This window comes from Bubalus bubalis, chromosome 4 (assembly GCF_019923935.1).
Source record: "Bubalus bubalis isolate 160015118507 breed Murrah chromosome 4, NDDB_SH_1, whole genome shotgun sequence".
NCBI classification, from domain to species: domain Eukaryota; kingdom Metazoa; phylum Chordata; class Mammalia; order Artiodactyla; family Bovidae; genus Bubalus; species Bubalus bubalis.
Window position 1 is genome coordinate 116,950,764 of NC_059160.1, and position 144,179 is coordinate 117,094,942.

Here is a 144,179-nt window from a genome sequence, read left to right on the forward strand (position 1 = left end):
CAACATACCAGATACAGCTCCAGGAGACAACTGAGGATAGCTCTGGTAGGTTGTAAGTGATGAACATTGGGTTTGCCTGTGTGACATGTTTTGACCGGTGAGACCTGGAAAAGAACCAGACTTGAAAAGTGCTTATGCTTTAGGGTTTGTCCCCTCTTGCTCTTCTGAAACCTGGGACTGTCCTGTGAATATGGCTGGTATATCCTGCTGGAGGATGAGACCACATTAGCAGAGGAATGCCAACCAAGGGAGGCCTGTCCACATCTGCTTAGACACATAAATGTGGCCACTCTTCATCATCTGGGCTACTTTTCCAAGACTAGGAAAACTGCTGAAGCTGAGAGAACCACTCAGCCAACCCACAGAGAATGGTGTATCACTGTTGATGCAAGCTGTATAATTTGTCTTTATGTAGCAAAACTACCTGATGTGATATTCTAGAAAGTTGGTTAGTTATTGATAGTGTGTCATTTTATTCTTAAGCATCCAGGTGTGGATGGTAAATTACATGGGTAACATAGCTAAGAAACAAGAACTACTCTCTCAAGGTACAATCAGAAGTGATGTGTTCTACGGATAGTTTGTGAAGTTCATGTGTAAAGCTCCTCATTACTTCATGAATTAAGAACTAATTAGGAAATAAATACAGAAATCAGACAGATAAAAATAAGTATATTAGCTTCATCATTGGTAAAGTCTTTTAGAAAATGTGATTTATGAGTTTGAAATGAATGAGCTGGCTAACTCTTCACTTCGAAATTAAATGTACCCACCCTGCCAGAGGTAGAATAGGAAAACTACATAATCACAGGGCTATAAAATAAGTCGAAATAAAATAACAGTGGTTGCCAAGAACAAAGACCACATCACCCAATATTTGAAAAACAAATGCAGTATTGCCTCACAAATTGTATTTTTGAAGTATTTCACATGTGTATTTGGGGAGAAGCTCAAAGAACAAGTTGAGAAGCTGCTGTCCTGCTATGAAACTGGAGAGATTTCATGAAAGAATCTGGATGTCATGAAGGAGGCAAAGGTTTGGGCAGGAGAAGTGGCTGCTGAGATTACTAGGAAGCTGGAGAAACAAGAGAAGAAATACTTCAAGAAGAAGAAAAAAAATAAAATAAAAATGACTGGCCACGGTTGCCTTGGCATCTTCAGGAAACAGTAGTACCCTGGAGGAATGTGAGAAGACAAGTGAAAGACCCCAAAAGAAGAAAAAGCAAAACCCCCAGGAGGCTCCTCAGGAGAATGGAATGGAAGACTCATCTGTCTCCTTCTCCAAGCCCAAGAAAAAGAAATCTTTTTCCAAAAAGGAGCTGGTTAGTAGTGATCTTGAAGAGACAGCTGGCAGTGGAAGTCCTTCCAAGAGGAACAAATCTTTCCCCAAAGTGGAACCAGTCCGTGACACTGAAGAGTCAGGAAACAAGAGTGTCCCCAAGAAAAAAAGGAAATGCTCTTCCAAGGAGGAGCCACTCAGCAGTGGACCAGAAGAGGCTGCTGCCAGCAGGAGCAGTGGATCCAAGAAGAAGAAAAAGCTCCGAAAGCTATCCCAGGAAAATTAGAATGGACGTGTCCCTAGTGGGTGTAGCTTGCAGAGATATTTCTAACCCATGCCCTGCGAAGGTGCATGCTGTTTTTTCAGTCGTATTTGACTCTTTGTGACCCCATGGAGTATAGTCTGCCAGCCTCCTCTGTCCACGGGATTCTCCAGTCAAGAATACTGGAGTGGGTTGCCATACCTTCCTCCAGGGGGATCGAACCCATGTCTCCTACAGCCCCTGCACTGCAAGCAGTTTCTTTATCACTGAGCCGCTGGGGAAGCTGGATCCCCTTCCTTACAGCCCAATGAAAATAAACACATGCAAAAAGTAATAACAGAGGGCATGTGTGGTCCATGTTTATAATTTACTATTAAGAAGTAATCTAATTCTAGGCATCTATGGTTCAGTTAAAGAAAATAAAATTATAATAAAAAATTTGAGGATGCTTCATGGTACATAGTGAATGTTTTATTAAATTACATGTTAGTTATATTATCTTGAAAGCATCTCTTCTTATAAGTACAGAAAAACTGGAAAATTCTCTGAAGTTATTAATGAAAAGCCTATGCTTTGCACACATAGAGGTTTCCTCCATGATGCAATCACTGGTGTATTTACTTTGACAATCTTAATCTTGCTCCCACAAAAACGGCTGCTTTGGTTCTCTGCCTAGTCCATGTTACTTGCTTGAACTTTGATGACCCTGAACTTTGTTAGTTTACCATAACCCAAAATATTTACCACTTCTATGATCATCAACCTGCTAGGATCCCAGGTTATTACTTTCCAAATCTTTGGTATGGAAAGAAAAAAAAAAAGGAAAATTCACTTGAATATCAAGCCCCACAAACTTCTACTCCCTGTTTAAATGCCACAGCCAGCTACTGTCTGAGTTACTCCTTTATCAAGCATGCCAATCTATTCTCTAGCCCCATTATTTGACCAAAATTGATCTTATACATTCATCAGACATTTTTGGATTAATAAATGCAGATTTATTACTCTTCATTTTCCTTGGTCTCTAAACAGCATTCAGTATTGTTGATACTTTCTTCTGTTTTAAAGTCATATCTGTGTTATGACATAGTGTTTTTATTTCCTTCTTATACCTATAACATCTCATTTTGTATGTTTATTCTCTTTTGCCTCAGCCTTAAATGTTAAAATTTCTTAAGGTTCCATCATAGGCTATTTCTCTTCTCACCATGCTATGCAATCTCCTTCAAGCTTATACCTTTACATTGAGAACCCCAAAATTTATACCTCTACTTTAGACCTCTCCGTTAAGCTATAACCACCAATTAAATTCATGCTTCCTAGACTCTCTATTTACAAGTTCTCGAAAGCAACTCAGACTCAGTATATTCAAAACACCCAAACCCTGCCTTTCTCCATTATTTCCAACTCAGTAACATTATCCACCGATGTTTTAATTCAGAAACCCAAAGTTATATTTGACCTTTATTCTGTACAATACTTAAAACTTATTTCTATTGAATTTACTAATCAAAAAAAAATTTTTTTTAACTTCATCACCTTCTCTCCATGCTTAACTTTCACTTGACTTCCAATTCCAGCTACAGAAATATGCAAATTATACACTTACAAACTCTAACAGCATTGCATTTCTGCCTAATTCTATTTTTTATTTACAATTTTAAGTTTTTTTAATGGCTATGGTAAGCAGACTTCTAATATGTTCTCCACGATTCCTGTAACTTAGTGTTCACGCCCTGCGTCATGCCTCCTGATTTTAGGGACTTACTACCAGCCAACAGAATAGGATAGACATGAAGAAATTTTGCAGTTGTAATTAAAATCCTAAGGTCCAAGTTTATGCTTACTTAATAGAGAAAAAGTAAGTTCTCTACGGGCTGAGTTACTCAGGTGAATCTCCTTAAAAAGGTAATATCATCAGTTAAAAGCTCTTAAAAGAAATCAAAGACTATAAGACTCTCCTAGCAGGTCTGATGAACTAAAGGGGCTGTGTTGAGGTTTATCTGGCAAGGAACTCTGTGCAACCTGCAGGACTCAAGGGAGGCCTTCAGGCTACAACTGGCAAAAAGCCAGCGTCTCTAATGATGCAGCTGTAAGGAAACAAATCCCACCAACAACTTGGAGAAATTTTCAGGTAGATTCTTTCCTAGTCAAGCTTTCAGATGAGAGTATAGCTAAAAAACATAATTCAGTGTTGGCCTTTGGGAGACACTGAGCAGAGGACCCTGCTAATCTGTGTCTGGACTCCTAAGCCACAGAAATTGTGAGATAATAAATGTGCGTCAGATGGCTAAGTTTTTCTCAAGCAACAGTAGGAAAACTTTAACGTGATTATTTTCATGTCCATGAATTACTTTGAATGACATAAATTTTGGTACAAAAATAAACAGCCCTCAATTTCAAGAGCTAACAAATTACAAGTTTATTTCCTGCTCAAAACCAGGTTTTGATTCAGCTATGGTGATGTTCATTTTAGACCTACGGTGATGTTCATTTTAGATATAAGTTCAGTTCAGTTCAGTTCAGTCGCTCAGTCAAGTGCAACTTTTTGTGACCCCATAGACTGCAACACATCAGGCTTCCCTCTCTACCACCAACTCCCGGAGCTTACTCAAACTCATGTCCATTGAGTCAGTGATGCCAATCAACCATCCCATCCTCTGTCTTTCCCTTCTCCTCCTGCCTCTAATCTTTCCCAGCATCAGAGTATTTTCAAATGAGTCAATTCTTCACATCAGGTGGCCAAAGTATTGGAGTTTCTGCTTCAGTGTTAGTCCTTTCAATGAATATTCAGGATTGATTTCCTTTAGGATGGACTGGTTGGATCTCCTTGCAGCTCAAGGGACTCTCAAGAGTCTTGTTCAACACTACAGTTCAAAAGCATCAATTCTTCAGAACCCAGGTTTCTTTATAGTCCAACTCTCACATCCATATATGACTACTGGAAAAACCATAGCTTTGAATAGATGGACCTTTGTTGTCAACATAATGTCTCAGCTTTTTAATATGCTCCCTAGGTTGATCATAACTTTTCTTTCAAGGAGCAAGTATCTTTTAATTTCATGGCTGCATTCACCATCTGCAGTGATTTTGGAGCCCAGGAAAGTAAAGTTTCTCACTGTTTCCATTGTTTCCCCATCTATTTGCCATGAAGTGATGGGACCAGATGCCATGATCTTAATTTTCTGAATGCTGAATTTTAAGCCAACTTTCTCACTCCCTTCTTTCAGGTTAATCAAGAGGCTCTTTAGGTTTTTTTTTTTCACTTCCTAAGTGTGTGGCATCACCTGCATATCTGAGGTAATTGATATTTCTCCCAGCAATCTTGATTCCAGCTTGTGCTTCATCCAGTCCAGCATTTCTCATGATGTACTCTGTATAAAAGTTAAATAAGCCAGGTGACAATATCAGTCTTGACCTACTCCTTTCCTAATTTGGAATCATTCTGTTGTTCCATGTCCAGTTCTAATTGTTGCTTCTTGACCTTCTTGACAGGAGGCAGGTAGGGTGGTCTGGTATTCTCATCTTCTTTCAGAATTTTCCACAGATTGTTGTAATCCACACAGTCAAAGACTTTGTCATAGTCAATAAAGCAGAAATAGATGTTTGTCTGGAATTCTCTAGCTTTTTTGATGATCCAGCAAATGTTGGCAATTTGATCTCTGTATCCTCTGCCTTTTCTAAATTCAGCTTGAACATCTGGAAGTTCATAGTTCATGTACTGTTGAAGCCTGGCTTGGAAAATTTTGAGCATTACTTTATGAGTGTGTGAGATGAGTGCAATTGAGGGGTAGTTTGAGCCTTATCTTTCTTTGGGATTGGAATTAAAACTGACCTTTTCCAGTCCTGTAGCCCCTGGTGAGTATTCCAGATTTGCTGGCATACTGAGTGCAGCACTTTCACAGCATCATCTTTTAGGATTTGAAATAGCTCACTGGAATTCTATCACCTCCACTAGCTTTGTTCGTAGTGATGCTTCCTAAGGTCCACTTGAGTTCCCACCCAGGATGTCTGGTTCTAGGTGAGTGATCACACCATCATGATTATCTGGGTCATGAAGATCTTTTTTGTACAGTTTTTCTGTATATACTTCTTAATATCTTCTGCTTCTGTTAAGTCCTTACCATTTCTGTCCTTTATTGAGCCCATCTTTGCAGGAAATGTTCCTTTGATATCTCTAATTTTCTTGAAAAGATCTCTAGTCTTTCCCAGGCTATTGTTTTCCTCTATTTCTTTGCAAAGATCACTGAGGAAGGCTTTCCTATCTCTCCTTGCTATTCTTTGGAACTCTGCATTCAAATGGGTATATCTTTCATTTTCTCCTTTGCCTGTAGCTTTTCTTCTTTTCACAGCTATTTGTAAGGCCTCCTTAGACAATCATTTTACTTTTTTGCATTTATTTTTCTTGGGGATGGTCTTGCTCCCTGTCTCCTGTACAATGTCATGAACCTTCGTCCATAGTTCTTCAGGCACTCTGTCTATCAGATCTAATCCCTTAAATCTATTTCTCACTTCCATTGTATAATCATAAGGGATTTGATTTAGTCCATACCTGAATGGGTTTTTCCCAACTTTTTTCAGTTGAAGTCCGAATTTGGCAATTCATGATCTGAGTTCATGATCTGAGCCATAGTCAGCTCACGGTCTTGTTTTTGATGATTTTATACAGCTTCTCCATCTTTGGCTGCAAAGAATATAATCAATCTGATTTTGCTATTGGCCATCTGGTGATATCCATGTGTAGAGTCTTCTCTTGTGTTGTTGGAAAAGGGTGTTTGTTATGACCAGTGCGTTCTCTTAGCAAAACTCTATTAGCCTTTGCCCTGCTTCATTCTGTATTCCAAAGCCAAATTTGCCTGTTACTCCAGGTATTTCTTGACTTCCTACTTTTGCATTCCAGTCCCCTATCATGAAAAGGACATCTTTTTTTTCGATGTTAGTTCTAGAAGATCTTGTAGGTATACATAGAACTGTTCAACTTCAGCTTCTTCAGCATTACTGCTCGGGACATAGACTTGGTTTACCTTGATAATGAATGGTTTGCCTTGAAAACGAACAGAGATCATTCTGTCGTTTTTTAGATTGTATCCAAGTACTGCATTTCAGACTCTTTTGTTGACTATGGTGGCTACTCCATTTCTTCTAAGGGATTCCTGCCCACAGTAGTAGATATAATGGTCATCTGAGTTAAATTCACCCATTCCAGTCCATTTTAGTTCGCTGATTCCTAAAATGTGGACATTCTCTCTTGCCATCTCCTGTTTGATCAGTTCCAATTTGCCTTGATTCATGGGCCTAACATTCCAGATTCCTATGAAATATTGCTCTTTACAGCATCGGACTTTACTTCCATCACCAGTCACATTCACACCTGGGTGTTGTTTGTGCTTTGGCTCCATCTCTTCATTCTTTCTGGAGTTATTTCTCCACTTATTTCCAGTAGCATATGGGGCACCTACCAACCTGGGGAGTTCATCTTTCAGTGTCCTATCTTTTTTCCTTTTCATTCTGTTCATGGGGTTCTCAAGGCAAGAACACTGAAATTTTTGCCATTCCCTTCTCCCGTGGACCACGTTTTGTCAGAACTCTCCACCATGACCCATCTATCTTGGGTGGCCCCACACAGCATGGCTCATAGTTTTATCCTTTTAGACAAGGCTGTGGTTTATGTGATCAGATTGGTTAGTTTTCTGATTGTTGTTTTCATTCTGTCTGTCCTCTAATGGAGAAGGATAAGAGATTTATGGAAGCTTCCTGATGGGAGAGACTGACTGAGTTCCGGGGAAACTGGGTCTTATACTGATGGCTGGGGCCATGCTCAGTAAATCTTTAACCCAGTTTTCAATTGATGGGTGGGGCTGTGTTCCCTCCCTGTTATTCGACCTGAGGTCAAACTATGGTGGAGGTATTGAAGATAATGGCAGCCACCTTCAAAAGATCTGCTGCATCCAGAACCCATGCCCCTGTGGCAGTCCACTGTTGACCTTTACCTTGGCAGGAAATAGGCACACACAGTTCTGTGGCAGCACAGGAGCAGCTGTGAGGAGATACCCCATGTCCAAGGGCAGAGAAGCCCCAGCAAGTTGGTTCAGTTCAGTTCAGTTCAGTTGCTTAGTCGTGTCTGACTGTTTGCGACCCCATGAATCGCAGCATGCCAGGCCTCCCTGTCCATCACCGACTACCAGACTTCACTCAGACTCATGTCCATCGAGTTGGTGATGCCATCCAGCCATCTCATCCTCTGTCGTCCCCTTTTACTCCTGCCCCTAATCCCTCCCAGCATCAGAATCTTTTCCAATGAGTCAACTTTTTGCATGAGGTGGCCAAAGTATTGGAGTTTCAGCTTCAACATCAGTCCTTCCAATGAACACCCAGGACTGATCTCCTTTAGAATGGACTGGTTGGCTCTCCTTGCAGTCCAAGGGACTCTCAAGAGTCTTCTCCAACACCACAGTTCAAAAGCATCAATTCTTCAGCACTCAGCTTTCTTTATAGTCCAACTCTCACATCCATACATGACCACTGGAAAAACCATAGCCTTGACTAGACAGACCTTTGTTGGCAAAGTAATGTTTCTGCTTTTTAATATTCTGTCTAGGTTGGTCATAACTTTTCTTCCAAGGAGTAAGCGTCTTTTAATTTCATGGCTGAATCACCATCTGCAGTGATTTTGGAGACCAGAAAAATAAAGTCAGCCACTGTTTCCACTGTTTCCCTATCTATTTGCCATGAAGTAATGGGACTGGATGCCATGATGTTAGTTTTCTGAATGTTGAGCTTTAAACCAACTTTTTCACTCTCCTCTTTCACTTTCATCAAGAGGCCCTTTAGTTCTTCACTTTCTGCTGTAACTGTGGTATCATCTGCATATCTGAGGTTATTGATATTTCTCCCAGCAATCTTGATTCCAGCTTGTGCTTCCTCCAGCCCAGCATTTTGCATGATATACTCTGCATAAAAGTTAAATAAGCAGGGTGACAAGATACAGCCTTGACATGTTCCTTTCCTGATTTGGAACCAGTCTGTTGTTCCATGTCCAGTTCTAACTGTTGCTTCCTGACCTGCATACAGATTTCTCAAGAGGCAGGTCAGGTGGTCTGATATTCCCATCTCTTTCAGAATTTTCCACAGTTTATTGTGATCCACATAGTCAAAGGCTGTGTCATAGTCAATAAGGCAGAAATAGATGTTTTTCTTGAGCTCTCTTGCTTTTTCCATGGTTTAGCAGATGTTGGCAGTTTGATCTCTGGATCCTCTGCCTTTTCTAAAACCAGCTTGAACATCTGGAAGCCCCTAAGTTGTCTAACTCTTGTGACTCCATGGATTGTAGTCAGCCCACCTCCCATGTCCATAGGATTTTCCAGACAATAATACTTGAGGGGGTTGTCATTTCCTTCTCCAGGAGATCTTCCCAACCTAGGAATCAAACCCTGGTCTCCTACATTGTAGGTAGATTCTTTAGCGACTGATCTCTGAGGGAAGCTCTTCTGTAAGAGTAGATATATGAAAATACAGTAATAACTATAAAAAGAGAGTGATAATTTGTTTCTGAGATGTGAGAATGGAGATACCTTTCAAAATGAGTAATTCAAACAGGTTCTGAGGTGTAAGTGCAAATAATTATTTTAGTTTTGGTCTCAGCCATTCACAGAGCATTCACTGCTTAAATCTGTCCCATTTATAATACAACAATTGTCAAGGAATTGGGTACTATGAGATAAAATCAATATTGGCCAATTCTCCATAATGCAAAAGAAAATAAGGGGGAAGGAAAAGAAGGGGCACACTGGAGCACACATAAACTCACAGAGAGAGAGAGAGAGAGAGAGAGAGAGAGAGAACGCAAGACCAAGAGAAAAGGGGAGAGAGAATACAAGTGCCGGGATGATGGGGAAAGAGGTTGATACATATGAACCTGGCATGTCTCAAGATTTGGTAATTTCATCAGACAATAGCATGGACAATTAGCTTCCAGGCTATAGTATTTTAGAAGGAAGAAAGGAGTATAATAATATGCTATTATCAAAGATTTTCCTCAACTTCCTAGGCTTCCCTTAGGAAAAAATTTCTGGCCATGTTAGTTCCCTGGGATAAATTACCCTTTCCCTAGAATGTGAAAGTACTCATATCTGACTCATGAACCACTCTATCTTTGTTTTATCTTAGGTATTGTGATTCAAGAATTATATCATGAGTGATAGTAATGTCATATATCATGATATAGACATGCACGGTCCATTCTGAGACTATGATCTTAAAATATACATATATATACATATATATTACATTTATTATATATATATATATATATATATTAATGCTCTCTCTGTGCCTTGATTTTATCACATATGCCCCTAGAGTAATGGTATCAGACCTATACAACCCATAGGGTAGTGTGCAATTCGAGTAACAGAAAATATTTATGAAAGAATATTCATTTGTATAATTAAATTAATATTAATAGTATGAGAAAGGGAAAGAAAAGGGGCACATCTTTGCTATTTAAGATTTTATATTCCTCAGTTCAGTTCAGTTCAGTTGCTCAATCATGTCCAGCTCTTTGCGACCCCATGAATCGCAGCACGCCAGGCCTCCCTGTCCATCACCAACTCCTGGAATTCACTCAGACTCACATCCATCGAGTCAATGATGCCATTCAGCCATCTCATCCTCTGTCATCCCCTTTTCCTCCTGCCCCCAATCCCTCCCAGCATCAGAGTCTTTTCCAATGAGTCAACTCTTCACGTGAGGTGGCCAAAGTACTGGAGTTTCAGCTTTAGCATCATTCCTTCCAAAGAACACCCAGGACTGATCTCCTTCAGAATGGACTGGTTGGATCTCCTTGCAGTCCAAGGGACTCTCAAGAGTTTTCTCCAACACCACAGTTCAAAAGCATCAATTCTTCGGCTCTCAGCTTTCTTCACATGACACTTAAAACACTTATTGCTAGGATGTTGCCGGTTATATTATATGGCTACTTACACAAGTCACCTGAGAAAATTAAGATAGTTCAGTCTACTCTCACTCTGATTTCCATCATACACCAAAACTTAGTCTTGCCTCTTTGAATCCTGCAGGGTTCAGCTGGCATTGGCCAAATAAAATAAGTTCAATGTTCAGTAAGGGAATAGATGTTTAAATGGAGCTAAACTAAGAGAAAGCTTTTCACTAGAATCAATGTACATCACACTCCATTGACCAGTGATTGGTTATGACAGGTATTGAGAAAGAAATCCCAGTAAGAAGCAAAAGGAATATAAACCACAAAATGCACAGATGATGGTGAAATGAGGCTTTCAAAGTGCCAAAATACTGAGTAATTCTGACAGTACTGAGAGGGCTGAGCTGTTCATCATTCATTTTATCTGTGACATTCAACAGGTACACCTGCTTAACATATAGATTCACAGTGTATATTTCTTCTTATTAATTAAAATGACATATTATAATTATGTGTGTGCTGATTAAAACTTATCCCAGAAAATCTGTACAAACAATTTTGTAAGAAGCCACACATATCAGAAAATTATATTTTGAGTTTGTAATTTGAATTTAATTATTAAATAGAACTAAGTTCATGACATTTTTCTCAAAATAAGGTTTTATTTTTCCTATGATTATACTGACTATGCTTTTCTAACTCTTTACAAAAAATATTAATGCATAAGAAAACAGGTCAAACAATTTTTTATCAAAATGTATACCAGAAAACCTTTGGTTATTTTCTTAATGACATGAAAATTAATTATAGTTTAAGCATTTGGAGGATATTAATTTATTACCATTATTTTACTTGTCATAGAATACAGAGAAAAATGCATTTGTATTCTATTAATGTCATAACTTTTCTCCATTTATGTTGAAAAAAATATTGTGGAACTTAGAGAATTACAGAAGTAATTTCTAGTGATAAAAACCAAAAATATTTCCTAATAGATATTGATTTAAATATCAAATACACTTCCATGCATGAAATATACACAATATTCTGGAAACAGTACAAAAAAAAAAAAAAGCCAAATTTCTTTTTTTGATTGAAATATAATTGACATTTATACAATATGACACATTATATAGTGTTATTAGCTTCATACATGTAAAATAATGATTCAGTGTATTTATATCACAAAATGATCACCACAATAAAAGTCTAATTAATATCCATCACTATAGTTACATTTTTTTTGTGTGATGAAAATTAAAGTCATCATTCTGTGTATTAAACCACAAGGACTTATTTATTTTGACAGTCTTTACCCACTTCGCCAGGGGTAAAAGTGGTAAATTTATTTTTTTTTTCTAACATTGAACTCAAACTTTTTCAAAATTAAGATATTTTCAAATCCATTCCATTCATATTTTTGTTTGTGTGACTTGATTTATTGCTTATAAATGTAAATATACTTTTAAAAAATACAATTCTTATCAATATCCTAATAGATTTCTTTGAGGAAATTAAAAAAAAAAATCCATCCTAAAATTTATATGGAATCTTAAAGGACCCCACATAGTCAAAACAATATTGAAAAATAACAAACATGGGGAACTTGCACTTTCTGATTTTAAAATGTACTACAAAACTACAGTAATCAAAATAGTGTCATACCAAATAAAGACAGGTATATAGACCAGTGTAAAAGAGAGCCTAGAAATAAGCCTTCACTTATGTGGTCAAATGATTTTTGAGAAGAGTTTCAACCATTCAATCTAGAAAAGTTAGTCTTTTCAACATGTGGTTCTGGCAAAACTGACTACCCTTATGCAAAAAATGAAGTTAAGCTCTTACTTAACACAGTATAGAAAAATTAGAAAAATAAATCAAAGATCTATATGTACAACCTGAAATTATAAAATGCAAAAGTGAGCATAAGGTGAAAGCTTCACATCTCTACATTAGATCTGACAGTCTGGGGGGGATATTACACCAAAGGCATAGGGGAAATAAAACAAATTAGACTTCAAGAAAAAAAATTACTTTTACATCAAAGGACAATATCAAACAGAATAAAAAGTAATCCACAGAATGCAAAAAAAAAAAATTTCAACTCTTATATATATTAATATATAGGGAATGCCTGAGATTCAACAACAAAAACTCTTATAGAAAACAAAACAAAACAAAAAATAATGAGCAAATGATTTTAATACACATTACTGCAAAGATGTTTTATAAATAGAAATTAGATACATGAAATGTTGAAATCACTAATCATTAAAGAAATGCAAATCAAAGATACCACGAAATACCACCTTATACCCATTAGAAAAATTAGCATAAACATACACATGCATGTGTATGCACACACACACACAAAACAGGAAATGACGAGTAAGTGTTGGTGACAACGTGAAGAATTTGGAATCCATGTGCACTGTTAGAGGAATGTAAAATGGCAGAATAACTATGGAAAACATTTTATCAGTTGCTCACAAATTAAAAGTAGAATTTCTATATGATCCAACAATTTCACTTCTGGTTATGTGCTCAAACCATATTGGGGCTTCCTTCATAGTTCAGTCAGCAAAAAAATCCACCCGCTATGCAGGAGACCCCAGTTTGATTCCTGGATAGGGAAGATCCTCTGGATAAGGGATAGGCTACCCAGTCCAGTATTCTTTGGCTTCCCTCATGGCTCAGCTCGTAAAGAAACCATCTGCAATGTGGGAGACCTGGGTTCAATCCCTGGGTTGGGAAGATGCTCTGGAGAAGGGAATGGCTACCACTCCATAATTCTGGCCTGGAGAATTCCATGGATTGTATAGTCCATGGGGTCGCAAAGAATCAGACACAAGTGAGCAACTTTCACTATGTGCTCAAAAGGCTTGAAATCAGAGTCTTGAAGAGATATTTATACATGCATGATCATACAATAGCTAAACTATGGAAATAGCCCAAGTGTCCATTGACAGAATGGATAAGTAAAATGTGGTATATGCATACAATTTAATATTATTTGGCTTTAAAAAAGGAAGTATATTCTGATATGCACTACACCATTGTTAAATCTTGAGACTATCATACTAAGTGAAATAAGTCAATCAGAAAAAGTGAATACTAAAAAATAATATTTATAGAAGGAGATATCTGCAGCATTAATTGAACCAAATTATTGTTTCCACTTTGAGGCAAGAGAGCCAGCCTTCAGTATCACCATGTGTGAAGTCACTGGTTAACATCTTCTAAGGGTAATGGGACAGATAATCCCCAGTTGAGTAATTGAACAGCTCCTGTTTGACCAGCTTCAAACAGGTATACTCAAAATCATAGAGACGGAAAGTAGAATGGTCATTATCAAGAACTAGAGGGATGAGAAAAGGGAGATTTACTATTTAATAGGTATCAAGTTTCAGTTTTGCAAGGTGGAAAGAGTTCTGGAAATGGATAATGGCTATGGTGACACAGTGTGATTTACTTACTACCACTTACTGAATTGTAGGACTTCCCAGGTCTCTCAGTGGTAAAGAATCTGCCTGCCAATGCAGGAGACATGGATTCAATCCCCGGGACAGGAAGATCCCCTGCATCTCCACTGTAGAAGAAAACGGAAGCCCATTTTAGTATTCATGCCTGGGAAATCCCATGGACAGAGGAACCTGGTGGGCTACAATCCATGGGGTCACAAAGAGTCGGACAAAATATACAGGCTGAGTATGCATCCATGTATGCATTGACTGAATTGTACACATAAAAATGGTTAAGACGGTAAACTTTATGTTATATGTTTTACCAGCATAAAAATTGGAGGGAAAAGCCATGATGTAGATATGTAATACATTATTGTCAACATTTTGATTATGTATAATTATGTATAACATATATAATTACTAGGCTTGCAGATCTGTCTCTAGCTTCTACAAGTTTACTTCAGTTTAGTCGCTTAGTAGTGTTTGTGTTCCCATGGACTGCAGCACAACAGGATTCCCTATCCATCACCAACTCCCAGAGCTTACTCAAACTCATGTCCATCAAGTCAATGATGCCATCCAACTATCTCATCCTCTGTTGTCCCCTTCTCCTCCGCCTTCAATCTTTCTCAGCATCAGGGTCTTTTTAAATGAATCAGTTCTTCGCATCAGGTGGCCAAAGTATTGGAGTTTCGACTTCAACATCAGTCCTTCCAATGAATATTCAGGACTGATTTCCTCTAGGATGGAATGGTTGGATCTCCTTGCTGTCCAAGGGACTCTCAAGATTCTTCTCCAACACCACAGTTCAAAAGCATCAATTCTGTGGTGCTCAGCTTTCTCTATAGTCCAATTCTCACATCCATACAAGACTACTGGAAAAACCATAGCTTTGAGTAGATGGACCTTTGTTGGCAACATAATGTCTCTGCTTTTTAAAATGCTGTCTAGGTTGGTCATAGTTTTTCTTCCAAGGAGCAAGCACCCTTTAATTTCATGGCTGTGGGCCTGTCTGCAATGGTTTTGGAGCCCAAGAAAATAAAGTCTTTCACTGTTCCCATTGTTTCCCCATCTATTTACCATGAAGTGATGGGACCAGATGCCATGATCTTAGTTTTCTGAATGTTGAGTTTTAAGCCAACTTTTTACTCTCCTCTTTCAGGTTCATCAAGAGGCTCTTTATTTTTATTTGTTTTCTACCATTAAGGTGGTATCATCTGCATATCTGAGGTTATTGATATTTTTCCCAGCAATCTTGTTTCCAACTTGTGGTTCATCAAGCCCAGTGTTTGCATGATGTACTCTGCATATAAGTTAAATAAGCAGGATGACAATATACAAGATGAAAATATACAGCCTTGATGTACTTCTTTCCTGATTTGGAACCAGTCTATTGTTCCATGTCCAGTTCTAACTGCTGCTTCTTGACCTGCATACAGGTTTGTCAGGAGGCAGGTCAGGTGGTCTTTTATTTCCATCTCTTTCAGAATTTTCCACAGTTTATTGTGATTCACACAGTCAAAGGCTTTGGCGTAGTCAATAAGTAAGAAGTATATGTTTTTCTGGAACGCTATTGTTTTTTTCAATGATCCAATAGATGTTGGCAATTTGATCTCTGGTTCCTCTGCCTTTTCTCAGTCCAGCTGAAATATCTGGAAGTTCATGGTTCATATACTGTTGAAGCCTAACTTGGAGAATTTTTGCATTACTTTGCTAGCGTGTGAAATGAGTGCAACTGTGCACTAGTGTGAGCATTCTTTGGCATTGCCTTTCTTTGGGATTGAAATGAAAACTGACCTTTTCCAGTCCTGTGGCCACTGCCAAGTTTTGTAAATTTACTGCCATATTGAGCATTTTCACAGCATTATCTTTTTGGTTTTGAAATAGCTCAACTTGTCCACTTGACTTCACATTCCAGGATGTTTGGGTCTAGGTGAGTGGTCATACCATCATGGTTTTCTGGATCATGAGGATCTTTTTTGTATCATTTTCCTGTGTATTCTTGCCACCTCTTCTTAATATCTTCTGCTTTTGTTAATGAAGTGAGTGAAAGTTGCTCAGTTGTGTCCGACTCTTTGCGACCCCATGAACTATACAGTCCATGGAATTCTACAGGCCAGAATAATGGAGTGGATAGCCTTTCCCTTCTCCAGGGGGTCATCCCAACACAGGGATCGAACGTAGGTCTACCACATTGCAGACAGATTCTTTACCAGCTGAGTTACAAGGGAAGCCCTCTGCTTCTGTTAGGTCCATACCATTTCTGTCCTTTATTGTGCTCATCTTTGCATGAAATGTTCCCTAAGTATCTCTGCTGCTGCTCCTGCTGCTGCTGCTAAGTCACTTCAGTCGTGTCCGACTCTGTGCAGCCCCATAGATGGCAGCCCACCAGGCTCCCCCATCCCTGGGATTCTCTAGGCAAGAATACTGGAGTGGGTTGCCATTTCCTTCTCCAATGCATGAAAGTGAAAAGTCAAAGTGAAGTCGCTCAGTCGTGTCCAACTCTTAGTGACCCCATGGACTGCAGCCTACCAGGCTCCTCCATCCATGGGATTTTCCAGGCAAGCGTACTGGAGTGAGGTGCCATTGCCTTCTCCATAAGTATCTCTAATTTTTGTGAAGATGTCTCTAGTCTTTCCCATTCTATTGTTTTCCCTATTTCTTTGCATTGTTCACTGAAGAAGGCTTTCTTATCTCTCTTTGCTATTCTTGGAACTCTGCATTCAAATGGGTATATCTTTCCTTTTGCCCTTTGCCTTTTGCTTCTCTTCTTTTCTCAGCTATTTGAAAGGCCTCCTCAGACAGCCATGTTACCTTTTTGCATTTCTTTTTCTTGTGGATGTTCTTGATCACTGCAATGTCACAAACATACATCCATAGTTCTTCAGGCACTCTGTCTATCAGATCTAATCCCTTGAATCTATTTGTTACTTCCACTGTATAAACATAAGGGATTTGATTTAGGTTATACCTGAATGGTCTAGTGGTTTTCCCTTTTTTCTTCAATTTAAGTCTGAATTTGGCAATAAGGAGTTCATGATCTGAGCCACAGTCAGCTCCTGGTCTTGTTTTTGCTGACCATATCGAGCTTCTCCATCTTTGGCTGCAAAGAATATAATCAATTGATTTTGTTATTAAGCCTGTGGTGATGTCCATGTGTAGAGTCTTCTCTTGTGTTGTTGGAAGAGAGTGTTTGCTATGACCAGTGCATTCTCTTGGCAAAACTCTGTTAGCCTTTGACGTGCTTCATTTTGTTCTCCAAGGCCAAATTTGCCTGTTACTCCAGGTATCTCTTGTCTTCCTACTTTTGCATTCCAGAGCCCTATAATGAAAAGGACATCTATTTTGGGTGTTAGTTCCAAAAGGTCTTGTAAGTCTTCATAGAACTGTTCAGCTTCCTCAGCATTACTGGAGAATTTCTGATATTGAATGGTTTGATTACAATGATATTGAATAGTTTGCCTTGGAAATGAACAGAGATCATCCTGTCGTTATTGAGATTGCATCCAAGTACTGCATTTTGGACTCTTTTGTTGACTGGGATGGCTGCTCCATTTCTTCTAAGGGGTTCTTGCCCACAGTAGTAGATATAATGGTCATGTGAGTGAGATTCACCCATTCCAGTCCCTTTAATTCCCTGATTCCTAAAATGTCTAACTGATTCCTAAAATGCTTCTCCAAGTATTGGCTTCCAATCCTCAGGGGTACTACTTTTTTCTGGTGAATTTCCCCTGGTCAAATAGTATGTGTTAATCACTCAGTTGTGCCTTACTCTTTGTGTTCTATGGACTGCAGCCCTCCAGGCTCTTCTGTCCATGGGATTTTTCCAGGCAAGAATACTGGAGTCATTTGTCATTTCCTTCTCCAGGGGATCTTCCCTACCCAGGATCAAACCTGGGTCTCATGCACTGCAGGCAGATTCTTTACCAACTGAGCTACCAGGGAAACTCCCAACTGTTTCACCTGTTTGAAGCTGGTCAAACAGGAGCTGTTCAATTACTCAACTGGGGATTATCTGTCCTGTTACCCTTAGAAGATGTTAACCAGTGACTTCACACATGGTGATACTGAAGGCTGGCTCTCTTGCCTCAAAGTAGAAATAATAATTTGGTTCAATTAATGCTGCAGATATCTCCAGAAAACTTTATAAAAGCAAGTCTCCAGCCCAAAAACATACTCCTGCTTGTCTTCTCTCTGTGGTTTATGCTTCTACTCTCACTCTCTCTCTCCTGAAGTGCTCTTAAATAAGTAACCTGCTCAGGTATCACCTCTGATTCTAGAGAATCAAACCTAAACAGTAGAAAAAGTAGCACGTGTAAGGCATTAAAACAAACAAACAAACAAAACCAGTATCATCATCAGGTGAAAAAACATACAAGGCCTCTATAGTGTAATGGCTCCCATTTTCATCATAAGCATGATCTTAAGGCTCAAATTTGGATAATGTGCCCAACACTTCAGAAGTTTATGTATAAAATTATAATTTTGGGAGCGTTTTCCATAGTATTTCAGGTCTGGAAAAACAAACCTGAAACCGTTCATAAAATTCTGTCTGTCGCAGAAGACAAGTCCATATAGATGTCACAGGAGATAGCCATGAACCAGATGTTGATAATGTATTAATTTTATTATAAGTAGATTGGCTGAAAAAGTAAAAGAAACCTAAAAAAGCCTTATGGACATATGGCAATATCAGGGCATTGCTCAAAATGGTGAACGGTGTATTGCTGAAAGATGATTGCATAGCTTTTTCCCAATAACCTTTGCCAAAAAGTATTAAATAAAATACATAATGACTATTTAAGCCTATGAAATTAGTCAAAAGGAGAACATGGGCAATTTGATAAGCACCATGAGCATTTTGATAAGCATCCAACAAAGATATTGATGAAATAGTAGCTTCTTGTCTGAAGTGCCAGCTCTTATGGCATGAAAATATGAAAGAGATACAAATGAGAAGACCAGCTACTGTCAGCCTTGGAAACAAGTTGGTGCATAAAAAAAAAGTTATCAGAGATTTGAAATTGTCATTTCATGGTCTGGAACCAACAACATAAAAAGAAGTAAGAATGAAACACAGCATAGTTAATATCCATATAGATTTGATATTGACAAATATAAAAATGAAAAGTTAATTTAACAAAATATATTGTTTAGGTGTATAACGGAGAAGGCAATGGCACCCCACTCCAGTACTCTTGCCTGGAAAATCCCATTGATGGAGGACCCTAATAGGCTGCAGTTCATGGGGTCACTAAGAGTAGGACACGAGTGAGCGACTTCACTTTAACTTTTCACTTTCATGCATTGGAGAAGGAAATGGCAACCCACTCCAGTGTTCTTGCCTGGAGAATCCCAGGGAAGGGGAAGCCTGGTGGGCTGCCGTCTATGGGGTCGCACAGAGTCGGACACGACTGAAGTGACTTAGCAGCAGCAGTAGCAGTAGGTGTATAAAATTTTTGAAATGTGCCTAATTTATATGTTAATTTGGGGCTTCCCTCATAGCTCAGTTGGTAAAGAATCCACTTGCAATGCAAGAGACCCAAGTTCAATTCCTAGGTCAGGAAGATCCCCTGGAAAAGGAAATGACAACCCACTCAAGTATTCTTGCCTGGAAAACCCCATGGACAGAGGAGCCTGACAGGCTACAGTCCATGAGGTCGCAAGAGTCGTACATGATGTAGCAACTAAATCACCATCACCATATGTTAATTTATATAGAAAATTTAGATAATTAACTTAAAGAGTACTCATTGAGAGGAAATATTTGCTATCTTCTTTTTTTAATATTTGCTAACTTTTTCTTCAATTTAATGTCCTTTTCACATGTATATTCATTGTTAAGAATGATCTGCCAATGACAAGTTGGATCCTGATAAACTGTTGAGGATCATGCAAAAAGTATTCAAAATTAACTGAAGTAATTATTGTTCCTTAAAAAAGAGTATCATATACAAATGTTAAAAGTCTTAAACAGTAGATTAAAAAATCAAGTCCTCAAAGATATCTGTCATAAATTTAGGCTGTGATTACTTTGACAAGACTTCTACATTTTGCTTAACTTTTGTAAAAAACTAACAGACATGGTTTTGAAAGGTCTACATTTTTCTCCTTGAATAATAGCTAATACCTGGTCTTTTACACACATATCTATGAACAGGCAGACTTATCTAGACACTAACTGTAAAGAGCACTGTGTATGTTACATATTGATATTTGCATCACATTTGTGGGATTAATTTGCTCATCTACATGTGATCAATGTTTATTTTTCTGGACATTCTTGACTCTATGCTGAATGAATACATGATACTAATTTGAAATGGACAAGCTCAGAATTTATAACATGGAAATCATAATATTTTTAAAACTAGCATTTTTCCCCCCAAAGAAAAATTCTTAAACATATTCTTAAAGATATCACTGCTCACTTGTCCCAGAGACAACTACTTTCATTTATAAACCATAGCTTAAATTTTCCTATTCATGAATTTTACATGAATATATTCAGAAACATTCATAAACATGCATAAATATGTTTTGTACCAGGCTTCTTATGTTTAACATAATGCTTTTGAGACTTTTTCTAATATTTCTGTATATATCAGTAGCCTGTTCTTTTTAATTTTTGAGTAACGTGCTATTGTATGAATTTGTTTATCCAGGTTTCTTCTGACAGTATTTTGGTTATTTGTAATTTTGAACTATTTTGAATTAAGCTGCTGTGAACATTCTTGTACAGTTTTTAATGGATATACTTTTTCTTGTTTCCCTTTAGTAAATATCTATAGGTGGAATTTGTGAATCATGGATAGGTGTATATTTAACTTTTTAAGAGAATGCCAGTTTTACAATGAGTATGTACCATTTAATATTCCCACCAGCAATGTATGAGAGTTCCATATCTCTACTTCTTCACTAACATATAGTGTTATTTATCTTTCAAGTTTCAGCAATTCTAGAACCTTTGAAATGATCTCACTACAATTTTAATTTGCTGATAAACGATGTTGAACATCTTTCATGTGCTTATTAGCCATCTGTTTATCTTCACTGAGAAGTGTCAGCTTAGGTCTCTTGCACGGTTATTTTTACATTGGGTTGTCTTACTATTGCTTTGTGTAAAATCTGTATATTGTTGATACATGACCTTTATCAATAGCATGTATTATGAATATTTTCTCTATGGCTTTTCTTCTGAAGTAGAGGTGATTTACAGAGTTGTGTTAGCTTCAAGTATACAGCAAAGTGGCTCTTATATATGTATTCTTTATATTCTTACCTTTTATTGGAGTATAGCTGCTTTACCGTGTTGTGTTAGCTCTGTTGTACAGCAAAGTGATCCATATATATATATATATATATATATATATATATATATATATTCCCCTCTTTTCTGGAGTTCCTTCCCGTTTAGGCCATCACTGACCTAAGCACTGTGGAGCCCCCTGTTATATACAGCAGATTCTCATTAGTTGTCTATTTTATACATGGAAATATACGCATGTCAATCCCACTCTCCCAATTCATCTCCTTCCACCCCCTATATCCATACCTCCATTTTCAATGTCAGTGTCTCTATTTCTACTTTGCAAATAGCTTCATCTCTAACATCTTTTAGATTATTTTAACATTCTTTTCAATTTTAATTTATTAGAGAATGTTGAATATAGTTCCTTATGCTATGCAGCAGGACCTTGTTTTTTTATTTTTTTATACATGGCAATTTGTCTCTATGCCTTTTTCTTTGAAGATATGTTTTGATAAGCTGAAATTCTAATTTTGACAAATTCTACTCTTTTCTTTCATAGTTAGCATGGTTTGATTCACTCTATGAAATTCTCTTCTACCCCAATGTTGTTAAGATGCATTTCTGTTTTCTTCTAGAAGTTTTGTTTTACATTAATTGTATTTTTAATTTTACATAAATTTTTATGTAACACTTGATGTAGGTGTGGAGGTTGGTTTTTTCCCATGTGGCTATCCAGTAAGGCTAAAACCATTAAAAATATATATATTTTTTTCTTTCTCTATTGAATTTGCTTGTTGTTTTTTTTTCAACAAACAAACAAGCAAAAACAACAACAACAACAAACAATTGATACTATGTATATTCCTATAACTTCTATCTATTTCATTATTTTTTTTTATCCATATTCCTAAAGCACACTGTCTTGATCATTATAACTTCATGGTAAAGAATATTATTGTTAGGTAGTTAGGATAGGAAAAAGGAGTCCAGAAAGGAAAAGAAGGGAAAAGCCCATGAAAATAGAACAAAGGAAGGTCCAGAACTGGAGTGAGAAATTCATGTAAAACAAACAGCACTCCTGGCTAGCCCGATTTACATAGGGCAGGCCCAGGGGGAGGAGAAAAAACATATAAAAAGAGGAGCCAAAATTGGGCCAGGGGTTTCTCTTCTATTTCTTTTGGGTCAGCCCACCCTAACACCTAGAGATGTATTTTCTTTTACTTTCTAAATAAAACTGAGCTGTAACACAGAGTTGTAACACCCATCCATCCAAGGAAATTACAGGGGTCTGTAACACTGGTCCATTTGTAGCTTCAAATTTTTCTTGCAATGAGACAGAACCAAGAAAATTACAACTCTCCCAACATTATGATTTGAAATCAGGCACTGTTAGCCTTTCAACTGCTTTTACTCAAAATTACTTTTGGATATTTAAAATAGTTTAAATTTCCATATACATTTTGGTCTCAACTCATCAATTATTACAAGAAATAATGTAGGAATTTTAACTTGAAATTCATTTAATCTTTTAAGGTCAATTGAAATTTAGTAACATAAAGTTGTTTAATTGATGAACATGATATATTTCTTATTTATTTAGGCCATCTTTAATTTCTTGCAACAATCCCTTATAATTTCCTGTGTAAAGATTTTACAAATTTTGTTAAATTTGTATTTATTTATCATCAATTTTGATGCATCTGTTAATGGATTTGAATATTTTCTAACTACTGTCAATATTTGAAACAATAATTAATTTTGATATATTGATCTATTGTCTTGTTAAACTTACATATTACTGAGAGGTTTTGTTATGAATTTACTAAGATAAACATGTTTTTCTTTATTAAATTTCTTTTATTACAGGCTGATTTGCTTTACTTGCATTTTTAATGTTGAACTCTGGTTTCTCAGGTATCCCAATCTGGTTAAAATATACTATTCTTTGTATATATTGGGAGAATCAATTTGCAAAGATTTTGTGAAGATTTTTTTCTACTTGCATTCATGTGGGTACTGGCCTTAATTTAATATTCTTGAAATATCTTCATCAGGTTTTGATATGGCTGTTATGTTTCCCTCCTAAAGTAAATTGGGAAGTTAGTCGTTTGTTTGTTTTTTTTTTATCTCTCTCTCATTTGGGAGAGAATTTAAATGATTAATATAATTTCTTACTTTATATTTAGTAGAATTCATCTGTGAAACCATGCCCCAGATTTTTATTTCTGTGAAATTTTTGTTAATATGTTTATTAGATATATTTAGTTTTTCTATTTATTTTCATGTAAATTTTGATGAGTTATAGTTTTCATAGAATATATATTTAATCAGTTTATTCATAGAAAGCTATTCAACCTGTTTCTTTAATTTTTTTTTAAATTCTGTAGAATCTATGTCTCATATTTCATTCATAATAACAGTATTTTTTTGAGTTTCCCTCTTTATTCCTTGATCATTCCTGCTACTTGTTCCTTAATTTATTACATTTTCCAAAAAGCAAACTCTTGAATTTGTTAATTGCCTCTATTTTTTGCTTTCCATTTCATTGATTTTTGCTTTTTTTTTGTTACCTACTCATTTGCCTATTTTTGAGTTTAAAATGTTTATTTTAGCTTTTATAGTGGAGAGTTAGATCTTTTGTTTAGATATGATTTAGCAGAGGTATAAAACATAAACATTTCTCTGAAAACACTCTTTAGCTATATGCCATAAGCCATATGCCATAAAATTTGACATGCATTTTGTCATTATCAATTAGAAATATTTTCTAATTTCCCTTGTGATTTTATCTTTTATATATATTTTTATTATTTAGAAATATTTTATTTAATAATATTCATGGAATTTATTGGCATTAACATAATTTGTTACATTACAATGAAAATATATTTTAATACTTTAATTTTTGGATTCATAGAAACATTTTATGAACTAGCATTCTTGGGGATTATATTCTCTAAATGCTGATTAGATAAAGTTGACTGATACTATTAATAGTGATTTTTTTTGTCTTTCATTCTACCAGTAGCTAGAGGCAATGTATTAGAATTATTAGTGCCTTTTTTATTTGGATACCTGCACTTTCTTTCAGATCTTGTTTCATGTGTCTTAAAGTTCTGTTATTGAACAAAAGCAAGGAAAATTCATTCTTCATTCATAACTGTTCTTCTATTTGTAATATATTCTTTGTCTCATTTCTGTCAAGATTTTATTTTTTCATTTTGGATATTTTAAGAGGTATAACTCTCTTTAAAATTTATCTTGCTTGGGGTTTGCAGAGTGATTTTAGAATTGTAATTTGAAGATTTTCATCACATTTGGAAAAAAATTGTGCCAATTTTTCCACTCCTCTCTTTCTTGGACTCAATTCTACATATTTTAGAATATTTGATATCATTCTGCAAGTCACTTGAATTCTCTTTATTCTTTAAGTCATTTTTCTTTAGATGTTAACCTGTCTTCAAAATCAACCCATGATTTCTACCTTTTCTTTATTACTACTATTAAGTCTATGTAGTAATTTTATTTCTCATGTCAGATATTGCTATTTTAATTCTATAATTTCCATTTGGTTTTTTGCTGTTGATCTTTTCCCATATATATTGTTAATTTAGTCAAGTTTTAATTTAAGCTCTTGAACATACTTGTAATATCTTATTTAAAGACATTGTCTTCTATTTTCACATCCAGGTTATCCCTTAATCTGTTTCTAGTGACATTTTTTTCTTTTTTTTTTTTTTAAGAACAATTGGTCACATTATCTTATTAGCACATTTTATGTGTCTATTATAAATGATACAGTGTCTATCTATGATTCATGTCTATCTATAAATATGTGTCTATTATATTGTGTGTGTGTGTGCTCAGTCGCATTCGACTCATTGTGATCCCATGGACTGTAGCCCACCAAGCTCCTCTGTCCGTGGGATTCTCCAGGTGAGAATACTGGAGTGGGTTGCCATTTCCTACTCCAGGGGATCTTCCTGACCCAGGGATGGAATCCATGTCTTCTGAGTCTCATGCATTACAGGCAGATTCTTTACCGCTGAGCCACCAGGGAATCCCATCTATTGTATATTGAGTATTATAAATAGCTATTCACAGAGTTCCTGGATTCTGTTATCTTCTGATAAGACTTTGTCTAAGCAGATTGTGAAGCAGAAGTTTCTGGAAATTCATCTTGAACTTGTGGAACCTTGGTCTAATACTTTATTAGGGTAGACTCTGGAAAGTTCAAGGATTTTAGCAACCACTTCTAGCTTGCTAAAAGAAACTCTAAACTCTGCCTTTCTCTTTTAGGTAAAAAATGAACTCTCTTCTTAGTCTTTTAGTACTACAGATTTTGCTTTATTTATTTATTTATTTTTTCACTTAGTTTTTGAAATGTCCCACATGATGTTCAGTTCAGAGGCAAACTATGACTCTAAAGAACTTTATAGATACATTCAGGGGCAGGTCCTGCTTTGACTTCTGCTTTTCTGAGGTTTATCTACTTTATTTCTCGACCCTCTGCTTGCCTAAAATTCTATCTTGTGAAAACTTAATCTGATAGACTACAACTTTCTACTTGAGTTCTGGCCTCCATACTCATGCAGACAAAGTAATATTGCCAAGAGAAAAAAAATGAATACTTGGATCTCATCCAGTTAACTTTTGTTTTGGATGATTGAATCCCCTGATTTTTTTTTTTTTTTCTTTTTCCCTCCTTAGGTGGGTAACTCTCCAGTGCTTTTTTATAGTTGTTCCCCTCACCAGCAGAGTTCACAATTATCTTTGGACTGGTTATTCCAAAGTAAGCTATTCTGCTGGGATTCACTAATGTATTTTAAAATTGTAGTATATAGGCATTCACTTCCTATGTTCACTGTATCATTCACTTACTATGTTTCTAATTCAGATTTTTACCAAGTAGACATTTAGACATTGATAAACTACAGGGAGCAAATATTAAGGGTTGAATTTTAAGAAAATACTCAAAAATTTTAGTAATAAAGCATTCAATTACTGTATGACATATGTGCAGCTGAATTCACAGCCAATTCCTTTTAAAAACTTGTTAAAAAGTGACCAGTTTATATTTTAGTACTACTCACTTTTTTGAAAGTTTAGTGACTTGAGAACTAAATTTCAAAAGGCCCAGAAAAAGATATCAGCTTTAATTTACAGGATATTTGTTCTATTCTATATACTTGGTTCCTTATGTTCACAACACGTCCAGAAATGATCTTAGGAGAAAGGGTTGTTAAAGAAAGAAAAAAAGCAATAACATCTCACCAAAAAATAAGTCTGCTAACTACAATAAGATTATTAAACTTCAGTAATATCTATAAACTTGTAATACATATCTCTCTTTCAATATAAAAGAAAAAATATGGGTCTTACAATTTAGCATCCAAAACATACTTGTTTTGGATATTTTACATAGTTTTTTCTTTTACTCTTATGGAAACAGATGGAAAGATAGTTATATTTGTTCATGCAGTAACCATTTTATCAAATATCAAAACTCTTCCTCTTATAAGGTATCAAGAGAAGTATGAAAGGTAATAAACCTAGTTAAGCAAAGTTTCTTCCTATTATCTAACCAAGTTGACTAAATTCTCATACAGATTCTCTTTTCATTGCTGCCAGATGTCTGCAAAAGCAACAGACCTCAGAATCTCATAATTTTTCCAGTAGCAAAAAGAAAAATCCCTTCCTAAATTTCAAGCACAAACCATTGTTTCTAATTAACTCTTATTGGTTCCATAATCATCTTTATCATCACAAAAGTAAAAAATAATGGTTTGATGTAAGAGACACTATTTATATAAACCTTTCCCATCAGAAGACTTGTGAAATTTTTCATCCAAAATACACAGCTGATAATGGGTACAGGCATGATTTTCTTGAATGAATATGATGACAAAACTAGTTTCTAGGCCTCCATATAGCTAATATCCAATGAACAGTCAAGTCAATTAGTGTTTTTCAACTTTGGATACCATCTAGAAAGATTCATTACAAATGAGATTTTAGTTGAAATGCATGTCATAGCATGAATTCACAAGTAAAAATCTACCAAATTCAGGTCTCTGTTTTAAAAAAGAAAGAATGAAATAAAGAGAAGATAAAGGACAATAATAAAAGCATTGCTTCATTTCTTACAGCCCATGAAGTAAGATAGACACATTCTATTAATAATTGGACTCACATTTCATTATTCAAGCTATTTTCCTTCTTTTACAGACATTAAGCTTCTCAAACTGTGCAAAACAAAAGATTCCCACAGCAGACAAGCAGGTTATAATCAATATGCAATTCTGTTCTGTGTTCTTTCCCTTTGATGTGAGCAGGTTGGATTGGGGGATGAAGAAGCTCATGGTAGAGTTATTTTGAGGTACCTTTGAGTAGCTTATTAGTAGGTCATTATTAGCAGCTTCTTATTACCAGCTTTCTCAGGTGGTTGTGACATGTTTTGAAGAAAACTCTTTTGTTCCATCGAAACCGTAATGATTACTTTAATCTGCACTGAATTTTTAAAAAAGAAGAAAAGGCCAATTAAATTATAAAATACCTTTAAAGTCACTGCCATACACCACTAGCATGTACACCTTCAGTTCAGTTCAGTTCAATTCAGTCGCTCAGTCGTGTCTGACTCTTTGCGACCCCATGAATCGCAGAACACCAGGCCTCCCTGTCCATCACAAACTCCCAGAATTCATTCAAAGTCATGTCCATCGAGTTAGTGATGCCATCCAGCCATCTGATCCTCTGTCGTCCCCTTCTCCTCCTGCCCCCAGTCCCTGCCAGCATCAGGGTCTATTTAGACAATATTAAATCATAGGCCCTTTAGTGTAAAATTATTTTCTTGCTTTGAAACCAGCCTGGCAGCAGTAATATGTGCTTCCAAACAATGATAGGTGCCTGAAGTATAAGCAGTGTCAATAACCCTTCAGAGTTATAAGGACCCGTAAATGAAATAACTTTAGAGAAGCCAGTATTTACTATAAGTACATTAACTGAAATAAAGATAAAAAACTTGTTTTTCAAACAATTTAATGACAACTGATTGTATGCAATCAGTACACCAGACGTTACAGAACTCTGTACTTTTTTTTTCTATTCATTAACATCAGCCATTATACGATACTAACTATATTCCAGTCATTTGCTTTATTGAATGTTACAACACCTTTATTCTTTTTTTTTTTAATTTTATTTTATTTTTAAACTTTACATAATTGTATTAGTTTTGCCAAATATCAAAATGAATCCGCCACAGGTATACATGTGTTCCCCATCCTGAACCCTCCTCCCTCCTCCCTCCCCATTCCATCCCTCAGGGTCGTCCCAGTGCACCAGCCCCAAGCATCCAGTATCATGCATCGAACCTGGACTGGCAACTCGTTTCATACATGATATTTTACATGTTTCAATGCCATTCTCCCAAATCTTCCCACCCTCTCCCTCTCCCACAGAGTCCATAAGACTGTTCTATACATCAGTGTCTCTTTTGCTGTCTCGTACACAGGGTTATTGTTACCATCTTTCTAAATTCCATATACATGCGTTAGTATACTGTATCGGTGTTTTTCTTTCTGGCTTACTTCACTCTGTATAATAGGTTCCAGTTTCATCCACCTCATTAGAACTGATTCAAATGTATTCTTTTTAATGGCTGAGTAATACTCCATTGTGTATATGTACCACAGCTTTCTTAAAATGAAGAAAGTCTGGTTATTACTCCTATTCTATTGTGAAGAAACAGACATGGAGAGGTAACAAAGTTCTTCACTTTTAACAACAGTAATTACAAGACATGACATAGCTACAATCAGCTCTGGTATTTACGCTATTAAACCCTAGACTACTCTCACTCTGTTTCGAGAGTAATATATGTTTCTGAACCATTTTTTAGTAAACTTCTCTCTCTATCCTGTCCCCAGATCTCTGAAGTGGTGCTTTACTGTTCCCACTCAATGGTTCTTTTATTCAGTCAAGCTTCTTCTTAGCAGCTCCACAAAAAGCTTAAATATTCTTTCTCTTCGTCTTATGACTTTGCTCATAAGATTCTCAGACTACTGAAACATCTTCCATTCAACACCTATTTAATGAAATCCTATTAAATGATCCAAACACTGTGTAACTCTTGATAACAAACCTATCCTAGATGATTCCTTCAAGATTTGGCTCAACACTCACTTTCTCTAGGCAGCAATATGTAGCATCTGTTGTTCTTTCCTCATGCTGACTATTCCTTAGTGTCATGTTACTATCATTGCACTGAATATTATAAATGTCTATTGTTCCTAATGCATATACATAGAATTTTATGATGAAAAGAACATAAGATGAAAGCCAGAGTTAATTAATAGAAACCAACTCATTTATTATAACCAAAACACTTGATTTTGCCACCAAATGTTAATAACAGAAATTATAATATGATCTTAATACATAGGATTGTTTGTATGATGATATATGATGAATCAAATACCTTATAAAACTGTATAGCCTAAAGAGCTTATTTTCCAGACCTACCCTGGATGCAAACCACACCCACACTTATCAGTCATTTTCAATCAACCATGCCTGTTCATAAATTAATGGTACTTCAGCCTAGTAGACATTTGAGAAGCATTTTGTTGACTTTAGCTAGTGGGTTTGTGAATGTGTTTCAGGCTATCTATGTAAGAAAGTTTACATGGAGGAAAGTTTTTCTTTTTTTAATGATTAAAGCCAGTGATTCAATGATTGCTGTTCCTGTAATAATTTATCATCATCTTTATGATCCTCATCATTCTCCTGCTTTTCACAAGTTTATAAAGCTATAGTTGCTGTGCATTAAACCAAGCATGTTGTACATATGTAATGTTCTATTTTACATACATGCAACAAATCATCATCACAATCAAGGTAATGACTACAGAGATAGCCCATGTTTCCTTATGCCTGTTTGATATCCATTCCTCCCTCTCCAATTCCTCTGTCCCCTAGCAAACACTGATTTGACTTTTAAAACTGTGGATTTATTTTGTAATTTCTAAAATTTCATATATATTGAATCCTTTTCTTATATACTCTTTTAGTCTGGTGTCTTCCACTTCATGAAATTATTTTGAAATGTTTCCATGTTGTGGTAAGTTACCCATTCACCGGTTAATGGCCTGTAGGGTTCTTTCTAGCTTTTAGCGATTACAATTAAAGCTGCTATAACATTTGTGTGCAACTCTTTGTATGAGCTTGTGCTTTCAGTCTCTTGGATAAATACCTGCTTTCAATTGCTTGGATAAATACCTAGGAATGAAGTGGCTGTTATAAATAGGTATAAAAACTATTTTTTGTGTGTGTCAAGATGTTTTACAAAGTACAGTTGACAGTGAACAGCATAGGGTCTGCAGGCACTCTTATAGCAGACTTTTTTTTTTTTTTTCCAATAAATGTCTAGTACACTACTGCATGATCTGTGGGTTGGTTGAATAGGTGGATATGGAAGTGCAGATACAGACCCCACTGTAAAGTTATATGCAGACGTTCAACAGTAGAGCAAGAGGGTGCCCTTAAACCATGTTGTTCAAGACACAAATGTAGTTGTGGCGTTTTACATTCTTGTTCAGTTGCTGGCATGTCTGACTCTTTACGACACTGTGACTGCAGCAGATCAGGGTCCTCTGTCCTCCACTCTCTCCCAGAGTTTGCTCAAATCCATGTTCACTGAGTTGGTGATGTTATCTAACCATCTCATCTTCTGCCTCCCCCTTCTCCTTTTGCCTTCAGTCTTTCTCAGTATTGGGGTCTTTTCCAATGAATCAATTCTTCGCATTAGGTGGCCAAAGCCGTGGAACTTTAGCAATAGTCTTTCCAGTGAATACTCAGAGTTGATTTCCTTCGGGATTCACTGGTTTGATCCTCTTGTAGGTCAAGGGACTCTCAAGAGTCTTCTCCAGCACCGCAGTTCAAAAACATCAGTTCTTCAGCACTTGGCCTTTTTGGTTCAACTCTCACATCTATATATGACAGCTGGAAAAACCAGCAGTCAACAGTGAATCTGTGTCGAATTGCTGTATATTCTTGCTTGGTATGATCTGTTGTCTTAATTGTCATCATTCTAGTCCATGTTTAGTGCCACCTCATTGTAGTTTATATTTTTCATTTCCCAATAATGGATGGTTTTAACAAAATTTCCTATGCTTATTTATCATTCTTATAGTTCCATTGTGGAAATGCTCATTCAAAGCCTTTTTTTTTTTTTTTTGGTATTTTTAGCTCTTATTAAGATTTGACTATTATGTATATATTCTAAATTCAGTAATTTGCATGTTTATTTTGCAAATATTTTCTTTCATTTACTGACTTTCCTTTTCATTTTTGAAGAGCAAGCATTTTTAATTTTGGTGAAATATCATTTACTATTTTTTTCTTCTTGTCCTATTTAAGATATCTTTGTCATGCTCAAGTTTACTAAGATGTTTTGCCCATATTTTCTTTTAGCAGTTTTGTACTTTTAGCACTTACATTTAGGAATTTGTTACAAGTTAATTTTTATGGGATTAAAGTTAGTGGTTGACATTCCCATTTTTCATAAAGCTATCCAATTATTCCAGCACCATTTAAAAAAAATAATTTCCTGACTTACCTTGGCAACTTTTTGAAAGTTTAATTTACCATACATGTATTATTGCTCCATTCTACATGATCTATGTGACTATACACCTATCCCACACTATCTTGATTACAATAGCTTTAATAAATATGAATACAAGATTGTGAAAGTCCCCACATTCTTCTTATTAGAAAATTTGATTTGGTCATTTTTTGCTTCTTTGTATTTTCAAGCAAACTTTTAGAATTAGCCTTCAAAGTTCTCAAGAAAAAAAAAAAAACAAACTTTCTTAAATATTAATCAGGTTTGTTTTGAGCTTAAAGATCAATTGGTGAAGCAATGACGTCTTACTATTGAGATTTTACATCCATAAACATAGTGTAACTTTACATTTATTTACAAATATTTTTTTATGTTTCCTTCTAAAAAATTATACTTCTACTTCCTACATGAAAGTGAGAGTGTTAGTTGCTCAGTCATGTCTGACTCTTTGTGACCCCATGGACTATAGCCTGCCAGACTCCTCTGCCCATGGAATTCTCCAGGCAAGAATACTGCAGTGGGTAGCCATTCCCTTCTCCAAGAGATCTTACCCACTCAGTCTCCTGCATTGCGGGCAAATTATTTACAGTCTGAGCCACCAGGGAAGCCCATTTAAGTCTAAATTTCATTTTAAATTGACTTTTTGTATGACATGGGGGGATTAATGTGTGTGGGTTGTTTTTTTTTTTTTAATGTGCATATGTCAATATTATTGTCTCATTTGTTGAAAAGAATATTCTTATCTAATTTAATTACCAAGGCACTTTTGTCCAAAACCAATTGACTGTGTATGTGAAGGCCATTTTGCACTCTTTATTTTATTGAACTGTATTCATATCCTTATGGCAGTACTAAACATTTTTGATGATTTTAGCTTTTATAGGAAACAGAAATCAGAGAGTGTTTGTCCTCTTCGATGATATTTTATTTTCCCAAATTGGTTATTTTAAGTTCTTTACACTTTTATATTTAAGCTCAGCTTGCAAATATCAACTCTGCTACTCTACCCACCTGCCATCAAAAAAAAAAAAAAAAAAAAGGCAATTGGAATTTTCTTAGGGTTTGTGTTAAATCTATAGAACAATTTGAGGAGAATTAACTATTTTGCATTTTGAATCTTCCAATTTGTGAATATTATTCAGTCCAGGTCAGTCACTCAGTCGTGTCTGACTCTGTAACCCCATGGACTGCAGCACACCAGGCTTCCCTGTCCATCACCAACTCCCGGCGCTTACTCAAACTCATGTCCATTGAGTCAGTGATGCCATCCAACCGTATGATCTACAATTGTTTGCCTTTTAAAAATTCTGTCAGCAATGTTTTATACTATTCAGTGTATAGGGCTGTCTATACTTTCATTAAATATATACCTAAATATCTTATTTCCTTTGGGTACTATTTTAAATGGAATTATGTTTAAATTAATTATCAAGTTTATTTTCTTAATATGCAGAAATACAAATGATTTAGGGTTATTGATCTTATAATCCTGAAACAGTGCTAAATTTATTTACTTGTTCTAATGACCCTAACCCTAACCCTAGATTATTATTTTCTGCATTAAAGATAGATTTATTTTTTCTTCAACCATCAGCACATTAAACATTTCTTTCCAGTGTCTACTAGTTTCTACTATTCTGATGAGAAATCAAACAATGTTTCCATTTTTCTCTGTATGCAATCATTTTTTGCTTACTACATGGAGAACTTTTCATTGTCTTTGAATTTAAGCAGTTGACTACTAAGTGTCTGTGTGTGGTCTGTCAGTTAGAGTTTTCATCATTATTTCTTTATTTTTTTCCCTATTTCTCTCTCCACTCTTTCTGAGACACTCATTATATGCATGTTGAAATGCATGAAAATGTTCCAAAGATATCTAAGGTAGTATTCATTTTATTTCAATCTTTGTTGTCACTATTCTTTGAAATGAATAATTTCCACTAATTTATCTTTGAGTTTATATTTTCCCATGTTCCATTTCAAATTTGTGGATGAAGTCATCTATTGAATTTTTCATTTTAATTACTATAATTTTTATCTTGTTTCTTTCCATACTTGTTTCTTTTTATACTTTCCATGTCTCTCTCTTGAGTCTTTATTTCTGTTCCCATTGCTATCATATTTTCCTTTAAATATTTGAAAATATTTTCTTTAATTTTTTGACATATAAATTTACTTTGAAATCTTTGTTTAGTAATGCCAACATATAAACAGATATGATTATTTTCAGTTATGTTTTATGGTTGTTCTTGTTTTGTTTTGTTTTACACCTTACTTTGTATATCTTGAAATTTTGTTTCAACTTGGATATTTTTGTAGGAACTCTGGATTCAATTTTATTTATCTAAGTGTTCTTAATTTTTGTTTTAGTCCCTTGTCAGAAATTAAATGATATAATCAGATTCCCTTATGGTGTGCAGCTGTAGTTATATTTTCTCAACTTTTTCTTTTTTTGCTAGGGAGCAGTAGGACTTATACCTATGTCTGCATAGTTTAGTGATCAGCCAATGATTCAGATGGATGTTGTGCTCATAAACCTCAAGTCTGAGATGCTTCTACTTTTAGCAACCCAAACTATGTGTAACTTGAAAAACACCCTCTTAAATCTCCCTCGGCTTCTATTTTTTAAGGCTCCTTCTAGGTTGCTTTAAACTTGCATGGTTTTGTTTTCTTGTACTCCCAAATCACTGCAGATGTGACTGTAACCACAAAATTAAAAGACACTTCCTCCTTGAAAGAAAAGGTATGACAAATCTAGACAGCATACTGAAACACGGAGACATCACTTGTGGACAAAGGTCCATATAGTCAAATCTACGGTTTTCCAGTTAGTCATGTATAGATATAAGAGCTGGACCATAAAGAAGGCTAAGTGCCAAAAAATTTATGTTTTCAAACTGTGGTACTAGAGAACACTCTTGAGAGTCTTGTCTCTTGGACAACAATGAGGTCAAACCAGTCCATCCTAAAGGAAACCAGCCCTGAATGTTCATTGGAAGGACAGATGCTGAAGCTGAAACTCCAATATTTTGGCCATCTGATGTGGAGAGTTGACCCATTGGAAAAAACTATGATGCTGGGAAAGATTGAGGGCAGGAGGAGAAGGGGGTGAAAGATTATGAGATGGTTGGATGGCATCAGCAACTCAATGGACATGAGTTTGAGCAAGCTCCAGAAGATACTGAGAGATAGGGAAGCCTCGTGTGGTGCGGTACATGGGATCACAGAGTGGGACACGGCTTGGCAACTCAGCAACAACAACAGAGCAATGGGAAGGCAGTTCTTGAACGAGTGACTACATTACTCTGACCTCAAATCAGAGCAGAAGTTAAAGTTGAAATTATGTATTGAAAGCAAACTACTTGTCATTCTTTGAACAAAAACAAAGTTATTTTCCTGCTAATGCTTAAAAAAATCATCACATTAAGAGCTGTATAAATTGACATATAGTGCAAAATGTGTAAGCTTAATTTCTCATACAAAATAATTTTTAATGTTGAATGGTGTCAAAAAATACCTTGCACTTAAGCTAATTGTACTCGATACAATTTTGTGACATGAGCAGTTTCATTTAAACACAATATACAGAATTTTACCCAACTGCATATAGTGTTGCAATTTTACATCTCTATGTTACTAATATGATTCACAAATTGAGCACTTCTAATAGAACTAATATATTTAATATTATTTCTATCCCATCTCCTCCATGACTCAGAACACTGGAACCCATAGACTTCTCCAAGTCAGTGCCTGAAAGTGCCAATGTAACTTTAGCTTTATCCACGCACTCTCTCTGTATTAGCACAGGCCAAGAATTCTATCTGTGAAATGATGTAACTATGGCCTTTGCAATTAGGCAATCACAATTAATCCATATTGAAAAGCCTTATTGCAGTACCTTGTTTTCCCTTTTTTAAAAACATTTGAAACCTTGCCAAGTTATTTTATTTTATTTTTTTTAATTTTATTTTATTTTTAAACTTTACATAACTGTATTAGTTTTGCCAAATACCAAGTTATTTTAATATCTTGGCCTCAATTCCAAGAAATATGGAGTTAATAATATTTACCAAATGGTAATTTTAAAATAAAAACAAGACTTTATTTTACTGTTGTCATGTATATACAGCAGATTTTTAAATTCCTCCTTTTTCCTTGGTTGGAAAACAAGAAACTAAATCTAGGCACTTAGGGAATAAGTCAAACCAGTCATTAAGTAAAAGATCGCATTTTCACCCATCTAAACTGATAAAGGAGATTTTTTTGTAATAACTTTCATTTCAAACTCTTAGAACTTGAAATTTCAACTTATACAGAAAGATCTGAATATATTGTTTTTCTGTTTGGTTTTGTTTGTTTGTTTTGTTTTGTTTTTTTAGTCTAAGAGGAAATGTCTACTTATTTTTCAAGCCCTGTGGGAGGAAAAAAAGGAAAAAAATAGTTTCAAAACTTTTCCAGATTATTATTACATAAGTCTCTTAGATTATCAGAGAATATAATAAAAATCAGAATACTTAAAAGACTATTTTTTGTTCTCATTGGAAACTGGTCCAATATAATAGAACCCTTCAGATAAAAGATCTGATGCTGAAAAAGACTGACTTTGAAAGTACAATGGATTATTTGTTAAGAAGGTTTTTCCCTGAAATACATTCTATTCAGGTGTCATTATTGAGCTTCTGTGTTGTGTGTGACCAGTCACACAGGACTTGACTCTCATGAGTCAGAATTTGTGCAAAGAAATTGACTTTGATATGAAGCCATCACTTCCAGGAATATCACTTTCAAATCTGTTCTTGTGGTAGACATGAACTTAAAAATATGATTTGGAGAAAATTGATCAATTGAATAAGAATAAACATAATGTGCACTTGAACTTTTGAGTAAGGGATTTGGAAAGGTTGTGTATGTGCCCACTGAAAAGGAAACTCAAAGATAAACAGTTCATGGGATATTTAAGGTGAAAATAGCTTCAGAAAAAAAGAAAGCCAGTTTAGTAACATGTGAGTCAATTTTAAAGAAATAAAATCTAGAAAGCTTTGGATCTTGATTTTTTTTTTTTTTTTTTTTTACCTTAACTTGCTGCTGCTGCTGCTAAGTCGCTTCAGTCATGTACGACTCTGTGCGACCCCATAGACGGCAGCCCACCAGGCTCCCCTGTCCCTGGGATTCTCCTGGCAAGAACACTGGAGTGGGTTGCCATAGAGCGGCAAAAAATTCAGAGTTCTATTTCTCAGTATATTTGTGCCATAGATATTCAGTATAGAGAATTCCCAAAAGACAAAGGTGAGAAGGAGAGTTGACTTGTGGTCTTGTAAATTGCATAGAGATGAAAGAAAAACGTGTAACTGAAAAGGAGGAAACCATACTGTGAAAGAAAATAAATGCGATTTCATGGAAATTTCTCCCATAATTTAACTTGTGCGAAAACTCATTAAAAGTTTTATTTACATAACAATGATCATATTCCTAGCTACTTCTTAAAGTTAACTTTTCAAGTTTTATTAAAATAATAATGATTAGAAAAATCAGTTTTAAAATATGCATTTTGTATAACTCCTTTTAGAATAATGAATCAGAATGAAGATGATAAATAAGCAAAGTTTATATTTTCTAACTTCAAAACATAATGGTGAAGGATATCAGGGGGATATATTTACTATATTCCTTTGTATATTTTAATCTATATCAGGCATTGACAGCTGGCTGGGGTAATGTAACACCTGCTAACAAGCTGCAGTGTCTGGGCAAGCTCTGGAATAGTTATCAAAGAATTATATAAATTGGTTTGTGATTTAGTCTTCCTTAGTCAAGTTCAGAATGTTCTGTAAATCTGTAGTTGGCACACGCACATTTTGCATGTGAATCTTGTTTTACCCCAGTGAAGTTTTGCACATGGGAAAATAAATTTACATTGAGATTTGATTCTAATTTAGGTTTGCAAAATTTCAGTATTACACATGATTAAAATGCATGTATTGTAAAAACAAAATCGACTAATTACACATATTGTTAATTTAGCTCATTGGTCTACAATGTACAGTTATTTTTACATTGTACTTGTAACACAATTATCACTTCAAAAAGAGAAAAATCAAGAAAAAAAGAAAACTAAAATAGAATTTGTCACTTTTTCAGTTATTACCATTCTAGGCCAGAAAAATATTTTCTAAGTAACAAAGTCATTTATGTGATTACAAATCAATTACTTGTCACAATATTCCCTTTTCCCATATGTATCTTCATGTTTGAGTTGAATTCTAACTAACATAGTATAAGGAGACCTTCCTTTGAAACACTACATATTCTTCTATGTATTTATTCCTATGTATATCAGATATTTGAGGATCTGACTGTTCCTTCATTCTGGATTATAAATTTGTATCTTCAGCCAAGTAGACTCTTTTAAATATCTAACAAAGTGATTTTGTGTTCTATTCTGTTTTTCTCAAATAACTATTTTGAACAAATTTGAAACACTAATAGAGTATACAAGTTCAATGGTTTTTGAGCACTTTATATTTCAGCACTTTACTTACTTTTACTCTGATAGACAACAACAACAACAAAAACAAAAACACGAATAAGAAAACATATCTGATTTCAAGAGGGTAATCTCTTATGGAATAAAGAAATGTTACTGTTAATCATAATGAAATTCAGAATGACATGATAACTATAATGGAAATCCAAACACATTGCTATAGGAATGCTTTAAAGGAAATAAATTGAACATTCTTAAATAAAAAGTGAGGAAAAGAATCATAGAGCAATAACTTTTAACTTTTTAAAAATTGTTGCAGAGATAGAGACTGAAATAGGTTAATTGGCAGTGATTACACTGCAGAAAGTGAAGAGGAACTAAAGAGCCTCTTGATGAAGGTGAAAGAGGAGAGTGAAAAAGCTGGTTTAAAACTCAACATACAAAAAACAAAGATCATGACATCTGGTCCCATAACTTCAGGGCAAACAGATGGGAAACAATGGAAACAGTGACAAACTTTATTTTCTTGGGTTCCAAAATCACTGCAGATGGTGACAGCAAGCAGCAAAATTTAAAGATGCTAGCTCCTTGGAAGGAAAGCTATGACAAACTTAGACAACGAATTAAAAAGCAGAGACATTACTGTGTTGACTAGTCAAAACTATGATTTTTTCCAGTAGTCACATATGGATGTGAGAGTTGTACCGTAAAGAAGTCTGAGTGATGCAGAATTGATACTTTTGAACTGTGGTGTTGGAGAAGACTCTTGAGAGTCCCTTGGACTGCAAGGAGTTCCAACAAGTCAGTCTGACAGGAAATCAGCCCTGAATATTAATTGGAAGGACTGATGCTGAAGCTGAAGCTCCAATACATTGGCCTCTTGATATGAAGAGCCAACTCATTAGAAAAGACCCTGATGCTGAAAGACCAAGGGCAGGAGGAGAAGGGAACAGAGGATGAGATGGTGGGGGGCACCAAAGACTCTATGGACATGAGTATGAGCACACTCCAGGAGATGGTGAAGGATAGGGAAACCTGGTGTGCTGCAGTCCATGGGCTCACGAATAGCTGGACACGACTGAGCAACATCCGCTGGATCATGGAAAAAGCAAGAGAGTTCCAGAAAAACATCTATTTCTGCTTTATTGGCTATGCCAAAGCCTTTGACTGTGTGGATCACAATAAACTGTGGAAAATTCTGAAAGAGATGGGCATACAACACCACCTGACCTGCCTCTTGAGAAATTTGTATGCAGGTCAGGAAGCAACAGTTAGAACTGGACATGGAACAACAGACTGGCTCCAAATAGGAAAAGGAGTGCGTCAAGGCTGTATATTGTCACCCTGCTTATTTAACTTATATGCAGAGAACATCATGAGAAACGCTGGACTGGAAGAAACACAAGCTGGAATCAAGATTGCCTGGAGAAATATTAATAACCTCAGATATGCAGATGACACCACCCTTCTGGCAGAAAGTGAAGAGGAACTCAAAAGTCTCTTGATGAAAGTGAAAGTGGAGAGTGAAAAAGTTGGCTTAAAGCTCAACATTCAGAAAACGCAGATCCTGGCATCTGGTCCCATCACTTCATGGGAAATAGACGGGGAAACAGTGGAAACAGTGTCAGGCTTTCTTTTTTGGGCTCCAAACCCACTGCAGATGGTGACTGCAGCCATGAAATTAAAACAGGCTTACTCCTTGGAAGGAAAGTTATGACCAACCTAGATAGCATATTGAAAAGCAGAGACATTACTTTGCCAACAAAGGTTCGTCTAGTCAAGGCTATGGTTTTTCCTGTGGTCATGTATGGATGTAAGAGTTGGACTGTGAAGAAGGCTGACCGCCGAAGAATTGATGCTTTTGAACTGTGGTGTTGGAGAAGACTCTTGAGAGTCCCTTGGACAGCAAGGAGATCCAACCAGTCCATCCTAAAGGAGACCAGTCCTGGGTGTTCATTGGAAGGAGTGATGCTGAGGCTGAAACTCCAATACTTTGGCCACCTCATGTGAAGAGTTGACCCATTGGAAAAGGCTCTGATTCTGGGAGGGATTGGGGTCAGGAGGAGAACGGGACGACAGAGGATGAGATGGCTTGATGGCATCACTGACTCGATGGACATGAGTCTGAGTGAACTCCAGGAGTTGGTGATGGACAGGGAGGCCTGGCATGCTGTGATTTGTGGGGTCGCAAAGAGTCGGACACGACTGAGCGACTGAACTGAACTGAACTAAGCCACTGAACAACAGCAATAACAACTGCAGTGTCTAGATGGCGTGGTTTGTGTCTTAAAAGTTTTATATATATAATGTTTTTTAAATCGGACTTATTAAAATTTTGTCTGTGTGTGTGTGTGTGTATTCTCAAAACTTTCAGAGCAGTGGGTAGAGATATCTTAAAATTATAGTTTTTATTTATTTGCATTTTATTTTATTTTATTAATTTTATTTTATTTAAGTTTACAGTATTGTATTGGTTTTGCCATATATCAAAATGAATCTGCCACAGGTATACATGTGTTCCCCATCCTGAAACCTCCTCCCTCCACCCTCCCCATACCATCCCTCTGGGTCGTCCCAGTGCACCAGCCCCAAGCATCCAGTATCGTGCCTCAAACCTGGACTGGTGACTCGTTTCATATATGATATTATACATGTTTCAATGCCATTCTCCCAAATCATCCCACCCTCTCCCTCTCCCACAGAGTCCAAAAGACTGTTCTATACATCAGTGTCTCTTTTGCTGTCTCGTATACAGGGTTATTGTTACCATCTTTCTAAATTCCATATATATGATTTGCATTTTAAAATGAATCAAAAATATTTGAAAATGTATGTGTGTGTTTTTTTTTATTATTTTTTACTAATTCTTTCATTTTATTTATATTATCAACTGTTTGGAAGAAAGTATTCAACATGAGAGCAAATACAGTACAAACATGTAAGAGTACACTGAGCAAGCATAAGTGAAAAACACACTGATATATGTAGAGATGTAGCCAATGTGGCAGAGTCGGAAGACCCTAAGCTCACCTGTTTCCATGGGCAATCCAAAATTGCAACCATTTACAGAACAGCTATCAATGAAAATGACCCTAAGACAAAAGTATCTCCACAACTAAAGATGTAATGAAAAAACCACAACAAGATGCATAGTGGTGTCCTGTGTCTCCTGCATTGCAGGTGGATTCTTTACCATTGAGCAACCGGAAAAGCCCAGGAGAAGGAGAGGGTAGGACAAATTGAGAGAGTAGTGTTGGCATATATGCACCACCATTTGTGAAACAGATAGCTAGTGGGATGCTGCTGTATAACACAGGGAGTTCAGTGTGGTGCTCTGTGATAACCTAGAGGAGTGGAACAGGGAGGAGGCGGGGAGGGAGGCTTAAGAGGGAAAGGATATATGTATACTTATGTCTGATTCACACTGTATGGTAGAAACCAACAAAACATTGTAAAGCAATTATCCTCCAATTAAAAATATATTTTTTAAAAAAGGTCTCTGTGGTTTTTTAAGAAATGGATATTTCTTATAAGCCTAGAGTGACAAAAATTTTTCACCTTTCTTGTTCTCTGTTGCAGTAGGGGATACGACAACTTTAATTTTATATTTCCCTGTAGAAAAGGGAGAGAATTAGAGCTTCTGACTGATCTAAGCCTTTTCTTACTTTTCTCTGGTGTAATAGATACAAATACTCAGTCCATGAACCTTGTCACAATCCTATGAAAACTATAGCCTGCTTCCTCATGAAGATAAAATTACATTCAAATAGAGAATTTCCATTTAAATTTTGAGACAAAGACCCCTCAAGCCCTTTCTCAGATCCTGGCCTCAGAATGCCTAATCCAGATCCTATCCTTCTTCCAGTACATTCTATTACAAACAATACTAGTCGGTGCACATTTAAAATATATGCTAAGTAATGCTTCTTGAAGGGGAAAGCTCAGAAAAAAAGACATTTACAATTTAACTAGGAAATCAATAGTGCAAATTAGACTTAGAGCTTTGCTATGATTATCACTTAATTTTAAAATAAGTGGTAAGTACATTCTACAAATCAACAGTGAAACTATTTTTCATATAAAAATACTAGAGGCATTTTATTAATATTTGTTAATTTTTGAGAAATCATATGATGATATTTTCCCAGAATTATGTGGAAAACCATTATTATTGTTACATCCTATTGTAGTTTTGTAAACTGGAAGTAAGACTTCATTTCAATAATATAATTCATTGAGACTTCTCATATTTAAAATTTCACTAGAAAGCATGGAGAAACAATATTTTAAAAGAACATCTCTGTTTCACTCTCTCCACAACTTGTCTAGTACTTCATTAATATTGAAAATATATTTTCAAGAGAAATATATAGACATTGTTCTACAATATAATTTTGAAATATTTACATAATATATCTATATACTTACTGTTTCTCTTTTATTTGCCTGAATTGATTAATACAAGATTCAGAAATTTAATTTCTTAGTACTTAAGCTCTCATAAAAAAGCTAGTGTTCAATCAACCTAGTCAGGATTTCCAACAATCTATAACTCCCTGCTCAATCCTCTTGTAGATACCGATAATTTTTGCCCATGCAGTAAGAAAATACAAAAAACACAAAAACAAAAACAAGCTTTCCTCATCCCAATAGTCACGGCCCCTTCTCAGTAGATTGTGACTTCAAGGCTCATGGCTGAAAATGCTCCAACTAAGTCTTTATTTTTTACCGCAGGCGGCTGCGACCCACCCATTTATCGTGGGCAGCGGCCCCACGTCGGAGGTCAGGGGCAGAAGCCGGGTGGACCCCATGCCCGAGAGGAGGCGGCCAAGAGGAGTTACCCCATGTCCGAGGTCAGGGTCAGCGGCCGGGAGGAGCTACCCTGCATCCGAGGTTAAGGGCTGCGGCCAGGAGGACCTACCCCATGCCGGATGCCAGGGGCGGCAGCCGGGACGAGCAACCCCGCCTCCAGGGAGTAGTGGCTGCAGGCGCAGGAGGGCCTAGAGGAGCTATTCCACATTCAAGGTCAGAAGGGGCAGCAGTGAGGTGATACCACTTGTCCAAGGTAAGAGAAACCCAAGTAAGACGGTAGGTGTTGAGAGAGAACATCAGAGGGCAGATATACTGAAACCATACTCACAGAAAACTAGTCCATCTAATCACACTAGGACCACAGTCTTGTCTAACTCAATGAAACTAAGCCATGCCCGTGGGGCCACCCAAGATGGGTGGGTCATGGTGGAGAGGTCGGACAGAATGTGGTCCACTGGAGAAGGGAATGGCAAACCACTTCAGTATTCTTGCCTTGAGAACCCCATGAACAGTATGAAAAGGCAAAATGATAGGATACTGAAAGAGGAACTCCCCAGGTCAGTAGGTGCCAAATATGCTACTGGAGATCAGTGGAGAAATAACACCAGAAAGAATGAAGGGATGGAACCAAAGCAAAAACAATACCCAGCTGTAGATGTGACTGGTGATAGAAGCAAGGTCCGATGCTGTAAAGGGCAATATTGCCTAGAACCTGGAATGTCAAGTCCATGAATCAAGGCAAATTGGAAGTGGTTAAACAAGAGATGGCAAGAGTGAACGTCGACATTCTAGAAATCAGCAAACTAAAATGGACTGGAATGGGTGAATTTAACTCAGATGACCATTATATCTACCACTGTGGGCAGGAATCCCTTATAAGAAATGGAGTAGCCATCAGTCAACAAAAGAGTTTGAAATGCAGTACTTGGATGCAATCTCAAAAACAACAGAATGATCTCTGTTTGTTTCCAAGGCAAACCATTCAATATCACAGTAATCCAAGTCTATGCCCCAACCAGTAATGCTGAAGAAGCTAAAGTTGAACGGTTCTATGAAGACCTATAAGACCTTTTTGAACTAACACCCAAAAAAGATATCCTTTTCATTATAGGGGACTGGAATGCAAAAGTAGGAAGTCAAGAAACACCTGGAGTAATGGCCAAATTTGGCCTTGGAATACAGAATGAAGCAGGGCAAAGACTAATAGAGTTTCGCCAAGAAAATGCACTGGTCATAGCAAACACCCTCTTCCAACAGCACAAGAGAAGACTCTACACATGGACATCACCAGATGGTCAACAAAGAAATCAGATTGATTATATTCTTTGCAGTCAAAGATGGAGAAGCTCTATAGAGTCAACAAAAACAAGACCAGGAGCTGACCATAGTTCAGATCATGAACTCCTTATTGCCAAATTCAGACTGAAATTGAAGAAAGTAGGGAAATCCACTAGACCATTCAGGTATGACCTAAATCAAATCCCTTATGATTATACAGTGGAAGTGAGAAATAGATTTAAGGGCCTAGATCTGATAGAGTGCCTGATGAACTATGGATGGAGGTTCATGACATTGTACAAGAAACAGGGATCAAGACCATCCCCATGGAAAAGAAATGCAAAAAAAAGCAAAATGGCTGTCTGGGGAGGCCTTAGAAATAGCTGTGAAAAGAAGAGAAGTGAAAAGCAAAAGAGAAAAGGAAAGATATAGCATCTGAATGCAGATTTCAAAGATTAGCAAGAAGAGATAAGAAAGCCTTCCTCAGCAATCAAGGCAAAGAAATAGAAGAAAACAACAGAATGGGAAAGACTAGAGATCTCTTCAAGAAAATTAGAGACAAAGGGAACATTTCATGCAAAGATGGGCTCCATAAAGGACAGAAATGGTATGGCCTTAACAAAGGCAGAAGATATTAAGAAGAGGTGGCAAGAATACACAGAGGAACTGTACAAAAAAGATCTTCACGACCCAGATAATCATGATGGTGTGATCACTGACCTAAAGCCAGACATCCTGGAATGTGAAGTCAAGTGGGCCTTAGAAAGCATCACTACAAACAAAGCTAGTGGAGGTGATGGAATTCCAGTTGAGCTATTTCAAATCCTAAAAGATGATGCTATGAAAGTGCTGCACTCAATATGCCAGCAAATTTGGAAAGCTCAGCAGTGGCCACAGGACTGGAAAAGGTCAGTTTTCATTCCAATCCCAAAGAAAGGCAATGCCAAAGAATGCTCAAACTACCACACAATTGCACTCATCTCACATGCTAGTAAAGTAATGCTCAAAATTCTCCAAGCCAGGCTTCAGCAATATGTGAACCGTGAACTTCCAGATGTTCAAGCTGGTTTTAGAAAAGGTAGAGGAACCAGAGATCAAATTTCCAACATCTGTTGGATCATGGAAAAAGCAAGAGAATTCCAGAAAAACATCTATTTCTGCTTTATTGACTATGCCAAAGCCTTTGACTGTGTGGATCACAATAAACTGTGAAAATTCTGAAAGAGATGGGAATACCAGACCACCTGACCTGCCTCTTGAGAAATTTGTATGCAGGTCAGGCAGCACAGTTAGAACTGCACATGGAACAACAGACTGGCTCCAAATAGGAAAAGGAGTACATCAAGGCTGTATATTGTCACCCTACTTATTTAACTTATATGCAGAGTACATCATGAGAAATGCTGGGCTGGAAGAAGAACAGCTGGAATCAAGATTGCTGGAAGAAATATTAATAACCTCAGATATGCAGATGACACCACCCTTATGGTAGAAAGTGAAGAGGAACTCAAAAGCCTCTTGACGAAGGTGAAAGAGGAGAGTGAAAAAGTTAGCTTAAAACTCAACATTCAGAAAACTAAGATCATTACATCTGATCCCATCACTTCATGGGAAATAGATGGGGAAACAATGGACACAGTGTCAGACTTTATTTTTTGGGCTCCAAAATCACTACAGATGGTGACTGCAGCCATGAAATTAAAAGATGCTCACTCTTTGGAAGAAAGGTTATGACCAACCTAGATAGCATATTCAAAAGCAGAGACATTATTTGCCAACAAGGGTCAGTCTGGTCAAGGCTATGTTTTTTTTTCCAGTGGTCATGTATGTTGTAAGAGTTGGACTGTGAAGAAAGCTGAGCACCGAAGAATTGATGCTTTTGAACTGTGGTGTTGGAGAAGACTCTTGAGAGTCCCTTGCACTGCAAGGAGATCCAGCCAGTCCATTCGGAAGGAGATCAGCCCTGGGATTTCTTTGGAAGGAATGATGCTAAAGCTGAAACTCCAGTACTTTGGCCACCTCATGCGAGGAGTTGACTCATTGGAAAAAACTCTGATGCTGGGAGGGATTGGGGGCAGGAGGAGAAGGGGACGACAGAGGATGAGATGGGTGGATGGCATCACTGACTGGATGGATGTGAGTTTGAGTGAACTCCGGGAGTTGGTGATGGACAGGGAGGCCTGGTGTGCTGCGATTCATGGGGTCGCAAAGAGTTGGACACGACTGAGCGACTGAACTGAACTGAACTTATTTCTCAACTTTGATTCTACCAGCATCTTTGGCCAGATCATTCTTTATTTTTAGTGTCTCTCCTTTGCATTGTAGAATGATTGAAGCATCTCTGGCTTCTGTCCATCACTGCAAATAGCATTCCCTTAAGCTGTGACAACCAAAAACCCTCAGTTCAGTTCAGTCGCTCAGTCATATCTGACTCTTTGTGATCCAATGGATTGCAGTACTCCAGGCCTCCCTGTCTGTCACCAACAGCAGGAGTTTCCTCAAACTCATGTCCATTGAGTCTGTGATGCCATCCAAACATCTCATCCTCTGTCGTCCCCTTCTCCTCCTGCCTTTAATCTGTCCCAAAATCAGGGTCTTTTCACATGAGTCAGCTCTTCACATCAGGTGGCCAAAGTATTGGAGTTTCAGCTTCAACATCAGTCCTTCCAATGAACACCCAGACTGATCTCCTTTAGGATGGACTGGTTGGATCTCCTTGCAGTACAAAGGACTCTCAAGAGTCTTCTCCAAAACCACAGTTCAAAAGCATCAATTTTTGGTGCTCAGCTTTCTTTATAGTCCAACTCTCACATCCATACATGACTACTGGAAAAACCATAGCTTTGACTAGACAGACCTTTGTTGGCAAAGTAATGTCTCTGCTTTTTAATATGCTATCTAGGTTGGTCATAACTTTCCTTCCAAGGAGTAAGCGTCTTTTAATTTCATGGCTGCAATCACCATCTGCAGTGATTATAGAGCCCCCAAAATTAAAGTCAACCACTGTTTCCACTGTTTCCTCATCTATTTCCCATGAAGTGATAGGACTGGATGCCATGATCTTCATTTTTTGAATGTTGATCTTTAAGCCAACTTTTTCACTCTCCTATTCACTTTCATCAAGAGGCTCTTTAATTCTACACTTTCTGTCAGAAGGGTGGTGTCATCTGCATATTTCTCCTGGAAATCTTTGATTCCAGCTTGTGCCTCATCCAACCCAGTGTTTCTCATGATGTACTCTGTATATAAGTTAAATAAGCAGGATGACAATATACAGCCTTGATGTACTTCTTTTCCTATTTGGAACCAGTCTGTTGTACCATATCCAGTACTAACTGTTTCTTCCTGACCTGCACACAGAATTCTTAGTAGGCAGGTCAGGTGGTCTGGTATTTCTGTCTCTTTAAGAATTTTCCACAGTTTGTTTTGGTCCACACAAAGGCTTTGGCATAGTCAGTAAAGCAGAAGTAGATGTTTTTCTGAAAGTATCTTGCTTTTTTGATGATCCAATAGATGTTGGCAGTTTGATCTCGGGTCCCTCTGCCTTTTCTAAATCCAGCTTGAGCATCTGGAAGTTCACGGTTCAAGTACTGTTGAAGCCTGACTTTGAGAATTTTGAGCATTACTTTGCTAGTGTGTGAGATGAGTGCAATTGTGCAGTAGTTTGAGCATTCTTTGACAATGCCTTTCTTTGGGATAATGAAAATTGACCTTTTCCAGTCCTCTGGCCACTACTGAGTTTTCCAAATTTGCTGTCTTATTGAGTGCAGCACTTTCATAGCATCTTTTAGGATTTGAAATAGCTCAACTGGAATTCAAATGGAATGCTACTGGGTATATCTTTCTTTTCTCCTTTGCCTTTCACTTCTCTTCTTTTCACAGCTATTTGTAAGGCCTCCTCAGACAACCATGTTGCATATTTGCATTTTTATTCTTGGGGATGGTCTTGATCACTGTCTCCTGTAGAATGTCATGAACCTCTATTTTTCTTCAGGCACTCTGTCTACCAGATACAATCCCTTGAATCTATTTCTCACTTCCACTGTATAATCTTAAGGGATTTTATTTAGGTCATACCTGAATGGTCTCGAGGTTTTCCTTATTTAAATCTCAATTTGGCAATACGGAGTCCATGATCTGAGCCATAGTCAGCTCCTGGTATTGTTTTGGCTGAATGTATAGAGCCTCTCCATCTTTGCCTGCAAAGAATATAATCAATCTGATTTCAGAATCGGCTGTCTGGTGATGTCCTTTAGAGCCTTTTCTGGTGTTGTTGGAAGAGGGTGTTTGCTATGACCAGTGTATTCTCTTGACAAAACTCTATTAGCCTTCGCCCTGCTTCATTCTATACTCGAAGGCCAAATTTGCCTGTTACTCCAGGTATTTCTTTACTTCCTACTTTTGCATTCCAATCCCCTATAATGAAAAGGACATATTTTTGGGGTGTTAGTTCTAAAAGGTCTTGTAGGTCTTCATATAACCATTCAACTTCAGCTTCTTCAGCATTATTGCTTGGGCATAGACTTGGATTACTGTGATATTGAATGGTTTGCCTTGGAAACCAATAGAGATCATACTGTCGTTTTTGAGATTGTATCCAACTACTGCATTCTGGACTCTTTTGTTGACTATGATGACTATAATTTCTTCTAAGGGATTCTTGCCCACAGTAGTAGGTATAATGGTCATCTGAGTTAAATTCACCCATTCCAGTTCATCTTAGTTCGCTGATTCCTAAAATGTCAATGTTCACTCTTGCCATCTCCTGTTTGATCACTTCCAATTTGCCTTGATTCATGGACCTAACTTTCCAGGTTCCTAGACAATATTGTTCTTTACAGCATTGGACCTTGCTTCCCATCCACAACTGGGTGTTGTTTTTGCTTTGGTTCCATCCCTTTATTCTTTCTGGAGTTATTTCTCCAGTGATCTCAAGTAGCATATTGGGCACCTACTGACCTGGGGAGTTCATCTTTCAGTGTCCTATCTTTTTGCCTTTTCATACTGTTCATGGGGTTCTCAATTCAAGAATGTTGAAGTGGTTTGCCAAACTTTTCTCAGGGGCAAATAGACCCTCCCATCGAGAACCACTACCCTAGGTGAATTTTCACCTGAAAATACAGGCCTGACACATAGAGGTTATTTTCTGATTTGCATAGTATGAAGCTCAGAATTAGTCTTTCCTGATCAGTGTAACTTGAGATAAATTTTTCTGATGGCTTAGCCGTTTATCAGTGATACACTTGAGGCTCTCACTGTCACTCCTTCCTGAAGTCTTTTGTTATGACTTCATACGTGTCACTCCCCATATCAAGTAATTTACACTCTCCCAATACTCAGTCAGAAGTTATGCCATTACTGAAAATATATTCTAAAGTCAAAAGCAATCCTTCTCTCAATACTATTGGTTTCTGAAGACAAATGTCTAATGATAAGTGGTGATGTTTGTATGATATCCTTCCACTTTTTTCTGTTATCTATCACTTTTACTAATAATTATAGATGAAACTGTGAACAGATGAGTTAAACTGCAGAAAGCATGACAACTACACATACATGTAAATATTTCTTATGAACTTAAAGTACACCTTTTCTCGTTACCTTCTCACTCATTCTTGTTTCACTTACAATATCAATTCAGTGTTGCTGCACCTCCAAGAGAAGCCACTTTACCTCAAATCCCTTCAGGATCTGCTTCTCAGGAACACAAACAAGTATCATCTAATCTAACAGCTTCAAAGTGGAAAGATTCCTATCGTAATAAGAATTTACAGGTTAAAAAAACATACTAAACATTTATATGATATAAAGTTAAATGCCCCTTTTTGTCTTTTTCATGAAGTTATTGATATTTCCTTTTACTACATATGTGATAATAAAACAGCCTAAAAGATATCACCCCTTTGAATGGTAAAAAGAGCAAGATAAAGAGTGTATTGGGGCCATATTGAGGCACTTTAAGTGATAATTTAGAATCTGCCTGCAATGCAGGAGACCCAAGTTCAATCTCTGGGTCAGAAAGATCCCCTGGAGAAGGGAATGGCAACCCACTCTAATATTCTTGCCTGGAGAATCCCACTGACAGACCATGGAGTCACAAAGAGTCAGACATGACTGAGCAACTAACATTTTCACTTTCACTTGGAAACTAGCTAGAATTTTGCCCCTGTGGTCAAAGATGTTCTTTAGAACAAAGAAGGGGTTTTCCTTGATTTGAGGATTTAAAAAAATAAGGACCTCTATTTCCTTAATTTTTAGCTAAGTCATCATCACCCAGTGATTTTCAATGATGCTTAGCTATAACCAAAGTTATCTCTGGTTATCTCACAGGATGTCACCAAATTATTTGCTGGGAGGGCAAAGAAATCATATTCAAGTAGCTTTCTAAATATTTGGGTGCAGTAAGGATCTTAACATATAAAAAGGAAAAGAAAACTTAGAAGTTGTATACTTTTATCCTTTGATTCCTCTGCACACCCTTAGCAAATGTTTGAAAAACTCAGAGTCTTGGATTATATTGTCTCATAAGTCTATTTTATTACCAGAGAGACAATGCTAACATGTCTACCAACTGGTCCCACTTCTCCCCCAAAGAGCCATATTAAATCATGTTTCAATTTTTTTTTCCTGGCATTACAACCCAACCAACCCTGAACGAAGCTATTTAAATTCCACCTAAGGCTTTTTGGAAAGATTATATATTACAAGTATTTGAAACTAGAAAATACTGAGAATTATAGGCATTAATATCAAACACATATTACTTTTTATCCAAACTTATCAAGGAGAAAACATATTCTTTATCCATAATGAAGATATTCCTTCTGAAAGAGTTTCAAGTCGTATTTGAGCCCAAGATTGTGAAAGTTGCCAAAATATAATGTTGAAATTCTTGTCAAGTGTTATTAGAATTGATGAAATGCACATAGTAAAATTTTATACACAAAGTTCTAAATTTCCTTGTGTACATTTAAGTGGCATAAATGAAAGAGCAGTAAAAAAATAGAAATTGCATTACCATTTGACAGCTCGTTAGCAGAGTACAAAGAAATTTAGCTGCAAAGATCTGCTTCTGCTCTGCAGGGGGATGGTGAATATTTTTCTAGATGACTCAGAAGATTTTCTACATAGTTTTAAGTTATTCCTCTTATTTACCCAAGGCACATGCACCCTGAGTACTTAAATAGTAACAAGAGCAGCAGCAACAAAAATGATTATAAAAATGAGTACCATTTTTTGAACCATAAATATATGCCAAAGAATCTTCTAAGTTCTATACCTCTATGTATACATTATTTGCAGAGAAACTGTGACACAGAAGGATCTATTATCTTGCTCAAGGTCACATAGCTCTTATGTGACACAGCTAAGATTAGAACTCAGGCAATATGAATTATAATTATTATGCTACTTTAAATCCAGTTAAATTATAACATATTTCATTAGCATAAAAATTATAACAAAAATTTTGTAGTAAAACATAAAATTGAGCAGTGTCCTGAAACCAAAGGTCTGGCCTGACTTGATACAAAAATCTGAAAGACATAATACAAACATTTAGAATTACTTTGGAAGAAAGGAAATTAGATTTGCTTGAGGGAACACTAACTTGTCAGCATATTGTAGACACAGAATCTCCAGAGGACTGGGATATACAAAAATATTCCACCTTTGGCTTTAAAAGATGAGATTTTCAAATAGATGCTCAAACACATAGTAAATGCATATTTCTCAGGTTTGATATTTCATCATTAATGATGAAACAAAGACACTGATAGGAAAGATGTTCCTGTATGCATCATCAGAGGTAAGAAACATAAGATCACAAATCTGACTGGATTCAAATTGTGACAGAAACTAGAAACATATCTGGAGGTTAAGAAAAGAGTTTTTGTTAAAATTAATGAGTCTTATACCAATGTTGAAGGAATTGAGGTTGTGTCTGTTAGAACTGTAGCCGAGTTGATCTCTTCTTTGCCAACTTTTGAAATAATATCAGTTACCAGGCTAAATCAGTGATGTAGTTAATAATGTGGAAATATATCTCCCAACACATCCAAACTGACATCTGCAGATCAACTATGTCACAACCAATTCATTTACTAGACTCTGACTTAGTATAAATGGCAAACCTATAATCAAAGGGAAACAAACTATACAGATAAAATATTGACAATACTGCCAATGTTCCCACTTTAAACTTTTTCCTAAAAGAAGAAAAGTATATATTGTAAAACTTCTTTTCATCTTCAAAGTACAGACATATTGAAACAGAACTTCTACTGAGGTAAAGACAAGAGAACAAATGAAAAAGTGGAACAGAGAGAGCTGTGTTCAGTAATCGACATGGACTGTCAATCAATGTGGACTTGTTACTTTAATGAATTCTCAAGTGTCATTATTAAGAGAAATGAGAGTCTGTTATTTCAGAATGTGAAATGAATTATTTCCCTAGCAATCTAAGAGACCTCTGACAACTTTCACTTTTAGTTCTTTCATTATTATGCACATCGACACCAGAATAAGGAATTCTTCAGACACGTGGTAAACTTATCTTGAGGATGGCAAGGCACAGTTCAGTTCAGTTGCTCAAATGTGTCCAACTCTTTGCAAGCCCATGGACTGCAGTCCATGAGGCCTCCCTGTCCATCACTAATTCCTGGAGCTTACTCAAACTCCTGTCCATTGAACAGTGATGCCATCCAACCATCTCATCCTCTGTCATCCCTTTCTCCTCCTGATTTCAATCTTTCCCAACATCAGGGTCTTTTCCAATGAGTCAGTTCTTTGCATCAGGTGACCAAAGTATTGGAGTTTCAGCTCAGCATCAGTCCTTACAATAAATATTCAGGACTGATTTCTTGTAGGATGGACTGGTGGGAACTCCTTCCAGTCCAAGGGACTCACAACACCACAGTTCAAAAGCATCAGTTCTTCAGTGCTCAGCTTTCTTTACAGTCCAACTCTCACATCCATACATGACTACTGGAAAAACCATAGCACTGACTAGATGACCTTTGTTGGCAAAATAATGTCTCTGCTTTTTAATATGCTGTCTAGGTTGGTCATAACTTTTCTTACAAGGAGCAAGGATCTTTTAGCTTCATGGCTGCATTGACTGTCTGCAGTACTTTTGGAGCCCCCCAAAAGAAAGTTAGCCACTGTTTTCACCGTCCCCCCATCTATTTGTCATGAACTGATAGGACCAGATGCCATGATCTTAGTTTTCTGAATGTTGATCTTTAAGCCAACTTTGTCATTCTCCTCTTTCACTTTCAGTAAGAAAGTTCTTCACTTTCTGCCAAAAGAGTGGTGTCATCTGCATATCTGAGGTTATTGATATTTCTCCTGGCAATCTTGATTCCAGCTTGTGCTTCATCCAGCCCAGCGTTTCTCATGATGTACTCTGCATATAAGTTAAATAAGCAGAGTGACAATATACAGCCTTGACGTACTCCTTTTCCTATTTGGAGCCAGTCTGTTGTTCCATGTCCAGTTCTAACTGTTGCTTCCTGACCTGCATACAAATTTCTCAAGAGGCAGGTCAGGTGGTGTTGTATGCCCATCTCTTTCAGAATTTTCCACAGTTTGTGGTGATCCACACAGTCAAAGGCTTTGGCATAGTCAATAAAGCAGAAGTAGATGTTTCTCTGGAACTCTCTTGCTTTTTCAATGACCCAGCAGATGTTGACAATATGATCTCTGGTTCCTCTGCCTTTTCTAAAAACAGCTTGAACATCTGGAAGTTCACAGTTCATGTATTGCTGAAGCCTGGCTTGGAGAATCTTGAGCATTACTTTACTAGCGTGTGAGATGAGTGCAATTGTTCGGTAGTTTGAGCATTCTTTGGCATTGCCTTTCTTTGGGATTGGAATGAAAACTGACCTTTTCCAGTCCTGTGGCCACTGCTGAGTTTTCCAAATTTGCTGGCATATTGAGTGCAGCACTTTCACGGCATCATCTTTTAGGATTTCAAGTAGCTCAACTGGAATTCCATCACCTCCACTAGCTTTGTTGATAGTGGTGCTTCCTCAGGCCCACTTGACTTCCCATCCAGATGTCTGGCTCTAGGTGAATGTGAGTGATCACCCCATCGTGATTATCTGGGTCATGAAGACCTTTTTTGTATAGTTCTTCTGTGTATTCTTGCCACCTCTTCTTAATATCTTCTCTTAGGTTCATGCCATTTCTGTCCTCTATTGAGCCAATATTTGCATGAAACATTCCCTTGGTATCTCTAATTTTCTTGAAACGATCTCTAGTCTTTTCCATTCTATTGTTTTCCTCTATTTCTTTGCAATGATCACTGAGGAAGGCTTTTGTATCTCTCCCTGCTATTCTTTGGAATTCTGCACTCAAATAGGTATATCTTTCCTTTTCTCCTTTGCTTTCACTTCTCTTCTTTTCGCAGGTATTTGTAAGGCCTCCTCAGACAGTCATTTTGTTTTTTTGCATTTCTTTTTCTTGGTGATGGTCTTGATCCTTGTCTCCTGTACAATGTCACAAATCTCTATCCATAGTTCATCAGTCACTCTATCAGATCTAGTGCCTTAAATCTATTTCTCACTTCCACTGTATAATCATAAGGGACTTGATTTAAGTCATACCTGAATGGTCTAGTGATTTTCCCTACTTTCTTCAATTTAGGTCTGAATTTGGCAATAAAGAGTTCATGATTTGAGCCATAGTCAGCTTCTGGTATTGTTTTGGCTGACTGTATAGAGCTTCTCCATCTTTGGCTGCAAAGAATATAATCAGTCTGATTTTGGTGTTGGCCATCTGGTGATGCCCATGTGTAGAGTCTTCTCTTGTGTGGTTGGAAGAGGGTGTTTGCTATGGCGAGTGTGTTCTCTTGGCAAAACCTTATTAGCCTTTGCCCTGCTTCATTCTGTACTCCAAGGCCAAGTTTGCCTATTACTCCAGGTATTTCTTGACTTCCTACTTTTCCATTCCAGTCCCCTATAATGAAAAGGACATCTTTTGGGGGTGTTAGTTCTACAATGTCTTGTAGGTGTTCATACAACCATTCAACTTCAGCTTCCTCAGTGTTACTGGTTGCGGCATAGACTTGGATTACCATGATATTGAATGGTTTGCCTTGAAAACGAACAGAGATCATTCTGTCGTTTTTGAGACTGCATCCAAGTACTACATTTCAGACTCTTTTGTTGACTATGGTGGCTACTCCATTTCTTCTAAGGGATTCTTGCCCACAGTAGCAGATATAATGGTCATCTGAGTTGACATCACCCATTCCAGTCCATTTTAGTTTGCTGATTCCTAAAATGTGGACGTTCACTCTTGCCATCTCCTGTTTGATCACTTCCAATTTGCCTTGATTCATGAACCTAACATTCCAGGTTCCTATGCAATATTGCTCTTTACAGCATCGGACTTGTGCGGTGCTGTATCTATCAGGACTGCTGATGCTTCTATCAACAGTCACATCCACAACTGGGTGTTGTTTTCACTTTGGCTCCATCGCTTCATTCTTTCTGGAGTTATTTCTCCACTGATCTCTAGTAGCATATTGGGCACCTACCGACCTGGGGAGTTCATCTTTCAGTGTCCTATCTTTTTGTCTTTTCATACTGTTCATGGGGTTCTCAAGGCAAAAATACTGAAGTGGTTTGCCATTCCCTTCTCCAGTGGACCACATTCTGTCAGACCTCTCCACCATGACCCGCCCATCTCAGGTGACCCCACATGGCATGGCTTAGTTTCACTGGGTTAAACAAGGCTGTGATCCATGTGATTAGATTGGTTAGTTTTCTGTGATTGTGGTTTCAGTCTGTCTGCCCTCTGATGCCCTTTCTCTGCGCTTGCTGTCTTACTAGGGTTTCTCTTACCTTGGACAGGGGATATCTCTTCATGGCTGCTCCAGCGAAGTGCAGTCGCTGCTCCTGACCTTGGACGTGGGGTATCTCCTCTTGGCTTCTAGCAGCCCCAGCACCACCCAACCACTGCTCACTTAGCATATTCACAGTTTAATCTTAGAATGATTTAGGAATGATCATATTGATGATGAAGCCAAGTGAAAGTATAGAGCTTTGTGTAATTTCTATTTTATAGTATTTACATCATCATTTTAATATTTTCTGAAACTTTAGAAATTCAGTACTACTTTTTTTCACCAACCCAAGAGGTCAAGATATCCTGCAGGGCTCCTCATTCTACGGCAAAGGCTTATATAATAGTATTTTTTCAAATGGATGAATGCATGAATTAGAAACTGGAAAAAGGTCTTAATGATTGTTAAAAACATCTTACTTCATTCTAAATGGAAAGAATTCTTTATGAAAAATCATTCTAACATAAGAACCCCATTTCAGTAGTAAAGATTTGACAAGTGAAAAGAATAAAAAGAAACCATTGTTTTAATTGCTACCAACATAAATAAACCCCTATATTAATATTACGTACAAATTAGTAACATGAGTTTCAAATTGAAAAAGAAGATTCAGTTAAGGCAGAAGAAAAATCAGTTTGGTCTAATTGAAATCTAACTTCACCTAAAACTAAACACATGAAAAGAATAGCTTTGCTTGCATATCAAGTTCAAATGCAAAGCAGAATGACTTATCATATGTTACTTTTTATGCAAAAACATAGTACACTTTCAAGTTCATGACAGTGCTTGGAAATAATTTTTAATAAATGAGTTTTTTATCAATATAATTCATAAACATAACATAAAAATAGCAGTATACATTTTATAGGTATGTTATATATATATATATATATATATATATATATATATATAGCTTTAATTCTCATGTGTTAGCATTCTTACTGAGTTTCTAACTGTCTTACATTAGCTAAGTGTCCAGGATATCTGGGAGTAATTTTCTACTGTTTTGCTACCTTGTTATGTCACTCTATTTTCAGCATATTATTTCCAATCATCCAGTAAAGTCCTGAGTGTAAGAAATGTCAGTTAATGTAATCTTTCTCTATGGCTACAGATCTTTGGAATTTCAAAATATGAGTAATGACACACTCAGTCAATAAATGTTAAATTTTCTTTTTTCTACCCCATTCCATGGTAAACTTTTCCCCTTCCTGCTGCTTCAGTAAGAATGCAAGCAAGCCATGATCTCTCACTCTTAAAAGGCATATCCACATTCTGTCTTTTAATTCATATGGATTTCTTATTTTCCTCAGCTTTCTCACATGTCAAGATAACTATGATGCTCTAGCCTTCATCATCTGTGTTAGAGTGAGAACAGTGGTTTCTTGTAACTCTCTACATAATTTGGTTCAGTTCAGTCACCCAGTCATGTCGTACTCTTTGCGACCCCATGGACTGCAGCATGCCAGGCCTCTCTGTCCACCACCAACTCACAGAGCCTACTCAAACTCATGTCCATTGAGTCGGTGATGCCATCCAACCATCTCATCCTTTGTCGACCCTTCTCCTCCTACTCTACATAGTTGCTGCTGCTAAGTCACTTCAGTTTTGTCTGACTCTGTGCGACCCCAGAGACAGCAGCCCACCAGGCTCCCCCGTCCCTGGGATTCTCCAGGCAAGAACACTGGAGTGGGTTGCCATTTCCTTCTCCAATGCATGAAAGTGAAAAGTGAATGTGAAGTTGCTCAGTCGTGTCCAACCCTTAGCATGAACTGCAGCCTACCAGGCTCCTCCATCCATGGGATTTTCCAGGCAAGAGTACTGGAGTGGGGTGCCAATGCCTTCTCCACTCTACATAGTAGTTAAAATCAAAAATTATCTTCACTTTCAATAATTATTTTTACTGAAGTAGAATTTAAGTTTAACAGGTATTTTCTTTCAAACTTTAGCAGAATAATCCCTCTGTCTTCTAGCTTTCACCATTTACTTGGCAAATTATGTTAGTGCTAATTTTTGCTCTTTTGAAAGAGATGTCTCCTTCTTCCTCTGACTACTTGCAAGATTTTCTTTCTGTTTTCTTATGATGTAAGTCCTGATATTTTCCCTTCTCATCTCCTTCTTCCTCCTCTACCTGCTCTTCTTCTCCTTCACCCCGACCTCCTCTTCTTCCTTCTTCTTTCATGCTGTATATGGTTTATAGGTTTTCTTGAATGTGGAGGCTCATGTCTTTCAATAGTTTGGGACAATTTTGTACATTCATCTCTTCAAATATAGCTTCTGTTTTATTTTCTCCTTTTTTCTTTCCCCAGGATTTTTTTCACTATGAGATAAAGAATACATTTTTACTGTTTCTCACATGACTGAAAATATTTAGTGTATTCATATTTTCCCCAGATTTTCAGATTTACCATAAGTTTTGTTACCCTTCATTGCACAAATACAGTCTTATATATATTTTTCTTTTAGTAATTTCAGTTACAATTTTTTTTAAGATCTAGAATTTTGATTTAAATTTTTAGATTCAAGTTTTCTAGTAATACTTTCCATCCCACCTCTCTACATTTATTTCTCTGCCTTATCAAATATATTAATCATAGTCATTTTAAAGAACTTCCCTGCTAACTGCCTTACCAGGGTTAACTTAGGGTCAGTATTTATTGTCATTTGGTGATGCATTCCCGCCTAGAGGCAGGGGAAGTCACCAGGATTAAAGTGAAATTTATAAAGTCTTCTTAAAATACTGTCCTTAACCTAAAAATGTTCTCTCTATTCTAACCCAAAGTGGGGCCCTTTTCCTCAATTAATCTAGAACTAAAATAGGATAAACCTTTGTAGAAATTTTGAAGAAATCTTCATCTGCCTCAGGTTTGCCTGCTACTTTGCTCTAGAGCTTTCCCCATTTTTTAAAATACTCCCGTTTGTGGCTCAGATGGTAAAGAATCCTTCTGCCATGCGGGAGACCTGGGTTCAATCCCTGTGTTGGAAAGATCCCCTGGAGAAGGAAAAGGCTACCCACTCCGGTATTCTGGCCTGGAGAATTCCGTGGACTGTATAGTCCATGGGGTTGCAAAGAGTTGGACATACTGAGCAGCTTTCACTTTCATTTGCAAGTTACAGAAATATTCTTGGATTAATTTGGGTTATACATTACATATCCCAAAACCCAATTCTAACTAAATAAAAATATGGACTAAAGAACAGATGAAGGACAAGGCTTGTAGTAAAAAATAGGCAATAACCCATAGAACAGGTTAGTGCTGAGTGAATAAATATTAGCAACTATTTAAATATCTAATTTAAGAGTCTTGACATGAATCAATTAAAATACAGTTCTTCATTTAAAAAAAAAATTGATTCACTTTGTTTAAGATACCAACTACTGATATTGAAAAAAATTTAAAAGCTCAGTTTTATGAGTTGGTATAAGATAATAAAATATTTGACAGAAGCATATAGAACCTCTGGGAATGTATGTGGAAGACACATAAATTTGGTTTCTGATTGACTAGGAAGTCCTTTATAAATAAGTAGTAAGGAAAAGCACATATATTAATATTTCCCTTTGTTATCTCAATATACAAATGCAATTGTGCATAGAGAACCATTGTGCAATCAGGGCTTTAAAACAGATTATAAAATACCTATTATATGAAGCCAATATTAGGCTCAGCCATATTTCAAAGATGGCTAGTGATTTTTAATATTTCTGAATGGCTCACTAGGATTCAGAATTTTATGGCTTTGATGTATGTGAGAAGTTGTATCTATAACATAAGAGATATTTTATTCAAAAGCTGTTTAGCTTTATATGATATGTTTAAGTTAATCTACTAGAAAAAGAATAATGTGAATCTGTCACACTAATATTTAAAAGTATAAAGAAACTTACACTTTTTTGCAGTATGACTCATGGAATGTTATTGCTGGAAGGAACATTAGAGATCAAATAACCTTAGCATATCATTTTACATTAATTATTCTATGTAAAAGTGACAAGAAAATATGAATTGTATATGGAATTGCTTCACTTTCAGTTTTACAAATTCTGACTTTTTTGGGACTTAAGTCACAGTATATGACTCTTTTGCTTAATCAGGTGATTTTTCATTTAGTAAAAATTAAGTTCATTTTTAATAGACCTGTCCAAGGATCCGTGGCTGTGCGGGCACAGGAGGGCCTAGAGGAGCTATCCCACATTGAAGGTCAGGAAGGGCGGTGGTGAGGAGATACCCCTCGTCCAAGGTAAGGAGCAATGGCTGCGCTTTGCTGGAGCAACCGTGAAGAGATACCCCATGCCCAAGGTAAGAGAAACCCAAGTAAGACGGTAGGTGTTGCAAGAGGGCATCAGAGGGTAAACACACTGAAATCATACTCATAGAAAACTAGCCAATCTAATCAAACTAGGACCACAGCCTTGTCTAACTCAATGAAACTAAGCCATGTCCGTGGGGCAACCCAAGACAGGCGGGTCATGGTGGAAAGATTTGACAGAATGTGGTCCACTGGAAAAGGGAATGGCAAACCACTTCAGTATTCTTGCCTTGAGAACCCCATGAACAGTATGAAAAGGCAAAATGACAGGATACTGAAAGAGGAACTCCCCAGGTCAGTAGGTGCCCAATATGCTACTGGAGATCAGTGGAGAAATAACTCCAGAAAGAATGAAGGGATGGAGCCAAAGCAAAAACAATAACCAGCTGTGGATGTGACTGGTGATAGAAGCAATGTCTGATGCTGTAAAGAGCAATATTGCATAGGAACCTGGAATGTCAGGTCCATGAATCAAGGTAAATTGGAAGTGGTCAAACAAGAGATGGCAAGAGTGAATGTCGACATTCTAGGAATCAGCGAACTGAAATGGACTGGAATGGGTGAATTTAACTCAGATGACCATTATATCTACTACTTCGGGCAGGAATCCCTCAGAAGAAATGGAGTGGCCATCATGGTCAACAGAAGAGTCCGAAATGCAGTACTTGGATGCAATCTCAAAAACGACAGAATGATCTCTGTTGGTTTCCAAGGCAAACCATTCAATATCACAGTAATCCAAGTCTATACCCCAACCAGTAACGCTGAAGAAACTGAAGTTGAATGGTTCTATGAAGACCTACAAGACCTTTTAGAACTAAAACCCAAAAAAGATGTCCTTTTCATTATTGGGGACTGGAATGCAAAAGTAGGAAGTCAAGAAACACCTGGAGTAACAGGCAAATTTGGCCCTCGAGTATAGAATGAAGCAGGGCGAAGGCTAATAGAGTTTTGTCAAGAGAATGCACTGGTCATAGCAAACACCCTCTTCCAACAACACTAGAAAAGGCTGTACACATGGACATCACCAGATGGTCAACACCGAAATCAGATTGATTACATTCTTTGCAGCCAAAGATGGAGAAGCTCTATACAGTCAACAAAAACAAGATCAGGAGCTGACTGTGGCTCAAGAACTCCTTATTGCCAAATTCAGACTTAAATTGAAGAAAGTAGGGAAAACCACTAGACCATTCAGGTATGACCTAAATCAAATCCCTTATGATTATACAGTGGAAGTGAGAAATAGATTTAAGGGCCTAGATCTGATAGATAGAGTGCCTGATGAACTATGGAATGAGGTTCGTGACATTGTACAGGAGACAGGGATCAAGACCATTCCCAAAGAAAAGAAATGCAAAAAAGCAAAATGGCTGTCTGGGGAGGCTTTACAAATAGCTGTGAAAAGAAGAGAAGTGAAAAGCAAAGGAGAAAAGGAAAGATATAAGCATCTGAATGCAGAGTTCCAAAGAATAGCAAGTAAGCCAGAAAGAAAAACACCAATACAGTATACTAACGCATATATATGGAATTTAGAAAGATGGTAACAATAACCCTGTGTACGAGACAGCAAAAGAGACACTGATGTATAGAACAGTCTTATGGACTCTGTGGGAGAGGGAGAGGGTGGGAAGATTTGGGAGAATGGCATTGAAACATGTAAATATCATGTATGAAATGAGTTGCCAGTCCAGGTTCAATGCACGATACTGGATGCTTGGGGCTGGTGCACTGGGACGACCCAGAGGGATGGAATGGGGAGGGAGGAGGGAGGACGGTTCAGGATGGGGAACACATGTGTACCTGTGGCGGATTCATTTTGATATTTGGCAAATCTAATACAGTTATGTTAAGTTTAAAAATAAAATTTAAAAAAAAAAAAAAAAAGAAAAGAAAGCCTTCTTCAGCGATCAATGCAAAGCAATAGAGGAAAACAACAAAATGGGAAAGACTAGGGATCTCTTCAAGAAAATCAGAGATACCAAAGGAACATTTCATGCAAAGATGGGTTCGATAAAGGACAGAAATGGTATGGCCCTGACAGAAGCAGAAGATATTAAGAAGAAGTGGCAAAATACACAGAAGAACTGTACAAAAAAGATATTCATGACTAAGATAATTACAATGGTGTGATCACTGACCTAGATCCAGACATCCTGGAATGTGAAGTCAAGTGGGCCTTAGAAAGCATCACTACGAACAAAGCTAGTGGAGGTGATGGAATTCCAGTTGAGCTATTCCAAATCCTGAAAGACGATGCTGTGAAAGTGCTGCACTCAATATGCCAGCAAATTTGGAAAACTCAGCAGTGGCCACAGGACTGGAAAAGGTCAGTTTTCATTCCAATCCCAAAGAAAGGCAATGCCGAAGAATGCTCAAACTACAGCACAATTGCACTCATCTCACACGCTAGTAAAGTAATGCTCAAAATTCTCCAGCCAGGTTCTGCAATATGTGAACCGTGAACTTCCTGATGTTCAAGCTGGTTTTAGAAAAGGCAGAGGAACCAGAGATCAAAATGCCAACATCCGCTGGATCATGGAAAAATCAAGAGAGTTCCAGAAAAGCATCTATTTCTGCTTTATTGACTATATCAAAGCCTTTGACTGTGTGGATCACAATAAACTGGGGAAAATTCTGAAAGAGATGGGAATACCAGACCACCTGATCTGCCTCTTGAGAAATTTGTATGCAGGTCAGCAAGCAACAGGTAGAACTGGACATGGAAAAACAGACTGGTTCCAAATGGGAAAAGGAGTTCGTCAGGGCTGTATATTGTCACCCTGTTTATTTAACTTACATGAAGAGTACATCATGAGAAACGCTGGACTGGAAGAAACACAAGCTGGAATCAAGATTTCCAGGAGAAATATCAATAACCTCAGATATGCAGATGACACCACCCTTCTGGCAGAAAGTGAAGAGGAACTCAAAAGCCTCTTGATGAAAGTGAAAGTGGAGAGTGAAAAAGTTGGCTTTAAGCTCAACATTCAGAAAATGAAGATCATGGTATCTGCTCCCATCACTTCATGGGAAATAGATGGGGAAACAGTGGAAACAGTGCCAGACTTTATTTTTCTGGGCTCCAAAATCACTACAGATGGTGACTGCAGCCATGAAATTAAAACAGGCTTACTCCTTGGAAGGAAAGTTATGACCAACCTAGACAGCATATTCAAAAGCAGAGACATTACTTTGCCAACAAAGGTCCGTCTAGTCAAGGCTATGGTTTTTCCTGTGGTCATGTATGGATGCGAGAGTTGGACTGTGAAGAAGACTGAGCGCTGAAGAATTGATGCTTTTGAATTGTGGTGTTGGAGAAGCCTCTTGAGAGTCCCTTGGACTGCAAGGAGATCCAACCAGTCCATTCTGAAGGAGATCAGCCCTGGGATTTCTTTGGAAGGAATGATGCTAAAGCTGAAACTCCAGTACTTTGGCCACCTCATGCGAAGAGTTGACTCATTGGAAAAGACTCTGATGCTGGGAGGGATTGGGGCAGGAGGAGAAGGGGTCGACAGAGGATGAGATAGCTGGATGGCATCACTGACTCAATGGACATGAGTCTGAGTGAACTCTGGGAGTTGGTGATGGACAGGGAGGCTGGCGTGCTGCGATTCATGGAGTCGCAAAGAGTCGGACACGACTGAGCGACTGATCTGATCTGATCTAATGTCAATTTTTGTAGATAACTCTAGAGTTTCATAGAGAAAGAATTTGAGCATTATTAAACATTCTTACACTCACAGTTTCTCTTTGCTTTCTGCCCTTAGGGTCGTATTCTCCACATATCTGAGGTTGTTGATGTTTCTCCCACCTATCTTGATTCCAACTTGGAACTCATCCAGCCAAGCATTTTTCATAATGTACTCAGCATATAGGTTAAGCAAACAGCTTGACAGCAGACTGCCCTGTTGTATTCCTTTCACTCTAATGGAAGCAAGGGAAGAAGAACTAAAGAGTCTCTTGATGACGATGAAGGAGGAGAGTGAAAGAGCCAGCTTAAGACTAAATATTAAAAATACTAAGATCATGATACCCAGCCCCATTATTGGATGGCAAATAGAAGAGGACTAGGTAGAAGTAGTGACAGATTTCCTCTTCTTGGGGTTTATGTAATCACTGCAGACAGTGACTGCAGCCTTGAAATCAGAAAACATTTGCTTCTTGGCAGGAAAGTGAAGACAAACATAGAAAGTATGCTAAAAAGCAGAGGCATTACTCTGCTGACAAAGGTGCATAGAGTCAAGGTTATGGTCTTCCCAGTCATAACATACAGTTGTGAGACCTGGACCATAAAGAAGGCAGAACACCTCAAAGTCCCTTGGAAAGCAAGGACATCAAACCAGTCAATCTTAAGGGAGATCAACCCTGAATTTTCACTGGAAGGACTGATGCTAAAGCTGAAGCTCCAGTATTTTGGTCATCTGATGCACACAGATGACTCATTGGAAAAGTCTCTGATCCTGGGAAAGATTGAGGGCAGAAGGAGAAGAGGGCATAAGAGGATGAGATGGCTGGATGGAATCACCGATGCAATGAACATGAATTTGGGCAAACTGGGGGATGGTGAGGGACAGGGAGGACTGGTGTGCTGCAGTCCAAGGGGTTGCAAAGAGTTGTACATGACTGGGTGACTGAACAACAACAACACATTGACTGCAGCACACAAATTGATATTCATATCAATTTGCCTGATATGGAAAACAGAAAGCATGCAAATTAGTTGTAAGTAATATGAACTTTCATATAGAAAAGTGATATCATTAAGTGTTGTAAGTGATAAAAGTGAATAGCCCAATAGCCAGTATGCATAGTCACCAAACTTGGTCATAAGGAAACCTGTTGGCAGAGCCATTAGACTTCATCATTAACAATAACAGCACAGAATATCAGGTTACTTATCCAATATCATACACTTGGTTAAATAACTGAAATAGGAAAGGAAAATTTCTGTTGTAGGAAGGATGCTTTTTAACCAAAGAACTTTCACCAAAGAAGAAACATCATTTCTTCACATTAATGGTATTTTCAAAAGAAGCACTTTATCTTTGTCCTTGAACTATTTACAGTCTTCTGGAAGAGGGCATATAAATGTGAAATGAGTTAAATCATTAAAGGTAGCATCTTCGTAAGTGCAAATTGACACCGTAAAAAGTGATGATGTGAGAAACGGGAAATTATGCAGTATAATCAAGTACTTTGTGGAGAAAACAAATTTCAGATCAGGATTTGAAAACAAAGAAGATGATGAGAGGAGGTAATTAGGAAAAAATTCCATGATTAAAAACAGAAAGGGAGAACTGAGTGTTACTAAGAACCTGGTGTAACTCTTCCAGAGGTAAGGACAGACAAGTAGTAAAGCAAGCATTGTAGAACTAGAAAGATATTCAGAAAGCCTTGTATTTGAGAGAATGTGCATTCCTGCTAAGTCGTTTCCCTCGTGTCCAACTCTTTGCTACCCTAGGGATGTAGCCCCCCAAGATCCTCTGTCCATGGGATTCTCCAGGCAAAAACACTGGAATGGGTTGCCATACCCTCCCCCAGGGCTTCTTTCTGGCCCAGGAATCGAACCCATGTCTCTTGTGCCTCTGCATTAGCAGATGGGTTCTTCCCCACTAGCACCACCTGGGAAGCCCTACTTAATGGAATAGGAAATACTGAAGACAAGCTGCATTTCCTATAGGAGGAATACTGCACAGTGAAAATGGATCTGAAAAGAGTATTTCAATAATAATGGATAGTACATATTAAAAAAAAAACTATCCTTTGAAACAAATAGCATTTTTTAAATTAAATTTTCTCCTTATTGATCACAACTACCATTTGTTTTTTGACATTGAGTGTGAATTGTCTTCTTGCATTCATTGCCCTTTATTACCTTCATCAATGGGGCTCCCAACTTTTAGTTACTATATAATAACCCAGAAAAATATATCTCTAAGCCTTTTTTAGCATAGGTACAGCCATGTACTCACTTTGGAGCAGTGGCATCTGTGATGAAATTAGTTGAGCAACTTTTGGATCATCACCTTAATTATAAAAACCACAAAGACTGGATTTTCTCATTCACTTTCTTCTGATCTGGGCAGTGGATATGAATGCTAGCTAACAATGGTGATAGACCAAATATAGAACACTTGGAGATGAGAGAGCATGATGAGAGAAACCTTGAAAAACCTAGATCCCTAACTGTTTTCTTGGAACAAATCATTTCCACCAGTCCTGAAAGATTCACTTCTGCACTATTTTGTATGAGGTAAACTCTCACATCATTCAAGCCAGGTGGGGTTTCTTGTTCTAGCAATATACCCTCAATTCTGCTTCCAAAATTGCTACCTGGAAGAGGAGTTTTGCCACAATAAAAATTAAAAACCTGTGGCATTGCCTTGGTGTGTGACAGCAAGTAGAAGAAAGGATATAGTATACACTGGCTGATTTGTTTGTGACACTTTTCCTGAGGATGAACATTGGTGAACTATAATCTGTAATAATTGGAGGTCACACCAAATGCTTTTGAACTTGTAGCTATAGGGGAAGAGGATGGGAAAACACAGAATTCTGACTGTTCCTATTACTTTTAGCAAAATTCAAAAAAAAAAAAAAAAAAAGAAGAGATAAGCCCAGGCAAGAATCTGTCAGTTTGTAGGCAGAGGTGGAAGGCTCTCTGCTGATGGCCTATAATCTAAATTACTGAAAATCAGCAGATTCAGAGAGATGGAAAAGCCAAATTGCCTGTTTCCTAAACAGCAGGATCCTAAACAGATTGTCACTCAGAGCCATTCCTGGTGAGACACAGCCAGCCTGGGTCCTCCCAATCAAACCTCTTGTTTCATTGGTAACCATTCCTGAGTTGAGATGGGAAACATAAAAGTGCTGATAATGGTTGCTCAATGTAATTCAATTAATTTTCTCACTGAAAACAGAACAAAATAGAAAAATGGGGGAGTGGAAGCAGAGAACTCATGAGCATTGATGATCTGAAAAGACAATAGAGAACACCTAGCTGAATTTTTATTAAAAGCCTGTAAGCAGAGAGATATGAGAGAATACAAATAGTTTTGTTTTCTTTTTTAGTTCTAAAAATCATGTTCTATTGTTTGAACTTTATCAAATGTAGTATAGAAACTATCTTCATCAGAATCACATGAAATGCTTGGTAAAATGCACATCTTCAGTCTAGCTGACATCTCATAAATCATATCTGAACTAGTGAGCTACTAAAAATATATTTTTTAAAGATGTGCCTAGTTACAAATGAACTGTTTTTAAAAGCCTTAACCTCTTTTTCCTTAACTTTCAAATAATGATATGAAACCACTTCAGTAAGTGTTGACATATGAACCTTTTTTGTTACATATAGAGTTATCTTTGAATTCAAATAATATTTTATACAAAAAATTACATTAAAAATATGAAATGTGTCTTTGAAAAATCAATATTAAGAATAGTAAATAAGAAATAATCTTTGCTCATAGCACTCTATAAATTTGTCATGATAATTTCTGACTAAGCTAATTTTAATTGCATTAGTATGCTCTTTTGCAATATGTATATCAACTTCCTCAGTTAACTAACTTATTAAATCAAATACTTCATGAGATAAAATCATAATTTTTATAAAGAAGACTATCATATTACAATTAAATATTAAAATATCATTCAAGTCATTTTCTTGGTAAAATACATATTGTAGCTGGATTATATATTTAATGGGGTCTACCAAAAGAATATCTTAGGTCAATGCTGCGTTCTCAACTTTGGTGTGATTGCCATGATCATTCCAAACAATTTTTAAAAAGTTATTACACTGTTAAGATATGTTCCATCTTAATCAAATTAAAGAAAACACTCAACATATTTTTAACATTATGAAGAATTAACTGGAATTTATATCCAGACAGCCACATATTTTGAATATGGATTTATTTTAATCTCATAGCAACTCTACTGATGAGTAAGAATGGCAGCATCCAACTCCTCTGAGGCTTTTTTGAGCTTTTTTTTTAAATTTCAAGATCTGAACAAACATTTGGGGTGCAAGTACCCAAAGTATTCAAAAGGGCAACCCTTACAGAGAGGCAAATATTCTAAACTGACCTTTAAAGGAAATAGAAAAGTTACCTGATACGCAAATACATGATCAACTATCACCAGTAGGCACTGCCTGTTTCTATGGAAACAAGACTATGACAGTGTGTTAATGGCTTCCCTTTCTTCCTGGAAAACACTGCAGGAGGAACAGTACTGTTACATCAATTACCAAGAAAAAGGGCAAGAGAAGACAGAGCTAAATTTAAGTTAAACAAATCAAGAGATAAATGAATAAAGGGTAAATAAAAATAAATATGTAACATTCAAAAAATATAGATTTGTTCTTGAAGAAAAGAAAAAAAGAACGAAGCTAGGCTGTTCAGACATTAAAATTGAACAGTGATGTTACTATAGGGCAAATGCTATGGAGACTAGCAGTAGTGGAGAATATCACACTCTACACTGTGGGCTGCTTGCTTTCAGTCATCTTTTTGGAATGAGCAGTGGGCAAAAATTTGATTTTACATACAAGAACTATTTTTTATTTAAATCTGTAAGTATTCCTATCCATCTTCATAAGATTATTAAACATGCGAATTAAATTTAAAATAATTTAAAAGAACTTGGAAAGCTTGCAACGAACTTAGAAGCCTTTTCAAGTGTGCATTTAGCTGATAGAATGGAAAGTAGATCCCAGCAACTTTTTTTCACTCTCCAAATTCAAGTTTTAGATTAAAAAAAGAAAGAAAGAAAGAAAAAGAAATCACACCATGGAAAAGCCATGTATATTTTCCTACCATATTTTCAAAAAAAGCATCTCCTAATTTTTGGTGCTTCCAAATGTGAGATCATCTTAAAGTTTGCACATAGTTATACAATTCAAAATGTAATGATATGTTACAGAAACAACCAATACTATTTAAGGCATATAACTTTTCACATTTTGAAGCAGTATTAATTTCAGAGCCTTTGCACATTTTTTTTTAAAATCTATTGAAGCAATTTTCTATGAGTCTCAACATATAAAGTAGTTTTATTAAAGTATATAAAGTAAACATATCATGTAGTTTTATTAAAAATGAATACATCTGTCTTGAATGTAACTTGTTTTCAATATAAGAGTTAGGCTCAGAAGTATTTTTTTTTTTGTCCCTTCATTATAATGAAATTTGCAGATTATGCAGATTATGAAGACCTTGTATAACTGTTATAACTCCTGTGTTGCTCTGAGATCTTCAGATAGAGTCATACAAATGATAATTAGAAAATCTTCTCAATATTGAAAACATTTCAAAACCATGATATACTCATAAGACTTCAAAAAGTTGTTATTATAAATATGTTTTTCAAGAAAATATAAAATAATGTTCTCACCACATGACTTTTTGTATTTAAATATTGTAATCTCATGTGAAATTGTCAATGCATTTCAAATATAGGTATTGGTATATCAAGACAGTAAGATGGTCACACAAGAAGTCTCATTGATCTCACTGACTCATCTACACAATCTTGGCTAATAGGAACCTTTCTGCTCACTCGATCATACTTTCATTAATGGATTTTGCCTGGCCCTTAATGTGAAATTATTAACCATGGTGATATTCCTTGCCTGAAGTTCAGTCCAGTTCAGTCACTCAGTTGTGTCCGACTCTTTGCAACCCCATAAATTGCAGCATGCCAGGCCTCCCTGTCCATCAATAACTCCCGGAGTTCACTCAAACTCACATCCATCAAGTCAGTGATGCCATCCAGCCATCTCATCCTCTGTCGTCCCCTTCTCCTCCTGCCCCCAATCCCTCCTAGCATTAGAGTATTTTCCAATGAGTCGACTCTTCGCATGAGGTGGCCAAAGTACTGGAGTTTCAGCTTTAGCATCATTCCTTCCAAAGAAATCCCAGGGCTGATCTCCTTCAGAATGGACTGGTTGGATCTCCTTGCAGTCCAAGGGACTCTCAAGAGTCTTCTCCAACACCACAGTTCAAAAGCATCAATTCTTTGGTGCTCAGCTTTCTTCACAGTCCAACTCTCACATCCATACATGACCACAGGAAAAATCATAGCCTTGACTAGACGGACATTCGTTGGCAAAGTAATGTCTCTGCTTTTTTTTTTTTTTTTAATTTATTTATTTTAATTGGAGGTTAACTACTTTACAATATTGTATTGGTTTTGCCATACATCAACATGAATCCGCCATAGGTGTACACGTGTTCCCCATCCTGAAACCCCCTACCTCCTCCCTCCCCATACCATCCCTCTGGGTCATCCCAGTGCACCAGCCCCAAGCATCCTGTATCATGCATTGAACCTGGACTGGCGATTCGTTTCATATATGATATTATACATATTTCAATGTCATTCTCCCAAATCTTCCCACCCTCTCCCTCTCCCACAGAGTCCAAAAGACTGTTCTATACATCTGTGTCTCTTTTGCTGTCTCGCATACAGGGTTATCATTACCATCTTTCTAAATTCCATATAAATGCGTTAGTATACTGTATTGGTGTTTTTTCTGGCTTACTTCACTCTGTATAATAGGCTCCAGTTTCATCCACCTCATTAGAACTGATTCAAATGTATTTTTTTAATGGCTGAGTAATATTCCATTGTGTATATGTACCACGGCTTTCTTATCCATTCATCTGCTGATGGACATCTAGGTTGCTTCCATGTCCTGGCTATTATAAACAGTGCTGTGATGAACATTGAGGTACACGTGTCTCTTTCAATTTTGGTTTCCTCGGTGGGTATGCCCAGCAGTGGGATTGCTGGGTCATAAGGCAGGTCTATTTCCAGTTTTTTAAGGAATCTCCACACTGTCCTCCATAGTGGTTGTACTAGTTTGCATTCCCACCAACAGTGTAAGAGGGTTCCCTTTTCTCCACACCCTCTCCAGCATTTATTGCTTATAGATTTTTGGATTGCAGCCATTCTGACTGGCATGAAATAGTACCTCATTTTGGTTTTGATTTGCATTTCTCTGGTAATGAGTGATGTTGAGCATCTTTTCATGTGTTTGTTAGCCATCTGTATGTCTTCTTTAGAGAAATGTCTATTTAGTTCTTTGGCCCATTTTTTGATTGGGTCGTTTATTTTTCTGGACTTGAGCTGCAGGAGTTGCTTGTATATTTTTGAGATTAGTTGTTTGTCAGTTGCTTCATTTGCTGTCTCTGCTTTTGAATATGCTATCTAGGTTGGTCATAACTTTCCTTCCAAGGAGTAAACGTCTTTTAATTTCATGGCTGCAGTCACCATCTTCAGTGATTTTGGAGCCCAGAAAAATAAAGTCTGACACTGTTTCCACTGTTTCCCCATCTATTTCCCATGAAGTGATGGGACCAGATGCCATGATCTTCATTTTCAGAATGTTCAGCTTTAAGCAAACATTTTCACTCTCCTTTTTCACTTTCATCAAGAGGCTTTTGAGTTCCTCTTCACTTTCTGCCATAAGGGTGGTGTCATCTGCATTTCTGACGTTATTGATATTTCTCCCGACAATCTTGATTCCAGCTTGTGCTTCTTCCAGCCCAGCTTTTCTCCTGATGTACTATGCATGTAAGTTAAATAAGCAAGGGGACAATATACAGCCTTGACGTACTCCTTTTCCTATTTGGAGCCAGTCTGTTGTTCCATGTCCAGTTTGAACTGTTGCTTCCTGACCTGCATAAAGGTCTCTCAAAAGGCAGGTCAGGTGGTCTGGTATTCCCATTTCTTTCAGAATTTTCCTCAGTTTACTGTGATCCACACAGTCAAAGGCTTTGGCATAGTCAATAAAGCAAAAATAGATGTCTTTCTGGAACTCTCTTGCTTTTTCGATGATCCAGCGGATGTTGGCAATTTGATCTCTGGTTCCTCTGAAAGTTTCTAAAACCAGCTTGAACATCTGGAAATTCACGGTTCACGTACTGCTGAAGCCTCACTTGGAGAATTTTGATCATTACTTTACTGGCGTGTGAGATGAGTGCAACTGTGTGGTAGTTTGAGCATTCTTTGGCATTGCCTTTCTTTGGGATTGGAATGAAAACTGACCTTTTCCAGTCCTGTGGCCACTGCTAAGTTTTCCAAATGTGCTGCCATATTGAGTGCAGCACTTCCACAGCATCATCTTTCAGGATTTGAAATAGCTCAACTAGAATCCCATTACCTCCACTAGCTTTGTTCGTAGTGATGCTTCCTAAGGCCCACTTGACTTCACATTCCAGGATGTCTGGCTCTAGGTCAGTGATCACACCATCGTGATTATCTGTCGTGAAGATCTGTTTTGTACAGTTCTTCTATGTATTCTTGCCACCTCTTCTTAATATCTTCTGCTTCTGTTAGGTCCATACCATTTCTGTCCTTTATCAAGCCCATCTTTGCATGAAATGTTCCCTTGATATCTCTAATTTTCTTCATGATCTCTAGTCTTTCCCACTCTGTTGTTTTCTTCTATTTCTTTGCATAGATCACTGAGGAAGGCTTTCTTATCTCTTCTTGCTATTCTTTGGAACTCTGAATTCAGATGCTTTTATCTTTCCTTTTCTCCTTTGCTTTTCACTTCTCTTCTTTTCACAGCTATTTGTAAGTCCTCCCCAGACAGCCATTTTACTTTTTTGCGTTTTTTTCCATAGGGATGATCTTGATCCTGTCTCCTGTACAATGTCACAAACCTCATTCCATAGTTCATCAGGCACTCTATCTATCAGATCTAGTCCCTTAAATCTATTTCTCACTTCCACTGTATAATCATAAGGGATTTGATTTAGGTCATACCTGAGTACTTTTGCCACCTCATGCGAAGAGTTGACTCATTGGAAAAGACTCTGATGCTGGGAGGGATTGGGGACAGGAAGAAAAGGGGATGACAGAGGAGGAGATGGCTAGATGGCATCACCGACTCAATGGACCCGAGTTTGAGTGAACTCTGGGAGTTGGTGATTGACAGGGAGGCCTGGCGTGATGCAATTTTGAAGTCGCAAAGAGTCGGACATGACTGAGCGACTGAACTGAACTGAACTGATTGGTCTAGTGGTTTTCCCTACTTTCTTCAATTTAAGTATGAATTTAGCAGTAAGGAGTTCACGATCTGAGCCACAGTCAGCTCCCAGTCTTTTTTTTTTTTTCTAACTGTATAGATCTTCTCCATCTTTGGCTGCAAAGAATATAATCAGTCTGATTGCTGTGTTGACCATCTGGTGATGTCCATGTGTAGAGTCTTCTCTAGTGTTGTTGGAAGAGGGTGTTTGCTATGACCAGTGTGTTCTCTTGGCAAAACTCTCTTAGCCTTTGCCCTGCTTCATTCCGTATTCCAAGGCCAAATTTGCCTGTTACCCCAGGTGTTTCTTGACTTCCTACTTTTGCATTCCAGTCCCCTATAATGAAAAGGACATCTTTTTTGGGTGTTAGTTCTAAAAGGTCTTGTAGGTCTTCATAGAACCATTCAATTTCAGCCTCTTCAGCATTACTGGTTGGGGCATAGGCTTGGATTACTGTGATATTGAATGGTTTGCCTTGGAAACGAATAGAGATCATTCTGTCGTTTTTGAGATTGCATCCAAGTACTACATTTCGGATTCTTGCTTGCCTTACCTAGGGCAAAATAGCTTCCATACTGGTCCTATGACTGATTTTATTGGACTAGCTAGGAACATTTGTTCTAGTCCAATGTGGTTGATCAGCATCTTCATAGATTTGAAGACTGGCCCAGTGCAAGCTTGATAGAGACAACAAAGAAAGTAGAGAGACATAAGAACAATCTATGGCCTAGTTCTTCACAAATGTATGTATTGTGTTTCCTGAATTCTTTTTCGATTGTTCAGGTTGAAAAATCCCTAAAATTCTCAACAGTCAGTCATAATCTTTGTATGTGGTCATTAGTTTATAAGTTCTATAAGCCAACTAGATGTCTGAGGTTACATATTAACAGTGTCATTCTATTATATATATTAAAATCTGTAAACAATATTTAAGATGTACCAATATATATGACAAATTAAACATGTACCTGTGGTCTGAGGTTATTACCTAAAATAAGGACCCGTTTCAACCCCAAATTATTTTCTTTAACATTTATTTCATCTTATTGAGGGATTTGCTTTTCCCAAAACATTGTACTCCTACACCAACTCTTTTTCAGTGAACACCATTATGAAGTTATGAAGTACTTCTCAGGCGGCTCAGTGGTAAAGAATCTGCCTGCCAATGCAGGAGGTGCGACTTCGATCCCTGGGTTAGAAAGATCCACTGGAGTAAGAAATGAAAATCCACTCCAATTTTCTTCCTGGAGAATTCCAGAGAAGGCTGGCAGGCTACAGTCCATAAGGTCTCAAAGGGATGAACACAACGGAGTGACTGAACACACACATACAAGGAGTTGTGAAACTAAAGCAATAGAAAAAGATGGTAATGTTAAAAGTAAAACATTCATTTCTAGACTCTGTAGTTGTGTGAGAACAAATACCTGGAAGTACACACAAAGTATGTGAACGAAGACAACCATTTACAAAACATATTTTGAATCAAAGAATGAGAACAAAACAAACACTGTTCTTTTTGCATCCATAAGAAATGTGGTTCTAGAAATATTCCTAGGTGATTTAATCCTATTTGTTGACAACATACATAGCTAAAATTTTATACTTCTGAGTGAGAGTTTGACAGAACTATCTATATGAATTTTGGGCAAATTATCTTTGAAAACAATAAAATATAAAATTCACTAAGTTATTTTGAATTAACTTGCCTGGATAATTTCCTGACTTTATTTTTGTGATGATATAAGTATCTGAAACTGAAGCACACATATCATAGGCTGACTGTCTACATGTTTACTTGTTCTTTGTGTAATTTCAGAAATGCAAGAAATGCTCATTCTAGACAGGAGAAGTTACATACATTTATCATACTAGATTTAGTCAATGAGGAAACTGGAGCATGCCCATGTGCTGTATTTTCATTGTTTGTATTGCCAAACAGATTCCAGTGATATGGACAGGTGCACATAACTCCAAGTAGATAGGTAAATAAGTGTGTCAGAAAAGAATTTTGCAGCTTACTGAATAAGTAGATTCAAAACAATCATACCTTCCTCACTTCTTCCCAAAGGCCTGTACTTAAGGAAAACTGGAGAAGACTGAAAATCGTCTTAGCAATATTCATGGCAAGACTGTTCCTAACATCTGTGCAGCCCGGAACAAAAATGAAAATGGAGGCTCACAATTTGTCAGTCTGAATGTCAAAAAGTTATGTATCAAGCTTAAAAACTGTTAAATAAGTTGTCCTATCTTCTTACCATGAGATATATATATATATATATATATATCTTTTTGTGTTTTGGAAGACCTATTTTGAAAGTCTTGGAACTCTCTGCAGAATCTGGCCTTCTGGAAAGTTCAACTCTGGGCGTCCGTCCACGTTATGTTCCACCTTCATTATCTACATATTTTTTTCCCTTCATAACAACGTTCCTTCCTTCACCATGAACGGTGTCACCACCATGCATTGGACATACCAGGTCTCAGGTGCAATCTTCATCTACACCCTCTGAAAATAGCCACAGGCTAACCCTTGGATTTAGGGGTGTTGTTGTTAAAAGTAAATCATGTTTGACTATTTCCTGACCCCATGGACTGTAGCCCACCAGGCTCCTATGCCCATGGGATTTTCTAGGGAAGAATATTGGAGTATGTTGCCATTTCCTTCTCCAGGGAATCTTCCCAACCCAGGGATCAAACTCAAGTCTCCTGCATTTCAGGCGGATTATTTACCACTGAATCACCAGGGAAGCCCATTTAGGAGTCTGCACACCAGTAGATAGTCCACTTTTGCAAGTTCAGAATCAAGACTGAGGCTGTGTGGGTCCTAAATTTGGTTCATGGCTGTTAGGGTAGAGAAATCTGTGGCTCTAGTACCCAAAGTAAAGAGGAAGAATAAGAATGCATGTTCTGAATGGGCATGAGCTCTTTTCTCTGCAAATTTCTTACCTCTTGGAGAGACTCATGGAGGAGCCAGGAAAAGATCCTCTAAAATTAAGGTACAAGGTGAGACCCCATTGTGCTGGCTTAAGGGGAGAAATTTGGGACTTTCTCAGTGGTCCAGTGGTTATGACACCATGCTTTCACTGCAGAAGGCACAGGTTTGATCCCTAGTCAGGGAAGTTCCACATGTCACTCAGTGTGGCCAAAAATTAACTTCTTTTTAAAATGTAAGAAATAAGAGGAGAAATGTTATGTGAAATGTTATTTTCTTAAAAATTTCTTCAAGATATCTGTATCTCAAATATTCAAGGATATTACTAAATAGATCTGTTTTTGTCATTTTAAAATTGAGACCTTTTTACAGCAGTTTTAGGTACAGCAAAATTGTAAGAAGGAACAGATATGGCCCCAGCCCCAACACATGCATAGCCTCCCACTAGTATCAACATCTCACACCAGAGTAGAACATTTACTATAATCAATAAATCTACATTGACATATTATAATTACCCAAAGTCCATAGTTTGCATTATGGTTCACCCTTTGTATTGTGTGTTCTATGGATTTAGATGAACTTGTAATGTCATGTATCTATCATTTTATTATCACCATAATGCTTTCAGTGCCCTCAAGATTCTCTGTGTCCAGTCTAGTTATCCCTCCCACCACCAATCACTGGCACCACTGAATTTTTTTACCCTCTCTGTAATTTTGTATTTTCCAAAATGTCATATAGTTAGAATCATAGACTGTGTAGACTTTTCATATTGGTTTCTTTGACTTAGTAATATTCAATTAAATTTCCTCCATGTCTTTTTACAGCTTGATAGCTCATTTATTTTCAGAGCTGACTAGTATTCCATTATATAGCTGTACAAGTTTATTTGTCCATTTATCTATGGGAGGCCAAATCGACTGCTTCCAAGTTTTGGCAATTATCAATATAGCTGCAATGTGTATACATTATGTGCAGGATTCTGCATGCACAGGTTTTCAGCTCTTTCAGCTAACACCAAGTAATGAATCCAATGGTAAGAGTAAGTCTAGTTCTGTAAGAAATCACCAAACTCTCATCAGTGTCTATGATATTTTACATACCAATGAATAAGAGTTTCTGCGATTCCATATCTTTGCCAGCATTTTGTGTAGTCAGTATCAGATTTGGGTCATGTTAGTAGGTGCATGTGACATCTCATTATTGTTTAAATTTGCATTTCTCTAATGACATATGATGTGGGCCATCTTTCCATATGCTTATTTGCCATGCATACATCTTCTTTGGTAAGCTGTCTGTTAAGGTCTTTGGACCATTTGTTATTGGGTTGCTTGTTTTCTTACTGTTGACTTCTAAGAAGTCTTTGTATATTTTGATAACAGTCCTTTGCTAGATGTCTTTTACAAATATTTTCTCCTACTCCATGTCTTATCTTCTCATTGTCTTGAGAGTGTCTTTCACAGAACAGACATTTTTAATTTTAAGAAAGTATGACTTATCAACTACTTCAGATTATGCCTTTAGTGTTGTATCTAAAAAGGCACAGCCATACCTAAGTTTTCTCTTTTGTTATCTTCAAGAAGTTTATAGTGTAAGTGCCTGTGAGATTTTTTTTTAATTATAATGCATGATTTCGACTTTAAGCTTTTGATTGCCAAGATATTCACTTCATAGAAAGCTATCTCAAATAAACACAATGGCTTCTCAGGTGGAGCTAGTGGTAAAGAATCCACCTGCCAATGCAGGAGACGCAAGAGACATGGGTCAGGAAGATCCCCTGGAAGAGAAAATGGCAACCCACTCAAGTATTCTTGCCTGAGAAATCCCATGGACAGAGGAGCCTAGCAGGTTATAGTCCATGGGGTCTCATAGAGTCAGATATGGCTGAGTGGCTGAGCACACACATGTGGACTAGACAAAGGCCAGGATGCCCTATCCAGTTTTCTTTGTTTTAGTGACCTCTGGATGACTCAGATAACAGAACCATTTGGTTTTCTTTCTTGAGCTTTACTTGCCAAATAGGAATGAACACACAAAACTCTGCCCACCCCCTCACCCTTAACCCCAGTAGAAATGAAACCCTAGGCCTGCATTGGAGCATTCTCTCTCTCTTTCCCCACCATGACCCGGCTGTGTTCCCATACTGTACGCTGTGTATAGAACCAAGACCCATGAGTAACACACTTTGCTTGTTTTAGAAGTTCCCTGGTGGGAATACCTGGCTTCTCAGGTGGAGCTAGTGGTAAAGAATCCACCTGCCAATGCAGGAGATGCAAGAGACATGGGTCAGGAAGATCCCCTGGAAGAGAAAATGGCAACCCACTCCAGTATCCTTGCCTGAGAAATCCCATGGACAGAGGAGCCTAGCAGGTTACAGTCCATGGTGGGTATTGCTGAGGGTCTCTTACAACTGTAAGAACCACAAGGGCCAGTCCAGCTGCAAAATGGGCTTTGAAATGGGAAATGTCCGTGGGGCTCACTGAAGGCCCCAGGCAAGTGCACATAGGCTTTTCTAGCCAATGGCATCATTGGTGATAGGCTGAGACTGACCAGAACAGTTTTACAGTTCTAGGTTTTACAATTAATTCTATGATACATTTTGAGTTGAACTTTGTAAAATGTGCAAGGACTGTGTCTAGATTCATTTTTTTGCATATGGATGTCCAGTTTTTCTAGCATCATTTGTTGAGAAGACTGTCTCTACCCCTTTTGTGTTTTACTTTTCTCCTTTGTCAAAGATATATTTACTATATTTATATAGTCTATATCTAGGTTCTCTATTCTATTCTATGGCTCTGTTTGCCTTTTTTTTTTTTTTTTTTTTTGCCAATGACCCACACTCCTGTTTACTGTAGCTTTATAGTAAGTTTTGAATTCAGGTAGTGTCACACCTCCAACTTTGTTCTTTTTTTTCATTATTGTGTTGGTTATTCTGGATGTGTGTGCAAATATCCACAAAATAATTTGAAGGAATTTTTGATTGAGATCACATTGAATTCATAGATATGTTAGAAAAGAACTGTTATCTTAGCACTGTCATGTTTTCCTATTCATGAACATGGACTATCTTTCCATTGTTTAGCTCTTTAATTTGTTTGCATATTTTGAGTGTAGGGGAAAAAAAATGCCACATACTTAAAATGCATGAATTTAGTTGTTTATTATCAAAAGTATACCTCTATTGAGCTCAACATTTTCCTATGTCCTGCTGCATCTGTGATCTGAGTACTCTATCCATTTAGCTTCACTTAAGCCATGATTGTAGCAAGTGTAAAAAATATCAGATCAGAGTTTTTCTTTACTATTTGGTAAAAGCTTCTCATTTGGATATTTAATTATAAATATCTTATGAACCAGTTACTTAAGCTCATCATCATGGCTATAAGAAAACCATACAGCAAAGTAATGTTTTATATTAGTAATTTCTGATGGACGAGTATATATCTCTATGTATTATAAGATGCCCCTACTTTCTGTAAAGCACCTAAACAAATGTTTTCTCCACTGACAATGACTCATTACATTCAGAAGCAAGATATGGGCATCATTAGTAAAGCATTTATAATTTAGGATAATGTTGAAAATATTTGTAGGGTGTTATAAGTATCTAACCAAAAGAAATTTTTTTTTTTTTTTTGCTGTTATAAAAGATTTGTGCTAAGGTGTTTCAGTCATGTCCAATGCTTTGCAACCCTATGAACTGTAGGCCGCCAAGTTCCTCTGTTCATGGGATTTTCCAGCAAGAATAAGGGAGTGGGTTGCCATACTTCCTCCAGGGAATCTTCCAGACCCACGGATCAAACCCTCTTCTCTAATGTTTCCTGCTTAGTCAAAGGGGTTCTTTACCACTAGTGCCATCTGGGAAGCTTCAGAACACAAAAGACCTTATATATAGTTTATTTTATTTTTTTAATTTACAAATGAGTTTTTAAATTAAATCCTAGAGATATGATATCTGGACCATACAACATTGTTTAAGCAAAATTTATGTTCTCAATGATTATTGAGTAAAAAATATTTTAACATTGTTTGTTATTGATGTATAATATAAAGGAGAAAAATATGAAGACACTGAGACTAAAAAGTCCATAAGAACAGACACCACTTTTTCATCCAATAGTCCAGTACTTTTAAAACTTATTCTCCATTATCATTAATGCAAAACTGTAGTATAAATGATTATTTTAAATAAAGAATCTTGCATTTTAATCTTAACTTTCTACCCACTCCAGTATTCTTGGACTTCTCTTATGGCTCAGCTGGTAAAAAATCCTCCTGCAATGTGGGAGACTCAGGTTTGATCCCTGGGTTGGAAAGATTCCCTGGAGAAGGCAAAGGCTACCCACTCCAGTATTCTGGTCTGGAGAATTCCATGGACTGTATAGTCCATGGAGTCACAAAGAGTTGGACACAACTGTGTGACCTTCACTTTTCACTATTTATTAGTTCTTATTCACTCTTTTATAAATAGATTATCATGGCTTCCATTTTCTACATGAAAAAAAATGAGAAATCAATTTTAAATTTGCTAATAGCAAGGATCATAGAATATATGTCAACCCAGTGAGGTGCTGATAAATGTTTAAACTGTTATGGACTGTGGTAGAATATAGTGACTCTACACTTTGCCAATTTCCGGGATACAAATACCCCCAACTTGGCCGATTTTTTACTCCAACATGCTGCCAACTAGCCAGTAAAATTATTGAAAATTTAATAACTGTGTCTAGTGATCCAGTATGAGTAACTTCCACTGCACTACACCATTGGCCGAATCTTTTTTTTTTTTTTTTAGATATTTGACTTTCTTTTTTTTTTTAATTTTATTTTATTTTTAAACTTTACAAAATTGTATTAGTTTTGCCAAATATCAAAATGAATCTGCCTGTGGCTGAATCTTTTTATGATGTGGGTGGTTTCACCTGCAATGCCAAGATGTGTGTTCTAATAAAATGTTTCTCATTTGTGGATTGCTCTAATATATGTATTAGAGCATTTTATTCTAATGTGTAAAATACTATACAAATCTCAGTTGTCAATGACTTTTTATTAATAATTATATAAATTGGCTAAATGGTCCCTTATACTGTCTTATTCCAAAAGCAAAATTGTGAAAACAATATATGAATTTATATTTATCCTATACATTTTAAGCTTCAAAATTTAATCTAAAATTTTAAGGAAAAAAGAGAACAAAGTGATTAGTTTATGACTAAGAAATAGTTGTCAGTTCTTTAATAGTTTGTGATAAATTTTGTGGAACCTTTTAAATAGAGTTGTGAAAATGGCTGTTTTTTTAATAATATGGGAGAAGTGATTTCAAATACATTCTTAAACATAGCATGTGACTTGAAATATTTATGTTTATAGGTAAACATTCACAATCTTGTATTGACTGGAATAGAATTTAGAGTGGCATCTCCTTTTAAAAAACTCATCTGATTTTGGATTTCCAGATTGAACGTGAAAGTAGTTGAGCTTTTCTGTTAGGATTAGCAAATGTAGCATTGCTTTTCCATTAGGATTAGCTGTCAACCATCAGCTGTAATACTAGGAAAATCACAGCTCTACTCACCAAGCCCAGAAGATGATGCCAGGAAGTTACTATAAGGTTCTATCTAGGTATGCAGAGCCAGAAAACTTTACAGAGAGGCAGAAATCTTTATTGGGTGTTTGACATGAACAGGTTGAATTACACTTTCAGTGAAATTATTTTGATCTTATTTCATTTAATGAAACACTCATTTCAAAGATGTCATTTTTGTTTAGGCTTCTGAGATTTGAAACAATATCTGCTTAAAATATTTACCATGTGACTTAGAAAAGAAATATTATTCTAGAATTGCATTAAATTATATATTATTTAAATATAAATATTTATATAAACACATAAACTTTTATATCAATTTATATGTCTACCTGTATGTAAATATATATGCTGCTATATATGTGTGTGTGTGTGTGTGTGTGTGTATATATATATATATATATATATATATATATATATACCTGCATTAGAACATATTTTCCATGGGTAAATTTTATTCAGTAAGCATTTGCTGAATATTTAGAATTTTCAAAACACCATGCTGTGAGGCGAAGGAAAGTAAAGATGAATAAAACACTCAAAAAGAATGGAATACTATTTTCTGTTAGAGAAACAAGGCATATACCTGGGAAATGAGATTGATATATGAGGCACTGGGGAGGAAGAGAGGACAGAATATAAATGAGTAAAAGTGAAAGTGTTAGTCGTTCAATTGTGTCCGACTCTTTGTGATCCCATGGACTGGGACCTACCAGGCTCCTCTGTCCATGGATTCTCCAGGCAAGAATGCTAGAGTAGGTTGCCATTCCCTTCTCCAGGAGATCTTCCTGATCTGGGATCAAACCTGGAACCCTGCATTGCAGGCAGATTCTTTACAGTTTGAACCACCAGGGAAGTTCACAAATGACTAAACTAGAACCCAATTTATTTAACATCACAACCCAGCAGATTGTTTGTGGGTATATAATTCTATTGGGTCCAGCAAGGGTAAAGATAAAAGTTTATGCTTACATCCTTTTCCAGAGAGAAAACATGGGAGAGGAAACACATGGGAGAGGAAACACAGACACAGGATAGCTAGACAAGGGATTAAAGTTTTGAAGGGAAATTATATAATACCTGCTGACATTTAAATGTATATCTGATATAGCAAATTTACATCTAGGAACATCCTTCCTTTCTCCCCTACCTTTCCCCCACCCCACCCCCCCCCCCCCCCCCAAAAAAAAAAAAAAAACAGGAAAAAATGGCATGTTTTTCCTCAAGAATACTCAAAATGGCATTGTTACAGTATGATAAAATTAGAAATCATCTGCCTAACTTTTCAAAAGAGGAAAATTGTTAAATGACATAAATTACAACCATACAACAGAATTAGCTGGAAAGCATTATCAAAGATGTACCTAATAATATGAAAAAAATGGTTTCAATAACTAATATAGAACAGTGCTCACAGAGTTCACATTCTGTACAAGTTTATTTTCCTCTTCCATGAGTGCCTTAGAGATAGATTCATTTAAATGAATTTGCTTAATTTTCAACGAAAGTACTACCTACTTTTTTTTTCATTTTTGATAAATATTAACCACCACTTGCTGCTGCTGCTGCTGCTAAGTCACTTCAGTCGTGTCCGACTCTGTGCGACCCCATAGACGGCAGGCTCCCCCATCCCTGGGATTCTCCAGGCAAGAACACTGGAGTGGGTTGCCATTTCCTTCTCCAATGCATGAAAGAACTACCACTTACATGCATTGTTAATTGATATATCTCAAACATAATATTTTACAATGTATATTTATTTTTGTCATCAATTGGATCCCATAGTGATGTAAGTTATATATGATTTAAAAATCAAATTATAACCACACATAAGAAATAGTTGTCAAATCATAGTTGATATCCTGTACCTCCAACATGACAGTCTGTGAGGGAAATGATGAAGTTCTCAATATTGAGATCAGATTTTCACTGCTGTTGTTGTTGTTCAGTCACTCAGTCATGTCTGACTCTGTTCAACCCCATGGACTGCAGCACACCAGGTTTCCCTGTCCTTCACTATCTCCTGGAGTTTCCTCAAACTCATGTCCATTGAGTTGCTGATGCCACCCAACCATCTCACCCTCTGTAGCCCCCTTCTTCCTCCTGCCTCAGTCTTTCCCAGGATTTGATTCTTTAGAATTAAGTACTCTTAGGAAGTGCTTCTTTGGAGAAGGAAATGGCAACCCACTCCAGTGTTCTTGCCTGGAGAATCCCAGGGAAGGGGGAGCCTGGTGGGCTGCTGTCTATGGGGTTGCACAGAGTCAGACACGACTGAAGCGACTTAGCAGCAGCAGCAGGAAAAAATAACCTTGGATAAGTAGCAAGCCACATCTGCTGTTTAGATTGTTAGAATTTCCAAGTATTGAATAAACTGTACTTGAAATTGTGACTAACCTTTTTTTTTCTAAAACAAACAAGCAAAAATCTCTTTTGAAAGTCTTTCCTTCAATTTTGGACCTTTTGACGCTCTCTGAGGCTTTTATTTTCTCTTCATTGTTTCTATAAGCACCTTAAGTGTTGCCTCAGTGAAAATAAACTATAAAGCAGAAACACTCAGCAACAGAATAGATAAGTGCAGTTTTATTTGTTGCCTCAGATGATATGCAAAGTGTTTTCTCTTTTGTCTGTTGATGCATATTTCTGTCGCTTCCCTTTATACAAATAGCCCTCGGGCTTTCCTACTACTACAGATCAGACCTTCCCTAAATGCTGTAAATTCATTACTGCATGCCAAACAAGTATGTTTATCTGGCACAGGCAAAAGACAGTCTCAGAAAGAAAATACCTGGTGATGATAAGTTAATTTGTCACTCAGTAAATATTTATGCCCCCTTCCAAAGCCCATTCAAACACAAGTCTAATTTTAACACGTAGTTGACCCAAGTTCCAAATGCAGATCCAACATAAATTAGTCAATGGAATTTACCTGCATTTAGTGGCCTTTAATATGTTGAGTCTTATTCAGATACTTTATCACTTTGACCACCAAAGTTGGGTATCTCTGATTTAACAACAAAGCAAGGCTTTTGCTATCACTATTGGAAATATTCTTCTGAAGCTTTCTGAAATGTTATATTCAGAAAAAAAATTATTTCAGTACCCCCTGGCCATGGCTGGAAGTTTTTCTTTCCTTTCATATGTTTTTTATCGATCTAACTATCTTCATTTTATACAAGATAGAAAGGATAAGATTCCAGGGTGACCCATTTTGCTCTGCTAGCAGGGGAATGCAGGATGGGGTCAGAGATTGCCAGGAATTAGCATATTCCTTTCAAAGCAATAAAAACTACCTTCTTCCATTTAATCCAGCTCTTTTTGTACCACTTCCCCTCTAGATAGGTATCTCTAATAATACAATTAAAAACAGAACAACAGCTTTATCAAATAATTGCCTCTAATTAGAAGGTTCTTGGTATACACAGTTTTCCCAATTCTTCTTTCCAATAACCTCTGCACTTTAACTTGGTCTTTTAGGTGACCCCATTAAGCAGCATAGCTGAGAATTCAGTTAGGAGCCCTGTTCAGCCAAATTAATTAAGTGCCATTTTTCTTCTGGGAGGAAATTAGCTGTTTAGATAAATATATTAATTGAGTGTTTGTTTCTGTTTTTGTAATCATACACAGAATCCCTTGGCACAGTTATATCTTGTGCCCAAGCCTTCTTTGAAATATTTCTTTCAGATTTCTCAGTCAGCTTTTGAAGACACCTATGATTTTCTTATACCAAAAAATAATTTATGATGCACATCTCCTCCAAATTTACTACACAGGCTTACTAGCTTTATATTACTTCTTGGCTTTGAAGCAATTTCAGGAGGCTGTTGATCTTAAGGTGATTGTGCATGCAGTCATTCTTACAAGGCAGGACTCAGCTCAGTTTCCTTAGTTCCTTGAGGTTTGTAGACCAGTGTCACTGAGATGAGTCCACTAATATCCCTCAGCAGAAGCTACATCACAGGTGCTGCCCTGAAAAAAACAGCATGCTCAAGGACTTCCTTCAAGGTCCAATGGCTAAGACTTTGCACTTCCCATGCAGGGAGTCAGAGTTCGATCCCTGCTCAGAGAACTAGATCCCACATGCCTCAACTAAAGATCCCATATGCCACAACAGAGACCCAGCACAGCCAAATAAATGAATAAATATTACAAAAATAAAAAAGAAATAGCATGTATAAAGATGGATACGACATGACCCTTGCCCTCAATAGAAATAAACCACAAATAACATGGAATAGATGTGAAAAGTTGTAAAAGAGAAGAAAAATGTTTCACAGAAGCATTACTAAACATTATTAATCTGGAAAAGTATGTGAGAAGGAGAGTATAGTAACTGCGTTTAAAATACAGTAAAGGATGGGCCAAAATCTAGTTCAGCTAAAAATGCTTGCCTTGGGCACTTACATGTATACAACAACCAGGCAAGGTGAACAGTGTATTTTAACTGAGATTCTGGAGAACTTTTAATTCCTACCTGGAAGTTTGAGTTTTGGTATGCAATGGGAGTCTTGGAAGGTATTCAAGCTGGAAATATATATGTTCAGAACTGTGATGTGAGGGGTAATCCACCAACATCCTAATTTGTCTTTGGAGACATCAAGAAACAATTCTCTGAATAATGGCCATATTTACTTCACTAACCCATCCTTCATTCACTGCATCATTCAAACATTCAAAAAACATTCCTTAGGGACTTAATGCTGTATTAGTAACACAGTATCAGTTGCCCAATCTGGCAGTATGTAACCCTATGGTATATACAAAAATGAATCACATATGATAACATTCATAGTTCAGAAGAAAAGATGTATGTGCTAAGTCGCTTCAGTCATGTCTGACTCTTTGCAACCCTATGGACTGTATCCCAGCAGGCTCCTCTGTCCATAGGATTCTCCAGGCAAGAATACTGGAGTGGGTTGCCATGACCAGCTCCAGGGGATCTTCCCCACCTAGGGATCGAACTTAAGTCTCATGTTTCCTGCTTGGTAGCCAGATTCTTTACCACTAGCACCACCTGGGAAGCCCAGAAAGTATATAAATAACTACAGAGTAACTTTCAACAAAGGTAGAGGATTCATAGAAAGGTAGTCTAAACATTGGACTCAAATGAGTTACGACTTTATAAGACCTATTTTATAGGTCATCTTAAAGAGAAATAGACATATATAGAAAAAAACATTTGATTTGAGGGATTCTAGGTTAATATGCCACCCTGAAAGTACATGCTAAAAAAGTATGAAAGTTCCTGCTTCTCTTTTAGAGATGACTTCCATTGAATTATTTCAAAGTACTTGAGCAGCATTTGGCCTATTTGAGTATAGTTTGCAATGGATCAAGAAAAAAATGTGGCTCACCAATGCATTTTCATAATATCTTAATGTAAATTAGTTTATCAGGTCACTTTTTTTTTTTCCAAAAAGTAATTTAAGAGGAAAATGAATTGCAGTTTTGATAGCATAAGATGCCAAAAGATAATGTAGCTCTCAGAGTCAAGATCAGGAAGATGATACGTTGAGTGAATCACAAGGTTAGGTGGAAGTTTGAAAGTGATAAAATTACTAGCCAGGCACCAGGTATTCAAACTTAGGAGAAAAAGTTTATTTGTTTTGCTTATTACTGGTCTTCTTCAGGACTAATACTGCTGGACATAAAAATCCTGGTTCTACTTCAAACTCACATAATACCTGTAGGGTTTTTGTAGTACCTCCTGATAAATATTCTGGTTCTATTCCAAATTCATATTTTAACTATTTTTTTCATGAAATAAAACCCAAAACTTAAAAAAAAAAAAAAAGAAACTGTCTTGGATGAAGTCACAATAAATATATATTTTTTTTCCTTCTTAAAATTTTCATTTGGTTCGAAGAAATTAAAGAGTAAAGCTGACTACAGTAACTGGCTTTCAATTCTTAGTCCATCCAATTGTTTTTCTGGAGATTGGCTCATTTCCCTGTTTTACAGATCACTGAAACCCTTTGTGGTCACTGAGTCCCATCCATCTTATTTTGGGTTGACTTTGTGAATTGCACACATTTAGAGTAGACGATGAGGATAAGTAGAATCTGAGAACAAAGATCTCACACTGGATAGCTATGTGACACCTAAAATCAGATTTGACAAAAATGAAAGGAGACAGCTTTGAAAGCAATAGATAGACAACTATGGCACATTCCATGACCCTGCAGAGCAAACATTCACAACTCTGTTGCACAAACAGCCCCGATGCATATTTTCAGGAAGTCTTACACATCATTTTAAACATACTTGGTTCCATGTATGTGTGTTTGGAGTTGCTTCCAAAATCATCACTCCTTCCATATCATTGCAAACTTTAATTTCTATCTCTTTTCTAAGCTTATTTTTCTCTTTTCATCTTTCTGACAAGTATTTTTTGATTGCACCTCTTTGGTTTTGTATTTTATACTTAACACTTATTTGATGTTTTTAATCTTCAAAGCTCCTAAGAACATTACCTAATTAATCCTGTCCACATCCTTACAGTCTTGCAAAAAATTTCATTATTAGCTGTTTTACTTTTACACATGAGGAAATATAAGGCAAGTTAAATGGCTTACAAAAAAATCACAAGAAGTGTGTTGTAGCCTGTACTGAGACTCCTGTGGTCAATCATGTTTCCCTTGCATCTTCCATTTGGTATCTTCTTTCTGGTGATCTCTGCTATAATGTATTTGTTTGATATTGCATGTTTTACTTATTCATATTTCAATCTCTCACAAGGTACAGTGGATGTCCTTTTAATTATATTTTCTGTTATTTTTCCATTTTCCATTTTGTCAGTACTTTTTTTTGTCTTATCCTATTTTTGTGTTTATTTGTAATTTTATAAGTCTTTACAGCCACTTCCATATTCTTAACCTATTTGCAATTTTTACTTTAATACAAGACTTAATTAGCCTGCCCATGATTACAATGGAAAAAGCAATAGCTTTAAAAGTCATAAGTTGAGATTGAACACTGACTTCTCCATTTGCTCTAATAGGTTGGTTAAATAAGTTAACACTCTGGTATATGATATGTTTATCTAAGTATTATAAAATAGAATATATATTTCACTGGATTACTCTAAAGATAAAATATGTAAAACATACAAAGTGTCTAGCACAGTGTACAATATCAATTATTTTATTCTCTTTTTTAATCTCCATTACTTTTTAAAAATTTTAGAGTATTTTACATACGTGAAAAATTTAAGATATTAAGTGTATCATTTTATGATTTTTAACAAATATATACCCTGTGTAACCATCATATAGCTCAAGATAGAGGACTTTTCCATCATCCTTGATGGTTTCTTAATGACTGTGTTCAGTTATCTCTTCCAAGGCAACAAGTATCTGATTATTACCATCCATGAGTCTCGGTTACTCTAAGACTTTAGTAAATGGAATCTTTCAGTACTTACACTTTACCATCCATCTTCTTTCACTGATCATCTATTTTGAGATCCATAAATGTTGCTGAATGCTGTATCTGTAGTTCTGACCTTTGTGCTTCAAATTTTGACATTTAAATTGTTTCCAGTTTGAAGCTATTATGAGTAAGTCTTCTTTCTATGTGCATTCTTGTAAAAGGCTTTTGTGAAGAAATATTTTTATTTATCTTGTGCAAATACCCAGGAATGAAATTTCTGAATCATAAGGCTTGAGTTTGTAAGGTAAGATTTTGCCAGTTTTGCACAATGTTTGTACCATTTTACACTGGCCCCAGCAATGTATGAAAGCATGGTTGTTCCACACACTTGTCAACACTTTATACTGACAGAATTTTAAATTTTAGTCATTCTGTTTGGTGGGTGCTGCTGCTGCTGCTAAGTTGCTTCAGTCGTGTCTGACTCTGTGCGATCCCAGAGACGGCAGTCCACCAGGCTCCCCCATCCCTGGGATTCTCAAGGCAAGAACACTGGAGTGGGTTGCTATTTCCTACTCCGATGCATGAAAGTGAAAAGTGAAAGTGAAGTTGCTCAGTCGTGTCCAATTCCTAGAGACCCCATGGACTGCAGCCTACCAGGCTCCTCCATGCTGTTTAATTATAAATTTCTTTGGCACTTCTTTGATGACTCATGATGTTCAGCAATAATTAGCCTAGATCTTTCTTTGTTATGTCTTTTCTAAGAGCAATGTTATATCTTTTCTAAGCAATATGTTATTCTTCAGTATATTTTTAAAGTAAAAAACAAATTAGAATATTTCAGTTAATTTTCTAGTTTTAACTTTATAGAAGTTATTACAATAGAGATTGTTCTGTAAACAACAAGAAAAAATATATGGCCAAGCATACTATTTTACTTATCAGTATTCCCAATATAAAACTAACAAGAACTATCAGTTGTCCCCTTTTGGTGGAACAATCATTAGATTTTCTTCTGAAATAGAATAATCTTTGAATTTTCTAGATTTGGTGAAAAGTGGAGGACTTTCTAGGCTTTTTCATGAAAGTGGAAAATAATGCTGAAAAACTTACAACAGAGCACTGATTTTCACTAAAGTAATGTAGGAGTTTGGAGAGCAAGCCATATAAAAAATGAGCAAAAGACTTCATTAAAATAGACATGAATTAAGTAACTTGAGGAACAATAATAGATAAACCAAATCCAAATTTGTGTCACTTGTTGGAATGTGATGTATCTGAAAATAGATGTCAGAGAGGAAGACAAAAAAATGATCAGGAACCACTCAATATAGAGTGCAGGTTTCTCCTAAGAAGGCATCAGCATTTCTATCTTCTCCCACTTTCCATTACTGGGCACATTTTTACCTCTGGACAGTAAAGCTCAAAATAAATAAAATACTTTTACTAGCTGTCACTACAAAAAAAAAAAAAAAAAATGCCCTCAGATGTTTTTCTTTAACATAGTTTAGTTACTTGAACTTTTCTTTTCTACTTCCTTATCCATCACTCACTTTAGAAAGTATTGGAATATAAGATTTTTTTTAATAAGATTAAAGTATATATAGAGAGCACCCCACTCCAGTACTCTTGCCTAAAAAACCCCATGGACGGAGGAGCCTGGTGGGCTCCATGGGGTCGCACAGAGTCGGACACAACTGAGCGACTTCACTTTCACTTTTCAGTTTCATGCATTGGAGAAGGAAATAGCAACCCACTCTAGTATTCTTGCCTGGAGGATCCCAGGGACGGGGGAGCCTGGTGGGCTGCCATCTATGGGGTCGCACAGAGTCAGACACGACTGAAGTGACTCAGCAGCAGCAGTGGCATATAGAGAGCTGATTGCCCTTAGGCTTTTTAATCTGGTAGCAATATAGTTGACCAAGTTGCTGACTTCACTTAGCTGAACTACGGAGCTAAGTCAGCTACCTGTGATACTATTGATTTCCCAATTAACAACCTAAAAGAATGAGAAAATAAGAGTCTGTAGGCCAATTAGTCCTTTCATTGTATGACTTGAGGGACATATATTACACAATCTATCTGCCTATCTGCAATATATCATGGTAAATAATAGATAGTTATAGAGATAGAAAAATGAAAATGAAAAGAAAGGCCCCCAGTAGGGACCTCCTTCTTTCACTAACTGTATTTGCATTCTCACAATTAATAATATGAAAATATTATATTAATCAATTCCTAATATTTCTTGAGTATCTATAATATTCTAATATACTGTGTTTAAATTGAGCTGACAGTAAGAAACTAACCAGAGATAATCCATACTCACAAGTTCAACTTTTTCATCCTCGCTTTAGAATAGTTGCCTTCTGTGGATGCAAGTGTGTGTGTGTGTGTGTGTGTGTGTGTGCGTGCGTGCAAAGAAGCACATGAAACCCCAGGAAAAAAAATCTTGCAAAATCGCAACCACAAAAAGAAACACTAAATTGTGTTTGGGGCTGAGGACAGAATGCTAGTAAATTTTCAGTAATACCACTCTCTTAATTCAAGTTCCCTAAAAACAGAGTATGAGAAAGGAATCCATGTGTAGTGATTTATTAAGAAAGTGCTCCCAGAGGGAACCTGTAAGGTAGTAGGGGAAGTAAGACATAGAAGGTGAAGCCAAGCAAGGATATGATTTCTGATCATCCCAATTCCAGTTTTCAGGTTAACACAGCTGGGGAGCCCTGAAGTATAAAACTATATCTAACTTCCCACCACATCCCCTTAAGACAATGGAGTTTAGCACTCATACTCCTGCACCAATCAATCACTGACTATGAGCTACCTCAAGAGATGTTAAAAAAAACTCAGCCACTTCCATCTTTTTAGAATTTCCAAGAGTAGTCTTCTGATCTACCTATGGTCCCAGGGTAAAGGCACCATAAAATAGAAAAAAAGAAAAAAAATTCAATTGATGAAATTGCTCCTGGCCGTTAGCATAAATTTTATAAGTTTCAGATGCTTAGGTTGGTCACAAGACAAAGAAATATGGAAACAATCCATTCTCAGAAATAGGCTAAGAGTGAGGAAGTCTGGAAAAATACAGTCCTGGTTTTGGGTTTAGCAAGGGGAAAAAAAAAAAAAAAAAAGAGTGCTTTAGAGGTTGAAGATCTTGGTATTTCCAAAGAGATAGCTATTGATTCTGTCAGTTTTGCAGCAAAATCATAACTCTTTACAAAACCATTAAAAGCAAAGCCCAAAGAAACTGAAGATAGATGCACAGAACTTGTAAAAAGGATCCAAGCGGGTCTAAGCAGGGCACTGATTGTGCTCAGTATAACTCTCATATTTGGAGAGAAGCACATTAGCAGTTCAGGAAGCATCTGGGATGTTGGATAAGTACTGCAAAGTCTGCTAAATTGGGGTTCTTCTGTTCTACCAAGCTATCTCAAAGAAGAGAGAAATAATTTCAGTTGTTTACCACTTTTCTCTGTGCATGTTAGGAGGACAACAAAAAGAAAAGTAGGATAATCATAATGATACAGTGATGTTACCCCTATCATAGAAACTTGTAGAACTTACAAAAGAAGAAACGCCGGTGTGAAAGAGCTATTTGTTGAAGACGACCCTCCCACCTGGCCTGGCCAAAGTGAAAGAGAGACAAGAGGAGTCAATCTTGGAGTGATAGAATCTAACAAAAAAGGAAAGGAATGGGGATTAAAAACTCAACTGGCTATTGCTGGCTTTGAACTTGGAAAAAAGATCACTAGACAAGAATTGCAGTAGCCTCTAGAAGATGGAAAAGACAAGAGAACAGGTTCTCCCCTATAATCTCTAGAAGGCAAACAGCCCTAATGACACCTTGATATTATCCCAGATAGATGAATTCAGATTTCTTCACTCCAGAGCTGTAAGATAATACATTTATCTTAAGACAGTGTCTGTGGTAATTTGTTACAGCAGCAATGGAAAACTAATATGATTTCTTAACTAACTCTTCCTATTTTCAGAAAGAATGATGCTAATAATTGGTAAACATCAGTTGAGTCTCATAAAAAACAGCTTTTTTTAAAAAAACAATTTCATGTTCCTAAAGAACTACCTCAGTGTAACAAGAACTAATGAGCAGGGTTTGATACTTTTTCTAAAAGTTTATAGGGAAAAAAGTCTATCTTGATCTGGGGCTAGCTAGTCTCATGATTGAAAGGGTGGAAAACACTCAAATCTTCCTGAGAGTGTCCTTGATTGGATAAATCACAGGTTGGTTAATCTGTCAGGCTACCCTTCCAAAAAATCAAGGATCTTATTACCAAGAATCTGTTCAGCAAGAACCATTGCCAGTAATCAAATACCAAGGCACTTTCTGACAGTGGTAATTAATAATAAGGATTTGTTTATTGGCCTGTAAAATTATCAGAGTATGTGTTTCCCATTGCAGAGGCATCTTTTAAATGGCAAACACACAAAAACAACCCATCACAAAGAGGATCATCAAACATCATACAATTTGTAATAATTTGTTGGAGTGGATTTCCACTATTTCCACTAAATAAATTTAGCATGTGTCCTCCAGCCAAAAAAAGAAAAAGATGACATAGGTCTTGGAGTAAATAAATTTGGCATTCTTTATTCAAAAGTTTTAACATCATATCTCATCAAAGGTTCCAGGAATGTGCTTAGCAATAGGTATAGTGAATTCAATACGAGAAAGATTTTTTTTTCAGTAGACATTAACATCTATTTCTTTTCTCATTAGCAGTTCTGTGACATCACAATGATATGTGCTATTTTTCAGATTCAAAGTTAGAGTGAGAATGGCCATTATTAGCCCATCTACTCTAAAATGTTCACCGACCAATTGCAGCAATAAATGGCAATATAAATCCCCCAAAATGGGGCAAGGGTTAGGGGCTGAGAGAGTGGGTCCAAAGAAAGAAATTCACAGATTTGTGTGCTTCCTAGCAACCATTTCCATAGTTATTCAAAACACAGCACTGCCTCCCTGCCTTTCTCCCCGGCCCTGTTACCCCTCTCATTAAGCATAATTTTACTCAACAGCAAAGACTAATAAAGCAGAACCTTTTGATGAACTCTGGAATTCTGTGAATGCCTTTGGCATTTTTTTAGTAGCCAGTTACTATAACAATTGCAGAGTCATCGTGAGCAACCTCAGACTGGCTAAGAAAGGTAATTATTTCTTTTTTATTATTATTATACTGAGTCAATTAAGGGAAACATAGAGCTATAACTTTCACAGATTTAATACAGAATCTTGTGGAAGGTCACTTTTCTTTATTTTATCTAGAAATCTATTGAGTGTATCATCATCTATTATAGCATCTATTATAGAGGACTTTCCTGGTGGCTCAGACAGTAAAGCATCTGCCTACAATGCCAGAGACCCGGGTTCAATCCCTGGGTTGGGAAGATCTCCTGGGGAAGGAAATGGCACCCCACTCCAGTACTCTTGCCTGGAAAATCCCATGGACGGAGTAGCCTGGTAGGCTACAGCACATGGGATCTCGAAGAGTCGGACATGACTGAGTGACTTCACTTTCACTTTCAGTATAGCATAGGTAATAACAGTTACCTGGAAGGAAACTGTTTCATTAATAGCCTTCTAACATGTTGGGTTTAAAAAAGCAAAGCTATTGTATGATGAAATAATCTGTGTAATCCTGCAAAAAAAAAAAAATAGGCACAAATATATAAACATTATATCATAACTGAGATTGATGTATGTGTGCATGTATGTATACGTATACATATACTGAGTATATGTGTGTGTGTTTGCACATTGTCAATTTCTGTAAAAGTTAAATTGAGATTGCTGTCTCTAACAGACACATTAAAACTCTAAGCAACAATGTTATTTAGGAGAAGCTTGACTTTGTCACCCCTCCTAACACAATCCCTGGCACATGCTTGTTAATAAATGTCTGTTTTAATAATCAAACTTTTCCTCCTGCACAATTTCAGTTTTTCTCCCTAAATTCTTCACACTGTGTTTAAGGAAACATTGTCTTCCTTCTCCGAAGCATGCTGTTACTGACAGCCCAACGTCATCCATCAGTGAGATGCACTTAATTCCCAGGACCCATCTGAGCCTTCCTGAGGCAGCAGTCCTCGAACGAATTGAAGCTTCCTCACTATTTTCTGTCTCTTCCTACTATCACTGTGCTTTCTTAAAACAAACCTGACGTTTTTATTGTTTGCTCCAAATGTGTTTCCATGTTAGGTAGAAGCTTACCTAAGTTTGTATCCTATTCCAGGTTTTATTAGTGGCTGATAACAGGTCAATGAAAGTAAAAGAGGAGAGTGAAAAAGTTGGCTTAAAGCTCAACATTCAGAAAACAAAGATCATGGCATCTGGTCCCATCACTTCATGGGAAATAGACGAAGAAACAGTGGAAGCAGTGTCAGACTTTATTTTGGGGGGCTCCAAAATCACTGCAGATCGTGACTGCAGCCATAAAATTAAAAGACGCTTACTCCTTGGAAGGAAAGTTATGACCAACCTAGATAGCATATTCAAAAGCCGAGGCATTACTTTGCCAACAAAGGTCCGTCTAGTCAAGGCTATGGTTTTTCCTGTGGTCATGTATGGATGTGAAAGTTGGACTGTGAAGAAAGCTGAGCACCGAAGAATTGATGCTTTTGAACTGTGGTGTTGGAGAAGACTCTTCAGAGTCCCTTGGACTGCAAGGAGATCCAACAAGTCCATTCTAAAGGAGATCAGCCCTGGGTGTTATTTGGAGGGAATGATGCTAAAGCTGAAACTCCAGTACTTTGGCCACCTCATGCGAAGAGTTGACTCATTGGAAAAGACTCTGATGCTGGGAGGGATTGGGGGCAGGAGGAGAAGGGGACGACAGAGGATGAGATGGTTGGATGGTATCACTGACTCAATGGACATGAGTTTGAGTGAACTCTGGGAGTTGGTGATGGACAGGGAGGCCTGGTGTGATGCCATTCATGGGGTCGCAAAGAGTCGGACACAACTGAGTGACTGAACTGAACTGAACAGGTTAATATTCTTCCTCTTCCTGACCAACAGCTAGGGGAATGTTACCAGAGCTCTACTGGATGCAGAGTGATAATAGTAGAAGTCATCATTATCATGTTGGTGGTTTATGGTTGTTTAGTCACTAAGTCATGTCCGACCATTGCAACCCCATGGACTGTAGCCTTTCAGGCTCCTCTGTCCATAGGATTCTCCAGGCAAGAATACTGGAGTGGGTTGCCATTTCCTTCTCCAGGAGATCTTTATGACCCAGGAATCAAATCCCGGTCTACTGCCTTTCAAGCAGATTCTTTACCCACTGAGCTATGAGGGAAGGTCCTCCTTCCTCCTGCTGGAAGTAAACATCATCATTATATTTATAGCTAAAAATGTTGTAGCCCTTATTCCCAAGTATATATTTCCCACATCTACCTAGGAAAGACTCACTTTTATTCACTTCATCAGCCTCACAAGAAAAGCAAAAGAGGCTCAAATAGCTTGGCAATTTGTCAAAAAGTTACCTGGTTTAAGAATATAGGACTTAGGATTTGGATGAAAACCCTGAAACTTAAGACAGCCTCATCTTTTATACATAATTATGCCACATATTTGGATAAGGGAAGGGCAACCCACTCCAGTATTCTTGCCTGGAGAATCCCATGGAAAGAGGAGCCTGGTGGGCTACAGTTCATGGGGTCTCAAAGAGTCAGACAAGAGGCTGACCCATGCCATTTATTGGGCTTCCCAGGTGGCATTAGTGGTAAAGAACCCTTCAGCCAATGCAGGTAGGTGTGAGAGACATGGGTTTGATCCCTGGGTTGGGAAGATCCCCTGGAGAAGCTCCTGACATCCACCTCCAGAATCTTGCACTTGCTCTTGCCTGGAGAATACCCATGGCCAGAGGAGCCTGGTGGGCTACAGTCCATGGGGTAGCAAAGAGTTGGACACAACTGAAGCAACTTAAAATGCAGGCATGCACACATGCCATCTATTACATTGAATGTTGTCCAGTAAATTCAGCAGGTGCTCAGTTTTTAATAAAGTTAGCTTCTATTGTTAATTGCAAATAAACCAAAATATTTGTTTGGAGTCAGTGATACATGAAAATAATCACTGTTATTTAAAAAATTATTTCAACAATAACACACTGCATGCAATAGATAATCCACAGTTAATGATCAATAGTGTTATCCGGTTGCTTGCAGATTGTCATTTCCTAACATTTGTACAGCATTCTGATTTAAAAAGAATATACCTTTCTATTTAGTGAAGCAACATGTGGAAAACCATTTTGTAACTCAATTTCTCAGCTCCTTCCACCTGCTGGAAGTACAGCTTTTAGGGGCATATGTGAAATATTGGACTTGATTCTCATTATCACCTGCTAATTACCTACTGTGAAGAATGTGTTACCTGATAATGACACATTGTAAAACATTGATCAAAGCTTTCCCTGGAACACAGAGGCAACACTGTGAACTTCTTTGTTTCAAGTGACTTGCTGCTGCTGCTGCTGCTAAGTCACTTCAGTCCTGGCTGACTCTGTATGACTGTTGTCACTAATAAGGGAAAATTTTAGGGCCTGCTAATTTCATAAACTCACCACAGCCTCTCTTTACCAATAGATACATAGATAAGTTATTTTCATCTCTATTTATATCTGTAAGAGCTTAAGGAAAAAATCTTTTTGAATTAGAATCACTTACAATGTGAAGTAATTAAATAACCATAGACTGGGAAAATGCCACGTGGCTTAATTACATTACACAAAGATAACCAGAATCTCTCTGCATGGTACACACATATTGCATGCTGCAGGTATTTATCCCCAAGTTAATATACATTGCAATATGCCATATCTACATGTAACCATTGTACTGCTGCTGCTGCTGCTAAGTCACATCAGTCGTGTCTGACTCTGTGTGACCCCATAGATGGCAGCCCACCAGGCCCCGCTGTCCCCGGGATTCTCCAGGCAAGATCACTGGAGTGGGTTGCCATTTCCCTCTTCAATGCATGAAACTGAAAAGTGAAAGTGAAGTCACTCAGTCGTGTCTGACCCTCAGCGACCCCATGGACTGCAGCCCACCAGGCTCCTCGGTCCATGGGATTTTCCAGGCAAGAGTACTGGACTGGGGTGCCATTGCCCCCTCCAACTATTGTACAGTGTAAGATAAAGATAAGGATATATTTTATATATAGTAATATAATACATATTCAGTTCAGTTCAGTTCAGTTCAGTTGCTCACTCGTGTCTGACTCTTTGAATCGCACACACCAGGCCTCCCTGTCCATTGCCAACGCCTGGAGTCTACTCAAACTCATGTCCATTGAGTGGGTGATGCCATCCAGCCATCTCATTCTCTGCTCTCCCCTTCTCCTCCTGCCCACAATCCCTCCCAGCATCAGGGTCTTTTCCAATGAATCAACTCTTCGCATGAGGTGGCCAAAGTATTGGAGTTTCAGCATCAGCATCAGTCCTTCCAATGAACACCCAGGACTGATCTCCTTTAGAATGGAGGGGTTGGACCTCCTTGCAGTCCAAGGGACTCTCAAGAGTCTTCTCCAACACCATAGTTCAAAAGCATTAATTCTTTAGCACTCAGCTTTCTTCAAACTCCAACTCTCACATCCATACATGACAACAGGAAAAACCATAGACTTGACTAGATGGACCTTTTTTGGCAAAGTAATGTCTCTACTTTTTAATATGCTATGTAGGTTAATCATAACTTTCTTTCCAAGGAGTAAGCATCTTTTAATTTCATGGCTGCAATCAACATCTGCACTGATTTTGGAGCCCCCCCAAAAAATAAAAAATTCTGAAACTGTGTCGACTGTTTCCCCATCTGTTTCCCATGAAGTGATGGAACCTGATGCCTTGATCTTAGTTTTTGGAATGTTGAGCTTTAAGCCAAATTTTTCACTCTCCTCTTTCACTTTCATCAAGAGACTTTTTTAGTTCCTCTTCACTTTCTGCCATAAGGGTGGTGTCATCTGCATATCTGAGGTTATTGATATTTCTCCCAGAAATATTGATTCCAGCTTGTGCTTCCTCCAGCCCAGCATTTCTCATGATGTACTCTGCGTATAATTTAAATAAGCAGGGTGACAGTATATAGCCTTGACATACTCCTTTTCCTATTTGAAACCAGTCTGTTGTTCCATGTCCAGTTCTAACTGTTGCTTCCTGACCTGCATACAGATTTCTCAAGAGGCAGGTCAGGTGGTCTGGTATTCCCATCTCTTACAGAATTTTCCACAGTTTATTGTGGTTCACACAGTCAAAGGATTTGGCATAGTCAATAAAGCAGAAATAGATATTTTTCTGGAACTCTCTTGCTTTTTCCATGAGCCAGCAGATGTTGGCAATTTGATCTCTAGTTCCTCTCCCTTTTCTAAAACCAGCTTGAACATCTGGAAGTTCAGGGTTCACATATTGCTGAAGCCTGGCTTGGAGAATTTTGAGCATTACTTTACTAGTGAGTGAGATGAGTGCAATTGTGAAATAGATTGAGCATTCTTTGGCATTCCCTTTCTTTGGGATTGGAAGGAAAACTGACCTTTTCCAGTCCTGTGACCACTGCTGAGTTTTCCAAATTTGCTGGCATATTGAGTGGAGCACTTTCCCAACGTCATCTTTCAGGATTTGAAATAGCTCAACTGGAATTCCATCACCTCCACTAGCTTTGTTTGTAGTGATGCTTTCTAAGGCCTATTTGACTTCACATTCCAGGATGTCTGGCTCTAGGTGAGTGATCACACCATCGGATTATCTGGGTCATGAAGATCTCTTTTGTACAGTTCTTCTGTGTATTCTTGCCACCTCTTCTAATATCTTCTGCTTCTGTTAGGTCCCTAACATTTCTGTCCTTTATTGAGCCCATCTTTGCATGAAATGTTTCCTTGGTATCTCTAATTTTCTTAAAGAGATCTCTAGTGTTTCCCATTCTGTTGTTTTCCTCTATTTCTTTGCATTGATCACTGACGAAGGCTCTCTTATCTCTCCTTGCTATTCTTTGGAACTCTGCATTCAGATGTTTATATCTTTCCTTTTCTCCTTTGCTTTTTGCTTCTCTTATTTTCACAGCTATTTGTAAGGCCTCCTGAGACAGTGTTTTTTTTTTTTTGTTTGTTTGCATTTATTTTCCATGGAGATGGTCTTGATCCCTGTCTCCTGTACAATGTCATGAACGTCAGTCCATAGTTCATCAGGCACGCTGTCTATCAGATAGACTCCCTTAAATCTATTTCTCACTTCCACTGTATAGTCATAAGGGATTAAATTTAGGTCATACATGAATGGTCTAGTGATCGCTCCACTTTCTTCGATTTAAGTCTGAATTTGGCAATAAGGAGTTCATGATCTGAGTCACAGTCAGATCCCAGTCTTGTTTTTGCTGACTGTATGAAGCTTCTCCATCTTTGGCTGCAAAGAATATAATCAGTCTGATTTCACTGTCAACCATCTGGCGATGTCCATGTGTAGAGTCTTCTCTTGTGTTGTTGGAGAGGGTGTTTGCTATGACCAGTGAGTTCTCTGGGAAAAACTCTATTAGCCTTTGCCCTGCTTCATTCTGTACTCCAAGGCCAAATTTGCCTGTTACTCCAGGTGTTTCTTGACTTCCAACTTTTGCATTCCAGCCCTCTATAAAGAAAAGTACATCTTTTTGTGTGTTAGTTCTAAAAGGTCTTGTAGGTCTTCATAGAACCGTTCAACTTACAGCTTCTTCAGCATTACTGGTTGGGGCATGGGCTTGGATCACCATGATATTGAATCTTTTGCCTTGGAAATGAACAGAGATCATTCTGTCGTTTTTGAGATTGCATCCAAGTACTGCATTTTGGACCCTTTTGTTGACCATGATGGCTACTCCATTTCTTCTAAGGGATTCCTGCCCACAGTAGTAGATATAATGGTCATCTGAGTTAAATTCACCCATTCCAGTCCATTTGAGTTCACTGATTCCTAGAATGCCGATGTTCACTCTTGCCATCTCCTGTTTGACCACTCCCAATTTGCCTTGATTCATGGACCTGACATTCTAGGTTCCTATGCAATATTGCTCTTTACAGCATTGGACTTGCTTCTATCACCAGTCCCATCCACAGCTGGGTATTGTTTTTGCTTTGGCTCCATCCCTTCATTCTTTCTGGAGTTATTTCTCCACTGATCTCCAGTAGCATATTGGGCACCTACCAACCTGCAGAGTTCTTCTTTCAGCATCTTATCTTTTTGCCTTTTCTTACTGTTCATGGGGTTCTCAAGGCAAGAATACTGAAGTGGTTTGCCATTCCCTTCTGCAGTGGACAACATTTTGTCAGAACTCTGCACCATGACCCGTCCATCTTGGGCGGCCCCACAGGGCATGGCTTAGTTTCATTGAGTTAGACAAGCCTGTGGTCTGTGTGATCAGAACGGCTAGTTTTCTGTGATTATGGTTTCAGTGTGTCTGCCTTCTGATACCCTCTCCCAACACCTACCATCTTACTTAGGTTTCTCTTATTTTGGACGAGGGGTATCTCCTCAGGGCCGCCCCTCCTGACCTTGGATGTGAGGTTGCTCCTGTCAGCCACCGCCCCTTACTATAATACATGTAGTAAGTGGAAATACGGTTTAGAGCACACATCTATATCCTATGGGTATTTTACTCCAAAGATTGTAACAACTATAGACAATTCCACTTTTTCCCTTTTTTTTTTTTTTTTTTTTTTGGCTACAACTTGTGGGATCTTAGTTCCCAGACTAGAGATCAGACTTAGACCAAGGGCAGTGAAAGCTCTGTCATAAACACTGGACTACCAGAGAATTCCCCACTGTGCTTTTAAAATTAAAATGTAAGACAGGGTCCAATGAATTCAGATGAAAATGTAAATATGTAGATGATTTTGATTGAAAATCTGACAATAAACTCATATCTAAAACTGTGTTCAGTTCAGTTCAGTTGCTCAGTTGTGTCTGACTCTTTGTGACCCCATGAATTCCAGCATGCCAGGCCTCCCTGTCCATCACCAACTCCCAGAGTTCACTCAGACTCATGTCCATTGAGTCAGTAATGCCATCCAGCCATCTCATCCTCTGTCGCCCCCTTTTCCTCCTGACCCCAATCCCTCCTAGCATCAGAGTCTTTTCCAATGAGTCAACTCTTCGCATGAGGTGTCCAAAGTACTGGAGCTTCAGCTTTAGCATCATTCCTTCCAAAGAAATCCCAGGGCTGATCTCCATTAGAATGGACTGGTTGGATCTCCTTACAGTCCCAGGGACTCTCAAGAGTCTTCTCCAACACCACAGTGCAAAGGCATCAATTCTTCTGTGCTTAGCTTTCTTTACAGTCCAACTCTCACATCCATACATGACCACTGGAAAAACCATAGCCTTGACTAGACGGACCTTTGTTGGCAAAGTAATGTCTCTGCTTTTCAATATTAACAGAGGTTAAATGGTAAAAGATTATAACACTATAATGAGAAGCAAACAAACAAAAGAAGATTTATTTGTATCCTAAATTGTATCACTAAAGTTTATAATATTTTAGTCTCATGAATTGTTTAAAGATAACACATTGAAATAGCTATTTTGGAGAAACAAAAATAAATGTAAAAGAAAATTGCTAAAATTTGTACTTTTTCTCAATTTGGAAATCACTGAAATGCTGGAATAAGAAACAATTCTCAAGCCAGAATAAACACCAGAGGTATCTGGGTTGAAAAAATAGCTTAATAAATTAATTAAGTCTCTTCCTCCCTTCCGTCCCAGGATGGGAATCACTGGGCACTGGTACACTGCCGCTATCACATGGCTAATGTAAGCATGGTGGTTACAGAATTAGTCATATCAAACCTATGTTTCTCAACCTGGGGAGAGCTTTTACAGATGGAAATCTCTGGACTCCTAAATAAACTCTGGAAGGGAGAATGCTGATAAAGTCTAGACATTTGTATTTTTTAACACTCACAAGTATTTACAGACGTGGGAACTGTAGGAAAATGTATGAATTCTATTTTTTTTTCTTTTGCTTTTACATTTATCTCTAAGTTTGACCCTTTTCTTAATAGTAATTTTATTTTCATCTCATTCAATACTAATGCAAAGAAATGCTGTATCTTTCCTATGCTGTTGTTGTTTGGTTGCTAGTCCAACTCCTTTGCGACCCCATGGACTGTAGCCCACCAGGCTCCTCTGTCCATGGGATTTCCCAGGCAAGAATACTGGAGTGGGTTGCCATTTCCTTGTCCAGATCTTCCTGACCGAGAGATTAAAACCTCGTCTCATGTCCTGCATTGGCAATTGGGTTCTTTACCACTGAGCCACCAAAGAAGCCCATCTTTCTTATACATTTTCATATTTTTCCCAGCCAAGATTCAGTTTCTTTCAGTTTGTCTCTCTCTCCCTCCTCCAAGGTCTGTGACCATTCACAACTGTTTTCTGTAACTACGTACATTAACCTCTCTCTAGTCTGAAATGATTTAAATCAGTGATTCTCAGTTGTTGTTAAACTTCGACATCCATCAATATAGAAGGCTTATTGAAGTTCAGCTTGATTGGCCCCTCACCCAGAACTTCTGACTCAGCAGTTTTGAGATGGTAACTGAGAGTTTGCATTTCTAACAAGCTCAGAAGTGATGCTAAAGCTACTAGTCCCGGGATCACACATCCAGAGCCACTGCTTTTGAATATTAGAGTATCTCCCCAGGACAGGAGGAAAACAACTTTCAACAACCTTCTTGTTAACTGAATTTTTAGATTCCTTTTGTTGTTGTTGTCCAGTTGCTCAGGGGTGTCCTACTCTTTGGGACCCTGTGGCCTGCAGCAAGCCAGGCTTTCCTGTCCTTCACCATCTCCTGGAGCTTTCTCAAACTCATGTCTATTAAGTCAGTGATGCCATCTGGCCATCTCGTCATCTGTCTTCTGCTTCTCTTCCTGCCCTCAATCTTTCCCAGCATCAGGGTCTTTTCTAATGAGTGGGCTCTTCACATCAGGTGGCCAAAGTATTGAAACTTCAGTTACAGTGTCAATCCTTCTAATGAATATTCAGGATTGACTTCTTTTAGGATTGACTGGCTTGATCTCCTTGCTGTCCAAGGAATTCTCAAGAGTCTTCTCCAATACCACAGTTCAAAAGCATCAATTCTTTGGTGCTCAGTTTTCTTTATGGGTCAACTCTCACATCCATATGACTACTGGAAAAACCATAGCTTTGCCCAGATGGACCTTTGTTGGTAAAGTAATATTTCTGCTTCCTAATATACTGTCTAGATTGGTCATAGCGTTTCTTCTAATGAGCAAGCATCTTTTAATTTCATGGTTACAGTCACAATCTGTAGTGATTTTGGAGCCCAAGAAGATAAAGTCCTCTCACTATTTCCATTGTTTCCCCATCTATTTGTCATGCAGTGATGGAACCAGATGCCATGATCTTCATTTTGAACATTATGTTTTTAAGCCAGCTTTTTCACTCTCCTCTTTAACTTTCATCAAGTGGCTCTTTAGTTCTTTGCTTTCTGCCATAAGTGTGGTGTCATCTGCATATCTGAGGTTATTGATATTTCTCCCGACAATCTTAAATCCAGCTTGTGCTTCATCCAGCCCAGCATTTCTCATGATGTACTCTGTATATAAGTTGAATAAGCAGGTTACAATATACAGCCTTGCTGTACTCCTTTCCCAGTTTGGAACCAGTCTGTTGTTCCATGTCTGATTCTAAATGTTGCTTCTCGACCTGCAAACAGGTTTCACAGGAGGCAAGTAAGGTGGTCTGGTATTCCCATCTCTTTAAGAATTGTCCACAGTTTGCTGTAATCCATACTATAATCAAAGATTCCTTTAGGCATTGCTTTAAGTTTAAAATGATATGAAGGATTCAGTTTGTAATATAAAGCAATTACGATTAATCAAACACAAATTATTGACTTAAATTTAAGTTTGTTTTATCAGTGTTAGCATGGGCTAAGCATGTGGCTTGGGATACAGAATCCGACTGCCAATACAGGAGCTGTGGATTTGATCCCTGGATCAAGGGAAGATCCCTTAGACAAGGAAATGGCAACATACTCCAGTATTCTTGGCCTGGGAAATCCCATGGACAGAAGAGTCTGACGGGCTACAGTCTATGTGGTTACAAAGAATCAGACAGGACTGAACAACTGAGCATGAACACACATGTCAATGCAACCATAAGCCAAAATACATCTTTTTCAGATATTTAATGAGTAGACTCAATTAGTTATATCTGGAAGGGTAATGTTTATTTAATCTTCTTTAATATATGAAACAATATCTGTAACATCATTTAAAATATTTTCAGTAATAATTTCTTAAAAACTGTAAACTTCAGAAAAAGGAGTTTAAGATCACAACACTTCAAAATAAATAATTTATGTCAATATGTATGTAAGCTTTCTTTAAACATGTTTGTTAAGATTGACTGATATTATATCAGAAATGTATTTTTAAAGTAAAGTATGTAAATTCTTGTTGTGGTTGGGCATATTTCAGTGCATTGAGAGATTTGGAATTTTGGAAGTGAAATCACCTTAGATATCAATTAGTCCATGAAGCCTGAATTAGAAACCAAATTACAAGGTTTTGGTCTTGATATTTCAGCCTACTTACTACTTATCCTAAGGTAATGTTTAACCATTTTCAAACTCATTTTATTTCTTTGTAAAAATTGTATTTATGTTAATGGATGAAAAACTAGATGAATAAAATATAGTATGCATATACAACAGAATATTATTCAGCCTAAAAAATGAAGAAAATCTTAATACATACTACAGCATAGGGAATATTTAAGACAGTGTGCTAAGTAAAATAATCTAGTTGCAAAAGCAAATAGTGTATGATTCCACTTATTGACAGAAAACACAAAAAAGTTATCCTTTGTTCTCTTCAAGTAGACATGAAAAAGCATCATGTCTTCTGGCTGAAAAACAAAAAATAAAACTAAAAAATTCTGGAATTATTGGTTTTATTCATATTTATGCAGAAGCATAAAATGTGAAGGCAACCAAATGCAGATATAAGAAACCAATCCTGTCACAGTTCATACTGCTTCCTTTCAATTGTGTAGCAACCAGGTCCTCCAAAGATTATCTTCGGGATGATATATTTAAATTATTCTAGATGCTACTTTTCTAGCTAAAATCAAAGTTTGATTAATTCTGCCCTATAAACACACACAGATAGTAGGAAGTAAATACTTCTTATGTTGTTCCTCAGGATTTTCAGTTTTCATTGCAGCCATCAGAATTTACCTCCAGATCGTCATGACAATAAATTGTCTTCCTTCAAGTGTCTAACCAAGAAAATCAAGGAAGCCTACATAACACATAATTTACTGACATGTGGGCATAAAACTAACCTAGAAAGCTTATGTGTTTTTTTATAAAAATAAAATCAGACAAATATAATACCTCATGGAGTTATATAATATTAGAGCAGTAATTTTCTTTCAGAGAAATTTGGTCAGATTATTGGTTAGTTGGCTTAACCAAGTGCACCAGCTATTCAATGGCAGCACTATATTTAAAACTCATGTCTCTAAGCCTGCAGCCCTCTACAGTTTTACTAACAGGATGGCACTTTTGCAACAATTTGCTTCAGTGTATCCAAATCTCTTGACATATTTGGACAATATTTATCTCCTATACTTGACTGCAAAATGGGTAATTTTGAGATAGGTTAGCAATTCCTTGCCCCTGCTAAGTAACTTCAGTCGTGTCCGACTCTGTTTGACCCCATAGACGGCAGCCCATAGGCTCCCAGGTCCCTGGGATTCTCCAGGCAAGAACACTGGAGTGGGTTGCCATTTCCTTTTCCAACGCATGAAGTGAAAAGTGAAAGTGAAGTCGCTCAGTCGCCTCCGACTCTTCGCGACCCCATGGACTGCAGCCTACCAGGCTCCTCCATCCATGGGAATTTCCAGGCAAGAGTACTGGAGTGGGGTGCCATTGCCTTCTCCGAGCAATTCCTTAGAAGCAGTTACTAGATTGAGCATGTTTTCCTAAAGACTTATTTACAATCTGTGCCATCTTCTCTAAGCTAGAATCAAGCACAGTGAGAATTTATATGAGATAGTCACTTCATCCTCTAAGAATATAATTTTAAAATTATGTGATAGTCCAAATTTTGTAATCAGGCAGCAAGACCATTCACAATTTTCAGGATAGTTTTATGTATAAATCCTGAAATTTCAAAACAAAGCAATCAATATATTTATCTACATTAATTTATTTTCTTTCTTTTTACCCTGGTGTGTATTCTCCGTAGTCCCATTAATGCTTACATCAATAAAAATATGGAGGTTTCATGATTTTTTAGATCTTAAAAGTTAGTTCACATGTTTGGAACTAATACTTTTAGAAACTTCTGATTAGTTTCTTGCAACTTACGGAGATTTATATCTTAAGACAAAGTAACACGGTGTCTTAAACATTTCTCCATTGAGAAGCGATATTTTAAAAACCCGTTATCCTCTCCACTGACCTGAGAAACCTGCTTACAGCACTGCTCTCAAGAGTGAGGGTGGATTAATAGATTCAATCTTTTTTTTGTTTGTTTCTTTTTGGAATTCAGTTTAACTCCTATTTTCTAGACACTATTCTCTGTTTAAGATTATTGGTGACTTTACATTTTCACTTGACAATATAGTTGTTTGAAAATGAACCTTAATTTGTTGTAAATATCTAATTTAAGGTACACTCAAAACCCAATGTGGGGAAAAGTAGACCCATTAATAATTGCATTTAATCATTCTGCTATGAGAATTTAGAGAGTTTTAACAATTTTGTAAATTTTCTGAGTTTATCATTTTTTTTAAAAAAATGACACATTAGTATAATAGCAGATTAGTTATAATAGCAGATATCTAGGAGGAACTCATAGTGTATGTTTAGAAGACTATAAAATGCCCTTATATATAACGTATACATAGTATACATCACTAAAAAAAACCCTTTGTTACTACTGTTTTGTGATAAGCAACATTAATATTTTGCTTCACAGATCAAAATGTTTCTAAATAATCTTATTTTTGATGAACAAAGGATAGTATGCTTTTTACTGTTTTGTATTCCAGTAGTCATGTATAGATGTGAGAGTTGGATTGTGAAAAAAGCTGAGTGACAAAGAATTGATGCTTTTGAACTGTGGTGTTGGAGAAGACTCTTGAGAGTCCCTTGGACTGCAAGAAGATCCAACCAGTCCATTCTGAAGGAGATCAGCCCTGGGATTTCTTTGGAAGGAATGATGCTAAAGCTGAAACTCCAGTACTTTGGCCACCTCATGCAAAGAGTTGACTCATTGGAAAAAACTCTGATTCTGGGAGGGATTGGGGGCAGGAGGAAAAGGGCACGACAGAGGATGAGATGGCTGGATGGCATCACCAACTCGATGGATGTGAGTCTGAGTGACCTCCAGGAGTTGGTGATGGACAGAGAGGCCTTTAATTTTTTTATATTTTTTATATTTGCTCAGTCGTGTCTGACTCTTTGCGACACTATGGACTGTAGCCTACCAGGCTTCTCTGTCCATGGGATTTTTCCAATTCATGGGATCTCAAAGAGTCGGACACAACTGAGTGACTGAACTGAACATACCTTTTTCCCTTAAAAATAATTTGCATAGAAAGTACAACACCAAGAGTGACCCCTACTTAAAGTATGAACTTAAGGTGATAACAATGTGCCAGTGTGTATCTATTATAGCAAATATACCATTCAGGATGTTGATAGTGGGAGAGGTCTTGTAGGTATGGAGGCAGAGAGTATGTGGGAACTCCATACATCTTACTCAGTTTTCCTATGAACCTATAATTGCTCTCAAAATAAAGTTTATATAAACATACACACACACACACACATTCATACACACACACACATGGGTGTGTGTGTGTGTGTATATATACACAGAGAGAGAAAATATTCAATACACATTGAATAATTATTTAGTATTTCATAACAAGTAAGTTTATTTAAATAAATGTATTTTATTTGTGGACATATGTGTACCATTGCAATGTACATACCTATGTCTAAGATAAATTCCCAGACATAGAACTGTTGAGTCAGGAAACTGTTCATTCCAAATATTTTGATTTATATTGCTTCATTTCTATTATGTTTAGTCAGTTCATCTTTGTTTAAGATGTATGTAATATCATGTTTATTTTAATTTACACTGTTATGCTTATTTATGAGATTGAACACAATTTTATACATCTCATCCATTCATTTATCCATTCTTTCAACTAAAATTTCTAGTTCAAATATATGACTGGCAATATACTAAGTCCTATATACCCAGCCACAGACAAAAGCAACACAAACTTCTGTCTTTATGGAACTTACATTGTACAAAGGGAGAAACAATGTTTAAAAAAAAAAAAAAAGGAAGTAAAATATATATGTTATGCTGATGACTGATGAGTACAAAGGACTAAAATACAAAATTGGGAAGGAAATGCTTGGATATATAGGGTTGTTGAAATTTAATGTAGGATGGTTATGTCAGGGGAGTGTGTAATTTCCTTGGTTCTGTCTCATCACAACAAAAATTTGAAGTGACTGACGTTAAAGCCCTCAGTGCATCATAGCTCTCAGACAGTGTTACAGTTCCGTGTTACAGCTCAGCTTTATTTAGAAAATAAAGGAAAATACATCCTTGAGGCGTGAGGGCATGCCGACCCAAAAGACACAAAGGGAAGACAGAGAGACAGAAAGAGTGCAGGAGAGAGACCCCCGGCCCTTTGGCTCCTCTTTTTATATGTTTTCTCCTCCCCCGGGACTGCTTTATGTAAATTAGGCTAGCCAGGGGTGCTGTTTGTTCTACATGAGGTCCTCACTCCAGTCCTCTGACCTTCCTTTGTTCTATTTTCATGGGCTTTTCCCTACCTTATCTTTTAGCCACAGCCATTCTGGACTCCTTTTGCCTACTCTAACTTCCTAACATTCCCCCCTCAAGAGATGGGAGGCCCAATTCTTTGCGAATAGGGGCATCAAGTTCTTTCTGGCTATTTTCTGCTGAGCTGGGATGGTGAGGGGCATTGGGCCTCCCCTTCTTGCTAGTCTCAAGCCTCAGAGTCCTTATAGAGGTGTCTGGGAGATCTCAGATGTCCATCTAAGGGTAAGTGATATTTTCCATGGTCAGCTGTAGTTTTATATATCCTTGTTGAACTGGCACTGAATGTTGTAGCTTGTTGACCCAGGCAGAGACAAAATGGGTTAGACAATTGGTAATACATGGAGCAATCATAAACAGCATCAATATGGCATAACAAGGACTAGTAGGGGCATGAGCCAACACCAAATTCCCATCTCAAGGATGGCTCAAGTCTCTACTTGTTCAGGGATCAGAAGATCTATCTCCTGTCTGTTTTGGAGTACAACCCCTGCCAAGCTGTCTTGGCTCTTTAGAGCTGTCCTGAGAAATCTTATCCTCAGAAACTAGATTTTGGGGGTATTCATTAGAATGGCACTCACTGGTAGTCCTGAATAGGTATCTGAGGCCTCCCAGGGGCTCACAGGTGTATTGAGTGTCCTCTTCTGTTTTCTTCCATGGCTTGACCCATGAGTAGTGAATCCAGGAGTCATGTCCTGGTACCTTGACTGCTGTGGGGTAGAAAGTATTACAGAGCAGGGCTTTTCCATGTGGGCTGGAGTTGAGCCTTTGGGGACCCATCTTTCCAGACTTTAATTAGGACTTGAGTCCCTGGAACATATAGTGGTAACTCCTTAGAATCTTTGGGGTCATGGTTCACACCCCACAAGCGTATATCCTGTTGTAATTGCCCAATGGCCATGGTATAAGACTGGAGAGTCTGAGCCTCTGGATCTAGGAAGAGGTCATTGACATAAACAAAAGCTCTCCTATATAGCATCTCATGAGGACTAAGGCCAACCTGTTCTTTAGGGGCAATATGGGTGCGGAGGAGAGCTATTGGTAAAGCCTCCTTCCACACCAGGGAGGTCTACTTGGTTATATTTTTATCACTGATTTTAAGAATTGGTTGACTCTTTCTACTTTTCCTGAAGACTGAGGCCTCTAGGCATAATGGAGATAATAAGTAATGCCCAATGCTTCAGAAACCCCTTGGGTGACCTTAGAAGTAAATGATGTCCCATTGTCACTTTGTAATGATCTGGGCAGACCAAATCTTGGGATTATTTCATGTAGCAGGTTTTTTTTTGTTTTTTGTTTGTTTGTTTTTTGTTTTTTGTTTTTAATCACCTCCTCAGCCTTCTCAGTCTGGGTGGGAAAGACTTCAATCCATCCTGTGAATGTATCTACCCTTGAGAAGCTGGCATCTGGGTGAAGTCCATCTGCCAGTCCTCTCCTGGGTAGGTCCCATGTCTCTGGATGGGCTGAGCCAGCTGGGGTCTTTGCGATCCTTGGGGGTTGTTTAACTGGCAAGTGAAACACGAAGAAACCACTTGCTTTATAGTTGTTTGGAAGCCTGTTCCTCTGAAGAAACTTTCTAGTAATCTTTGGAGGGCTTTTTCCCCTAAATGAGTGGTGGCATGTAAGGAGTTAACCAACTTCCTTTGGAGGTTCCCAGGCAGAAAAAGGAGTTCCTCCTTGTGGAACAGCCCCATATGATCTTCTTGAAAGCCCTCACTCTTAGCTTTAAGAGTCTCACCTTCATTATATGAAGGGGTTTCTGGCAAATTAGTTTGTGGAACTAAGGTGGGAACCCCTATTACGTCATTGCTCTGTAATGCTGCTCTCTTAGCTGGCTGATCAGCTGCTTGGTTCCCTCGTGCCACTTCCATGCTCCCTTTTTGGCATCCTTTACAGTGGGAAACTGAAACCTCAGTGGGCAGATGGACTGCCTCCAAGAGCCTAAGGATTTGATCATATTTGATTGGGGACCCTCGGGTGGTCAAGTGGCCTCTTTCGTTCCAAATAGCAGCATGTGCATGTAGCACCAAAAAGGCATACTTGGAGTCAGTGTAAATGGCTACTCTTTTGCCTTTTCCCAGCTCTAAAGCTCGAGTCAGGGCTATGAGCTCAACTAATTGGGCTGAAGTACCTGATGGCAAACGTTTAGCCTCTATGGTCTCAAAATCCTAGATTACTGCATATCCAGCTCTTCTGTTCCATCCAAGACAAAGCTGCTTCCATCAGTGTACCAGATTTCCTCGGGATTGGTCAGAGGATCTTCTGACAATCCCTCCAGGGTTTTGCCCAGTGGTCCAAGGTTTCTAGGCAGGAGTGAAAGGGGAGAGAGCCCTCAGGGGTAGGCAGGAGGGTGGCTGGGTTAAGAACCTCACAAGGGGATTAGTCAGGCCTCAATTTTCCATCAGCATTCCTTGATATCTGAGGATTTTTTGATCATACATCTATAAATGGCCTCTCCCATTTAGGAGTTGTTTCACTTGGTGGCTGGTAAAACTGGTTAGTTTGCTCTCAAAATAGAGTTTTAAAGCATCTTCTAGCGGTACTGCAATATGCTGCAAGGTATCAAAGGCAGGGAGAAATTTGTTACCAATAAGGGAGGAGGACAGTCAGGGACCACTAGGAACTAGTGGGAAAATATTTGTCCATCCCATCAACAAAGTGTTCAGGTGAATCTTTTTGTCATTGTTTTTTTCTGTAGCACCAAAAATGGTACAGGTTTGGGAGGCGAAGTCTCCGGAGTAGGAGATTAGGAAAGAGTAGGTAGCCTTTACCTGCTACATCCAGTTGCATCCTTGGCTCCAGCCCCGTGATGGTTATCTGTGATATGTGGGCTGGCTGGGGGGTGGGAGTTGTGAGGGTGGGGGGCTGCTTCAGTCCTGTTGAACGGTTGTGAGGGAAGGTTTGGTGCTTGACCTTGAGTCTCTTGGGTCCCAAGGACAGGGTGCCACCCAATGTCCCAGTTGATGGCATTTATAGCAAGCAGTTTTAGGAGACTTGTCACAGTTTGGACACTCTTTGGCCCAATGCCCCACCTGCCTATAGATTAGGCATTTGCCTCGTGCCTTGTCCTTCAAGGACTCGGGGTTTGCCATAGGGCTTCCCTGGAGGGCGGCCAGCATCTGGGCATGCTTTGTCTCTTTCCTTTTCTTCCTCTCCTGGGCCTTGGCCTCTTTCTCCTGTTCTTTGTTATAAAAGGTATTGGTGGCTGTCTGGATCATCTCAGCTAAAGAGGAAGCAGGGTCCTGCTGCTGTAGCTGTTTTAACTTTATTCTGATATCTGATGCACATTGGGACAGGAATTTGTCCTTTAAAATCACCTGTCCCTCGTAAGAGTCTAAATCCAGATTGGTAAACTTTTGGAGGGCCTCTTTTAGCCTTTACAGAAAGGCAGTTGGGTTCTCATTGGGCTCCTGAGTTATGGCTGAGACCCAGGCATAGCTAATTACTTTTTGCTGGGCTGCTTTCAGTCCTTCCTTCACACAGATTAGAAAATGATCCCTTTCCCAGAAGTGCTCAGGGCCATTATAATCCCAATTAGATTCTGAGTAGGAGACTGCAGTTTCCCCTATTGGGTATTTATCACTTGACATGTGAAGCCCCACTGCATACCTTCGGGGTTTCTTTAAGACCCTAGTATGATCAAGGTCAGATAAAGTTTGAGTAAATATGACCATGACGTCCTTCCACATCAAGTCAAAGACCAAGGTTATGTGTTGGAATGTATCTATATATTTGCCTGGATCATCTGTATAGCTTCCCAGGTCTTGTTTGATCTGTCTTAGCTCTAAGAGGGAGAAGGGCTTATGGACCCCAGTTGGTCTGAATTCTCCTCCAGTTTCAACTAAGAGATGTATTCAAGCTGGCTTTTGTGGAGGGTGTGCTCCCAGATATGGGGCACGTTTGGATACAAGGAAGGAGAATCAGGCAACTTGAGAGTTGTGGGAGACTCCAGTCTCTTAGGGGGCGTGGGAGGTGAGCCTTCACGAGTGGTTCCTTCTCTTGGTTGTCTGTGCCTAGTAGGCTCACTTTTAGGGCATACAACAATCCCATACTTAAGACAGAGTTCCTTCATATCTCTTAGTCGGAAGAAAATTTGGACATAGGGGATCTCTGTCCATTTCCCTTGTCTTTTGCAGAAAAATTCTAGCTGCAGGATGGTATTGTAATTTAAACTCCCATCTTCAGGCCAGTGTTCCTTGTCCCCCAGAGGATAGTGTGGCCACACAGTGACACAAAAGAATTTTAAGTGATTTCTCCTTAGAATTAGAGGATGGAACAGTTTCCAGTTATCAAGGATGCATCTCAAGGGCGTCTGCTGGAAAGTGGATTGGTTATTTTCCATCTGAAAGACAGTCATGACAGGGAGGAAAAGAAAAATAAAAACTAATAGGCCTCCTTCAATTTCCATGGTTGGACTTCCTTTGGGGTGAGTCTTTTTGAGACTTATCCTACCCACTACTGTTGCAACCTGAGAGCCAGGCATCCCTGGGTCAGGGTGCAGATCCCCAGGCAAGCTGAGGCATGACAGCTTCCTGGGCAGGTCGAGGCAGGTTGGCGTCCTGGGAATTGGGTCCCTGGGCAGGTTGAGGCGTGACGACCTCCTGGGATCCCTGGACTGGAGGATCCCCGAGCAGGTTGAGGTGTGACAACATTTCAAGGACCATATCCCTAGGCAGGTCAAGGCAGGTTGACCTCCTGGGACCCCCAGACTGGAGTTGGGTGTCCCCAAGGTTTCCAGCATGACCAGTGCTGGGTAGGATTAAAGTTGAAAGTGAAAATTAAGTCACTCAGTCGTGTCTGACTCTTTGCGACTCCGTGGACTGTAGCCCACCAGGCTTCTCTGTTCATGGGATTCTCCAGGCAAGAATACTGGAGTGGGTTGCCATTCTAGTTTGTTCACTGCAGATGGGAATGGATACCCTGATGTAAAGCAATCCAAACCTGTGCCTGAGACTGGGAACCTGCTGTAACAGTAATAAGCCTTATCCTCTTACTGCTCTAAGGGAATGTAAGTCATTCATTTCCTTCCCTAGTCCTCCATAAGAGCATGTTAGGGTATCTCCAATGGTAAACATTTCCTTGTCATAGACCCACTTTAGGTAATAACAGAAGTAATGACACAGGAGTGGGTTATTTGCGGGTTAGGGGCATTAAAGTATTTTAATAATAGGCTGGGTGGAGTAGTGTTGCCTACAAGGTGGCAGGGTCCTGGTTGTAGGAGTTAGTAATTGGCTTAAGAACAGATTGTTAAGAGGCAACAGACCAGGTGTTCCATAAAAGTGGAGCGGAGATTTGATCCAGGGCTATGTTAAGTTTAGGAGAAGGGTGGTAAGGGTTTGGGCCCAAACGACCTGCAGGGCTAACTCCCAAAGTGGCAAACATTATCCCTGGGAGCCCAGTTGCCTTTGAAGGGATGCCAACAGATGGATTTCTAGCAGGCACTGTGTGCCTGTCGCCCACCCTAGCGGGTTCACTGAGAGATGCTGATGTTGCATATGTTGTAGGAAACATGGAAGATGAAGGCCTGAATATCTAGAAGGACTGGAAGTTATACAGTGTTTCCCTCCCAAGGGCCAGATATTTTCTGGTTGTCCCTCCAGAAGATTGTAAAGGCAACATTGTGGGCCTGGATGGGGCTCAGGAAAAGAGCATGAAACAGGAGGGAAGGGGACAGGGCACAACTTTTGAAGAATGACATAGCACAAGGGCATAGCATGCTGCTAAGTTGCTTCAGTCGTGTCCGACTCTGTGTGACCCCATAGATGGCATCCCACCAGGCTCCCCCGGCCCTGGGATTCTCCAGGCAAGAACACTGGAGTGGGTTGCCATTTCCTTCTCCAATGCATGAAAGTGAAAAGTGAAAGTGAAGTCACTCAGTCATGTCCCACTCTTAGCGATCATGGACTGCAGCCTACCAGGCTTCTCCATCCATGGGATTTTCCAGGCAAGAGTACTGGAGTCGGGTGCCGAAGGGCATAGCATAAATTGATTAAAATCCATTGGGTCCAAGATGAAAAGTCAAATTCAAGTAAACCTTAATCCCCAATCTGTAAGCTAAATGACACACCCAGAGGTGGCAGGACAGCTCCAAGACACTGTCAAAAGACAGAGGAGTGGGTGGTTCCCCAATGGTTGGGATGATCCTCCCACTCATTAGCCTATGAATTCACCCAGCTTGGAAAAACTTAGCCAGACCACATTCCATGGCCTAAGGCTTTGCCCTCTGCAATGGCCCACACACTGCAGAATGTGCTTCTTTCTGAATCCTAACAAATCCACCTCTTACCTATCTTTGTGTCTCTCACTGAATTTTTGCAATGAGCTTCATTAAGTCCTGAAGCCAGGCATTATGGGTTTTGGCTGGGCTCAAGTCTCGGGAGAGAGGAACTGAAGGACAAGAGGAAAAAGCAGTGGGAAAAACGTTCCAAGGAATCCCCTTCATAACCTCCCAGAAAATCTGCTAAATACCTGACCTGTGCTCACATTTTTCATTGGCCTGATCCTTGGCACAAAGAAGATTAAGGGCAGAAGAACCCCCATCAGTTTGGGTAATAGCTACCGGGGCTCAGCAGACAGTGCTTTTGGGACATACTAAGGAGTAGCCTCTCCAGAGTCCCTCAATTGCACCTACTGCCTTCTGCCTCTTCATGGGGGGTTTGAGGAAACAAGAAAGGAGAGATTGTAAAGGATTTAAGATTTTGTTAGGCATATGTCCCTCCAGCCATAGGAGTGAGGACCTCCTACCTTAAACGGAGGTCTTCTGGAGTCTGAGACTGAGCCATGTGAGCTTTCTGCTGAGTTCGTTTTTCACTGTCCTGGTTTCCAGCATGGTGGGCTTCTTGTCATTTCCCCTGCGCTGGGTTTTGTTCACTTTCTGCTTCCACTGTGGGAGCTTTCGCTGCTGTGCTTGGCCTCCTCCTTGCAGGGTCCACGCTGAAGTTGTTTCAGCCAGGTTAAATCAGAGTCACGGCACCATAGATGTTGGGGGAGTGTGTAATTTCCTTGGGTCTGTCTCGTCAAACAAAAATTTGAAGTGATGGATGTTAAAGCCCTCAGCAGGTCACAGTTCCCAGACACTGTCACAGCTCCATGTTACAGCTCAGTTTTATTTAGAAAATAAAAGGGAAATACATCCTCGAGGTGTGAGGGCATACCCTACCCAAAAGATGCGAAGAGAAGAGAGACAGAGAGACAGAGAGAGCACGTGCACCTGGGAGAGAGACCCCCAGCCCTTTGGCTCTTCTATTTATGTTTTTCCTCCCCCTGGGCCTGCCCTATGTAAATTGGGCTAGCCAAGAGTGCTGTTTGTTCTACCTGAGGTCCTCACTCCCATCCTGGACCTTCCTTTGTTCTATTTTTCCAGGCTTTTCCCTCTCTTGTCTTTTAGCCACCGCCATTCTGGACTCCTTTTTCCTATTCTAAATACCAAACAGTTAGCTAAGACTCACAGATGTTATGACATTTGAACAGCAATTTAAGGAGTTTTGTGGGTTGATCTAGGACAATAATAACAGAAGTGCTGTGTTCCTATTTTTTTTTTTTTAATGCTTAAATGTAGACTACTGAGATTTGTTGACAAGGGATAAGAATAAAAGGAAAGAAAGAAAAAAGAATCAAGGATACCTACAAGGTTATTTCATTTGAGCAACTGAAAGAATCACCATTTTTAATAAGAAAGTGGTAAAGCAAGTTTGGGAAGAAAAATTCGACTTTAGGTATATTATATTCTGGGGCTTCCTAGGTGGATCAGTGGTAAAGAAACTGCCTGCCAATGAAGAGACTTAGGTTCAGTCCCTGGGTTGACAAAATCCCCTGGAGAAGGACTTGGCAGCCCACTCCATTGTTCTTGCTGGGACAATCCCATGGACAGAGAAACCTAGCAGGCCACAGTCCATGGAGTTTCAAAAGAGACATACATGACGTAGCAAATAAACAACAGTGAAAAAATTACATTCTAATGTCTATTAGACATGAAATGCAAAATTCATCAAGTCAGTTAAATATGTAAGCTTGAAAGTCAGTGGGAAGATGTACGCTTGAAGATGTATCATGACATTGGAAACCATCAGCCTATATAAAAATGTAGAGGAGATGAAAATAAAGGAAGGAAGAAGGGTAAGGACTGAATCTTAAGATGTTACCACCAGTTAGAGGTTGCAGAGACATTGAGGGTGACAATAAAGTGAAATAAAGCAAAATGAAATTATATAAGAAGTGTTATGTGGAAGAATAATGAAGATGGTGTTTTATAGATGAGGGAGTGGCCAAGTGGATCAAATGCTGACAATAGGTCAAGTAAAATAAAATTTGGCATAAAATAAACCACTGGTCGTAATGTTACAGGAGGAATGATGTCCAATTTCATTGGAGCAATGAGACTAGTCTGGGTCAAAGAAATAAATTTAGAAAAGAAACTAGACAACAGTGAGTATAGATGACTCTTAGAGAAGATTTTCTGTAGAGGGAACCAGAGTAATGGAGCAGTATCCGAGCCAAAGATGTGAGGTTTAAAAAAAATGGTAGTTTTAAAATGTGAGAGAATACAGTAAATATGTATTGTCATGGGTATAATCAGTTGGAAGAGGAAAATTGATGATGTAAGAGAGTGAAGAGTTAATAGAGCTGTTGAGCAAGATAGAAGTGGTAAATAGCACTAGAGATAGGAACTATGTTATTCATCCTTTCACTCAGTAACTTTAATTGTTTGTGCATGTGTGTGTGAATAACAGCAACAACAAAAAGAAACCTGAAACAACCTGAATTTCCATTCAACAAAAGGACTGGTGAATCAGTTGTGGTGCATTCATATAACGGAACACAAAAAAATCAAAAATGGAAAATTGTTGCTGCATGCATCATTATGGATAGATTTCAAAATCATAACTTTGAATAAAAATAAATACATCATTAAATATGCACAAAATACAATTTCATTTATAGCAATGTAAAAAACACAAGTAAAACTAAATCATATATGGTTTATTGATACATTGTTATTGTTCTAGTCACTAAGTTCTGTCGGACTCTTTTGGGACCCTATGTAGCCCTCCAGGCTCCTCTGTTCATGAGATTTCCCAGGCAAGAATATTGGAGGTTGCCATTTCCTTCTCCAGGGGAATCTTCCTGACCCAGGGATTAAATCCACATCTCTTGCATTGCAGGAGGATTCTTTACTGCTGAGCCACCAGAGAAGCTGATGCACATATATGGGCTAAAGTAGTATTTAAAAAAGAAAAAAAAAAAAAGGAAGTTAATCTTCACAAAATTCAAAATGATAGCCTCTAGATAGAGGCAGGTATAACCTGAGAAGGACCCATGAGCAGCCCTGAAGAATCTGATTATTTCGTGTGTATTTATCTTGTTTGAAACATATAAATGTCAGTTTTATTATTCTGCTTCATTGGAATATATGACACATATAATCTCTGTTTTATTTTTTAAGATTTTTGCTATAAATATATTTCTGGTATATTAAGATCTTTTTTCCCTTTACATCAAGACTCTCTTGAGTTATGTAATTTTGATATACCTTGACATCAGGCAAGTTAGTCACAGCTTTTTCCTCCTTAAATTCTAACTAAGCAAATTCTCATTGCCTTTATTTGGTTATCTAATCCTTTTTTGTCTTGCTTTACTATTGCATCTTTAATTTTGAAACCATAAAGTAGATGGTATCTAAAATAATTTCAGTTTTTCCAAAGTAATTTTTTAAAGATATACTTTTTCCAAATATTTTTGTATATTTTTTGCCCTTTACTTTTCAGGTTATTTTTGGTATTCCATGTTTTATGTTGATTTGTCACTTTGTTATCTTCATTTATCCTGGAATCTTGTTACTTGTCTTTATTTAACTTGGTCTAGAGTCACACTAAATTATTGTTAATTAATTTCTATTATGTCCAGTATTCATTTATCAGAATTACCCTCTCTTCTCCTCTTAGAGTTCCAAAGAGAATTATAAATTCATAATTTAATTTTTATTGTGAAAAATTAAATGAACAATACACATAAGGCAAAATTCTTCCTGAACCATCTGTTTCTCCAGGGACTTTGAATATTTCCTCCTAAAATTAATCTATTAATAGGCTGTAAATCTAATAAGTTTAAACAGAAGTTGTTTTTCAAAATTGATGATTGAATTCCAAATATTAATATATAAAATATTGTTTTTCTAAAGTTAGTTTATATATGGCTACTTTATGAAAGTGTCCTGTTCCTTTTGATTCTCTATTTCAAAGTACATATTCTTATTCTCTAACAATGATACTTTTTCTCAGTGTAGTTATTAATACTTTTATATTTGTTTTCTGTCTCAAGTCTTTGTTAATGAGAACACATGTAGACCCCCATCCTTGTTCCATCTTCTGTTTTAGTAATTTATCATCAAATAACATTGTTGGCAATTGGCTTAAGATGATTTATTTAATCATTTTTATCATACAGTTATGATGATGATGATAACAGCTAAGTTTTATAGAGAAGTCTGAACAACATGACATACAACAATATAATTACCTTACATACATTATCTCACTTCATTGCATCGCACACACCTGCCAATGGCATAATGCAGAAACTTACAGTCTTGAGGACTGACTAGTATTACTTAGCTAGTCAGTGGTGAGATGAAACTTAAACTTGGTCTGTATGAATACAAATAGTTCATAATCTCACTTAAATAATTACTATGCTATCTTTCTAAAATTTTTAAAAGGTCCAAAACTACATATGAGAGTAGTGAATCAAATATCAAAGCCAGTAGATTTAAGTCCAATAAAATGTTAACTCAAGAAGCATGTAATAAAGGGTAAATGGATTATTTTTAAAAACAGGAGCGAGATAAGTTGAACTGTCTTTCCCTTCACCATGATTTCCGTTTTCCCCTATGTTTCTCTCTTAAATTACACTTCCATAAAACAGAATTATAAACCTTGGGAGTAGACGAAGACTATAACCTTTGAGCTGAGTTCATTGCCTTGCCGGTGGGCTGTTGTACATTTGACCACCACCTATATTTTGATTACCCGACATGGTCACTTAAAGTTCTGGGTTTGTTTTATTTTGTATGAAAGCTGTTTTAGAGTTCTATTTTTGCAATATCGCAGCCTTAATCTTCTCCTTCATCCTACTAATTTAATGCTTTCCCCACCATGGGACTAAATCTGTACTTTTTTTATGGCCCACAATACTTCCTGGCTAGAAAATAGGCAAAGGATAAAATTCAACCGCATTTACCAGCATCTATTGTGCGATTAAAAGACATTTGTTGGGCTTTATATGATTTGTCTAATACACACTGCTGTTGGTACCCGTTTTGCCTTTCTTGTTAAACCAGTTTTACCTGAAAACATGCCTGTGGGAGGCAAAACGATTTTGTCTATAATAGACAGAGCAGGAGACACAAGCAGGGGAGGCCTAATAACTTCCGCCCCCCAACCCCCACACAACCCAAGCATTTTCTGGAATTTTAGGACAAAAAGACCAGGAAAGCCAGTTTACTTCCAAAATCAAAAATTAAACTAAACCAGGAAATAGAGCCAGGGACAAGGTGAGATGAGAAATCATGAATTTAGGAGTCAGAACGAAGTAAAAGCACAGCTACACCCATATCAGTTATGTGATTTTTCTGAAAATTACTAGATTCTGAGTCAAGCATCTTCATGGTGAAATGAGGGCAATTCAACCTTGGGAACAATATTTAGATTAGATAGAAGCGTAACAAGCTACCAAATATCTGACACATAGCAAACAGTGATTAAGTGCTATCTTTTGTAATTGACCAGTCTATGTACTTGAAATAAAGCTGCAAAGCATGCACAACATAATGAAATCATCAAACCATATAAGAGTATAAGAAAGGCTGACACTGCAGCAGCAGCAATGCCAGAGGCAATGGCCAAGGTCCAGCTAACTCAGAGCTCCACGGGAGGCACACTGTCCCCGTGGCACTATATTGGCTGTGTCTCTCCTGCCTGGGCTATTGCTCAAGCTTTAGCTTTCCTACTTATTCTGTCTATGGTTCACCTGAAACCCTTCCAAAAAAGCCCATTTCTGCTTCATTGGTTTCTGTTATTGGTAACTGCAGATGATGACTAGTATAAAAATTGGAGTGAATTCTAAGAACAGATCTTCAGGGACATAGAGAAATCTGGGTTCTGTCTGTGGCAAATTTGGGGTTAAAGATAACAAAGATTCAGTTTAGCATTAAAAGATAGAGATTTGTAATCCCACAGCCTACAGCTGAGAACAAGCTATCTAATCGATCTCTATGGTCATCTGAAATGAAGTGTCCACAGTGAGGCAGTCATTAGGGTCTGAGTGGCAATTGCCATAAACAGTAGGAAAGGCATGAGGAAAATAAAGTGATCATTTATTTCACACTTAACAAGAAAGAGAATGACAAGATCAGATTTCTAATTTCTTAGCTCAAGATAAAGATTGCAATTCAAACCCCTCCTAGACCCAAGGAGTCTCCATGAAAGAAACTAACAGTTTTCACCAAGAGGTTGTCAGATTACAAAAGGAAATAATTCCCCAGACCCATTAAGTCTCTGACATGAAATTTAAGACATTTATGGAGGAGTTGAACACTAATAATTGGAAAGGGAGATTAAAGAGACTCAGAGTATTCTGAAACCCAAATCAGTTTATGAACGATTATTCTGTTTTGAAGATTCAGTAATAACCTTGGCTGATGGAGTGTCCTTGAAAAGAGAAGCCAATATTCCTAATGTCTCCCACTTTTCACCCCTTTTATCTCTAGCTGGTAATTCCAGATTTCACCAGGACACACATTTAAAAACAAATTAGAAGTGAGAAGTCCTGTAACTCTAAATTAACTATTATATTTTAATAACCTGACAAAACTCCATGAGATATAATTGAAACTGGGCTTCACTGGTGGCTCAGCAATAACGAATCTGCCTGCAATGCAGAAGACACAGGTTTGATCCCTGAGTAGGGAGGATCCCCTGGAGAAGGAAAAGGCTACCCACCCCAGTATTCTTGCCTAGGAAATCCCATGAACAGAGGACCTTGGCAGGCTACCGTCCAGAGAGTCATAAAGAGTCAGACATGACTGAGGTGACTGAGCACTTAATTGAGGATGAATTATGAGGGTTCCGAGTCACAGGAAGACAAATACATTTTTCAGTGTTTTGTTTTACTTTGCTTTCCACTTGAACCGGATTAGAACTACAACTCCACTTGTATGGTAACTAAAGGCATTGTTATCAGGGATGTGGGAGCAACACCAGCCCCTCAACAGCAATCATTACTGCTCTACGCCTGTGCCCTTCTAGTGCTGTCTTCTCTCCACCTTGTTCTCCTGGCTCCTTCCTGAGTCCAGCCTTCCAGTAATTATGTGACCTACCAAACAGACTTCTGGGATGTTCCTTTTGGTATAAGTTACCCTGTGTTTGTATCTGACTAGTATAGTAGATATCAATAATATTAAGCTCCAATTCAAAGAATGCTGTCACATAAGTTTATTATGCTACTATGAATAATAATGATTAAACTCTTAAATATGGCCATCAAGATGCATTTTCAATTTGTTAGTATGAATTGAACTCTAATAGCTAGATTATGAAGTAGATCTTATACAAACATCCAACAAAATATAAATTATTCTATTACCATTAGCAACTGCTCACCTCACTTTCAGTTCAGTTCAGTTCAGTCGCTCAGTCATGTCTGACTCTTTGTGACCCCATGAATCACAGCACACCAGGCCTCCCTGTCCATCACCAACTCCCAGAGTTCACTCAGACTCATGTCCATCAAGTCAGTAATGCCATCCAGCCATCTCATCCTCTGCCGTCGCCTTTTCCTCTTGCCCCCAGTACCTCCCAGCATCAGAGTCTTTTCCAATGAGTCAACTCTTCGCATGAGGTGGCCAAAGTACTGGAGTTTGACCTTTAGCATCATTCCTTCCAAAGAAATCCCAGGGCTGATCTCCTTCAGAATGGACTGGTTGGATCTCCTTGCAGTCCTAGGGACTCTCAAGAGTCTTCTCCAACACCACAGTTCAAAAGCATCAATTCTTCAGTGCTCAGCTTTCTTCACAGTCCAACTCTCATATCCATACATGACTACTGGAAAAACCATAGCCTTGACTAGACGGACCTTTGTTGGCAAAGTAACGTTTCTGCTTTTCAATATGCTATCTAGGTTGCTCATAACTTTTCTTTCAAGGAGTAAGTGTCTTTTAATTTCATGGCTGCAGTCACCATCTGCAGTGATTTTGGAGCCACCAAAAAGAAAGTCTGACAATATTTCCACTATTTCCCCATCTATATCACATGAAGTGATGGGACCAGATGCCATGATCTTCGCTTTCTGAATGTTGAGCTTTAAGCCAACTTTTTCACTCTCCTCTTTCACTTTCATCAAGAGGCTTTTTAGTTTCTCTTCACTTTCTGCCATAAGGGTGGTGTCATCTGCATATCTGAGGTTATTGATATTTCTCCCGGCAATCTTGATTCCAGCTTGTTCTTTACCCAGCCCAGCATTTTGCATGATGGACTCTGCATGTAAGTTAAATAAACAGGGTGACAATATACAGCTTTCCCACATTCAGAAAACTAAGATCTTGGCATCTGGTCCCATCACTTCATGGGAAATAGATTGGGAAACAGTGTCAGACTTTATTTTGGGGGGCTCCAAAATCACTGCAGATTGTGACTGCAGCCATGAAATTAAAAGACGCTTACTCCTTGAAAGAAAAGTTATGAGCAACCTAGATAGCATATTGAAAAGCAGAGACGTTGCTTTGCCAACAAAGGTCCATCTAGTCAAGGCTATGGTTTTTCCAGTGGTCATGTATGGATATGAGAGTTGGACTGTGAAGAAGGCTGAGCACCGAAGAATTGATGCTTTTGAACTGTGGTGTTGGAGAAGACTCTTGAGAGTCCCTAGGACTGCAAGGAGATCCAACCAGTCCATTCTGAAGGAGATCAGCCCTGGGATTTCTTTGGAAGGAATGATGCTAAAGGTCAAACTCCAGTACTTTGGCCACCTCATGCGAAGAGTTGACTCATTGGAAAAGACTCTGATGCTGGGAGGGATTGGGGGCAGGAGGAGAAGGGGACGACAGAGGATGAGATGGCTGGATGGCATCACTGACTTGATGGACATGAGTCTGAGTGAACTCTGGGAGTTGGTGATGGACAGGGAGGCCTGGCATGCTGCGATTCATGGGGTCGCAGAGTCAGACACAACTGAGTGACTGAACTGAACTGAACTGAATTTGGAACCTGTCTGTTGTTTCATGTCCAGTTCTAATTGTTGCTTCCTGACATACATATAAAGTTCTCAGTAGGCAGGTCAGGTGGTCTGGTATTTCCATCTCTTTAAAAATTGTCCACCATTTGTTGTGATCCACATTGTCAAAAGCTTTGGCATAGTCAATAAAGCAGAAGTAGATGTTTTTCTGGAAATCTCTTGCTTTTTCAATGATCCAACAGATGTTGGAAATTTGATCTCTGGTTCCTCTGCCTTTTCTAAAACCAGCTTGAACATCTGGATGTCGTGGTTCATGTACTGTTGAAGCCTGGCTTGGAGAATTTTGAGCATTACTTTACTAGCGTGTGAGATGAGTGCTATTATGCGGTAGTTTGAGCATTATTTGGCATTGCCTTTCTTTGGGATTGGAATGAAAACTGTGGCCACTGCTGAGTTTTCCAAATTTGCTGGCATATTGAGTGCAGCACTTTCACAACATTATCTTTCAGGATTTGAAATAGCTCATCTGGGATTCCATCACCTCCACTAGCTTTGTTTGCAATCATTCTTCCTAAGGCCCACTTGACTTTACATTGCAGGATGTCTGGCTCTAGGTGAGTGATCCCACCATCGTGGTTATCTGGGTCATTAAGATCTTTTTTGTACAGTTCTTCTGTGTATATATTTCACCTCTTCTTAATATATTCTGCTTCTGTTAGGTCCATACCATTTCTGTCCTTTATTGAACCCATGTTTGCATGAAATGTTCCCTTGGTATCTCTAATTTTCTTGAAGAGATCTCTAGTCTTGCCCAGTTTATACTTTTCCTCTGTTTTTTTGCACTGATCCCTTAGGAAGGCTCTCTTATCTCTTCTTGCTATTCTTTGGAACTCTGCATACAAATGGATATATCATTCCTTTTCTCCTTTGCCTTTTTCGTCTCTTCTTTTCTCAGCTTTTAGTAAGGCCTCCTCAGACAACCATTTTGCCTTTTCGCATTTCTTTTTCTTGTGGATGGTCTTAATCACTGCCTCCTGTACAATGTCATGAACCTCTGTCCATAGTTCTTCAGGTACTCTGTTTGTCAGATCGAATCCCTTGAATTTGTCCCTTCCACTGTATAATCCTGAGGAATTTGATTTAGTTCATACCTGAATGGTCTAGTGGTTTTCCCTGCTTTCTTCAATTTAAGTCTGAATTTGGAAATAAGGAGTTCATGATCTGAGCCACAGTCAGCTCCTGATCTTGTTTTTGCTGACTGTATGGAGCTTTTCTCTCTATGGCTGCAAAGAATATAATCAATCTGATTTCAGTGTCAACCATCTGGTGATGTCTATGTGTAGAGTCTTCTCTTGTGTTGTTGGAAGAGGGTGTTTGCTATGACCAGTGTGTTCTCTTGGCCAAACTCTGTTTGCCCCACCGGCTACCAAACTTGCTAACTATATGGTCTTTTTAAATTTTTTTCCTTTCCAAGCCCCAATTTGCTCACGGGCAAACTAAAATTAATGTTATTTCCTCTGAGGGCATCACAAGTATACAACTAGATGATGTATTAAAAAAAAATGATTTAGGGAAGCCCATAGAGGGTACTCTGGAGAAGGAGATGGCACTCCACTTCAGTACTTTTGCCTGGAAAATCCCATGGATGGAGAAGCCTGGTAGGCTGCAGTCCATGGGGTCATGAAGAGTCGGACACAACTGAGCGACTTCCCTTTCACTTTTCACTTTCATGCATTGGAGAAGGAAATGGCAACCCACTCTAGTGCCTGGAGAATCCCAGGGACAGGGAAGCTTGTTGGGCTGCCGTCTATGGGGTCGCACAGAGTCGGACATGACTGAAGTGACTTAGCAGCAGCAGCATAGAGGGTACTCAATATATACTAATTATATTATATTTTGAAACTATTACATACATTATTCCATCATATGAGTTGAAAATGAAAGTGTTAGTCACTCAGCCATGTCCAACTCTCCCATCCCAGCGAGTATGGCCCAGCAGGCTCTTCTGTCCATGGAACTGCTTGCCTGCTAGCATTATTCACTAATAATATATACAGATAATGGAATTAACACTTACAATTCATTAAGCTAATGGCCTATTTTTTATGCTATTGTATTCTGTATATTTCAATTAATTGACCTCTAGTTAACTGATTTAGTGTATTAACTGACACATTATTGCCCATGTATAGTATACCAGCTTAACTAAGGTAAACCAAAAGCTCATAGTTAACACTCCCAAGTGCTTTTTTATTTTCTGACAGTTAAATTTGCATGCCTATTAGAAGTCATTAGTTTTTCTTTCTATATCTATTTACACAAATTGCATTGTTGTTATACTACATAATAATGAATCTTAAATAAACTTTAGAAATTACATCAATGAAATATAACTTAAAAAAGAATGCTCTTATAAAATTTAAATGAATAGCTTTGATAATTCTGAATAAATGTAGTTACCAAAAACTTATGCTGCCAAATTGAATGTGAGTGAGATAACCAAAAACTATTGGGGGAAAAAAAAATAAACACAAAGTTTTAAAAGAATTATATATTTAAATTGCTTCTCAAATATTCTCAATTCTCTTCATTTTAAATAATAAATACTTGAAATTTTATACAATGTATCATGCATGTGGTTTATGTAAAAGAGAAATCATAAAGCTTTTTTTGACTTTCACTCTAAGAAAAAGACTTGGACTTAATAAAAATTAATGTTCATTTATATGCTTTTATTTTAAACTAAATAATTTATGCATATATTGCATTTTATGAGTCCCCATGCAACTTTTCCAAATACATAACAAACTCCCAGCCTTGATTATGTGTGATAAGAGAGCCTCCCAAGCTGTCAATGTAATAATCTGGCAATAATACATAAGACCTCCCAGCCTCAGTTAGAAGATATGTTGATCCACGTAATTGTATACATTAGAGTTTGACCACATTTTTATATAATGTAGTGAAAATTCCACAAACTTTAAACTTCTATAGACTTGATTCTAACCCTTAAAGCTTTTAAAGGTTAAAAACACTTCATGTTTCCTCAGCTGTAAGATGTTATTTGCAATAATCTAAAACATTTTTATGAAACTTAACAGACAGTTTGTGAAATTGATAGTGGCACCATATAATAATGTCTTGAGTAAATTTTGCTTTATTCATATTGAAATGTGTGTTTAGTTCTTGAATACATTTTTAACAGTTTTCTTCATTGCCATATTCTTAATTAATAATTTACTGTTTTATGTTTTTTAAAGTAAAATGTAAAGTTCCAAGCCAAAACTGAAATACCATATGTGCACAGAAATACTGTCTTCCTTTTTTCTCTTTTAGAGAATATATACTATTACATATGCTATATTCAATGTCAAATGGTAACTTTCCATGTCTGTTTATAGGAAATATTTTTAAACCTCAGTCTGAACAAACCTCACAAAAACTGCATACATATTTTACAGTAAAATAGAAACCTTTGCTTTACTTATGGCATCTTGACAATTCATTGGTTCAAATTTCTGCAGCACATTTTTTGTTTGTCTAATATTGAGGTGTTCCTTTATCAACATTGCTGGAAAGAAAGAATCGGTGATTTTTTTTTTTTTTTTTTTTTGGTGATTAACAGCAAGGGGTATCACAGCTCAACTATTTGTTGTCTGTTTGAGCTTGGTTTGGGGCAGAAGGATTATTTGGAAGAGAAAACAGAACTTTTATCCACGGAGTAAGAAAATACCACCACGTACAAGTCTAAAAGTTTTTTATTTAAACCAAGTAATTAGATTTTGGAATGTATCTAATGAACTTCTATTAAACAACCTAACCCTTGAAACTCAATGGCACTTCCAAAAAGAATATGTAAAAGTAATAAAAATGGAACAGAAAATATTCAAAGAATTCTCCTATGACATATGTGCTCTAGGCCAGAAAAACAGAGTTCATGAATTTTTCACAGCCTAATACCATCTTATCAAGTTGACAATCAAATTATATACTTACAAAAGCAGTAAAGTGAAGTAGTCTTATGCTTTCATAAATAAGCCATGCCTCTCTAAAATGGAATGGTCTTTATCTACTATAACATTTTATACCACTGTCCAGTAGAACACACATTCTCATGAAATTATACTTTCATCTTTTCTAACAGTATTTTCGCAAATTATGAAAACAAAATCAGTCATTATTTCTTGTTATTAGATTAGATGACAAGAAATACTGGAAAATTTTTAAAAAGAAGCTAAGAAGCAGTGTTTTTTTCTAGCGGTTAAAGAAAAAAATTTGATAGACATTTCAGATAGTCCAGTTTAAAGTTTATATCATCTCTAAGAAGTAAAATAGTAAATACCTCAGTATTTCTGTCATGAATTAAAATGAGAGGTATCATTTAAAATCTTCTTTCTAACTGAATTCAACATTGGAAATAAATGTAAATTGTGTAAATAACATTACAGTATGTTCATATTCCTGTTTTCCTACCCTTTTTTTGTATCTTTTCACCTTTACTTTTTTTCTTCTTAAGAAAGGAATATAGTAGTCAAAAGATTGTATGTCTACTTAACCACTCCCTCTCTTCCAAATATCTAATATTGCACAGTTCTATACTGTCAATGAGAATCAATATTGGCAATGATGAAAACTGTTCAGCAAAATAAAACCGTGTTTATTATTACAGCCCAGTAGTCACTGTCCTGATGGAATATAAGTGACACCTGTGTATTTAAGAGGATGTATGAGAGTACTCAAATGAAAATACCTCCTAATCAACAAAGATAGCTCTTCAAATACCCCCTGCTTATGGACAATGTTCTGCTGGGGTTACAGACAATCTCTGAATATTTTTCCTCCAGACACATAATGGTCCCTGAAGTTACCCTGTTGTTTTCCTGTGTATCTCTGAGAAACAGGGAAGATGGGTCAGAGCCAGCAATATACGGAGTAGCAGAGTAAAATGGTACATTACCTAACACTTTCACAGATGTTTAGAAAAAGAATGAGGAGTGAGAAGAATAGGGATGATATTTATCATATTATAGAGCCATGGAATGTACATTTACACTGAAGTGCCAAAAGAAAAAAAAAAAATCAAGTAGAATAAGAAAGAAAAGCCACTGTAAAAGCATCACACATGGCTATTGTAAATATTGCTTAGAAAACTGTTTTATTTTTCTTGATAAAAAGACAAAGAGAGCCTGCCACAGAGCACCAAAACAAAGATAATTTTGGACTCTATATATGCATATATATTGGCAAGATAGACTTCTGCGAGTTTTGTATGAGCTAAATGAATAGAGAAAAATGGTCATGGCCCCCATAGCAGATTACTCTGCCTATCATTTCTGACTGATCTCCAATTGAGACAGGTGCTTATAAGATTATGAAGCTTCTCTCTGGAAATCTTTCTCAGCTGGATACCTTTTTCCTTAAAAGTAGTTGACTGTTTCAGTGTCTCATCACTGGAGCTGAACCTTATGGCCACTGCATGTCCATTGACTCGTCATTACTGAGAACCAAGGTATCTTCAATAAGAAACAGGACACCTTATCCCATAATAAACTGAAATCTCTGGCCTTTGTCATTCATGACCTGCAAGGGCTAGAGGGCAGGAAATTCAAGGGCTAATTTTGAGTCAAGACCATGGACCTCATCCATCAGTAAGACAAGATCTTCTCCAGGACTGCTACTTTTTCATCAAAATTGGACAGGCCAATCGAAGGCATTTATATACAGCAGTACCATTTGTTCTGATATTGTTCAAATCTATTTTTTTTTCCTACAAAGAGCACAACATTAGATGTTAAAATACTTGTGTTTACTTATTAGGTCTAGGATTCACTGCTTATGCACTCTTAAGCTCTCAAGCGCAAACAATACTCCTAAAAAGAGAAGGTTGGTATAGTGATATTAAATTCAGAATCTGGATTCTTGGTTAAAAATTTTAGTGGGCACTGAAGTCAAGGGCCTTTTGATGAAAGTGAAAGAGGAGAGTGAAAATGTTGGCTTAAAGCTCAACATTCAGAAAACTAAGATCATGGCATCTGGTCCCATCACTTCATGGTGAATAGATAGATAAACAGTGGAAACAGTGGCAGACTTTATTTTTGGGGGGCTCCAAAATCACTGCAGATAGTTATTGTAGCCATGAAATTAAAAGAAATGTTATGACCAAACTAGACAGCATATGAAAAAGCAGAGGCATTACTTTGCCAACAAAGGTCCATCTAGTTAAGGTTATGGTTTTTCCAGTAGTCATGTATGGATGTGAGAGTTGAACTATAAAGAAAGCTGAGTGCTGAAGAATTGATGTTTTTGAACTGTGGTGTTAGAGAAGACTCTTGAGAGTCCCTTGGATTGCAAGGAGATCCAACCAGTCCATCCTAAAGGAAATCAGTCCTGAATATTCATTGGAAGGACTGATGTTGAAGCTGAAACTCCAACACTTTGGCCACCTGATGCAAAGAGCTGACCCATTTGAAAAGACCCTGATGCTGGGAGAGATTGAGGGCAGGAGGAGAAGGTGATGACAGAGGATGAGATGGTTGGATGGCATCACCGACTCAATGGTCATGAGTTTGAGTAAACTCCAGGAGTTGGTGATGGGCAGGGACACCTCATGTGCTGCAGTCCATAGGGTCACAAAGAGTCAGACACCACTGAGCAACTTAACTGAACTGAACTGAAGTCAAGGGAACATGGGGAAAACACTTCTCTGTTGGTCTATATCCCCACTTTGTCTCAAGACTATGTTTTATTTTGTTTGTTTTCAAACTTCTAATGAGTGGTGGTTACTATGTCCCTAAAGTAGTTACACCACTATTCTATATTTGCCTTTTTTGGAGAGTAGGTCTAACAGAAATTTCTCTGTTAAAGATGACCAGCAATCTGAAGAAGCTGTGCATGGGTACACGGGAGGAAACTTGAAGTGAGTGACATAAATCTGTTCTTCTCTTGGCATGGTCAATATTAATAATATCCTTTTTTTTTTTTTTTCTGAATGTACCTTCATTTCAAGTCATGGATTTGAAAAGTGAAAGTTGCTCAGTTGTGTCTGACTCTTTGGGATACCATGATCTATACAGTCCATAGAATTCTCCAGGCCAAAATACCAGAGTGGGTAGCCTTTCCCTTCTCCAGAAGATCTTCCCAATCCAGAGGTCAAACCCATATCTTCCACATTGAAGGTGGAATCTTTACCAATTGAGCCACTAGGGAAGCCCAAGAATACTGGAATGGGTAGCCTTTCCCTTCTCCAGGGGGTCCTTCCAACCCAAGGATCAAACTGGGGTCTCCTGCATTGCAGATGGATTCTTTACCAACTGAGTTATCGTGGATTTGAAAAACTCTCACTCAAATTCATTGGCATCAGTTTCCTTGTGAATTCCCAAGGACTTGTCCATGTTCAAAGTAGCAGAAAGAGGTGGTTACTGAGTAATCACCTTAATAAGAAAGGTGTAATACACATATGAAAAATCATTTTACTGAGGCATATTTTACATATCATAAAACTCACCCATTTCAAAGAAAAACTTCAATTATTTTTAAAGCAAATTTACCAAGTTGTGCCTCACCATAAATCAGTTCTAGAGCATTTTTATCAGCCAATATAATTCCTCATGGACATTTAGTGTAAATCCCCATCTTGCCTCCTCGCCAAGGCAACCACCAATTTATTTATTATCTGTACAGATTTTAGAAGTTAAATTTGATACCGTGCTTAAATATGTGAACATTGGTGATCATTAAAGAGAGTAAAGGAGGGAATAAAATGTTTCAGATGCTTGTTTCAGAAGACTCTCTAGTATTCTGGAGAAAAGAGATTAAAGATGAGAACCTGCACATCAGAAGACTGGTTATGGGAGTGTTGTAATATTTCAGCTGGGATGATGAGACAAAGATGCATGTTTAAAACAGGCAGCTTTCTTTGTGATGTGAATTATCTTGAACAACCTGGACATGAGGAGAGGAGGTCCCAGAGAAGAGCAAGATCACCAGGATACCTTTGTCCCATTTGACTGGTGGTCTATGGAACAGGTTGTAGGTGAAAAAAAATGAACATTTTGTTTATGTGTATTTTCCAGGAATACAACATGAGAGAGGAAAGTGAAAGAGATGTCCTTCAACTGTATCTTATAAATACTTGTGCATAGCAGAAAAAAAGCCTAGCAGACAAAAGTCTAAACGCGGGGCTATCTGGGGGAGAAGAAAATTCGGATAAATTTAACTATCTTAAATATCTCAGGGAGCAAAACAAGTGGACCCACTGTAAATATTACCTTTTCTCCTGAGTTGAGGTCGCTAAAAAATCATACCCATCCACAATTATTTCTGCCACAACCTGCCCAGGGATTGATATTTGCTGATTTCTTTGTATTAAAATCTACTTTTTCAAATACCTCTGTTAAAGGGTTAATATGTTACTGAGATAAGGCTAGTATAAATCCATGATCACCTATTGACCAGTATGAAATTAATCAAAGATCAACAGGAAAAGACAGCAATAAAAAAATGAAAAACAGGCTAACCAGTTTGGATGGGTTGATCCAGAGCAACAACACTACAAATAATCCTGAACTGAGCCCAGAAGAGACTCCAGAAAGAGATGTTCTCAGTCATGACATGTACAGGTGAACTGCGCATTGACATTCCTCTTGCCTGTGCCATTTCTTTCAAAGATAAGCTTATACTTCTACATACTCTAAACTCTAAAAGTGAAACCTATCTTGGACAAAAAAATGCAGCCTGCCATTTCTATAAACAGCAAATATTGCCTGCAATCAAGCCATCAGTCAGTGTAGCTGCCCCTGATGTTATGCCATGAGAAGAATTCTGATGGAGAAATAAACAAGATTCTGGACACAGATAATTAAGATACATACCAGAGGAATAATTTCAGTGACCCCAGCCTCTTGCATCTTCCCATGCATAGGAAAACAAAAAAATCTTTTTTTTTTAATTAAATTTTTATTGGAGTATAGTTATTTTAAAATGTTGTGCAGCTATACATACTCATATATCCCCCTTTTTGGATTTTCTTCTCATTCACATTACTACAGAGTACAGAGTAGAACTCCCTGTGCTATCTGGTAGGTTCTCATTGGTTGCCTATTTTCTACATATTGTAGTTTATACATACATATGTCAATGCCAATCTCCCACTCACTCCTTGGTATCTATACATTTGTTCTCTACTTCTGCATCTCTGTTTCTGCTCTGCATGTAAATTGATCTGTATTGTCTTTTTAGATTCCACATATAAGTGATATTATGGCAGATATTATGGCAGAAAGTTAAAAAGAACTAAAGCCTCTTGATGAAAGTGAAAGAGGAGAGTGAAAAAGTTGGCTTAAAGCTCAACATTCAGAAAACTAAGATCATGGCATCCGGTCCCATCACTTCATGGCAAATAGATGGGGAAACAGTAGCTGATTTTATTTTTCTGGGCTCCAAAATCACTGTGGATGCTGATTGCAGCCATGAAATTAAAAGATGGTTGTTCCTTGGAAGGAAAGTTATGACAAACGTAGGCAGCATATTAAAAAGTGGAGACATTATTGCCAACAAAGGTCCATCTAGTCAAGGCTATGGTTTTTCCAGTCGTCATGTATGGATGTAAGAGTTGGACTGTGAAGAAAGCTGAGCACTGAAGAATTGATGCTTTTGAACTGTGGTGTTAGAGAAGACTCTTGAGAGTTCCTTGGACTGCAAGGAGATTCAACCAGTCCATCCTAAAGGAGATCAGTCATGGGTGTTCATTGGAGGGACTGATGTTAAAGCTGAAACTCCAATACTTTCGCCACCTGATGCTGAGAGTTGACCTGTTTGAAAAGCCCCTGATGCTGGGAAAGATTGAGGGCAGGAGGAGAAGGTGATGACAGAGGATGAGATGGCTGGATGGCATCACCGACACGATGGACATGGGTTTGGATGGACCCCAGAGCTGGTGATGGACAGGGAGGCATGGCGTGCTGCTGTTCATGGGGTCATAGAGAGTTGGATACAACTGAGCGACTGAACTGAACTGATACAGTATTTGTTTTTCTCTTTCTGACTTACTTTACTCTGACAGTCTCTAGGTCCATCCACATCTCTGCAAATGGCACAATTTCATTCCTTTTTATAGATGAGCAATATTCCATTGTATATATGTACCATATTGTCTTTATCCATTCATCTGTTGATGGGCATTTAGGTTGCTTTCATGTTCTGCCTATTGTAAATAGTACTGCAGAAACACTGGGGTGCATGTGTCTTTTTGAATTATGGTTTTATCCAGCTGTATGCCCAAGATTGGAATTGCTGGGTCATATGGTAGTTCTACTTTTAGGAAAAGCACATCTTTTGATGCTCAACTACATTTTTTTTTTCAACAAAAACTCCTATGTATTCTAGCTTTTTGGAATCATTCCTCAGTGTCATCATGAACTCTAGTCCTCTGTATTGTCCCTGAAAAAAACATAAGTCTCAACTTTTAGTTGTGCATTTTTTCAACACTCTTCTACAATTATTTTTTATTTGTCCTGGTGATTTCTTATTGTTTTTCCAGGATTTTCCTTTCCAAATCAGTTTATTGATTTATAGACACTTATTCAAATCTATTGGAGAAGGCAATGGCACCCCACTCCAGTACTCTTGCCTAGAAAATTCCATGGACGGAGGAGCCTGGTGGGCTGCAGTCCATGGGGCCGCTAAGAGTAAATCTATTGTGCATAAAGGCCCTGTGAAAACCACAAAGAAATGTTAAATGATAACAAACTGGAGACACAGAGGAAAACCAACAGTCACTCTCATCTTTATTAACAAAGCCTGATTTTATTCATGATGCAAATGTTTAAAAATGTATTGTTTCCTAGCTCTTCCGCTAGTGTCCACATAATGTAAATTTTGTCCAAATATATATAATTGGGAGTAACTTATTATTTAAGAAAAAAAAAATCTAAGCCAGAACTAACCCTTCGAGCACACCCTTATGCTTTCTGCCATTCTACTTCTTCTTGCCCAAAATATGGCAGTGCTGCTGAAAGTGGGCCAGCTATCTTGTAACCTTGAGATATTATGTATAAGCTAACAAAGATTAATTGGAAAAGAAGAGTAAGGTCACTGATGGTATTCTGGTTCACTTTTCTAGTCTTATTAAGTGAGGCAAACAAAACCTCATAGTAGAAAGCAATTACCAGTTGATACAGGATACTCATGCCAATATCTAGATAAGAAGTATTGAGAACAAAATATTTTAAGGTTATAGCTAGATGTTCTCATTCTTAAGAACTGCCAATCTTTGGGGGCTGTCAGAGATAATTTTTTTTTTTTTTTTACTAGTTAAATTCTATAATCATTATGCAGTCATTGTGTTGCAGGTCACTGACTTGATTTCAGTGAATATTTCTCAAAGAAGATAAAACTTGAACGGTGACATGAAGACTGAGAAGTTTCCCAAGAAGTCTTAGAGAGGTATAAAAGGGGAACTAGGCAAAGAGATCAGTCTATGAAAAGATACAAAGGCTGATAGAAAGGATGGAAGGAGGTGGATGCAAGCATTTCAATGCAACTGAAAAGGAAGAAGGGCTGAGTTTAGGAGTGAGGGCCAGATGTCAAAGGATAGCGTAGGGCATACTGAAGAGTTTGTGCTTCATCCCATGGCCAGGGTTTACAGACTGTCATACAGCAATAGAATACCGATTCAATTTGGCAACTATAAAGTTTTATGTTTTGAATGTGAATGTATTTAGATAGAATGCACTCTTTGCCACAGGCTCCTCAACTCCCTTTTAATGATACTTTCCACCTCACATATTTACATTAGATTCCTAACCCCTCATATGCTAGCAAAGTAATCATCTCACATGCTAGCAAAGTAATGCTTAAAATTCTTCAAACCAGGCTTCAACAGTACATGAACCATTCAAGCTGACTTTAGAAAAGGTAGAGGAACCAGAGATCAAATTGCCAACATCTGTAGGATCATTGAAAAAGCAGGAGAGTTCCAGAAAAAAAACATCTACTTCTGCTTTATTGACTATACCAAAGCCTTTGACTCAGCGGATCACAACTGTGGAAAATTCTTAAAGAAATGGGAATACCAGACCACCTGACCTGCCTCTTGAGAAATCTGTATGAAGGTCAGGAAGCAACAATTAGAACTGTACATGGAACAACAGACTGGTTCCAAATAGGAAAAGAAGTACGTCAAGGCTATATACTGTCACCCTGCTTATTTAACTTTTATGCAGAGTACATCATGAGAAATGCCAGACTGGATGAAGCACAAGTTAGAATCAAGACTGCCCGGCGAAATATCAAAAACCACAGATACACAGAGGACACTACCCTTATGGCAGAAAGCAAAGAACTAAAGAGCCTCTTGATTAACGTGAAAGAGGAAAGTGAAAACGTTGACTTAAAACTCAACAGTCAGGAAACGAAGATCATGGCATCCGGTCCCATCACTTCATGGCAAATAGATGGGAAAACAGTGGAAACAGTGGCAAACTTTATTTTCTTGGGTTCCAAAATCCCTGCAGATGGTGACTGCAGCCATGAAATTAAAAGATGCTTGCTCCTTGGAAGAAAAGTTATGACCAACCTACATAGCATATTAAAAAGCAAAGACATTACTTTGCCAACAAAGGTCCTTCTAGTTAAGGCTATGGTTTTTCCCGTAGTCATGTATGAATGTGAGAGTGGGACTATAAAGAAAGTTCAACATCGAAAAATTGATGCTTTTGAACTGTGGTGTTGGAGAAGACTCTTGAGAGTCCCTTGGACTGCAAGGAGATCCAACCAGTCCATCCTAAAGGAAATCAGTCCTGAATATTCACTGGAAGGACTGATGCTGAAGCTGAAACTCCCATACTTTGGCCACCTGATGCGAAGAACTGACTTGTTGGAAAAGTCCCTGATGCTAGGAAAGATTGAAGGCTGGAGGACAAGGGCAGGAAAGAAGATGAGACGGTTGGATGGCATCACCAACTCGATGGACATGAGTTTAAGTAAGGTCAGGGAGTTGATGATGGACAGGGAAGCCTGGTGTGCTGCAGTCCATGGGGTCGCAAAGAGTCGGATGTAACTGAGTGACTGAACTGACTGAAAATATTTGTGTTTGTGACCTCTTAGAGTAAAATTAAGCTGAGTGCTAAAGTCCCCAAGGAAGACAGGAAATCTTGAAGATACTAAGGAGATTACAGTGAGTAGTACAGGTGTGCAGGAATAAGTGCAAGGCAAAGCCTTCAAATAACCAAGGCTTGATATCACGGACAGGAAAATATATATATATATATATATATATATATATATATATATATATATGCCAGGAGGAGATGAAAGAAGTTAAAATTATCTAATAAACTCCAGCTAATATAGGAGAAAATAAGAAATGGTCCCATTCAACAGTGTGGAAAGGAAAGCAGAATAGTGAGAGAAAAGACTTATTTTCAGTAAGTATTTAATAAATTGAATTTTACAGACAGGGTTGTCATACTTAAGAGAAGCAACTCTCTAATTCCTTAAAAATCGTTAAAATATTAGGCTGACAGACAAGTTAGAATCAAGACTGCCAGGAGAAATATCAAAAACCACAGATACACAGAGGACACTACCCTTATAACAGTGGAAACAGTGGCAAACTTTATTTTCTTGGGTTCCAAAATCCCTGCAGATGGTGACTGCAGCCATGAAATTAAAAGATGCTTGCTCCTTGGAAGAAAAGTTATGACCAACCTAGATAGCATACTGAAAAGCAGAGACATACTTTGTCAACAAAGGTCTGTCTAGTCAAGGCTATGGTTTTTCCAGTGGTCATGTATGGATGTGAGAGTTGGTCTGTGAAGAAAGCTGAGCGCTGAAGAATTGATGCTTTTCAACTGTGGTTGGAGAAGACTCTTGAGAGTTCCTTGGACTGCAAGAAGATCTAACCTGTCCATTCTGAAGGAGATCAGTCCTGGGTGTTCATTGGAAGGACTGATGCTGAAATACTTTGGCTAATTCGTGCGAAGAGTTGACTTACTGGAAAAGACCCTGATGCTGGGAGGGATTAGGGGCAGGAGGAGAAGGGGACGATAGAGGCTGAGATGGCTGGATGGCATCACCGACTCAATGATGTTTGAGTTTGACATGAGTTTGAGTGAACTCCAGGAGTTGGTGATGGACAGGGAGGCCTGGCGTGCTGTGATTCATGGGGTCACAAAGAGTCAGACAAGACTGAGTGACTAAACTGAACAGACATAAATTTCTAAACTTTGGGGGAGATATAATATTGAATTATAGCATCTTATTACTAAGACATGAAAACGACTCTATAGTTGCTAATTATAATTGAGAGAAATAAGGTGGATAGAGAGGGAAATTAGGTATGAAAGAATAACAGAAAAATGGTAGGTTTACAAGGTAATATTAATAAATTATCAAGTTATGCCAATATGTATTACTTAACCTATATAGTTTCAACATCTTAAATAATGAATATAATGTATAAAATGCACAAATAGAAATACACGATATACTCCGAGAGCATTTTTACCAGGGTGCTAACGACTTGCTTGAGTTAGCACTTTAGGCTTTGCCTCCAGGCTTAAAATATAATCAATTATTACCTGCTCAAATCTATCCCAGAATGTTTTAACTAGACTAAATATATGAGGTAAATATTATACTGTTTCATTTTCAGTCTCAGCTTCTAAAATCACAGCTATTATTCATAATTCAATTGTAGTGTTGAGTATGCTATAATGTACTTATACATGAAAATCAAGTATTTGTGACAGTGTTTAAGTTTCTTGACTTATAGAATTAGAAATATCTGAGTCTGAAGTAGATTTTAACACCTTCTTATATATACTTAAACAGCACATTATAATTTTTTTCCTTTTTTTTCTGTATATAGTTATATTTTAGAATATAGTTTTTGAGATAATTTTAAACACCAGTGGCAAATAAACCAAATATAGCTGAAATTTTTAAAGCCACTGTCAAACTAAAATGGAGACATGCAACACAGAGAGCAAATTTCATTTGTTCAAGTAACAATTGTTCACTTTCTCATTATTTGGACCCATTTTCCCTCCCTCTTCTTCGCTCATAGCCAAAAAGCAACTTGTATTTTGTTAATTATTCACTAATTTGTTTGTGGGGGAAGGAGTAATATTTAAAGATTTAAATAGTGCTGTTTCTGCATTCCTTGTTCATCCAAACTAAAAATAGATAATGTTTGTACAAGCAGTATCTAGTTGAATAGTTGAGAGATTACTATCATTTAAGATTTAGAATTACTTGTATTACTAAGATTAAAGTCAATATCATCCAATATCTTGTCAAGGACTTGAATGGCACAGTTCATATCAGTCATAATAATAATACTTAATGTCAGATACATAGTAATTTAATTAAGCACATGAAATTTACCAAGTACTGTATTAAAAAATTTTTTTGAATTATCTCATTTACTCTTCAATAAATAAATAATCTTCAATATACAGCTATTATCTCTGTTTTACAGCAAATTAATAGCTAGTATTTACTGACCTCTACTTATATGTTCAATTGGCAATACTCCAATGAAACTGTTATCATTTTCTAGAGGAGAAAACCTAAATTTAGAGTGAGAAATTTGATTTGCCTAAATTCCCATATGTAGTGAGGTTGGATCTATGACTCATCTGTAATTTAAGAACTCATGTTCTTCACCAGGGTATTATAGTTATCAAGTGTATGAGTCACTATAAGTAAGTCTAGAGGCTTTAACTACAGAATCTCATCAAATTAGCAAAACTATTCCTATTTTTGATGTTTATCAGTAATGAGTCTGAGAAATAAGGTTTAGCTGTGTGCCCAAGAAAAAAATAAAGTAGATTTAGAATAAATAGGGCATTTTGTCTGCCATACTTTTTTTTAAAATCTTGACGTTTCTATGTGAAAGAGGGAGCTGTTGGATTAAAGTATGGAATTTTCTATTTTACACCCATGACTGCAGTGATATTTCAGAATATGTGTATTGTGTTCTCTACACAGGGTGAGACCAGGGAAGAGTAAGCTGAAGAAAGGCTGGCAAGTGATATGGTTTTTGAAGCCTACATTGTTTAGGGGGAACAACTCCCATGAGAAAAGATCAGAATAGAAGCTAATATAGCGGCTGTAGCCATCTATGGGGTCGCACAGAGTCGGACACGACTGAAGCAACTTAGCAGCAGCAGCAGCAGGAGGACTTAAGAGAAAATGTAGGTAAATCCAATAGATATTGAGGGGGAGTAGAATCAGAAGGATTTCTTTCATATTGAATATAAATGATTAAGGGGGGGAAGGTAAGGATATTTCTTAGGTTTTAAGTTTAAGGCACAACATTTGTGGTAGGTGGAATGTAGAAGTGATTTCTCTACATCCACAAAATAGTTTCACATAGGAGTCCTTTGTTAACTAGGCAGATATATTGGTTATGCTGCATATGGGCTTGCTTGCCTTGCTATGAAACTGAGTAAAATTAAATGAATTGCAAATTAATCTAGTTTATGTTGTTTAATCATGTATTCAGCAAATACATTTGGATTATGAACTTGTATGTTAAACACTGAGCTAGAAATTAGAGAAAGCAATGTGAAGGATACAAGCCCTGGGTTCAAGATGTTAAAGTCTAGTGGAAGACAATTGTGATTCAACTTAATTAGTGCTGAAGTGAAGTCGCTCAGTCATGTCCGACTCTTTGCGAGCCTGTGGACTGTAGCCCACCAGGCTCCTCCATCCATGGGATTCTCCAGGCAAGAATACTGGAGTGGGTTGCCATTTCCTTCTCCAGGGGATCTTCCCAACCCAGGATTCGAACCCAGGTCTCCCGCATTGTAGGCAGGCAAACGCTTTAACCTCTGAACCACCAGGGAAGCCTGGTGCTAAATGAAAGCAAATATGGGATGTTATGACAATTCTTGAAAAGTTCATGCAAACCATGAAGTGTAGCAGAGCGAGTAAGAAAAAACAAAAGAAAAAAAAAGCTTCATAATAGTTTGAAGGAAGAATAAGAGTTAGGTCAACAGAACAAGAAGATATATTCAGACTGAAGGAAGAACATGTCAGTAGGCTCAGAAAGAAAACAGAGATAAGACAGTTTGAAGTTAAGTATGGCCTGAGTAAAGAACTCAAGAAAGGCTGGCAAGTGATAGCGTCCATGAGGTCAAAGTTGCTAGGATATGAGAGAGTCTTACATACCAAAGCCTTTTGAAGACTTCAACGTGAAAGTTAAAAAGCCACTTAAGGAATCTTAGCAGAAAAATGGCATGGTCACATTTACACAGTATGAAAGTCATTCTTACAGCAGCACATTGGATAAAAACAAGATCAGAGGCAAGAGAACCCATCATGGTGCTTTTAGAGGAGTCTAGCAGAGAGGTGACAGTGGCCTGAAATAAAGCTACTGCAGTGAGGATGAAGAGGAGGAGGGGAATTAAAGAAATGTTAAGGCAGCAAAATGGATAGATTTTATCCCCAAGGAGATTAAAGGTTAAATGAAAGGGAAGAATGAGGACAATTCTCAGCATTCTGATTTAAGTAACTAGGTGTCTGATGGTGCTATTCAAAAAAGATAGGGGAAAATGAAAAGATGAGCACAGGTTTGGGGATGGAGGAAGAAAATAAACTTAGTTTTGAACATACAAGTATCTCTGAAGCATTCAAGTAGTGATATCCAGGAAGAAGCTGGGTATAATTTTTTAAGTGTAGTATAACATCTCATATATTATCTATTCGTATACCTACTTAGTTCAGTGCTTTAATGAAATTAAGAGTGTCAGTTTAATTTCTTCTTGACTCAGCTGGTAGAATTCTACCAGTGACAAGAAAGAATACTTAGAGAGAGCAAAAGATTAAGGAGGAATACATTGCTGTATCTAATTTTTGTTCAGTAGTATCATCTTCTTTTTTAGAACCTAATTATGAATTGGAAAAAGTGACAACTTACCTTTTTATATCTTAAACCTGTTTTGAAAGAAAAATAACTTGAGAAAAAAAAATCTAAACTAGAAATAAAATGATACCTAACAAGACTCCATAAGGTACTGTTTAATAATTTCTGCATTTGCCCATACATTCACCATTATAAATTTTTATAAATTGAGTCCAACACTTTTCCCTTTCCTGAAAGAAAAATCAAATAATGAATATAAAAAAATAAATGGTTATCAAATCACAAGGAATATTACATAATACAAGTTACAAAACTATAGTGTAATTGTGCAAAATTATGATCTTCCTGAGATAAGATGAGTTTGTGCTCAGCCAAAGAAACAGCATAATTGCAAAGTGGTATCTGAATCAACTGGATTAAACACTGGGCATTCTTAAAAAAGAAATATTTTTAGAAAACATAGCTGTCTGGGAAGTTTTGCAGAAGTTAGTAGTAGTCTACATAGCTTTATGCACTTATTTTAAAAATCTAAGTTAAGCAGATTTGACTAAGGAAATTAGAAATGGACCTCACTGAAATTGAATCTAGAGGAGAGTCTTGTCAGTAGGCTCCAGATATATGAACTGGTAGGATTACCAGACATATTAAGCAGTTTAAATATTTCTTAGTATTTGATATTGTTAATTCAATGTCTCAG